General features: G+C 35.3%; 12 protein-coding genes, 5 long non-coding RNA genes and 3 pseudogenes across 21 annotated transcripts in view; 9 read left to right on the top strand and 11 right to left on the bottom strand.

Moving 5' to 3' along the window:
- LOC110225368 overlaps positions 1–168 on the bottom strand; it is a 1,174-nt gene extending 1,006 nt beyond the window's left edge. Inside the window, exons 1-2 of the long non-coding RNA XR_002329731.1 lie at positions 115–168; positions 1–38 (exon numbers count right to left, since the gene is read on the bottom strand). The exon at positions 1–38 is cut by the window's left edge and continues 14 nt beyond it. This is a non-coding gene — a long non-coding RNA (uncharacterized LOC110225368). The remainder of the gene's footprint in view (positions 39–114) is intronic.
- Positions 169–6,578: 6,410 nt separating this feature from the next.
- On the top strand, positions 6,579–9,090 carry LOC110224420 (annotated as a pseudogene).
- Positions 9,091–9,344: 254 nt separating this feature from the next.
- On the top strand, positions 9,345–10,557 carry LOC110224419 (annotated as a pseudogene).
- Positions 10,558–22,552: 11,995 nt separating this feature from the next.
- Positions 22,553–25,697, top strand: LOC9329946 (alkaline/neutral invertase CINV1). Its single transcript, XM_002893839.2, has 6 exons — positions 22,553–22,758; positions 23,132–23,515; positions 23,590–24,021; positions 24,113–24,303; positions 24,384–24,751; positions 25,220–25,697. Exons 2-6 carry the CDS (start codon positions 23,150–23,152, stop codon positions 25,516–25,518), a joined length of 1,656 nt encoding a protein of 551 aa, XP_002893885.1. The 5' UTR covers positions 22,553–22,758; positions 23,132–23,149; the 3' UTR covers positions 25,519–25,697.
- A 9,552-nt stretch (positions 25,698–35,249) lies between these two features.
- On the top strand, positions 35,250–36,682 carry LOC9329945 (transcription factor TCP23). Its single transcript, XM_021014855.1, has one exon. It carries the CDS (start codon positions 35,508–35,510, stop codon positions 36,543–36,545), a length of 1,038 nt encoding a protein of 345 aa, XP_020870514.1. The 5' UTR covers positions 35,250–35,507; the 3' UTR covers positions 36,546–36,682.
- A 17,867-nt stretch (positions 36,683–54,549) lies between these two features.
- On the top strand, positions 54,550–55,015 carry LOC9329944 (defensin-like protein 32). Its single transcript, XM_002893837.2, has 2 exons — positions 54,550–54,613; positions 54,755–55,015. The coding sequence occupies exons 1-2, from the start codon at positions 54,550–54,552 to the stop codon at positions 54,934–54,936; spliced, it is 246 nt and encodes an 81-aa protein (XP_002893883.1). The 3' UTR covers positions 54,937–55,015.
- Positions 55,016–59,743: 4,728 nt separating this feature from the next.
- LOC9327252 lies at positions 59,744–60,871 on the top strand. The gene is made up of 3 exons (XM_021013094.1): positions 59,744–59,836; positions 60,095–60,241; positions 60,439–60,871. Exons 1-3 carry the CDS (start codon positions 59,832–59,834, stop codon positions 60,680–60,682), a joined length of 396 nt encoding a protein of 131 aa, XP_020868753.1. The 5' UTR covers positions 59,744–59,831; the 3' UTR covers positions 60,683–60,871.
- A 6,453-nt stretch (positions 60,872–67,324) lies between these two features.
- LOC110224418 lies at positions 67,325–69,800 on the bottom strand. Its single transcript, XM_021010476.1, has 4 exons — positions 69,227–69,800; positions 68,404–69,135; positions 68,208–68,335; positions 67,325–68,131 (listed from the first exon to the last, which is right to left on the bottom strand). The coding sequence occupies exons 1-4, from the start codon at positions 69,798–69,800 to the stop codon at positions 67,325–67,327; spliced, it is 2,241 nt and encodes a 746-aa protein (XP_020866135.1).
- Positions 69,801–71,551: 1,751 nt separating this feature from the next.
- Positions 71,552–78,972, bottom strand: LOC9327251 (ATP-dependent DNA helicase fml1). 2 transcript variants are annotated; one of them, XM_021013092.1, is made up of 23 exons: positions 78,776–78,972; positions 78,378–78,690; positions 78,144–78,293; positions 77,975–78,057; positions 77,755–77,869; positions 77,559–77,650; positions 77,342–77,396; positions 77,137–77,258; positions 76,940–77,053; positions 76,657–76,850; positions 76,415–76,545; positions 76,257–76,317; positions 76,100–76,170; positions 75,961–76,010; positions 75,699–75,864; positions 75,436–75,563; positions 75,001–75,336; positions 74,846–74,912; positions 73,902–74,462; positions 73,116–73,544; positions 72,647–72,704; positions 72,360–72,506; positions 71,552–72,273 (listed from the first exon to the last, which is right to left on the bottom strand). In XM_021013092.1, exons 1-23 carry the CDS (start codon positions 78,815–78,817, stop codon positions 71,706–71,708), a joined length of 4,053 nt encoding a protein of 1,350 aa, XP_020868751.1. In that variant the 5' UTR covers positions 78,818–78,972; the 3' UTR covers positions 71,552–71,705. The 2 variants fall into 2 exon arrangements, with proteins under 2 accessions (XP_020868751.1, XP_020868752.1); XM_021013093.1 differs by lacking the exons at positions 71,552–72,273; positions 72,360–72,506; positions 72,647–72,704; ... (8 more) ...; positions 76,257–76,317; positions 76,415–76,545 and having other exon boundaries at positions 76,759–76,850; positions 76,940–77,058.
- A 5,000-nt stretch (positions 78,973–83,972) lies between these two features.
- LOC9327250 (transcription factor MYB8) lies at positions 83,973–86,136 on the bottom strand. The gene is made up of 3 exons (XM_002891142.2): positions 85,758–86,136; positions 85,138–85,267; positions 83,973–84,673 (listed from the first exon to the last, which is right to left on the bottom strand). Exons 1-3 carry the CDS (start codon positions 85,888–85,890, stop codon positions 84,328–84,330), a joined length of 609 nt encoding a protein of 202 aa, XP_002891188.1. The 5' UTR covers positions 85,891–86,136; the 3' UTR covers positions 83,973–84,327.
- A 630-nt stretch (positions 86,137–86,766) lies between these two features.
- LOC9327249 (uncharacterized protein At1g04910) lies at positions 86,767–90,632 on the bottom strand. Of its 2 annotated transcripts, none has more exons than XM_021012966.1 (9): positions 89,942–90,632; positions 89,728–89,865; positions 89,542–89,630; positions 89,186–89,383; positions 88,583–88,787; positions 88,323–88,490; positions 88,027–88,194; positions 87,277–87,467; positions 86,767–87,183 (listed from the first exon to the last, which is right to left on the bottom strand). In XM_021012966.1, exons 1-9 carry the CDS (start codon positions 90,335–90,337, stop codon positions 87,027–87,029), a joined length of 1,710 nt encoding a protein of 569 aa, XP_020868625.1. In that variant the 5' UTR covers positions 90,338–90,632; the 3' UTR covers positions 86,767–87,026. The 2 variants fall into 2 exon arrangements, with proteins under 2 accessions (XP_020868625.1, XP_020868626.1); XM_021012967.1 differs by having other exon boundaries at positions 89,945–90,568.
- Positions 90,633–91,882: 1,250 nt separating this feature from the next.
- LOC9329943 (uncharacterized protein At4g06598) lies at positions 91,883–94,637 on the bottom strand. The gene is made up of 5 exons (XM_021010807.1): positions 94,377–94,637; positions 92,908–93,480; positions 92,685–92,760; positions 92,439–92,565; positions 91,883–92,351 (listed from the first exon to the last, which is right to left on the bottom strand). Exons 2-5 carry the CDS (start codon positions 93,459–93,461, stop codon positions 92,176–92,178), a joined length of 933 nt encoding a protein of 310 aa, XP_020866466.1. The 5' UTR covers positions 93,462–93,480; positions 94,377–94,637; the 3' UTR covers positions 91,883–92,175.
- Positions 94,638–95,679: 1,042 nt separating this feature from the next.
- On the top strand, positions 95,680–99,152 carry LOC9329942 (ran-binding protein 10). Its single transcript, XM_021013736.1, has 10 exons — positions 95,680–96,243; positions 96,540–96,686; positions 96,769–96,855; positions 97,002–97,047; positions 97,421–97,497; positions 97,579–97,741; positions 97,907–97,975; positions 98,063–98,122; positions 98,435–98,521; positions 98,664–99,152. Exons 1-10 carry the CDS (start codon positions 95,852–95,854, stop codon positions 98,937–98,939), a joined length of 1,404 nt encoding a protein of 467 aa, XP_020869395.1. The 5' UTR covers positions 95,680–95,851; the 3' UTR covers positions 98,940–99,152.
- A 6,720-nt stretch (positions 99,153–105,872) lies between these two features.
- Positions 105,873–107,564, bottom strand: LOC110224577. Its single transcript, XR_002329078.1, has 4 exons — positions 107,486–107,564; positions 107,294–107,410; positions 106,583–106,863; positions 105,873–106,139 (listed from the first exon to the last, which is right to left on the bottom strand). It is a non-coding gene; the product is annotated as an uncharacterized LOC110224577 (long non-coding RNA).
- A 1,005-nt stretch (positions 107,565–108,569) lies between these two features.
- LOC9329941 lies at positions 108,570–110,219 on the top strand. 3 transcript variants are annotated; one of them, XM_021010957.1, is made up of 5 exons: positions 108,879–109,132; positions 109,329–109,434; positions 109,540–109,566; positions 109,727–109,893; positions 109,982–110,219. In XM_021010957.1, the coding sequence occupies exons 2-5, from the start codon at positions 109,332–109,334 to the stop codon at positions 110,024–110,026; spliced, it is 342 nt and encodes a 113-aa protein (XP_020866616.1). In that variant the 5' UTR covers positions 108,879–109,132; positions 109,329–109,331; the 3' UTR covers positions 110,027–110,219. The 3 variants fall into 3 exon arrangements, 2 of the variants coding, with proteins under 2 accessions (XP_020866616.1, XP_020866615.1); XM_021010956.1 differs by lacking the exon at positions 108,879–109,132 and having other exon boundaries at positions 109,236–109,434; XR_002329117.1 differs by lacking the exons at positions 109,727–109,893; positions 109,982–110,219 and adding an exon at positions 108,570–108,650 and having other exon boundaries at positions 109,068–109,132; positions 109,329–109,657.
- A 73-nt stretch (positions 110,220–110,292) lies between these two features.
- On the top strand, positions 110,293–110,941 carry LOC110224620. The gene is made up of 2 exons (XR_002329118.1): positions 110,293–110,670; positions 110,757–110,941. It is a non-coding gene; the product is annotated as an uncharacterized LOC110224620 (long non-coding RNA).
- A 13,045-nt stretch (positions 110,942–123,986) lies between these two features.
- Positions 123,987–126,210, bottom strand: LOC9329940 (transcription factor bHLH80). The gene is made up of 5 exons (XM_002891138.2): positions 125,604–126,210; positions 124,929–125,063; positions 124,762–124,827; positions 124,330–124,398; positions 123,987–124,235 (listed from the first exon to the last, which is right to left on the bottom strand). Exons 1-5 carry the CDS (start codon positions 126,048–126,050, stop codon positions 124,182–124,184), a joined length of 771 nt encoding a protein of 256 aa, XP_002891184.1. The 5' UTR covers positions 126,051–126,210; the 3' UTR covers positions 123,987–124,181.
- A 1,244-nt stretch (positions 126,211–127,454) lies between these two features.
- LOC110224834 lies at positions 127,455–127,580 on the bottom strand. The gene is made up of 2 exons (XR_002329322.1): positions 127,538–127,580; positions 127,455–127,505 (listed from the first exon to the last, which is right to left on the bottom strand). It is a non-coding gene; the product is annotated as an uncharacterized LOC110224834 (long non-coding RNA).
- Positions 127,581–135,940: 8,360 nt separating this feature from the next.
- On the bottom strand, positions 135,941–136,878 carry LOC110224417 (annotated as a pseudogene).
- A 3,308-nt stretch (positions 136,879–140,186) lies between these two features.
- LOC9329939 overlaps positions 140,187–141,847 on the bottom strand; it is a 3,330-nt gene continuing 1,669 nt past the window's right edge. The window contains exons 2-3 of the long non-coding RNA XR_002329739.1: positions 141,220–141,847; positions 140,187–141,127 (exon numbers count right to left, since the gene is read on the bottom strand). The exon at positions 141,220–141,847 is cut by the window's right edge and continues 351 nt beyond it. This is a non-coding gene — a long non-coding RNA (uncharacterized LOC9329939). The remainder of the gene's footprint in view (positions 141,128–141,219) is intronic.

Here is a 141,847-nt window from a genome sequence, read left to right as displayed (position 1 = left end):
GGACAGATCGAAATAAAACACAGACGGAGACGGAGACGCTGAGAAATCAAAATCGAACAAAAACGCCGATCGAAATCGAACAGATCAAATCGAAAACGAACAACGAGATTTTACCACCGATAGAAAGCGAAATCGAAAGGAGACGCCGATCTGATATCGGAATCGAGATATCGGAATCGAGATCAGAAAATCGTCGCCGATCGAAATGAGAGAAAGAGAGAGAATGGTTGAGAGAACCGTGCAGATCTTAGGTTATGAAAGCAAGGGTACTTTGGTCATATTTGAATTAATTAAGGGGTATTTTTAAAAATGGCAAGCAAAAAGGGGCAATGTTAAAAAAGGGTGTATGAAACAGGGTATTATTAACAATTTCTCATATTTTTATAGTTTTATTATTATTTTAACATCTCATTTATTTTACATAATTCTTTTTTTTAATTAATTATAAGTAACATAAATATGCACTAAATGAATGTTTAGAGTGTATTTTAATGTTAAATAAATAATATTGCTTAGGTGGATGTTTATGTAGATGCTTAGCTGGATAGGCTAGATGGAGAGAATACTCTTTCATTATATATATAAGATTTTTATAGTTTTATTATTATTTTAACATCTCATTTATTTTACATAATTCTTTTTTTTATTAATTATAAGTAACATAAATATGCATTAAATGAATGTTTAGAGTGTATTTTAATGTTAAATAAATAATATTGTTTAGGTGGATGTTTATGTAGATGCTTAGCTGGATAGGTTAGATGGAGAGAATACTCTTTCATTATATATATAGATTTGTTACGGCGAGATATAAGGAATTGATATACTGTACCTTCACACGAAAAGTCATTGTTATTTCGCGACAGATTCTTATCCATGCAAATGGGCCAGATTGTGTTTTAGTAGTTTTATCATTTACAGAATAATCCAAATCTTTTGCAAAATTAAAAACGAATTGTTTCGCGTATGCGTAATAAACAAAGACGCAAACACCAAAAAATTGGCATAATATATAATTGTTTTTTAGATATTGTCTTAAAAATTCAATGAAGATAAGTCGACACGCATTAGTTTACATTTCATATTATTTTTATTTTTTGTTAAAGTTTACATTTCATATTTGACAAAGAAAAAAATATTATAAACTCGTTTGGGGTCATTTTCGCATAAAATGGCTACTCAAGGAGACCAACTTAACTTATAGGAGGATTACATTATGTATAATATTTGATGGACCGGGTGGATTAGGTGCACGTGATTGTGATTATAAAATTAATTCGCACGATTCACGCCACTTTGAATATACTCTTTTTTTTGTCAACCCAATTTGATATATATACAATCATACATATTACATCAAAGATATATAAAATGTAACACGCCAATTACAAAATTCAGTGCCGGTGATGCGTGCCAATGGTGATAATGGTTGTCATGACTAATATTAATATTCCTTTGATCAAAAAAAAAAAAAAAAAAAAAAAAAAAAAAGACTAATATTAATATTCTTTTTCCATACTTAATAATACGATTATAAACATGTTTTATTTATGTGAAAATGCTCTTAAGTTTCCGGGATGGAAAAAATATCTATAATCATTTTATTTTTTCTAGATTCAGAACGAGAATTATCAAGTCTTATAATGGACAAAGTCGACCCTTAGATATAATGTTTGAATATTATAATAAACATATAGGAAATATAAAGTTTAAAATTATTCATATATCATCGAGTACGTAAGACCGATTAATAAATAAGCAAGCTGCGTGATACTTAGTTGGCTTGTCCGATAAAAAATCGAAACGGGATGATAAAATAGTAAGAGATAAGACCAATGGCAAACGTGATATGATAAATGCTTAGACCATGCGCAGTGGCAACACATTTGCCCGGATGTGAGTAATAAAAAAACCTAAAATATTAGAATTGAGTGTGTAGAAATGAGAAACGGGTGTTAAGTTGCAAGTTGTATGCATCGGATGTAAAGTCCACGTGGCAAGATTTGAGTGGATGGAAAAATTAGAAAAAGAAATCTCTCTCTATATCTCTCCTCTCTTTCTGTCCGCCTGTCAATTCTCCTCCTCTCTCTTCAATAAATTTTATAATAAATCTATTATTAACATCTATCCTCATGGTTTTGCCACTGCTGATGCTCTTAGATAGTGGGTACTGCAGCTTTATTCTAAGAAAATTTAGTAGTATTTTCATTGGATATATAATGTGTATATATTGATATAAGAAAATAATCTATAATGTGACAAGAAAAGAAGAAGAGGAAAGACAAAATAATATATCTACTTTTTTTATAGGAATAATATAGGGATTATTGTCTAAAATGCAACTTGTTTGGAAAAAATTTACGAAAATGCCATTTTTTGAATAGTTTATAGATTATGCCATTTTTAACACTTCAAAATGTACGTAGTTATGATTTTTTTTACAAAAATACGTACTTTATACAAAATACTAAACTCTAAGAACAAATGGAACCGACTAAACCCAAATATAACAAGTGAAACGCATGTTAAATCATATTTTTGGAGCCTGAAAAAGGGCAAAATCCATAAACTATTCAAAAAATAGCAAAATCCACAAATGCCACTATGAAAAAGGGCAAAATCCGTAATTAATTCAATAATATATCTACTTATTATGCGTAGGGCAACAACCCAACATACTTGTTCCTACCACAAGTACCACGTTTTGGCCAAGTTGTTATTGTAACATCCCAGTTTCAGAAATATAGTGGTGCATACGGAGAAATTTAAAAAAAAAAAAAAAAAAAATTAGGATTTAAAAAAATTGATTTGGCCACATATGTCACTAAAGTGCACTTATCTTTTCGGTCAAACGTCCAGAGAGAACTCCACAGTTAAACGTGCTTGAGCTGGAGCAATTTCAAGATGGGTGACCTTCCGGAAGTGATTGTCGGAACTGTGTGAGTGAGGACAAAACACAGGGAAAGATCATGTGGTGATTTGTAGGGTCGGTAAACAAGTCTTTAAAGCCTCCTGGACGTAGCGGACCGGCCATCGGACAGGGGTGGACTCATGGGTCCGAGAGAGGACGTGGGGCCCACTAGTAGGGACGGTCGGAGCGTTACAATTCACCCCCCACTAACATATAGCAACGTCCTCGTTGCGCACCAAGACCGTCACCCCCGACGGTGTGAGCCTTCTTGACTCCACACTCGTCTGGGTTCGGCTCTGATACCACTTGTAACGCCCCGACCATCCCTACCTGTGGGCACCACTTCCTCTCTCGGGCCCATGGGCCCATCCATGTCCAACGACCGATCCACTACGTCCGAGAGGCTTTAAAGACTTGTTTACCGACCATACAAATCACCACATGATCTATCCTTGTGTTTTGTCCTCACTCACACAGTTCCGGCAATCACTTCTCGGAAGGTCACCCATCCTGAAACTACTCCAGCCCAAACACGTTTAACTGTGGAGTTCTCTCATGACGGTTGACCGAAAAGATAAGTGCACTTTGGTGACATAGGTGGCCAAATCAATTCTTTTAAACCTCTCCGTATGTACCACTATATTTTTGAAACCGGGGTGTTACAGTTATTTTCACACCAGAAAGAGGTTGAATATTTGATGACAATAGATGAAGTAAAACGAAGTTTGACCCAAAAAAAAAGAAAGAGAGTAAAAAATAAAAAATAATAATAGTTCTAACTACAGTCTACAGTAGTTTGTAAAAACAAAAGACAAAATATATGATTTTTTTTACTATGGCTATATTAAGAAAACTATCTCTACTATATATGTTAAGATATAGATTTAATACTTGTACTTGCAAATTAATGTGTGACCATTTTGTCATGTGCATTTTGATTCAGATGATTTAAGTTACAAAGGAACCTGCTCAGTGTTCACCCACAAAATTACTAAGGGTCTGACTGGAGCGGTTTTACAGAAGAAAATTTTCTTCCCAATTCTTCTGGCCCCACATTTTTTCTTTTTTGTTATCAAAGTAAAATGAAAAAAGTAAGGTAAAAGTTTTCTTCTCATATTTAGCAGAAGAACGTTTTCTTCCCAAAATCTGCTTTTACTTTGATAACAAAAAAAAAATATGTGGGGCCAGATGAATTGGGAAGAAAACCTTTTCTTCGGTAAAACGCACCAGTCAGACCCTAAGACATATCAACAAACCTTGATACCCGGCCCAATGCTACATTTATAAGAGAATTTTGTTTTCTTATGGCCATTCACAGAAGAAAAAAACAATTTAGATGTCTTTTTTTTTTGCTTGTTTGCAATTTTTGTATTCATAAATATTGAGATTTTTATCTATTAAAAATAGATTATTTGTATAAAAATTGTTTGAGGGACAATTTTATTTTTCTTCTAAGATTGTAAATATTTCATTAGAAAAATGAAAACATTTAGGAGTTACACGAAGTAAATCCTACAGTTTGGTCCCATGACAAAAAAGAATAAAAACATGGAAGCAAAAACAATCAGTCCGTCGACATCAACAAAAACAGTGACGCTTTCAGAATCAATGAAGTGATAACTGATTCTGAAGTTTTCTTCTAGAAGACACCTAAAGGAAGAAGCAACAAGTTATCAAACGGAAGTGGTCGAAACATTAAAAACTCAATCGAAAGAAAGCTTTTCACCGGAAGCCCGTGAAAATTGAGCTATCAACGGGTTCGAGCAAAGAGCACTCGATCACCGACTCCACCCGCGCCACGTGAGAGCGGTTCTTTGAACTATCCATGAACTCTCTCAGAATAGAATCACACGAACCAAACGAAACAAAAACACTAGCTCACTCTACCAAATTCATTCTCCGAGGTCGGCTAGCACAGAGCAAATGCCAATAATACAAAACAGCGCTTTAATTCCGAGAGGTCTTACTAGCTCCTCCAATCACCAAGTAAGCTAATCCACAAACCAAAGCACAAGCCAACAAAACCTCTACTCCACTAGAGGCAGCAAACATTACAGCACAACAAAACCAAAGCTAAGTAACATCAAGGCGGTCTGAGCAGATAAACGGAAAAACAAGAGCTCGAAGAGTAAACCAATAACAGAATCAATTAAACTTCGAGATAGGAGATGCTCCTAAGCAGCTAAGCTGGCCGAGACCAAACGCTCGAAGTCCAACAACACACACCCACCACAATCACATCCATGACGAGATCCAAATGCAAACCGAGAAAGATCGAGCAGATCGCCGGATTGAGAGCAAAAGGAGTAACAAAACTCCGAGGAAACTCTCAGGCCTAACGCAAAGAGACAGTGGCAACCATCCACTAGATCCTCTGTCGTCCTTGAGCAGATCCGATCAAAGTGAGAAGGCAAACCACCATGAGTCTCCCTAGCCGTCACGCACCAAAGACAACCTCTCACACGCCTGAAGATTTTGGACCCCGAAGCCAAATCGGAAGAGGAGACGAAAGTAGCAACACCACCGAGTGAGACTAAGATCCTCTGTTGGCACAATCGAGGCAGATCACACGACCCACCAAAGCGCGAACGACGACTCATAGTAGAAAACTGCCTATAGCCCAGCCGGAGACTCTTACCGTCCCCTAGTAGAGGATAACCAGCCGAGGAATTACCACATCTACCACGCATAGCCACCACGCACCAAGATCTTCTGCCACATGCGATGAGAAGAAAAGCTTGATCAGCCGCCAAACCGCCGACGAGACAAAAACCTAGTACATAACAGCAACGATCCTTCTCATACGGGAGCCCTCTCGCAGCGCCGGATAAAGCCGGACACCGGAGAGGCAATGCAGATCTGCGGTGTGAAGAAACTTTCGCAAAAGGGAGAGAAAAAAAGTCGTCACGCGTGAATACTTGAAAGAGACAATAAAATATATTAAAAAGTTACCGATTCAACCATGACCAATTTTAATTCGGTTTAGGTTGGCATATAATTAAACTCTAATGCATTGTTAGGTTTTATGAATTTTTAACTCAAAATCGATTATTAACCAATGTCCTCTGTGTATTGCTATAGGTCGTTACTTTCAAACTCAAAAAAAGTCAATTGGTAAACTAGTGGATTAGCTTATGTTATTTATACTTTATTATCCATCACACTTTTTTTTTTTTTTGTGAAAACGTATCCATCACACTTTTTAAGTGAGATTTCTAACATGGTTTTCCGAGATAATAACTTTTACGTCGAACTTAATCAAACTCTAGAACTAGCAATAAACCAGACTTAAATCATTTTATTTGAATCAACAAACTAAACTATCATACCATATTAAATTTTATGAGTTTTGAGCTCACAATCGATTAATAATTAATAAATTGGGTACTATCATTTATATATTATTATAGATCTTCTTTCATGAATTCTTACAAAAAAAAAAGTATTTTTAAGGGAATTTTAAGTGGGTGGGTAGATTTTTAGTTTGCAACTAACAAAATAGGTGGTTTTAATTGTGGTTTAAGTTTTGGGTAGTTTTTACTGTTTATGAGACTTTGTTGTCCAGCATTTATCTCTTATTTACATCAATGCCATTAACACTAAACTACTAAAATAATAATTTCTCAAACCTCACCTCCATCTTCTTCGCTGAGGATCTGATTGGATGATGTTGGTAGAAGAAAAGAAATGAAAAAACAAAAAAAAATCTTCTCATATGTATTATCTTTTTACCAGTCAAGAAGAAAAACAAAACAGTAAAAAAAGAAATAATTCTTCCAGAAAGCAAAAACAAGTAGAAATCATTCGCCCACTAAAAAACAAGTTGAACTATATCCTCTAGATAAGTGGCACATTTTCTAAAATGATAAATCAATTCTAAAACTTTTTTATAAACAGGTGGAGGAAGCGAGAGAGAAATACTTTGCTTATAAATAGAAGTATTTGTTCTCATAGTTTATAAATAGGAATATTTGTTCTCATAGTTTACACATTCCATTGCAAACGTTTTCTCCATCCAAAAAACAATCTTGAGATTTTTTTTGTTAAATTATTTAAATTTAATATTTCATTCCAATTTTCATCTCAATATAGAAGGTATAATTTAATTTCTTATCCTTTACATGTTTTATGAATTTAAATTTATGTTATATTTAATTTCTATAATTTATTTGAAGTAATTACTTTTATAGCACTAATTAAAGAAAATTTTGTTTTTATTGTTAGTAATTATTTTAAATGAGTCAGATATATATATATAGATATATATATATATATATATATATATATATATCTTAAAATTTAATTTATTTTTATTTAATTAATAATTTTGTTGGTGTAATATATATATATATTAAGAATGTTTGATGCCAGAAAAAATGAAATGTAAAAATATTTTGATTAAAATATTTTTATATGCTTTATATCTTAAGTAGTATAATTTTTATAATATGGAAAGATTCAAATAATTTTTAAGTCTAAATTGTTTAACTAATGATTTTACATCTTACTAATTTTATTATATATTATGAAGATGACAAGCAGATCAGATAATACACGTAGTAGAGGTCATCGCGGAGCAGTCGGTAGAGGACGATCGTCGTGAAAATACTGGTGAAAGAACATCAAGTAGAGGTGCAAGTGGTCCAAGACGCAATGTATGTTTATTAATATATTTTTTATATCATTTTATTGTTTTATCTATTTTTATTTTTAAAATATAATTGTGATTGTTTAAATTTTAAATTGTGGTTAGCATAAATGGATGCCTAGAACAACTCGAATATTTCTAGAGCTTGTAATCGCTGAATTAGAGGCAGAAGACTATACGATTAGGGTACCATTAGCTGCTGGTAAACGGAGGATCGAAGAAAAATTTGTTGAAGTAACTGGTGATTCAGTTAAATGGGAACCCAAGATGAAAAGTAAATTCAATTATTTGAAAAAAATAGTGGTATTCAACAACATATTATCCAAGCGTACTGTTACGCATGTTGATTCATCAGGGCAGATCGAGATGGAACCGTCATGGTGGAAGGATCGATGCGCGGTTATATTTTTATTTTAATTATTCTTAACTTATAATTTCTTATAAACATGCTAATATCATACTCATAAATCATATTTATTTTATAAGAATTCGGTGAAACCAACAAAAAATATATAACGGTGTTACAAAATAAGCCTCTTCCGTTCCAAGATTTATTAGATGTTATACATAGCAAACACGATCTTGAGAAAGACTCTCGCTATTCACCCCACATTCTTGGAGTTCAACTTGATCTCGAAAAAGAACCATATAATGATGATGATGATGATGTGCCAGCGGATGACACAAAAGAAAATGGTCGAACCGCACTTCCTCCGGATAATTCTAATCTAAGAACATATGACGATAATTTGCCACAAATCTCTCGGTCACCTACAGAGATAACTCGACATGCTCGACACAAAACGCATGCGACGACTTCACGTGCTCGGAATACTTCAACACGACATACTCATATGAGAAGAGCAAATTTTGAGGCACGAATTGATGGAAGTTTTCAACGTATGGAAGAATCTCGTAGTGAGTTACTGAATGTGGTGCGCTCACGGCAAAGCTCAAAACCGACGTATGGTGATGCATTAGCTATACTTGAATCATTGCCAATTGAGCCAATAAACATATTTTGGTGGGAGGCAAACAAGTTGCTGATGAACGATGAAGATATTCATGACGGATTTATGAAGTTACGAAGTGAGGAGAATAAAATTCGACATTTGGAGCGATATCCGGTGCAGATGGATATGGGAATCCTTGTGATCTAACTAACTTACGAGTAACTAGCAGTAATAGTGGAAGTGATTACGTAAGATCTGATGCTTCTGGCTACGGTGGTAATGGGTCTTTCGGTGGAGCATATGTTGGTGGTGGGTCAACTGGTGGAGGGTCTATTGGTGGTGGATCGACTGGTGAAGGGTTTATCGGTGGTGGATCGACTGGTGGAGGGTCTGTTGGTGGGGGATCCATTGGTGGTGGGTCGGGTGGTGATCAAGGTTTTGACTTAGGCACATGGGATAACGGTAACTATGACCAGGATCGATTTCTCCAAGTTATTATCCTAACTCCGGGACTAGTTCAGGGTCACGATGGACAAATTTTTCTTCATTATTTGGGATTGACTCTCCTAGATCTGTAGGTTTTAGTTCTGCTAATGCTCCGGAAATGATAAATTTTTTTAATAGGCCAAATGAAAATGATGGGGAAAAGAAGTGATTATTTGTATTAGAAAATTTCAAATAAAAATTGTTTTATCTCATGTATATTTTATATGTTAATTAATCTGTTTTTCATCAATTTCTAACTCAAATTTACTTTAAATATCAGGAACGAATTATCGAGTTGCGTTCACTCGGAATCGAGAATCTTGACAATGAAGAGATTGCAGAGTTAATGTTACTAGAAGAAGAAGAGGATATGGAAGATTGCATATCTCCTATGCTGCAATATTATACGAGATATTTTTATAAACAATCTATGACATCAGATCGTGGAAGAGGATGGCTTATTATTCGAGATCAAATTTACGGTAATGAAGTTTCATGTCAGATATTTATCCGAATGAGTTCAGAGGCATTCACACAGTTATGTGAAATATTACATGGAAAGTATGGCTTACAAAGCTCGACAAACATAAGCCGCGACGAGAGTTATGCAATCTTTCTAATCATTTGTGCCCAAAATGATACACAACGTGATATTGCACTAAGGTTTGGGCATGCCCAGGAGATAATTTGGCGAAAATTTCATGATGTTCTTAAAGCAATGGAGCGGTTGGCTGTAGAGTATATACGTCCAAGAACAGTCGAAGAACTTGGAGCTATCTCCAACCGTTTGTAAAACGATACAAGATATTGGCCTTTTTTTATGGATTTGTTGGTGCACTTGATGGAACACATGTACCTGTTATGGTTACACCAGGTCGAGAAGGTCTCCGATTTATAAATAGAAAGGGAATTGCAAGCTTCAATGTTCTTGCCATATGTGATTTTGACATGCTTTTCACATATTGTTTTGTCGGGATGGCAGGATCTGCCCATGATGCACGTGTTTTGGCGGCTGAGATAAGTGATGATCCACTGTTTCCTGTACCTCCAGAAAGTAAGTATTATCTTGTAGATTCTGCTAATAGACGTGGATATTTAGCTCCATACCGAAAAGAACATAGAGACGGCACAAGATATCATCTTCAAGAGTTTATTAACGGTGAGCCTCCTCGAAACAGTAAGAAATGTATAATAGATGGCATGCGTTATTACGTTCTGTTATTGAACAAACATTCGGCTTATGGAAGAAAAAATGGAGGGTCCTAAATGAATTTCCGAGGTATGACATTACTACATGAAAAAGTGTTATATTCGCTACAATGGGTCTGCATAATTTTATTCGTCTACATAATATTAAAGACTATGACTTTGAAAATATTGATTCCGAGAATGATGTTGTACAAGCTCAACATCATGATATGACGGATGAGCAAGATAACAATGATAGTGTTAGAATCGAAGAATTATCAGAAGCAGAAATGTATATGCGGATAGTTCGTGATCAGATTGTTGAACACTTATGGTCAGTAAAAAGATATGGATCTCGGTGTCGCTGGTAGAATTTAAATTATGTTTTTAAAAATATATATTTTGTTTAATTGAATAATGTAATCTTTAGAAGTAGAGCATGATTCACAATAATTCTACAATTTTAGTTTAATTTTTATAGATTTAAAACAATAATATTTAAATTTTTATCAATTCTTCTCAATTACTCTCATTAACCACCAATCAATAGAAAAAATTCATCTTTCTTTTCTTCTCTATTCTTCTACTTATTACTTTTTTTTTCTTCTCAATTACTTTCTTCTCAATTCTTCTCAATTTTTTTATTACCCACCAATCACACCCTCAGTTCTCAATTTTTTCTTCTTCTCTTCAATGATTATGTATCTTCTTTTTCAAATTTCTTAAATCTTCTTTATTCTTTTATAATTTTCTCATTCCTTTCTTCTTCTCTTTAAAGAGAAGAACCTGTCAATGATTCTTATGTCAAGAAATGTGAATCAAATTGAAAAAAAAATTAATAATATGAGACCGTGAGAAATGTCGTTTGATTAAAAAAGATGGTGGGGATGAATTAGTGTTTAAGGCTTTGAATGGTTGTGGTTGTTAAACTAGTTTTTGGTTTTGGTTTTTCCTAAAGTCTATTTTGTAGCCATTTAAGATTTTGAAAAAATAAGTTTTCTTAAAAATATAGGGAATCTATTTTTTGAGTGTTTCAACAATTTTCAAAGAAAAGCCAAAATAAATGTTTTTAGAGTTTCTCCCTCAAAAACCATGGATCACATTTTTTATTTCTTTTTAAATTTTTGTTTGTAAAAAATAATATTATCCATTAACATAAAAACCCAAATCTAAACAAATTACGATTCAAGTTTGTAAGAAACTAAAATCTACATCAAAAACAAAAACTAAGAAAATCAAAAACTATAAAACAAAAACCAAAAACCAAAATCCAAAATCCTCCTGCCTGTATTCGTGTGATTCTGATCAGAAAATCAGAGTGAGAGACATCAGTTTTTAATGAAATAATGCAATTCTCATACAATCCGAAAATAAATATATTTGGAATTCTACTAATGTATCCTCTGTTTTCATTTAATTTCAGCTGAATTAAGGCCATACAATTCCGAATCAATTTTCTCAAATTACAATAGATTTCAATATAATTTGGATTTGTTATTCAATCCAGTCAAGCACAATTATGTTATTTTGTAGTTATGTGTTATTTAGACATTATTTGAAGATGGAAAACGTGGCAATTTTGAAGTTTTTAATTTGATTCTTTTTAAAATGGTTTGGTTTGGATATATGAAGTAAAAAAATATGATCCTTTCTGATTTAGGATTTTTTTTGCATAAATGTGAAATGATTAATGCTTCTACACCAAGAGGTCTAGGGTTCGAGTCCCAGATATTACGATTTATTAACAAATTTGCAGATTAATGGAGGCAAGTGTGCAAGAGATCTCCAGCGATGTACAATTATAGCCGTTCGCCAGGATTCTATGCAGAGAAGGAAGTGTCGCCAGGTCGTGGATCATTGAAGGTATTCATCAAGATCACGAAGAAGGAAGTGTAGTCTGTCGTGGATCTAGTAAGGGTCGGAAAGAATTGTCAGTTGTAGAATCGTCTATGTAACAGTTCTCATAATTTGCAATTAATAATAAATTTAGACGATAAAAAAAATTAAATTGAATTTCAAGATAATTCTTACACAAGTTAACAATTTCTTTTAGTTAACTTCCTAATGTAAAGTTGATTTTATTAATGAATGTATATGGAAAGTGTTACTCTCACGTAAGGTTATGAATGATATATTACATGAATGTGTCTAAGGTTACATAAATTAGCAATTAAAAATCCGGTTTTGTTTCTCGGTTTACAAAATTAATTTTTATTTAACTGTGAGAGCACTGCCGTGTACCCTATAGAAGAATACACAGTCATTTTCATTGTACCTTATCATATAATTTATGAAATCATTTTTATTGCGTGTATAAGATACATATTTACAACTGCGTGTATCACGCAAAGTATTCCGTTATATACCCATGGGAGTACACCGTCATGTACGTACCCAGGATAGTACACAATCATATATATCCATAGGATTACGAAGTCCTATACCCTGCGTAATATCTCAAAGTGTGTATTAGACTATTAGTTATCGAAACACTATAGAAAAAAAAAACATTTTTATTTTCTTTCTTTTTTGTCTGGCAAATGTCAAAATAACAAATGGTAGAGCTCCAGCAGGACTAGAGAATACTCGGCAATGATCATTGATCTAATATATCTTATACTACTATTTGGGAAGTACATCCTATAAGTTTGTAACGTTGATTTTGTAAGAAATTACAATATATGCCATTAGAGATCTCTAATCATAATCATTTTAATTTCATGCATGTCACTAATATATATTAGGGGGTCAACGGGTCAAACGGGTTTAAAGATATTAAAGAGATTTTGTTTAGATTTTATAATTGTTATAAATAAAATTTATAAAGAAAATATTGTTATTCATGTATGATAAAAATATTCACTAATCAAAAAATATAAATAGATCGTTTTTATTTATCTTAATCACGCATCAAATATTTTATGTTATTCAGTTTCCATAAAATACTTTGAAAATATTGTTGGTAGTTATAATTTGTTTAGATTTAGATATAAATTCGTGCTATTAAAATTTATTTAATAAAAATTTTACGAATTTTGTGGTGTACATCTAAAATTTAAAAACTAAATTGCTAACTAATCCGAGTTTGGTAACTATATTTTCGTTTGTTATTTTTAGTATTTATTAAAATTTTAAAAAATAAATGCTACATAATTTATTTTTCCATTTATTTTCTACAAATGTAAAAAAAATTATTCTAAGTCAAGATCATATTCAAATCTATTTACTTCTTTAAATAAGGCTTTTTTGTTAAAAAAAAATATATTCTATCTTTAGTTAATTATTTTAGTTGGAATATGTAAATATTAGAAGATTTAATCAAAGATTATCATTCAATTTATTGAGATTGCTCTGCAAGCTAATAGAATATTCCACTAGAAGATTTCAATTTCTTAACCCTAAATCGACATCTCCTCTTCATTATATAAGATCATCCATTTTTCTGAACAAAACATCTATTTTTTTCTTCCCAGTTTTATATGATTTTTTGCTCAATCAAATTTATTTGTTTCAGTTTAGCTTTCTTATTATCAGATTATATATAATTTCATATACATTGATGTTAATATCTTTTTCTAATATAATTTTTTTTCAATATTATGCAGGTGCATATTATATTTGATAATAGAAAAACAAAATTTATATTTGTTTGGAATGTGATTTTTAAAGTTCAAGGTACAATACTCTTTTAATTTTCCACTGCTGCTACTTTGATATATGCCTTAACTAGATTTCAAGATTGAAAACTCTAAAATTACAACGAAAAAATGATAAGATTTGGAAGCTTAGATTTTTACTTTCAAATATATTAAAACTTGCTAACAAAAATATATTTAAAAGAGTTGCTAACAAAATTCTTTTTAATTGATATTTGCATTTTATCTTGCGTCTTGACGTTGTTAATTCGTAGATTTATTCTGTAATCAAGGAAGAAGAGATAAAATTCTTATCAAATATTTTTTTTTCTTTTTTTTTTAAACAACATGATACTGGGCCAAACAAAACCCAATATAACCCATGTAAAAATTTAGACCAAATACAACTATTTTTTTTTTCTCTCAATGACACAATGCAATTATGAATACCTAATTGAACCAAATAAATTGTTAATTTCATATAAACAAAAATTCAAATCTAATGCAGCTAAATATATTTGATATACAATATAATATTTTCTCATTCTTTATTACCAAGTCATGTTTTTCAACCAAGTTAAGATTAAACAATATTTAATTCCTACAATAAAATAATCCAATATGATATAGAATATAGATTTAAAATTTATATATACCATTATTTAATTCTACAAATACAACCATCATCAAATGAAATATATATCATTATATCCAAATAGTAATAAAAATAAAATATTATGATATATTCCCTTTTATACTATATAATTTCTTATTTTTTTGAACAAAATATACAATTGAATTCAGAAAAATAATAAATCTCGTGCTATATAGCACGGGCCATAATCTAGTCTACTATACATTTTTGAAGTAAATTTTAAGGATTCAATCGGGTCGGGTTTTTTTCAATTTTTAACCCAAAAATCTTAATCGAATCTTTCTTTAAATTTTGTCAAAACTTAAAAACGAAATTAATTCATAAAATCTAAAAAATATATCTTTTCTCAACTAATTACTATACCTAAAACTCTTTCTTTATGGCATATTCTTTACGATTTTTATATATAAGGAAATCAAATATAATTTTTGATGCTAATATAACAAATTTGAGCTAATTTCCTAAAACTTCTCTAACTAATTTAAACATATATATATATATATATATATATATATATATGATTCTCATTTAACTTTAATTTGATCTTATATTTATATTATTTTGAATTATTATAAATTATATATAGTTAATAAAATTTTAGATTTTTTTCTGCATATGATATGATGTGATTCAAAATTTTGTAAACGGACATATATTACTCGTTAGATGAAGAAAAAATTATGTGTACAATCTAAATTATAATCAAACAATAAATCATTTAAAAAAAATTATCGATGAAGAAACATTTGTCATTTTTTACAGATCAGATTTTTTTATTATTATTTTGAGCTTACTTTGACCCGGATTTGAGTCATTTGGGTCTATTATTTGAATCTTTCCTAAAAAAAAATCCGTAATTGAGTCAATCAGATCTTTCTTTATTTGAAACTTTTAAAAAATTCAATCAAAACAAAATGAAAAGGTTGATTTTAGAAATATATCAATTGTCTCTACTTAACATTTTTGAAGTATATTTGAAGGAATCGAATCGAGTCGAGTTTTTTTTTAATTTTTGACCCAGAAATAATCTAATCAGATCTTTGTTAAGAAATACCAAAAACGATTAAAGCATTATTGAATGAAAAAATCTATAACAAATCATGAATTATAGTAACAAACTTAAAGCATATTTATTAAACCAAATATTGTGTTTTCAAATATTTGGAAAACTGTTTAATAATTACGAGTTTTAGATGGTTAATTTTTGTTACTAAATTACAACATATATTTTCTTGTATAATATAATACATGTTTGTTGTTTTTTGTTTTCTAATACGTTTTTTTGTGTATGTTTTAGTTTAATTTTTTTAATCCAAATTACTAAATTAATTTATTTTTTCTCATAACATTTTTGAAGTACATATTTGCTCATCTAATTGGGTCGGGACGGGTTATTGCGGAACTGGTTATATTGCAGGATGGGGTTATATGGCGAGATGATGTTATAATTTATCAAAATAACACAATCATAAAGTTGAAAAATTACGATTTCCTAAAAACAAATCGTCTCGCGGTGTACCGCGGGTCGATTCCTAAGTATATAAAGCAAATTTTTTAAAATGTTAAACTTTATAAAATATTTATACTATTTATAATATTTAAAATTTTATGAAGTTACAAATATTTTAACTTTATATGATGCTTAACCATCATAAATATCTAAATTTTATCAATCATCTAAAGTATTTATAATATATAAATTCTATAAAATGCTTATAATATTTAATAAAATTTGAACTCTATAAAAATTAAAAATATAAATTTTGTGAGAACCATTTAAAATCAAACATTTAAATTGACTCGAATTATATTTCTTTCAAACAAAGTATTATTAAAAAGTAAAATAACAAAATGATATTTAGTTACACGGAACGGGATTATGGTAAGACGAGTTTGGGTCGATATTAATAAGGGACGGTATACCACGGGTGAAATCCTATAACTAACAATCAAAATATAATTATACAATCTTTAACATACTAAACAAAATAAACAATATTAACAAAACAACTACAACTTAAAATTTAAAGTTTTTAGTGACAAAAATATCTACTTGCGATATACCGTGGTGTAAAATCTACCTTTATTACAAACCAAATACAATCAATCATAAGATTATAAACATAAAATTTTTTATCAAATAGATACAACATAAATAATCAAATTATAAAAGAACCAAATAAAAATATTATTTCTCCCGCGGTGTACCAAATATAACAATTATACTGTTACTATACAAGACGAGTAATTCTTATGTAAACCACATAGAAGACAAAAATATATTAGACTTATTAATATTGTAAACTTAAAACTCACTTCAAACGATACACAACCGATTTAAAGAATTATCTATCAACACAAACAACAACCAAAACTATACACAACCAATTCTTCATTTATTAAAAATCATAAATAATAAAAATATTTAACCCGCGGTGTACCGCATGTCATATCCTAATGAGATTACATATTTCTAGACTTATTTTTTTATTATTTTTAAAATTTTTTTGGTAAAATTTCTAGACTTAATCCTGTACTATTATTTGGGGAGTACAATTTACAATTACCCTTAATTAACCTTTCCCTTTGTATGAATTTACTTAAGAATGTCATTAGAAATAAAATTTTATAGAGTAAATTAATTCAACTCATTAAGGATAAACAAGTCAAATACTATTTTATGCAATTTAATTAATTTAATTTAATTATAAAAACGAAAATCTATTATTAATTTCTTTAAAAAGAATGACCAATCAAAATGAACATATAAGATTTGATATCTAACTTACCATATTAATCATTATACTTCACCTCTCATATTTATATGATTCTATTTCTATAAATAAATAAATCATTATATCATCTATATAATAATAAAAAAGTAAATTTTATTCCGCATATACCAAGATTTGAATTTTTTAAAACGAATATAAATTATTCAATGTATGAAAAAAACAAATATAACGGGTCAAAAATTCTTATTTGAGTAATATACAGTAAAACCTCTATAAACTAATAATGTTGGGACCATGATATTTTATTAATTTATAGTGATATTATTTATCTATAGAAAGTTTTGTTTCAATTGTAAAAACTTATTAATTTACATGATTTATTAATTTATGATATTATTGGGACTATAATTTTACATAGGGATTTCAAAAAACTTATTATCTTATTATCTTATCGAATTTAGTTAATTTTTACACTAGCCCGACTCGGGACCGGCCAAATTTATTAATTTATCGTGTTTATTAATTTATCGAGTATTAATTTATAGAGGTTCTACTGTATTCCTTTTGTTTTTTAATATCATCAATACTTAATAGATCAAAAATTTATGAAGTATAAATACTCTAATTTGATTTTTTGAAACAAATATTTATGATAGGCGGCGGGTTGAAGATAATATATTGTATGATGAAAAGAGTTATGATCCTTATAACTATTTGAATATTTATATTTAATTTCATATCATTTTCTAAAATTCATAATTTTACATACTACAATAAAAAAATTTAAAGATTTTAATTTGGAACATTTTAAAAAGTTTAATTTAATATATTAAAGAATATCATAAATATTTAATAGATTAAAAAGATAAAAAAAAATATAAATACATTAATTTGATTTTCTAAAAATATATGTTTAAAATATTTATATTAGGCGGCGGGTTAAATGTAATGTATTATATGGTAGAAAGTTATGATCCTTGTAACAGACGGCATTTTAAGATTTTATGATGAGATGAGTTAAATAAGGTTTGACACTTCTAAATATTTGAAAATTTGATTATGCAAGCAATTTTGAAAATAATAAATAGATTGTGCCGTAATATTTTTATAGGGATGTAAAATAAAAATATAGACTCCACACACGGATTGAATTTGGTATTATTATATACCAAATATATGTTCATAACATATTTGATTATGTAAATAATTGGTAAATTCCGTAATTAGCTCAAACAAATCTCTATTTCAACAACCAATGAATCAGAATTTGAAAAAATAATTTCCTAAATTAATTCAAAATAATAGCTAATTTTCTTAAGTAATTCAAAATAATCTACGTTTTAGATGCGATTCATTTATGATATTTTGATTTGTGATCAAACTAAATTATATGCACTCTGATTTTGTGGTTTTTAACATAAATTAACTCATTGTTCAAACAATATTAATTTTTTTTAACTAATCTTATTTTCTGTTTTCATATCTTAAAAAAAATATCCATGATTGAATATTATAGAAAAAGAAAAATATATTCATTCTAATATTATATATAGGGACTGACAAAAAAATATTATTTTTTCACTTATTATTATAATATATCACAACTTTATTCTAAAATATAAACTTTATAAATTTTGTAATAAATGAAATTCAAGCCGTACTGTAGTACGGATAATGATCTAGTTGTTAATATGTTTTCATAGCTATTGAACATAATTACATTTTAGGGGGTTTAGTTTGATCTTTATTTGTGACGAGTCATTGCCTTATTCAATGAATTGATATTTTGGTCAATCTGAAAAAGGGAACACGAGGAACATATGGTGAACAGCTTAAATAAACACTAATTGTTTATTCATCGACGTGTATTGCATTTTTTTGGTAGCTTTTCTTCTACGATATGTTATTCCTAAATCCTAACCACCTTATAATTTATATCATTTTCCTCAACAAGATAGCTAGCTATTTTAGCTAATCAAATCATCTATTCCACGATATGTCATTATGTTATCCCTAAATTCTAACCACCATGTAATTTACATCATTTCCCACTACAACATAGCTATTTAGCCAATAATATCATTTTCTTAAATGTTATTTTCAGTGATTTTTTTTTCTTTTCACAAAGAGTCCTGTTTTATATATTTTTACTTAATAGCATAATTATGAAATTGTGAAGTCCTAGTTGGATAACAGTAATAAAATTTTGGTGGGTGAATCTTCAATATGAATATTGAAAAACATTTTCCTAGTATGCCTCTATTCGGAACTAACTTTTGTATAAACAGGTTTAAATGTGAAATTTGTTTGAATGTTTATATAGTTATAATTGATGGTATAGAAAATGAATTCAATTCTTTAAACTATAAAAATAGTGCAAGTTTTTTTTTCCAGTCCACATAGAGTTGTTTTTTATTTTTAATACCAAGAAAGATGAGATTTAAAGCCCTTCAGATTTACTAGCTAGTTTAGGTAAAGTGACTTAATAATGTGACTTGTCAAAGCCACTCACTAGAAGTCATTAACAAGAGCGCATCACAGTTTGATTGTTTTAAACATTCAAAATGTGCTTGGGGTTGTTGCAATTTGCGAAAACAAACATTTGCGTTTATAAATGTTATTAGACAACTTATGAGACTAATGTAACGAGTGGAAATAGATAAGTTTACGAATTTTTTTTGAATAGTTGATAACAGGTGCAATAATATTTATTACATATGTAATTGTCGTGATTTTAGTATCCTGGAAACGAGAACCGAATTTAAAAAATCCAAAAATAAACAAAAAAAAATTGAACGAAATTAGAAAAAAAATCAAGAAAAGATAACAATATGCAAATTTGGTCTTTACTGACGTTGTTGTGTTAATTGAATTACAAAAAAGCAATGTTCAAGAAAGGGTTAAACGGGCGGTGATCCAACGCCTGACGTTTAGAACATCTAATCGGAGTCTAAGCGATTTTAGGCGATTTATGTCTTTACAACATAAAACATTATAAATACGATCTTATAAAAAATATATATAAAAATATATATTAGAAAAATAAATAAATTAAATCGGAAACAAAATTAGGCAAATATATTTATTTCATTCATATCAAACAACATATGAATGGTTATAACTATTTATATGGAGGTAAAACTTATAAATTTAGGTATATATAGTTGGAAATTACAAAAATACACGATAACAAAATTTGTGCTATTTTAGATGGTCAAAGTAGGCATCTTATAAAATTAAGTATACATAGTTGTGACCGCCTAAACCGCTTTTTAAAACACTGCAAAATAAAAAAAAAGAAAGTAAAAGATCGTAGCTAGAATTTATGGGAATTGGAAAGACAAGTGTTTCCAATTTTGGTTGTACCTCTGTCCTTTCCTCTTTTTTATGCATAACATTACCTAATTATAAAAATAAAACTTTTGAATGAAAATATGTCAATTAACATATTCACCTTTTTAACTAGAGTAGGTGGATAGTTAATTATTTTGTGTGAGAAGTTTTGAAATTGCATTTTACATTTATGCTACTATAAAAATTATTGTTTTAAGATGTTCCAAAATTCTTGTCATAAATATTTCCTACTGCCTTTAGCAATACGTTACAATGTTGACAAATAGTAAAATTATCATATTTCCTTAAGAAAAATATAATACCAAATGATGATGATTCCACGTATAGATGTCTATCTCATTGCGATACTATATTAATATAAATCCATTTCTTCCAATTTCTAACGATCATATTCGTATTATATTGACTTTTATATTTGGTATGCATTAACTATATGTTCCCCATAAATAGTTAGCAAATCCGGCTCGGATATGTAGGTCCAATGCCTTCAGTATTTTTTTATCCCCCCAAATTTTCTTCAACCGTAAATAAATTGAATTCCACGTTTCCTTATAAAACCAAATCAAATTATCACTTTTACAACCACCCCATTTACATATCGATTTGAAAAAATTACGTACCGTAAATAACTTACGAATTTTCATGTTCTTGATTCTTGGTTCTTTTTAGCCTTAAAAGAATAAATAACTCTATGTGTTAATTGAATAAAAAGAAATAGAGAAAACTGTTGAAGCTTGTGTTAGCTAGTACTCCCTCTGTATTTGAATAGTTGTCGTTTTAACTATAATTACGCTTATTAAGAAAAAGTTAAAAATAATTATTTTAACCTCATCCTAACAAACAATTCACAATTTAGACTGAGTAATTATGATCATTTAATTGATGTTAATTTAGGAAATCTTATGCAAAAATTGTATTGGAATGTCAAAACGACAACTAATTAACAAAAAAAAAAAAAGTGTAGAACGACAAGTATTCGAATACGGAAGGAGTAGTCAATTTCAGTTTTTTTTTTTTTTTTTTTTTTTTGTAAAATGAAGTTGAATTTAAACATCTAGTTCGATTCTTCATTTAGGAAGACTCTTTATCCATTTTAATTTTAGATTCGCGAAAAAATATTGGTTTGGAATATGTGGATTACCAAAAATATAGAGAAAAAAGTGATTGATGACACAAACGTACTTTATATGTTTCACAAAGAGTGTCATTCAAATATTTTCACACAAATTAAGGAAAAAATTAAAATAGTTTCTCTCTATAATTAATGATTTGAAAAAACAAAGATAACACCGAGATTTGTTTTAAAAATCTATATTGAAAACACAAAACAACACTCTTTATAAAACAAAATTAAAACCTTAAAACGACACTTTTTTCTAAAACGGAGGGAGTATAAGTTTTTCAGCGATTAAAAATAAAATAAAGGATACTATATTAGTTATAAAAAAAATATATATAAAACTCAAAAATGATACAAAATAAAGGTAAAATTGAAACAAAACTGAAATGAACGTTTTTGGTATATTTATGAGATAAAAACTAATTGTTCAAGCCGTAATACCAATCAAAACCTATATTAAACCTATATTCGGATTCAATATTGTACTTAAGACATCGGAACTTGGGACGACCTCGAATAAACCCTAACAACTTGGAGAGATAAATATATTTAGAGGCTGTCAATTTTCTAAACTTTAATACCAAAATCGTAAGTAAATATATTATTATTATTATTAATACCTAGTAAATGTACTGTCCACCTAACACTAAAAAGTTTGGTGTATCGGTCACAATTATATTCCAAAAAAACCCAACCAAAAAAAAAAAACGGGAAACCGATAAATCAAGTTTTCAAAGAGAAAAATCCAAACGCCAAATCAGCAAAAATCACAAAAACGTCGTCGTTTAGTCCACGTAGACTTCACAAAGTCTACCTTTTTGACCGGTTATAACAGGTAAACTAGTCCCGTTGAAACTCCGTTAAAGTTCTCCGTTTCTCCGTCATTATAAATATTAGCTTCTTCACTCAATCTTCTTTTTTTCCTTTTTTTCCTTCTTCTTCCCTCTCTCTTAGTCTCCTATAAATCTCTCCGTCATTCTCTCTTCTCTCATTTCACGTCGGAGATCATTTTCTCCTCCTCCACCGCCACCACCACCGCCGCCGAAGATTTTTTCAGTTACTCAACGCCGGAGGTTTTGATTCCTCTCTCTCTCACAAAGAAACTCACTTCTGTTTCTTGTTTTTTAATTTCGATTTCGTTTGGTAGATTATAGATCTAGTTTTTTCTCCTTCGTGAATGAGTTTTTTCTGGTCTTTGTAGCTTATTATAAAGTTGACTCTGTTTCTGTTATAGATCTTGATCTGTTTCAGCTTCAAGCACAATTTTTATTCGAATAAAATTATATACAATGTGTTTATTTTCTTGAAAATGAATTTACTATGTATTATGCAGATTTAATATAAGTTAATTTCGCGTGTTCCAACAACACACGAGTTTTATTTTTGTTTTTTTTTTTTTTAAATTTTGGATTAGCATTTATAATTAATCTTTTTTGTTTTGATTAGATCTTGGTTTAGTGTGTAATGGAAGGATGTGGACTAAGAGCTGTGGGATCACACTGTTCTTTATCTGAGATGGATGATCTTGATTTGACTCGAGCTTTGGATAAACCAAGATTGAAGATTGAAAGGAAGAGATCGTTTGATGAGAGGTCGATGAGTGAATTATCTACTGGTTATAGTAGACATGACGGTATTCACGACTCGCCAAGAGGTAGATCGGTGCTTGATACGCCTCTTTCTTCTGCTAGAAACTCCTTTGAGCCTCATCCTATGATGGCTGAGGCTTGGGAGGCTTTAAGAAGGTCAATGGTTTTCTTTCGTGGTCAACCCGTTGGTACTCTTGCCGCGGTTGATAATACTACTGATGAGGTCTTGAACTATGATCAGGTAACTATCAAAACGTTTTTAACTTGGAATTTGGTTGGTGATTAGTTTAATAATGTTTTTTGTGGTTGGTGTAGGTGTTTGTGAGGGACTTTGTACCGAGTGCGCTGGCGTTTCTGATGAATGGAGAACCGGATATTGTGAAACATTTCTTGCTTAAGACACTTCAGCTTCAAGGTTGGGAGAAACGTGTTGACCGGTTCAAGTTAGGAGAAGGTGTGATGCCTGCAAGTTTCAAGGTGCTTCATGATCCTATTCGTGAAACGGATAATATTGTTGCGGATTTCGGTGAAAGCGCCATTGGACGTGTGGCTCCTGTAGATTCAGGGTTCTGGTGGATTATTCTTCTTCGTGCTTATACTAAATCTACTGGAGATTTGACTCTCTCTGAGACACCAGAGTGTCAAAAGGGAATGAAACTGATCCTTTCTTTGTGCTTAGCTGAAGGGTTTGACACGTTTCCTACGCTGCTTTGTGCTGATGGATGTTCCATGATTGATCGAAGAATGGTAATTGAAGCGGTCTTTGATCGAAACTGATTGATGTTTTTTGTTTTGTTTGGCTATCAATATTGATTTCTTTTTTTTCCTGAATTTGAAGGGTGTTTATGGGTATCCAATTGAGATCCAAGCGTTGTTCTTTATGGCTCTGAGATCTGCCTTGTCGATGTTAAAGCCCGATGGAGATGGCAGAGAGTGCATTGAGAGGATCGTTAAGCGACTTCACGCCTTGAGCTTCCATATGCGCAATTACTTCTGGCTCGATCACCAGAACCTCAATGACATTTATAGGTATACTTATTTTCATTTGTTTTAGATGATATGTTAACCCCCAAAAGATTACTATAACTCATACTACATTTTTTTAAAAGGTTCAAGACCGAGGAATATTCGCACACGGCTGTGAACAAGTTCAATGTGATGCCTGATTCTATACCGGAGTGGGTTTTCGACTTCATGCCTCTCCGTGGAGGCTACTTTGTGGGAAACGTAGGACCTGCCCATATGGATTTCCGGTGGTTTGCACTTGGCAATTGTGTCTCCATACTATCTTCTTTGGCTACTCCAGATCAATCCATGGCCATTATGGACCTCCTTGAGCACCGGTGGGAGGAGCTTGTAGGTGAGATGCCCCTCAAGATTTGTTATCCATGCCTCGAGGGCCATGAGTGGCGCATAGTCACTGGCTGTGACCCCAAGAACACACGGTGGAGCTACCACAATGGTGGATCTTGGCCAGGTCTAATTTCTTTCCCTGGAGACTGATTGCATAATACATTTCTTATCTCGCTTAACTGAGATTTTCGCTAGGCCTAGGCATTCGGTGTTTTGGGTTTGATATGGGTTTTGATTTTTGTTGTAGACTGGCATAGGAACAGAAATATACATATAAAATAATTTTTGATAGATTTTAGTAACTTCAGTAAATTTTTGTTTATTAGATTTGTTTGGTAGCCACTGGTATTTTAGCTATACTTTCGTTTTGGTTTGGATTATTTACATTTGTTCGGTTTTTATTTCAGTTTTGTTTCGAGGAATTTTAGATTGGTTCAACTTTTAAATCTTATGACCGCATTTCTTTCTTATGTATACATTTGTGTCAACCTTTGATATATTTTGTTTTGAAATGTTGGATAGATTGATAAATTTGTCAATACAATCGAATAAAGGTTCTGACCGCCTTTTTGTTTCTCTGCTCAATGTACAGTTTTGCTATGGCAGCTAACAGCAGCGTGCATTAAGACAGGGAGACCGCAGATCGCAAGACGCGCGGTTGACCTCATAGAATCGCGTCTGCACAGGGACTGTTGGCCAGAGTATTACGACGGTAAGCTAGGAAGGTACGTTGGAAAACAGGCAAGGAAATACCAGACTTGGTCAATCGCAGGTTACCTAGTGGCCAAAATGTTGCTTGAAGATCCTTCACACATTGGTATGATCTCTCTCGAAGAAGACAAACTCATGAAACCAGTCATCAAGCGATCTGCATCTTGGCCACAACTCTGAAAACCGCTTTCGGGTTTTGTTCCGGTTCTATATTTGCCACGATATGATTTTTTGTTGTTGTTGTTTGTATGATAATGATATTGCAAACTTGTGCGGGCACATAGACTTTTATTGATTGCTTTCTTTCTTGCTTTGCAAGTAAGGAAAATGAAATGGGAAAAGCTCGTTTGCCGTTTTTATCGACAATTTACTTTTTTTTTTTATTTGCATTTGGCGCTATTGCAATTGACAAGTGTGGCTTTTTTTTATGTTGTGACAAGCGGAATATCTTTCAATTCGTTGAATGACCGATTCTTATTAGCCTTATTGGTGTAATAGTCGATAGTTTTCCAACTAGTCATGCTGATGTTGGTTTACATTCCTAATTAAACCCTAAACCTGTATTATAATTTTAAAAAGAGTTGAATTAAAATAATTCTCATTATGAAAATATATTGTTAAAAATTTTAAATATCTTTAAAAGCACTTCAGAAAATTGTAATTTTTTTAAAATACCTTTAAAACCCTTTTATAGATTGTGGAAATTTTATTAAATAGTCTTCAAAGTTTTATGGTTTGTCTACTCACTCGGATTTCTTAGGTGACCGATTTACCACGTTCATGCTTCTATCCTCATATACTTTTTTTTTGTAGAAAAGTTCTTTTTCTATAATTAATCATTCCACCTTGTTGAGAGTTCCTAATTTACTTGAAAGGAAAGACTTAACAACTTATTTGTAATTTTATCATATCTAATTCTACTAAATCAACAGTCACTTTTTCAATAACTGATGCATTCTCTGATTGACACATCTTACACCAATTTTTTTACTCTTTCTTTCTAATGGAAAGACTTTGTTTAAAATTATAAAAATAAAAAATAAAAAAGCCCTTGTCGTTCACGATCTCCACATTTTTTTTTCCAATTTTTTTTTTTTATTAGAGATTCTCTTTTTCAACTGTTCCCTCTTTTTACTCCCACACATTCCACGATCTCTATTTCTTCTCTTCTTTGACTAGAAACTAATTATTTTCCAAATCTTTACCGGAAATTTTCTTTCTTTATTCTTCATCTACCTATGTGATTGTTTCAAAAAGTATTTTTGACGCATCCAAGTTTTGCTTTGATTACAATCTCTCCCTTGTAGTATCGTTCTTCTCTCTGACTATTTTTTTAGGAATCAGATAAAAGGTTATTTGCTTTTTTACTCTCTATCATTTTTCTCTTGCTTGATTTTCTCGGTAATTTAAACTTATTTTTCTATTTTTGCCAACAATCTTATTTTCAGTTTCTTATTCCAAAAACTTTGGATTATACATGTGGAGGAAGATTAGTGTCGTATGCTTATATCTCACACATAGATAAAGTATTATTTCCCGTGCATAGCACGGGCTCCATACTAGTTTACATCATATATCAATAGAAAACTTTGATAAGTTTTTTTTTTTCATTTGTTTGAATGACTTCGGGGTTTTAAAAGTAAATAAGACACATACAATCTACTATTATTGGGGATGATTTTGCATCCGCCAATGAAATAATGTCATGTGAACAAACAACATAGCAAGCTGGAACATACGGTGAAGGGGGGTTACCTTATCTTTCGTTACGACGTCCTTCTTGACGTTACTTGTGCATCCGCTGAGAGTCATCCGACACACTGTTCCTACCAACTATGAACTATGCATGATAGCAGATCCTATACCACTCAAGTGATTTATATACAGTAAAACCTCTATAAATTAATACTCAATAAATTAATAACCTCTCTAAATTAATAAATTCTTCCGGTCCCGAGTTGGGACCAGTGTAAAATATGACATAAATCGATAAATTAATAAGATAATAATTTTTTTGAAAATCTCATATAAACATATGGTCTCATCGATATCATAAATTAATAATTGTATAAACTTATCAATATATATATAATATAAATTTATATATGTCATATTTGAATTACTATGGTATATATTTAAAATATTCTATGTAAAAAATTTAATAAAACATGACTATTATTCGAAAAAATTTTGTGTTATTTTTTAAAATTTAATAATTGCTTCTCTACTTGTAATTAGTTTTTAAGAGATATTACTTATAAAGAAAAAATTTATTTTTAGATAGAAATGTTTTTAAGAAATTACAAAATTAAAAAAATCTCTCTATAAATTAATACCTCTCTAAATTAATAAAATTTGCTAGTCCCAACATTATTAATTTATAGAGGTTTTACTGTATACCCAATTTTTAGAAAATGTACATTATAGTATACGACATCATCCAAACAGAATCAGAAAAATGGTTTGATTTATAGTGATACACAATCAGGCCCGGCCTGCCACAGATTTCTAAGAAACAAATGTATTGGGCCTCCAGAATTTTTAAAATTTTTAGTATCAAACTTAGGCCTCATTTTTTCTGAAATTTTCAGATTTAGTTTCAACTTTTAAATTTTATCTATTTGTTATTGCAAAACGAGGCCCCATTTTCCTAAAATTTTACGATTTGGTCTCAAGTTTTAGTTTTTTCTATAAAACCCATCTAAAAAAAATTTGTTTTGTATGGGGCCTCATATTTCACAGGACCGGCAATGTACACAATGTCAATGATGAATTGAGACTTAAGACATGGTCTTCTCAATAAATGGACCCAGCCCAAAACCCATTTTAGACACTAAATCTACTTAACCCCCATGCTCAACGCAAAAATCTTATTTTAAAATAAAGAGGAAAAAAAACCACTTCAATCCTCCGTGGAGGACGACCATCCCTTAGATCTTGTCGACCTGATAAGAAAGGTATTTCCATTCACCTGGCCTCTTGGCTATAAAGCCAAACCTGACTGGTGATGATTACTTTCTCGAGAGAATCAAATACTCTCTTGACTTAATTTAGACTCCTAATTATTTGCTCAATTTGATATAGAGCTCTAAACCCTTTGCATCAAAAGGATTTATCTCTTTTTTTTCTTTTTTTTATATGTATAATGCATTGATCTTGCAAATATGTACAAAGTTTTTTTTTAAAAAGGAGAAACAATAAAACTGCCTACAAATCAAATACAAAGTAAACACTTGATATAAAAAAGATCTTCCTCACGTTGGAGCTGCAGCAAACCATCTCTGGAGCAGGAGTCGAAGATGAGGACGAGATGTGTAATTCAATGATGCAATCCTATTGCGTATGATCTTGTCAATAAGATTGACCATCTGTGGGGCCGAAGAATACACACCGCTATGCATGCGAGCGTTCCGCTCTCTCCATATATAATAGACTGTGATTTGAAAACAGAGAAGAAGAAGAATGTCTTCTGAAATATTTGGCAAAAGGTGTCGTATTCATTCTCATAATGTTGGTATTTATACACAAAGTCTAAGGGCTTTCCATTGTACATAAGATAAACCCAAATCTATAGTAGATATACATATCGAGATCCATTAAGGCCCATTATCTTCTTCACTGTGTCCATCCCGTGCAACCAGACTATATAAGGTGATATCCCAATCCGGGTCTAGCTGTTGTCGAAGTAGTTTTCCAGCTATCTCTGACCAGACTATAAAGGAGCAAGGACATGCAAAATAGAGGTGATCGCGAGTCTCATCGCGTTCGCCGCACAAAACACATGGTTGATTCAATCCCCAATTACGCATTCGCACACCCGTAGATAACCTATCTCTCACCGCCAACCATGTAATAAAACCACAATGGGGGATACCTTGTTTGAACCAAATCTATTTTCCCCAGACCATTGTAGGAGAGATAGATAGTCCTGACTTGTTCCCATGTGTGATATGTGGAGAAAGAGTCTCTGTAATCCTCGTCCTCATGACGCCACAAAAACTTATCTGGTCCATTAGATGATGTAGGGGCTGGTAAGGTACATAGATGAGCTATAATCGGGACGAGATGAGGCAGTCTCATTCGCCTTAGCCTCCAACCCGTTGGCCCCAATGCTTCCTGAACCGTAGATCCAATTGGTGTTTCTATAATCAATTCGATCCCCCGATTGGATCGGGGGCAAACGCCTACGAAAAGATCGAAATCTTGACCAATATACCTTGCAGCTCGTATGGTCATTCCTAGGATTCTCGGACCAGTCTCCCCTGTTAAATCCAATAAACGACCCATAGGAAGCCAATGATCTTGCCAAAACGATATTGATTCCCCGTTTCTTACCTCAGCCCGAATAACGGTCTTATATCCTCGCAGAGCAGCTTCCTCCATACCCAAGAACCTAAAGTCGTGTTAGGAGCTGTCCAAAAACTACCATTCCTCATCAGATTGTGCTTTGTCCAGGCAACCCAAAGAGAACCCGATAGAGAGAACAGTCTCCAAATAAGCCGACCCACATAGGATAAGTTCTTACTTGTCCAAGATAGGAGACAATTACGAATCTTATCAATGAGGGGACTATAGTCATGGGCTGTCATTGACTTTGTCGTAAGTGGAATACCGTGGGCTGTGGCTGCAAGATGAAGAGATTGTTGATTACGCCCCCCGGTAAACAACGCAGACTTACTTGTATTTATTCGCAGGCCCGAGATGGTGGAGAATTCGGCTAACACCAACATAGTTTCTTGGATAGAAGTTGGAGAGCCATCCGTAACACTAATATGTCTTCCGCAATGCTTAGATGAGTGACACATACTTGATCGCAACGTGGATGTCGACCAACACGCCCACTCAATACTGCCTTGTTCAAAAGCCTTGACAAAACGTTTTGCACCATGACAAAGATGTTAGGAGATAATGAACAGCCTTGGCGAATGCCTCTTTTGCTCCTGAAAAATCTCTCAAGCTCACCATTAATAACCACTAAAAAATATGCTGTAGATATGCAAGTAAATATCCAGCGTGCAAATATGTCTGGGAATCCAAGTGCTTGAAAAATCTTCATTATAAAAGACCATTGGACTGTATCAAAAGCCTTTGATATATCAAACTTTATAGCGCAACGTGGGGAGATGGACTCTTTGTGATAGTCTTTTACTAATTCTATTGCAAGAAGAACATTTTCTAAGAGCAAACGACCCGCCACAAATGCACTCTGATTTGGCTCGATAAATTCCGGTAAAATGATCTTCAAACGATTGGCGAGTATCTTCGAAATTACCTTATAGATCATGTTGCAGCATGCCACAGGCCGGTAATCTTTGATTGTTGGTGAAGTAGAGTCTGAATTTTTCGGGATAAGTGCCAGGAGAGTTGCATTTACGGACTTAGGCATGAAACCGAATAAAATGAAAGACTGCACCGCCACAATAAAATCTGAACCAATTATATTGCAACATAGAACTCTTTCGTAAAACCATCTGGCCCTGAAGCCTTGCCCGATGGTAATGAGTAGAGTGCTTTCCGAATCTCTTCCCCTAATATCGGAGCCGCAAGTCCGGCACAGTGCTCTTGGGAGCACCGAAAAGGCAGCAGCTCACTAAGATACTCAACAAGAGGATATTGATTTCAATGATTTTTCTCTTCAAATTGGGCTTTAGACAATTTCTGACTAATAAGATCCAGAAATATACCATCGCAATCTCCAAAAATCAATTTTCTGTCCAATAATGTTGACCTTTATGACTTCATATTTATCTTACAAAATCTAAGAGAAATATTTTTTTATATATTTTTCTATGTTTTCATCATTTTAAATAAAAATTATTCAATAATCAATTAATTTATATAGAATATTCTAACATTTTTGTTTTTGAAGATATGTGGCATGTTGTCATAGAATTTAATTTCATTTTCAATTATTGAATTCATTGTTAGGATTAAAAATACCTTATTCAAAATAATTCCTTAACTTGTATACGCAAATTTCTTGGTAAGTGATCTTTATCAATTATCATATTTTTTTTTTTTATTAATCTCATTAATTAATCAAAACATAAAGTTTTTAAATTATGCATACAGTCTTTTAATCTATTGAAACTTTTACTAGTTATACACATGCTATAATGAATATATAAAATTTCGATTTTGAAATCTAATAGTCAAATAAATGTTGAATTAAATAAAATATAAGGTTTATATTGTATCTCAATATCGTTAGTAAGATGATCTATATATATGAAAGAGTAATTTGGATTAAAGGGTTACAATTTGTTTCTTTTTAATAAATTTTAAATACAAATATTATTTTATTTTACATAATAATTTAGAAGACCTGATAGATTATTAGTTTACAATAAATATATTTAGTCAAAATATTTATATTAATTCTTATTGATTATATATTTTATAAGTAACTAAATATATTTACATAGTTTATTTACTAATTTCACCCACGCATCACATGGGACTTTTCCTAGTATGTACAGTATATATTTAATATATTATTTATTTTTAGGGTGAACAATTTTTTAAAAAAATTTGGAATTGTAAGTAATTTGTAAAATTCTTTCTAATATGTTCATTGCATAGGTGGGCAATATAAGATGTTATTCAAATAGAAATTTGATAACAAGATGATATAGTTATAAAAAAAAAAAAAATCCAAAATGTGCAAGATAAGAAATTTAAAAGGGAAGGTTAATCCGGAAGTAAGAGAATAAGAAAAAGGCAACAATACCATATACAAGTGTTCGAAAACGTGACCAAAACGTCGCCTAACAAAATCTTGAACAAGGCCATATACTATATAGACTATATAATATAGTCTTGTAAATTAACGTTTTCGCTTTTTGGAGAGAACAGAGAGACAAGACAATGGACCGTGGGAGGATCCAGAGTTTCAGACCAAACATCACGTTTTTTCTCACTCCTTTGTTGTACTCTTCAACTATCTCTGACTGTTTTACTGTTTTCTTTCACTGCTAAAGCTTACACGTGCACTTGTCTCAACATTTATTTTCTTAGTAAAATGAAAAATAAGATAGATGATATATATTTTGATTTTTTTTAAAAAAGAGAGATGATATACAGTTCAAAATATAATTGAATATTTTTATCAAATATAAAATATACTGTTCAAATATCCAGCAGTTTATATAGTTGTTTGGCACTTTCATTGTTATCTATGATTTACCCTCACGGATTCGCGTGCATGCAATTCACATTAAGAAATAAGAACAGCTAAAACTCAAGCTCCTGCTATTTTTTTTTAATGTGTTTTTTTTTTTATAAAAGGCTTGGAATCTAATGTGTTCAATCGATTGATCTTAAAATAAAACAATATTTCAAGCGAACTCTAAAGATCGTTGATTCGAATGATATTTGAGAAGAAATCAAATTAAAAACGATGGTGCCGATTAGAAAAAATGTTATGGTCTAGGTCCAAACCTCTTAGTTTTTTCAAAAATCGCAATAAATCAGTTAAATTCAATTAATTTTGCTAACATTGTTGTTTTATTTAATAGTCATCTCTATACTATTAAAAGAGAAGTACAAATGAAAATGGGTCGGGTCAAAATCAGTAAATTGACCCGAAATTCTGAAATCGGATCTTTGAAATTTTTTGGAATATAAATTCGAATTAATAATGAAAAATCAAACTAAAATCAAATGTTTATGGAAATAAAATAAAATATTATTGAACTTATGGTAACTAATTATAAAAGCATATTCCGAACAATACTATACATTAATTACATATAATATATTTGTTCATATATATTAGGAACAAATTCTATAAGAATCCACATTTTTGTCATTAATTTTGCTTATTTTAGCCAATTATCATTAATTGAAAGATATCTTATTTGCTTCTAAAGATTTCTATAAATTTAAATAGATATTTTTATTTTGGCCATGTAAATTAAATAGATATGAAATCCATGTAACTAATTTTAATTTAATTAGATTAAATCGAAATTATGGTATTTTCATACTCATAGCTTACCAGAGAAGTTTAAATTTCAAATTATAAAGATTTCTTGAATATGATTTTTAGATTTTATTCAACAAGATGATAAATATTTATTAAATTTTGTGAATCATGAAAATATTAATTAATTTTTAATCATTATATTTCACCTTTCAATCTCTTATCTAACTAATAAGATGCACATTATATTATTTCTATGTCCAAACTTCATTTTGTTGTATGACTAAATAATATTCCCAATAGAGCTGGCAAAGCGAGTTGATTTGTCCCGTTAAGCCCGTTTTGCGATAGGCAAAATATATTTTGACATGTAGTTAGTCGGTCCGCACGACCCGCGGGTAGCATATATGAAACACAAACCCGTCCCTCGAATGTATGCTGATTTGCGGGGTTGTCCGTAGATTTTGTTTAAATAATTTTAAATTAACCAAAATTTAAAATACTACTAAAATAAATAAATAAAAATTAGAGAAAATAATTTTATATATCATTATATTTATAAATACTATAATTTCATTTACTAAAAGTTTTTTTAAATTACCACATGTGGAATAAATTATATTTTTATCAATAAATACTAACATGCGGGCTGATCCGCCAACCTGCGGACAAAAACCGATTAAAACCTATGATCCACTGCGAATCAATCTATGTGGCCCGCTTATTTGCGGGTTTAATAAAATTTCCCAAATCTTTCATATAGTGAGATGATTTGGGCTCGATCCGTAGTTTTTGACCTATTTTGACTGCTCTAATTCTCATGAATCGTCTAATTTTAAAATTCTAAAACACAAAATTCCATTTTGTAAATCATAATTAATATGATGGGTTTAATTATAAACAATTTAACATATTCTCTACAATTTGTTATTATGAATATTTATAAGTACATTACACGATTGGACTAAAAATACGCACAATATTAAAATCAACGTATGTAAACCAATATTCTCCCGCGGTGGACCGCGGATCCGATCCTAGTTACTACTTAATAGGATTATAAATGCATGTATGATTACTAAGAGCAACGTGAATAAACTAATTGATCTACTATGCTGGCAAAACTATTTTCTTTATTTTTTCATTTCTATGTAACTTTTTTGATTTTGAATACTTTTGTTAACACCCTCATACATTTACATGTAACGTAGACTGAAATTTGACAATTCTTAGACAAGGTTTCTATTTAGATTGAGATGTATAGGTTTCGTCAAGAAAAATTGTAGTTGAGATGATGTAATTATATATAACCAATGTATATGGGTGCTAATTGGCAGATGGGAAAAGAATTGAGGCTTTGATTATTAGTCTCATCATTAATAAAAATAGTGGTCCTTATCTCTCAGTGTCTTTCATAATTCCGATAACAAAGACAAAATAGAGAATCGAAGAAAGAGACATTTGTGTTATTATCAGTAAATTATAAATTCATAATATTAAAACACTACTATTATATTCGGAGTAAATTGGCTCCATTATTAGTGATTAATTTTTTTTTTCTTTTCCCCCATAGAACATTCAACGTTTCCCACCCATGCAAAATCCAACCTAAAAGCCAAACTTTATAAAGAAAACCAACAAAGAGATCCCTATAATCTAAGATTGCAACAAAAATGACCCAAAATTAATATCTTAGACAACCACATCCTTTTCAATCATGTAAACACTTGCAAACTTTCCGTACGTAGCCCATTAAAAGGTACTAAAAATAGTTTTAGTCGCACAAAGTTAGACCAAATTCAATACAAGAGTTTGTTCAAGGCGCAAAATCATTATTATAATATTACAATATAGTAATGTGATAATAACCAAACAAGAAAGTTAAGTGATGATTTGGTGTGGAAACAGCAAATATTGGTCTCTACTAGAAAAAAACCTAGTGGGACTACAAATTAAAATAAAACACAAAAGAAAGAAAAAAAAGTTAAAGTCTCTCTCTCTTTCTACTAAGCTGCTTCATCTTCTTCCTCACACACTCTCTCTCTCTCATTCTCTCAAAACCAGTAAACAACAGTCTACACAAATTCATAGCCCCACCAAAAAAAAAGACTCCCAGGATTTATAATCACAGATGAATTGGGGTTTATTGGTTGGTTATACGTAAAAAATCAGTCCCAAGTTTGTTTGTTAGTTTATTCCATTTTTTTGTGTTTTTTTTTCCCATAATTTATAAATTTTATAAGCAATGGAGTCCCACAACAACACCACTGGTTCGGCCCATCTGGTCCCATTCATGGGACCAATCTCCGGTTCAGTAACCACCACTGCTCAAAATTCCACTACCACCACCGTCTCGGCCGCTAAAACACCGGCCAAACGACCCTCCAAGGACCGCCACATTAAAGTAGACGGCCGCGGCCGGAGGATACGTATGCCGGCTATCTGCGCGGCACGTGTCTTCCAACTAACACGTGAGTTACAACACAAATCAGACGGCGAGACTATCGAGTGGCTGCTCCAACAAGCGGAGCCTGCTATCATCGCCGCCACCGGAACTGGAACCATACCGGCGAATATCTCTACTTTGAACGTCTCTCTCCGAAGCAGTGGCTCTAGTCTCTCAGCTCCACTGTCTAAATCTTTCAACATCGGAAGAGCTGCTCAAAACGCTGCCGTTTTCGGGTTCCAGCAACAGCTTTATCCTCCTCATCATATCATGACAGATTCTTCTTCCTCTTCTCTTCCCAAAACATTCCGTGAAGGAGATCTCTTTAAAGATCCTAATTCTCTCGATCAAGAACCCGGTTCAAGATCGCCTAAACCGGGATCAGAAGCTCCTGATCAAGATCCGGGTCTGACCCGGTCAAGAACACAAAACATGATACCGCCGATGTGGGCAGTGGCGGCGCCAACGCCAGCCTCCACAAACGGAGGTAGTGCTTTTTGGATGTTACCAGTCGGAGGAGGAGGTCCGGCCAACGTTCAGGATCCATCACAGCACATGTGGGCGTTTAATCCGGGTCATTACCCGGGTCGAATCGGGTCGGTTCAGTTAGGGTCTATGTTAGTGGGAGGTCAACAATTAGGGTTAGGTGTTGCTGAAAATAACAATTTGGGGCTATTTTCCGGCGGAGGAGGAGGAGAAGGAGACGGCGGTTACGGAGGCGGTGGTCGGGTTGGTCTCGGAATGAGTCTAGAGCAAAAACCTCAACGGCATCAGCAACATCAAGTGAGTGATCATGCTACTGGAGACCAAAATCCTACTATAGATGGTTCTCCTTGAAGAGACGTCATAATTTGTCTACTTCTTTTTTAGTAATTTTTTTTTTGGTTTTTAAAAAGTGTGAATGTGTGATTTATTGCAACTTTTGTTGAGGACTCCGATGTTAATATGGGTTTTAGGGTTTGCTTTTCGGGATTGCCAAATTGTTATTTTAAAAAATGGAAATTTTTTTCGTTGCATAAGCATAACTACCCTTGAATAAACCAAAGATAAAATGAGTTTTGCAACTCTTTTTATTTGATAAAAAAGCATGTCACTGAAGAGTGAAGATTTACTCTGATAAGAATGTTAAATATAGTTGAATCTATGGGTAACATAATGAACAAAAAAATAGTATAATTATCAAAAATAGTAAGAATATATTAAATATTTATCAAAAATGCCTTCTATCTTTTGTTGATGGGTAAAATTAAAGAATAAACCTTCTTTGACCGCTAATATATTTCAAATATTTCGAATTGATTGCGGTTCGTAAAAAGCTAGGAATATGAATAAAATATATGGTGTAGAGATAAACTTTATTGGGTGCATGAGCACCACATGTTTGGACACAAATGGGTTTTTAAATTCCTGTATATATTAATTCTCTTTTACAATTTCGTATTTTGTCTATCATACTTTTCTAGTATCTACAGAAAAATTTTGTCCACTTGTGGAGCAACATGGACACGTCAGAGAGAACTGTCGGATAAATCTTTCCAATGTGTTTGAAATATACGCTCGGACTGGTAATTTGGTGGAATGCTTTTTTGTTAATGTGATTATGCAAAATATTAGCAATTGAAAAGGTAAAAGAAAATAATTGTTTACAATAAAATTTGTACAGTTTTCCAATTGATATTTAAAAGTTTCAAAACATCTTAACAATTTTCAATATTTATATATTTGTTTTATGAAATATTACTTTAAAATTATTAAAAACATTATTTTGTTTATGAAATATAAGTATATATACTGGTGATATAATATTATATTTCGCGATTATGCAAAATGCATCGAATAAATATTATACTTTTTAAGTAATTAATTGACAGCACCACAATTATCGGACGTGAATTGTTTCCGTCCATATGCCGAATGTTGATTCGATCTTTCGAGCTAGTAAAAACTAAAAAAGTAAGTTTCCTAATTTTTCTATGCTATGGTTAATTTCTTAATTTATTTCTCTCAACAATTTGGTCATTTAGTAAATTATCCAAAAATACATATGAATTGTTTTGAAAGCTCTTTTCAATTTTAATTTTACTCTTATCAAAAAATTTCCAAAAATTAAACCCTTTAACAATTAGAACATCAGACTGGATTCTAGATCATCATACCGACCTTGTATATACTAGAACCCGCCATGAAAGAATGTATGGACTCTCGTCAAAAATCTTTTAGTCAGTGAAAATTTTATTCTTTTAATAAAATCTACATCTATACCTTCACGTTTGAACGAAATAAATTTTATGAAATTACAAATTTTTAAAGTTTTAAATTGAAGAATAGTAAAAAATTATATGAAATATGAATATATTATAGTTTTGATTGATGTAATAATGCGCTATTTCATGTGTTTTATTAATAGACTAGATATGGACCCGTGCGTTGCACGAGTTTGCGGTCGAAATTGTTATTTTTAATTTTTATTTTTGTAAGCTTAACTAAAATTATAAAAAAAAAATTTTAATTTTAGAAAATGTAGTATTTTAATCATTTTTTAAATATAGATTAATTATGCATAATGTGCAATATAAAATACTACTATAGTTTTGTTTATTATATGTTACAGTATGATATTTAATAAATGTTCATATGTGTATTATTGAATCTTAATAAATTATCTACATCCATCGAAAGAGTGTATAACACTTTCTAATTTCAATGTGGGCAAGATTAAAATAAATTGTGACAATATGAGACAGTCTATATCCACATCATGTTACTTTACTTGATAATATGAGAAATCCTCAAAACAAAAAGACAAATTCATAAAGAATTAGAGAATATGCACTAAATAACGTAAGACTAAAAAACAATTAAGAAAATAATATTAACTAAATAATGTCTATTTGCTATATGGTTTTTGTCAACTTTTGGCCCATATTACTCATGAGTTCTTCGTTGTCTCTTTTTTATTTTCTCTCGCCGGCAAGAAGTCTCAAATCTCTCATTTTCTTTCATTAGATTTCTCTTATTTTTGGTCGATCTCCACTTTCTTTTTCTTTCTCTTCCTCTCGGTTGTTTCTTCACAACCATATTTTTTTTCTTTTTCTATATCACTATTTCTCTCCTTCGTCGGACATCACCACCGAGTCTCACTACTCCGACCCACCAGACTACCACCACAACTGAATCTCACAACTATCATAATCATCATCACCATCAATACTAAATCTCGCTAATTCAGACCTACTACCTTCATCAATTTTTACCGCCTCCACCACCAAGCTTGAACCACCGTCATCAACACCAACACCAACACCACTATTACCGCATCTTTCTTTCTTTCCGCAACTGCTCTTATTTCTCCACTTTCTTTTTCTCCTCCGACATCGGGTCGAGCTTCTTCGACAACAACTCTATTTAATGTCAATCGCCGTTCATAATTCTTAATTTGCCTCAATCGTCATATATTCTTAGTTTGTCTATCTATCTATTTATTTATCAATATAGGTGAGTATTTAGAATCTTTTTTCTTCTATGATTAATAATTGATTAGAAAATTTCTTTAATTATCATAAATCTTTTATAATTTTAAGAAAAAGTAATCCTTTTCTTTTAGAATTAGTAAATAATTTTTTAATTTCTATTTTTATTTAATAAGTTACATATAGATTCCTTATAATTATCTTCTTACTTTTTAAACATTGTTTATTATAAGATATATATGTATAGTTGCCTTATAATTTTTTTTCTTAAATTTCTATTTTTATTTCATAAGATACATTTAGTTTCCTTATATTTATCTTCTTTAGATTTTTAGAATTGTTATATATAAGATTTATACGTATAATTTCCTTACAAAATTTTTTCTAAACAAATATTTTTTTTTGGTTTTACAGGTTGATAAATTTGACATGTGCGTGTAGTTTCCTTATATATATATTTTTAAAGAAATAAAAGGAAATTTTTATTTAACACGTGTCAAAATCTGAGATCGATAAATTTGACACGTGGCACGAACTTATGAGTTACTAACTTTGAAAACTGTGGATGTCGGATTCACACACTCAAGTATTTTATTAAGTGGGAAGATTATTCTTGAGGGACAAAAATGAATGTGTAAAGGCTTGTGAATTGTTACAAAAATTGCTATAATGTTTCTTTCTTTAGAGGAAGATCTTTTTACATGGCCATTGGCCTTTATATTTATACATAGAGTATTGACATTAAAATGAGTAATTAAGTACAATTATTCCTTCTTAAATGTGTCCGTTTTGATTCCTTGACTTTAATGCTCAACGTTTGAATTTGAGTTGACTCTGATCTTCATGGGCCTCGCCTTTTCGGCCCAAGCGTCCTTGAACCGTCTTACCCGTGTCTTCCACATCGAACTCATGTCACAATGCAGTCACTTCGGACTCTCGAAGTGGTGACAACCACTTCGACCGTTCCTCCAGCTCATGGGTCCGATGGGCTTCGCCCTTTATGGGCCCTTATCTTGACTACGTGGCAATCTTTGGTTGGTCTCGTACTTCTGGTGCGGGATCCGACACCAACAATTAGCCCCCCAAGTTCTTCGAAGTGCTATTCCAATTCGGAGGACTTTAAATGCTCAAGTGGCCAAAGATTGCGCTCGAGAATCTTTCTGATTTTCCCGCCGAAAATCTCATCACTCCTTTAATTTCGGCACTAGCCATTTTTAACCGAGTGACATCTGTCATCATTATGACCGTATATTGATTAATTACTATTAAAACGGGAAAAACCTTCCCACTTCCCACACAACTTCCGAGGCGGTTTCATCATTAGCTTGAGGTAACTTCTTTTTACCATTACTCTCTTCTTTTACTTTTGTGCTTTAATCAAAACCTTTCTCTTTTCTTCACAAAACCCTTCTTCGACGGATCTTGAATTTTTCATTTTTCTCCGATGAATCCTGATTCTGAGAGACCTGAATCTCCTTCTTACGATGAGAGGCGCTCTAGTAATGATGAGTGCACTCGTCCTAACGATATTGCTGGTCCTCATTACAAATCGACCTGCACTCTTCAGTCCCTTGAGCGATTAAAGGGGCTCTGTCAAATTCCCCCTGGAATCATAGCGGAGGCGCAAATAGCCGACCCTACGGAATCCCCGGAGAACCACCGTGTCGGCTACTTTTGTGTTTACGAAATTTACTTCAAGGGCTGCGGATTGACCTTCCCCCTTCCCGAAGCCCTAGTTCGATTCTTGGCGGCTCTCGAGATCGCTTTACCTCAATTAACCCCCAATCTCCTCCGAACCATCCTTGGGATTATAACCGTTGCGGCGGAGGTTGGCTACGTTATTGGTGTCCCCGAGCTGAATGAACTCCTAAGCGTAAGGAGTTCGTCAAAGAAAACTGGGTACTTCTCGGCGTATCCAAATGCCAATAGAAACGTCATCTCGCACCTCCCGAACAAGGATGAGAACTGGCACCATCCTTGGTTTCTGATTAAGAAAACTCCTGCTTCGATTGGGAATCTTTCCGATGTACTTCCATCGAAGTGGTCTGCGAAACCTGGTAGAGACTAGGTCGTATATTCCTTTATTGTTCATTATTATTTTTACTGACCAAATTCGTTGCTTCATTTCGCAGCTCTCATCGCTTCAACTCTCCCGACTGAAGAATTTGTCAAGTTCTTCAAAACAATCCTTGAAGGGGAAACCCTCTGGAATTCTTTCACCCTCGAGCGATTTGTCGAGGCCAACCGAAAACTCAGGATGAGTCCTCCCAATCTACTTCATCGTCTTCCGCCTCCTCCCTCAACTCAGGGAATGTCAGCTCGGGCCCTCGCTGCCCAGCGTAAGAAGCTCTCCAAGCCGATAGCAGAGGCTTGTGATGAAAACAAGGCGTTCCTTGCGGCCGCCATCGACAAAAAAGATTACAGCAGGACCCTGCTGGTTGATGACAACAGCTCCGAGGGAGCCAGGTCCGTTGCTGCTTATAGGTTGACACCTCGCCGCGAGCGCCGCGATGAACGTTCTCCTCGGAGAGAGCGGTCTCCTCGTCGCGACTCTCCTCGCCCTTCCCGAGACGACCTCAGCAACGAACCACTTAAGAATCTGGTTCGTAAGAAGAGGGACAAATCGTCCCGTGATGACTCGTCTCCGCGAAGGGAGAAATCAAGGGCCCGGACTGACCGTTCACCTCGATCATCCCCTCCTACTGAACCAATGGGTCCTCCACGACCTGTTGACATGTCTTCTTCTTCCCAGCCCGTCAGCGAAAAGACTGCTCGGAGTGCATCCCCTAAAAGGGGAGATTCTGAATCTCGAGATGCTTCCTCGAGGTTGAAGCCTGCTCTTGTCCCTCAAGTCAAATCGCTTTCAGGTTTGGTGACTTACACATACTCAAACTTTTCGTCTCTATTAAGATTCCAATTTTTTTTTACAACTCTTCCTTCTTCGCAGCTATGGAAAAAGAAGGCAATGTCTTCCGATGCTTCAAGACCCGATCGGGTTCGATCTTGCCAGATTTCGTCAAGTGGCGCCCTGCGATTCGTGAACGCTATCTGCTTCACGCGCATCACTCATCTCGGGTTAGCTCCGTTTTTTTTTTTTTTTTTTTTTTTTTTTTTTGCATGGCCATTCAGCGAACTGACTTGCCATCCCAGGTTTATGTGCAATACCAGGCTCACTGCGAACTTAACGACATGATCGAACACTACGAAGGGTTGGTCCTTGGTCGGGAAAAAGAGATTGACATGTGGAAGAAGAAATTCTCAGCCCTTGAGGCTGAACTCAATTCTTCTGCTGGCTCCAAGCACGATCTGGAGGACAAGGTTGACAGTTTAACATCCGAGCTGGCGCAGGTAAAGGGGGAGCTGCAAGACCAGTATGACCGGAATTACAAACTCCAGGATGAACTTTCTGGTGTTCAGGGTAGACTTCATGAATCCGAATCAACCGCCGATACCCTGAACAACCAATTTATCGAGCTTGACGCGAAGTACAAGGCGTTGGCCAAGTTGCGTGATTCCGAGTTAGCAAGGTCGGCATCGAAGGCCAGGAAGGAGGTTAAGGGACGCGGGATGGAATTGATCCAAGGGGCCATTCGCTTCATGCAAACCGAGAAGGCTAGGTCGGACTTGGAGTCAGACATTAAGGAGCATGAAAGCAACCTGATTCTGCTGGATCAAATCCATGAAGCAGATTTCTCCGAGGAGCAAGAAAGGACAGAGTTGTCGACTAATCTTTCTGAAAAACGGAGTCGCTTGGCAGCTCTTTCCACTTCGACCTTCAACCCGCTTGACTTCGAGGAATTCTTTACTGAATCACCTCCCATAAGTGAATCTGGTTTAGACTGGGCAGGTAACACTTTGGCTCCTGACGCTTACTTTTTCTTACCTTGTACCTTTGATTGACTGGAAATATTATTTCTAGGCTCAAGTGAGACAGAAGACGTTGTCCCACACGTAGCCCCTATGGTACCAGAGGTCACTCCGGAGGATGGTTGCACCGCGGAGGGTGGTCAGGGGGCTTCATCTGGTCAAGCACCAATTAAGGAAGCGAGTGAAACTTTGGCAGCCGAGCCGGAGTCCGAGATGGAGGTCGATCCGTAGTGGCTGTGTTCACTTTAAACTGGGAACTGTCCCATTTAGTTTGAACTCATTTTCGAACTTGTTTTTGGCCTAAGGAGGCTTTATAATTTCTTTTGAACAAGATATTTGCCTGAGGAGGCTTTTAAACCTTTCTAGGTTGTGACCCAAGGGGGTTTGGTTAAATTTATACGCGGGTTTGCAAAGTCCGCTTTTAACCTTTTGTGGCCTTGTGGTTATGCTTTTGAGATTTTTAGGTTGATCAGACCTTTCTCTTTAGGATGCGAGAACTGAGCTCGGCTTAAAGCGAGTTCCCCACTTCGGGTTTAGTCAACTCGATAAACTTACTGGGCTTGGGCCTTAGAAACTTTTGTAATTAATGCGACGGTTGCGCTTTCCCTTCTTATAAGTAAGGAAAACGGCTCGTCTTTTAATGCAATAACTGCCTTTTCTCGATTTTCCAAAAATGGTTTAATCCATTCGGACACGCTACCATTAATGGCTCTATGGTTCCAAGACAAACCCTAAATCATTATAAATAAAGGCTTACCTACCTCCAAGCTTTATTTAAACATGATTTTAGAATCTTACTTGAGAAATATTTCGAGAATGGAAAACGAAACAGTAGCCCCCATCGATCCCGGCAGCCCACTCTTCTTGTCCGGCGACGGCTTTGAACCGGCCGGCGTTCTCTTCCCTCACGCCGTATTTCACTTTCCTTCAAAGGAGAAGAAAGAGGCTTGCGACTTTGTCGACAAGGTAAATATTTAAAGTTTTTGACTTAAAAACTTTTTGTTTTATCTTATTCATTCATCTTTACGCTAGGTTGTCGACAAGCACCGTTGCTTGTGTGAAGAGAGGCAACGGCTGGGCCTTAAAAGGCAAACACTCGAGACTCGTATTGCTCGGGTGGAGAGGAAGATACGGGCCTTGGAGAGTGATCCCTTTCAATGGGAGTGGCGGAATTTTGACTCCGTCGCTAAGATCCCGAAGATGCTTCGGATGTATCTCCGCGCTAAAGGAGTCCCGGGTCCCGTGAACACCCCTGTCTGCGCCGTTCCATCTGACAGTGAAGAGGAAGACGATTTGGAGGAGGAGGCCAGCAACTGTCGAAAACGCGTTCGGGATCGTTCCGAAGTGGATGCCAAGAACAAGGCGTCCACTTCGAAGATTAAACTGGCGATGAAGGAGCCTGTTCCTGAGCCTCTCCCATAAATGTTTTTTAACTTCTTCACTCTTTTTTTTTTTAAACTCATAATGGGCTTTGGCCCCTTTTTATTTATGGAAATATTCGCAACTTTCCTTTCTTTTCGAATATCTCGGAGATGCGTCTTTTAATGCAGGATCTGCTCGAGGGCATAAATCTCTCCGCGAATCACTCCATTCTTTGGATAAAATCCGCAGCTTGCTAAGGATATGGGGTTCCTATAAATTATAGTTTCAATTTCCCTTTACTCCTCACCACTCTTTTCATTTTAGCAGGTATGGAGTTCAATCTTCGCTGTTCAGAATCTATGCCCGACTTCTCCAGAATCGGAATGATAAACGAAGATGTTCCAAATGAGCCAAGCAGGCAGCCTCCTCCACTTCGCGGCTTCTTGAGATCTCAGATCCGAGCCCCATGTGCTTTGATCAGGGATCTCCCAATCAGAGACCAAGGAATAGCGACGGCGTTCATAGAGGCACTCGAGCTTCAACACCGGAAGCTTATGTCGGAAAAGAGGAGACTTCGGAAGAGGATTAACCGGATGCAACGCAGGCTTACTACAGTGTCAAGAGATCTTCACATCCTTGAGTCTCACCCCGGAGAGTGGATTGAGCTTGGAATTTCAGATTTTGCTCGAATTCCGGACTGCGTGATGCCAATCCTCGATCTTGCTGGTCAAGGAGTTGAAGTGTTCTGCTCGTCAACAAGATTTTCATAGTCCGAAGTGTACGATGAGGGACATTCCGTCTTTTGAATAAACGCTCTATTTCCAATTTCTTGTATGTTCGCTTAGCCGAACCTTCTATTTGCTTCACTTGTTCGCATAGTCGAAACTTTTTCCTTTAATAAAGAAATAAAACAAATTTTTATTAATAGCTGAACTCGTTTTCGAGCTGCCTACGTACCCATCTCGGGATCAAGCCACACCGTAGTTCATGTACATAAACAATGCATGTAGCTTTAAACATAAAATTTCTTTAGGTTGATCACATTCCAAGGTCGCTTGACTGGATTGTCTTCTAAATCTTTCAACCTGTAAACACCGTTTCGAACCACCTCGGTAATAATGTAAGGTCCTTCCCAATTAATACCGAGTTTTCCGGCACCTTCTTCTTTTTTGTTGTCAAATACGCGCCTTAATACGTAATCTCCCACGAAGAACGGCCTACTTTTAACCTTTGAATTGTAATACCGGGCTGCTGCCTGTTGGTAATTCTGGATCCGAATTAGAGCTTGATCACGCCTTTCATTTATGGTATCTAGTGAATCGTTAAGCATTGCTGAATTTTCTTCCTCATTTAACGGTGCTTCTGTTCGACGAAGTCCGGGCACATTGAGTTCAGCTGGTACTACCGCCTCCATGCCATAAACCAAAGAGAATGGAGTTTCTCCTGTAGGTCGCCTAGGGTTTGTACGATAGGCCCACAGGACGGGTTGGAGTTCTTCATACCATCCTCCCTTTAGATGACTTAAGCGTTTCTTGAGATTGCTTAATATTGTCTTGTTCGCGGCTTCAGCTTGTCCGTTTCCTTGCGGATATCGTGGAGTAGAATAACTAACTTTGATTCCCCAGTCCGCACAAAAGGCATCAAACTCGTGTGAAATGAATTGTGGTCCATTATCAGTGACTATTTCGTACGGAACTCCATGTCGACATATAATGTTTTTCCAAATAAAGGTCTTCACCGCCGAATCCTTGATACCAACATACGCCTCAGCTTCAATCCATTTCGAAAAGTAGTCCGTAAGGACTAAAAGGTACTGTACACCTCGAGTTGATTTGTGCAATGGTCCAATGATGTCCATTGACCACCTCATAAACGGGTATGGGGCGGAAATGGAGGAGAATAATTCCGACGGTTGATGGATCAATGGTGCATGGAGCTGGCAGCGCTTGCATCTTTGGGCGAACTTAACACAATCTGTGATCATGGTGGGCCAAAAATACCCCATTCTTTTAACTTTAAAAGCCATAGCTCTTCCTGATGAATGACTCCCACATAATCCTTCGTGCACCTCGCTCATGACGATTTCGACTTCGGGCCCAAAAATGCATAATAGGTAAGGGTCACTGACACCTCGTCTATACAACGCATCCTTTGACAGACAAAATTTCGCGCTAACGACTTTCATTTTCCTGGCCTGTCATTTATTCTTTGGGAGCTCACCTGTCATGATGTAGTGCTTTATTGGCTCCCTCCAGTCAGCCCCCCAGTCTTTAGCCGGAATTTGGTCAACTTTGTGAAATATCCGTGGCTCTGGTTCGGGATGTTCGTTTGGTTCAAGAATATTCTCCTCGATTAATGGCTCGGTTTCTAACATCGTTTCTGGAATCACTTCTTCAGCTAAGACAACGGGTTCCTTGTTAGATGTATTTGATCCCTTTGACTTCCTTCGTTTGTTTGAAGGCGGTTCGATATCTGGTTCGCCGCGGTCGCGTGCCGCTGCTCGAGATCTTGTAATGACGAGGGTCTTTTTGCTGTCTTGAATGCTTCGCTCCGAAATGCATTCCACTGGAATAACTCTCTTTAACTCGGGATCTGATGTTGACGCCAATGCGGCAAGTGCATCCGCAGTTGTATTCTCTCCCCGAGGTATGCGGATTAATTCGAATTTCGAAAAATTTTTAGATAAATCCTTCACCACTTCGAGGTACGCTTCCAGTCCGAGTTTTCTTCTTTTTTGTTTCACCGGTTTGAAGCTTGGATCTACGTTTAGTTCATGACAAATTACACTCGGATTTATGCCAGGCATGTCCGCTGCTGACCATGCAAATGATGCTTTGTTTTTCCTTAAGAGTTCGATCAAAGCTTCTTTTATTTGACCAGTCAAAGTTGCTCCAATTCGAACTTTCCGATCTGGTTTGTCTTCTTCCAATACCACTTCGACTACCACATCCTCTTTTTTCTGCCCACTAGGAAATTTTTGCCTTAGTCCTTCTTTTGCGGGCTTTGTTAATTGCTATTGGATCTTCAAACGGTGGCTAGCTAAGTAACACGTCCGTGAAGCTTCTTGATCTCCCCGAATTGTTTCCACCCCATTTGATGTTGGAAATTTGATACATTGATGATATGTAGAGGGGACTGCTTTCATTCGGTAAATCCAGGGAGTCCCGAGGATAATGTTGTAAGCTGCGGGCTTATCGAAGACAACGAAGTCCACGATCTTCGATACCTTCTTGGCGAGGACCGGTAGCTTGATTGTTCCGAGAGACATGGCTGACTCGCTTGTGAACGCAACTAACGGAGATGGGGGTCCTACTATGTCTCCTCGGCTGATTCCCATTTTTTCTAGAGTACTTAAAAAGATCAAGTCGACCGAACTGCCTGTATCTATAAGGATCCTTGACACTTCGAAGTTAGCGACATCAAGAGTAATGACTAGAGCATCATCATGCGGTCTTTCGAGATGCCGCGTTTCTTCTTCGTTAAATGATATTGAGGCACCTTGAAAATCAATTTCTTCGCTTAAGCTTGCTTTGAGTAAGACATTTCGTCTATGCTTTTTGATGGAACTTATTGAATCTCCGCAAAATCTGGAACCTCCTAGAATCACATTGATCTTACCCTTCGATCTTCTTTGTTCTTCCTCGTTGGATAACCTTGGTCTTTTGGAATCTTGATCTTTGGAGTTTTCCTTTGCTTCGTGGTATTCCTTCACAAAATCTTTTATATCGAATTTAGAAAGATCACCGCTAGCCCAAAGCTCTGCGAGGTGCTTTTTAAGAACGCTGCAATCCTTGGTTAAATGTCCGGTTACTTTATGAATGTCGCAATATAGACTTTCATCACGGACCCAAGTGTTTGATCTTCCTTTCCCTTGGAATTGCTTCCCGACGGAATTGTTGAAGGGTTGCGACCCAAACTTCTTTGGTCCCTTGCTCTCCCTAGGCTCGAACTTCCTGGTAGGGACGGTGATTGCGGACTTTTCTTGTTTATTCCTTTTGGCAAAACTTTCTTTTTCGTCCTCTACCTCCATCCAGTTGTTCGCGCGGAAGAGTGCGTCCTGAATTGTGTCTGGTTTATGAAGTATTAAGTCTTCTTTAAACCTTGAATCATGTTGCAATCCTTTTCGTAAGGCAGATAAAGCTGATTGCTGTGAGATTCTTGGGAGTTTTGACAGCACTCCTTTGAATTTGGTGATGAAAACTCGAAGTGACTCATTAGATCCTTGCGTTAAGTTCCAAAGATCGGCATCCGAAACGCTTTTATCCATAAGGATGGAGTATTGCTTTAAGAATACGACTGATAATTCGTCGAAATTGCTGATCGAACCCGGCTCTAATTGGGTGAACCACATTAGAGCTTGGCCACATAGATTCTCCGAAAACAGCTTGCAATAGCCTGCTTCTTCATCAGCTTCATCCAATTCGACTCTTCCTGCAGCGATCAGAAAAGCTGCGAGATAGCTTTTTGGATCCTCCAATCCGCTGTAAGGATCCAATTTGAGTTTCCGGGAATCTTTGATCCTCAAACTCGCAATTCGCGAGATGAAAGGTGTTCGCCTAGCTTCTTCAATGACTCGATTGATGTCTGGCTCTGAACTTGTAGCTTGATGAAATTTTGATTTCATTTCTTTTAATTCCTGGCTAACCTTCCTCATGGTCTCGAACTGGTCGAGGTTCTCCTGCTCATACTGAGCTGCAAGTTGTTCTTCATCCCCGAGCTGCGTCTCTTCCTCCAACGTCTGAGCTACATTATTAGTAGCACCGGGGGTTGTTTGTCCGCTGGTTTCATTTCGTGCAGCGGAACTTGGCGAGTTGAATATCCCTCTTCGGATTCCCACCGGGTTTCCTGCACTTAAAGAGCGAACACGAGTTTGTATAGTATTGACGTTTTGACTAAGAGATACCTGGGATGTTTGTAACGTATCGACGGCCTTTTCCACATCCGAGAACTTTTGTGATATGTCCGACATGGTTTGCTGCATAGCTTTGAGGGTTTCAGCCAATGATGTCTCAACGGCGTCTCCTCCGGACATTGTTGCTTATCTTGGAAATGTGATAAAGGAAAAATCTGACCACTCAAGAATCCTAATCAATCCCCACAGACGGCGCCAAAATGTGGATGTCGGATTCACACACTCAAGTATTTTATTAAGTGGGAAGATTATTCTTGAGGGACAAAAATGAATGTGTAAAGGCTTGTGAATTGTTACAAAAATTGCTATAATGTTTCTTTCTTTAGAGGAAGATCCCTTTACATGGCCATTGGCCTTTATATTTATACATAGAGTATTGACATTAAAATGAGTAATTAAGTACAATTATTCCTTCTTAAATGTGTCCGTTTTGATTCCTTGACTTTAATGCTCAACGTTTGAATTTGAGTTGACTCTGATCTTCATGGGCCTCGCCTTTTCGGCCCAAGCGTCCTTGAACCGTCTTACCCGTGTCTTCCACATCGAACTCATGTCACAATGCAGTCACTTCGGACTCTCGAAGTGGTGACAACCACTTCGACCGTTCCTCCAGCTCATGGGTCCGATGGGCTTCGCCCTTTATGGGCCCTTATCTTGACTACGTGGCAATCTTTGGTTGGTCTCGTACTTCTGGTGCGGGATCCGACACCAACAAAAACCATACTTTATATAATAAGATAGTCATTACAACAATTTCATTTTATGAGTTTAATAGTTTGGTTTAAATGGGTAAAATTATGGTTAGTGAAGGATTGTTTGTAAAGAATTGTGTGTTAACCATGGTGAAACATAGGGGTGTCAAAATTCAACCCATGAACCCTAATGAGTTGAAAATTTTGACTCAAATGAGTTGATGGATCAAATGAGTTATTGAGTCAAATGGGTTGATAAGTGAAATGGGTTGGGTTGTAATGGGTCAATGGTTTACCCATTTAACCCATCAATTTTTGTTAAATTGAATTAAACCAATCCAAATCTCTAAACCGATTCCAATTTGAATCTAACCAAAACTTCTAAACCGATTGAATAGTTCCTTAATTTTCCCGCCAAAAATGTGAATACACCATTTTCATGCCAAAAATATAAATTCGTGATTTTCCCGCCAAAAACGTAAATTCGTGATTTTCCCGCCAAAAACGTAAATCCGTGTTTTTCCCGCCAAAAACGTAAATCCGTGATTTTCCCGCCAAAAACGTAAATCCGTGATTTTCCCGCCAAAAACGTAAATTCATGATTTTCCCGCCAAAAACGTAAATCCGTGATTTTCCCGCCAAAAACCTAAATCCGTGATTTTCCCGCCAAAAACGTAAATCCATGATTTTCCCGCCAAAAACGTAAATCCGTGATTTTCCCGCCAAAAACATATATCCGTGATTTTCCCGCCAAAAGCGTAAATCCGTGATTTTCCCGCCAAAAACGTAAATTAGTGATTTTCCCGCCAAAAACGTAAATCTGTGATTTTCCCGCCAAAAACGTATATTCGTGATTTTCCCGCCAAAAATTATTAATTTATTTTAATTATTAATTTATTTATTACATTAATAGGTCAACCCATTTAACCATCTAACCTATCAAATTAACTTCAAACTCATTGGGTAATGAGTTGAGTTGGGTTGGGTTAACCATTTTGACACCCCTAGTGAAACACATGGTAATTTTTTAATTGTTGTTATGATTAATTGTTTTTAATAAACACATGATTATTTATTACCAATCAAGATATAAGGGTTTAAGGTGAATTTTAAGCTTACTGACTCATCAACAAAAATTATTTGGAAGGTCTCTCCATGTACTGCGTCGACAAGTGCACAATTTTCACTTGAATTCTCCATTTTCTTTTGAGGGAAACGATTGGTGATGACTAATAAGTGCTCATGCTTTGATTGGTGGCTAACCTGCAAAAAAATGCCAAAGTTTTTATGTTTTCAGGGAGCTTCTCAATGGCATCATTAAGCTGCTGAATTTAAGACTTCAACACACAAATGACAAATCCAACAAGATGTTGACAAAGAACAAAAAACAAATCTTCACATCCAGAAGAAACAAAGATGAAAATTAAAGTATAGATCTTTACTAATCGGAAGTAATCAATAATCAATATCTTTCAAGTTTTCAATCTATACAATAATATATTTCTTCCCTAATCAACCCAACAATATCTTTCTTTCAATTACATTAAATTGGATTGTCTTTTCCAGAAATATCTAACATGATTATCTTGCCAAATTAAATAATTTTACATAACATATATACAACTAGGTGAATGCCCGCGCAAATGCGCGGGAATAATTCTGTGGCAGAGGTAAAATCATGAGAGATTAGGGAATTTTTAGAGTTTAGGGTAAGAAAATACGGTAAATGATGACAAAAAAAAACTGTGATATTATAAATGCTAAGAAAATAAGACACTAATCATTTAAAAAAAAAAAATTGTAAGACAATAAGAAATCAACGAACGTCATCACTCCATGGTATTCTCTTTGCGTGTGACGATATGTACTTGGTCGTTTTCAGGATTCATGACATCCGATTTAGAACACCAGAAACAGTTAACGTTCAGTCGCCAACTTTAGAGTTTTGATTGTGAACGGAAAAAAACCAAAAAATAATTACCAACAAAGCATCTCGTCGGTAATACTGACTATTTATTGTCAAACTCATCAATCTGCAAATGATTTCTACGTTTATCAAGTTCTCTTTCATCGGATTGCAGAAAACCGTCAATTTTGTATCTCTTGTTTTGTTATCATGGTTATAGCCACACTCATCAATGAGAAAATAATTTTTACGTTTATCAAGGGCTCTTTTATTACGTTGCAGAAACACATCAATTTTTTTTTTTTAATCATGGTTATAGCCAAACTCATCAATCAGCAAATGATATTTACGGTTTTTAAGGGCATTTTTATAACGATGCAGAAAACCGTCAATTTTACCCATTTTCCGTTGTAATGGTTATAGCAAAACTCTTCAATTAGAAAATAATTTATACATTTATCAAGAGCTCTTTCATCAGACAGGAGAAAACCGTCAATTTTGATCTCTTTTCTTTTTGTTATCCTGGTTATGGCCAAACTCATCATCAACAAATGATTTCTACGTTTATCAAGAGCTTTTTCATGAGGCTGCATAAAACCATCATTTTTGCTCTTCTTGTTTTTTTCACATGGTTATAAACTCATAAATCAGAAAATAATTTCTACGTTTATCAACAAGTGTTTCATTAGGCTGTAAAAAAATTATTAGTTTCGCTCGTTTTTTTGTTATCATGGTTATAGCCTATCTCATCAAGCAGCAAATGATTTCTACGTTTATCAAGAGCTCTTTCATCATGCTGTAGAAACTTACCAATTTTGCTCATTTTTTTGTTATAATGGTTATAGCAAAACTTTTCAATCAGCAAACGATTTCTACGTTTATCAAGAGCTCTTTCATGAAACTACAGAAAACTGTCAAATCATCTCCTCTTTTTCTGTTATCATGGTTATAGCAAACTCATAATCAGCAAATGATTTCTACGTTTGTCAATAGTTTTTTTCGTGAGCTTGTAGAAAACCGTCAATTTTGCTCCTTTTTCGTTATCATTGTTATAGCCAAGCTCATCAATCATCAAACGATTTCTAGGTTTATAAAGATCTCTTTCATTAGACTGTAGAAAGCCGTCAATTTTGGTTCTCTTGTTTTGTTTTCATGATTATAGCCAAACACATCAATGAGCAAATAATTTCTACGTTTATCAAGTTCTTTTTCATGAGCTTGCAGAAAACCGTCAATTTTGTTCATTATTTTTCGTTATTATAGTTATAGTCAAACTCATCAATCTGCAAATGATTTCTATGTTTATCAAGTTCTCTTTCATCGGATTACAGAAAGCCGTCAATTTTGTATCTCTTGTTTTGTTATCATGGTTATAGCCACCCTCATCAATGAGCAAATAATTTTTACGTTTATCAAGGGCTCTTTCATTACGTTGCAGAAACCCATCAACTTTTTATTTTTTAATCATGGTTATAGCCAAACTCATCAATCAGCAAATGATATTTATGGTTATCAAGGGCATTTTTATAAAGTTGCAGAAAACTGTCAATTTTACCTATTTTCCGTTATAATGGTTATAGCAAAACTTTTCAATTAGCAAATAATTTATACATTTATCAAGAGCTCTTTCATCAAATAGGAAAAAACCCTCAATTTTGCTCTCTTGTTTTTTTGTTATCCAGGTTATAGCCAAACTCACCATCAACAAATGATTTCTACGTTTATCAAGAGCTTTTTCATGAGGCTTCTTAAAACCTTCATTTTTGCTCCTTGTTTTTTTTTTATCATGGTTATAAACTCATAAATCAGAAAATAATTTCTACGTTTATCAAAAGGTGCTTCATTAGGCTGTAAAAAAACCGTTAGTTTCACTCATTTTTTTGTTATCATGGTGATAGCCTATCTCATCAAGCAGCAAATGATTTCTACGTTTATCAAGAGCTCTTTCATCATTCTGTAAAAACTTATCAATTTTGCTCATTTTCCGTTATAATGGTTATAACAAAACTTTTCAATCAGCAAATAATTTCTACGTTTATCAAGAGCTCTTTCATGAGACTACATAAAACCGTCAAATCTTTTCCTCTCTTTTTGTTATCATGGTTATAGCCAAACTCATCATCAGTAAATGATTTCTACGTTTGTCAATAGTTTTTTCCTGAGCCTGCAGAAAACCGTCAATTTTGCTCCTTTTTCTTTATCATTGTTATAGCCAAACTCATCAATCAGCAAACGATTTATAGGTTTATCAAGTAAATATGACATCCAATAAATCATATATACTTTCATGTTTCTGCTCCTTACGAAAAAAGAAAGATACCTTTTACATAACATATATACAATCAGAATTTATTAGTATAGTTTCTTAAGGAAATAGATAAAAATAAAAAATATTTGATTTTAAACTTTCTTTTTTCGTTTCCGGAATTAAATATCTCAAAATCTATCATCAAATTAAATAATTTTACATATACCTATTAACTAATTCAAAGCTCATAGTCAAAGTCAAAAACATATCTTACCATATATCCGAATATTCTATATTTGTGAAAGATTTTGAACTATATATTTAATTTCATAAGCTAAAACGGAAAAGAAAAAAAAAAAACAGCAAAATACATAAAGGATTAAAATGGTTTCATCAAGAAAATGTGTTTTCCTTGTGTTCTTATGTCTGGTTGTTCTCTTGATTCCAAGTATGCAAGTATTATATCTCTATTAATACTTACAGATGAATATACTATATACGTTTTTACTGCTACAATACATTTGTCTAAGGATTAATCTTTATGTTTTTCAATAATAAGCTAACATTTTTACACCGATATAAATTTCAGAATCTACAAAAGCGAAAGATATTGATGGAAGGAAGCCTCTTCTGATAGGTACTTGCGTAGAGTTTCCAGCAGAAAGATGCAATAAGACATGCATTGATTCAAATTTTGCTAGTGGAAAATGCGTTCATGTTGGTCAAAGCCTTGACTTTGTATGTGTTTGTTATCCAAAATATAAAATATAATATATGTTTAAGATATTTTCTTATCTACTAGATGATATATGTTTGCTTCGTAATTCTTAACATGTTTAGTAAAATAGGTTGCAAATTTATATTCTGAATAAAATTATTATTTTCAGATAAATTATCAATGCAAAACTTACATGAACATTTTTTTAATTAAATAAATTGAATTGAATCTATATATACATTTTTGAAGTACAAATATGAAATAAATCATGGAGTTCCACCTTATTTACGAGTCTATGCCATTGCCATTTATTATTTAGTTTTACAAAATTTAAATAACAGATATTAACCAAACGATATCTTGCCTAATTTGTTTCTAAAAATCTCTACACAATCTTTCCACCTTATTTACGAGTCTATGCCATTGCCATTTATTATTTAGTTTTACAAAATTTAAATAACAAATATTAACCAAACGATATCTTGCCTAATTTGTTTCTAAAAATCTCTACACAATCTTTCCATATATCTTCAAAAACACAATTCCATGAATTTTACTCCACAAAATATGCATAAAACCGATTTATAGCAAATATTTATATTAAAATTTTGCATAACAATAAAACTACTAATTTATAATAATCAAAATATTCACATAGAAAAATCATATAATTTATATGATAAATTTAAAATATATATTAGCAGTATAAATTTAAAATCAGTCAAGGAACGGTATACCACGGGTGAGATCTTAAAATTATTGGATTTTATAACAATAATAATTTATTTTATTGGATTTTATAACACTAATAGTTTAGCTAACGGGATAATATAGACGGGTTTATATGGGATGACGGGTTTGGGTCGATATTAATAAAGAACGGTATATCAGGGATGAAATCCTAAAATTAACAATCAAAATACAATTATACAACCTTAAACACAAACCAAAACATACAATATTAACAAAACAAATACAACTTAAAATTTAAAAAGTTTAGTTATAAAAAATCAACCCACGGTATACCACTGAGTAAAATATTCAAAATTTTAAAATTGACCATACATCGTTACTTAAAAAAATGTATGTTTTCGTATCTATACTTCAAAAATTGAAACCTAAACAATAGTAATCATACACTAAATAATACATAGATACATATCTACATTTAAAAATATAAACTAATATAATATATCTTCAGTTAATATTTAAAAAAAATAATATTACATATTTTTTTAAAATATAGCCCCGCGGTGTACCGCGGGTTAAATTCTAGTTGTGTTCATAATTGCTATCGTGATCGTAAGAACACTTTGAATCAAATCTAAACCAATTTAAAATAAATAAAATATAAACCAATTAAAAATAAATAAATAAATATAAACCGTTGAATGTGAAATATCGATTATTTTGTTCCTATAATCAACTTGAATCACATACTTTATGGATGGAGCAAGAAAATTTACAATAAGTTTTGCATATTATTGTTAAGAATATTTTTTCCGTTTAATTTATAATATCTAGAAAACATGCATTTGGATTATGTTGATCATTTAAAAAGTTTTTGAGTGGCCTGAAAAGTGAAGATAATGATATAATTTGAACTTGTCTAAGGAATGGATAATTTCCACGATTATATTCTCATTTTGAACCATTTACGTAACCTCTTCATGCATTTATGAAGTTCAAGGTCTTTGAGTGATAACAAAGTGAAGTCTTTTTTTTTTTTTGAATCAAAAATCTTATCTTTCTTTAACTACATTCGATTAATTGTTAATTTTCTAAAACCTCTCTACCTAATTTAAATATAATTATATGATTCTTCTTTCACCTTTATTTGATCTTATATTTAATTTATTTTGAATTTATATATAATATATATAGTTAAAAAAAAAATTCTGCATATGATGTCATTCAAAATTTTTAAAAGCGGACATATATTACTCAATCGATGAAGAAAAATATGTGTGTACAATGTCCCAATTCCTTAAAAAAATGGGAAATGGTTTAATGTCATACTATAAAAAGGACGAAAATGATTATGAATACTAATGAGCAGGAAGCTTGATTTATCAGGCGTCCAAAATTAAAAGTATTATCCGGTTTACTCTGGTTCTTTATTTTAAGGAATTGAAATTTTTAAAAAGTTAAACTTTATAAAATGTTTTAAATATTTATAATTTTAAAACTTTTATGAGGTATATAATATTTTAAATATTTAAACTTTATAAGAATTTATAAAAAGTTTAAACATTATAAATATTTAAACTTTATAAAACGTTTAAAATATTTATAATATTTAAATTCTATTAAAAGTTTACAATATTTGAACTCTATATAATATATATATAATGAGAACCATTTAAAGAAAACTTTTAAATTGACTCGAATTATATGTTTTTTAAATAAAAAAATATTATTGAAAAGAAAAATAACAAAATGATGTTTAATTTCACGGGACGGCTTATGTGGTGGAACGTATTTGGGTCGATATTAATACGAGACGGTATTCTACGAATGAAATCTTAGAATTAATAATCAAAATACAATTATCTATACTAGTATTTTTGAAGTACATTTTTAGCGGGTGAGTTAAATTGTTTTCGGTTACAAATGGTATCCGACCCGATAAGAAATTTCCTTCATAAACCTTACACCGGATATTTCAGGTTTTCTTTTAGATCGGGTCAAAATATATCCGAAATTATGAACCGGATATTCCATATTTATAATTATAGATATATAAAAGATTTGGTTAATATTTAAAAATATAATTCTCCTATCATCTTTGTTTGAACCTTTCTAAATTGTTTTGAATAATCATATAATACATAAAGTTAAAAACAAATCTCAATTTTTTTTCTGCATATATTGGGATTCCAAATTTTTAAAGCGGATATATACTACCCAATTGATGAAAAAGGTGTGTGTTCAACGTCACATATCGGCTAAAATGTTTAAATATTGATTCAGAATCATATTATAAATAAGATCAAAATGAAACCAAATCCGAATGAACAAGAAGCTCAACTTAACAAGCATCCGAATTCAAAATTATAGACCGTTTCATTCGATTTTTTAGTTTCACTACTTAATTTTACCGAAAATATTTGATTTTAAACTTTTAAATTTTTTTAAAGAATATAATTCATATATTTAAAATCAATAAAAAGTTTATAATATTATGAACATTTGAACATATACAAAGAGTTACAATAACACGAGACATGTTATTTGCTAGACGGGGTTATATAACGGGACAAATTTTTAAGAAGTTTTAAATATCATAATTCTTATATTTAAAATTAATAAAAAAATTGATAATATTAAGAACATTTGAACATATATAAAGAGTTAAAATAACATGGGATGGTTATATTGCAAGACGGAGTTATATGACAGGACGAGTTTGAATAAAAAAAAATTAATACATCATTAACCCGCTGCTTCAATACGGGTTAAATCTTCATTTTATTATTTTTAACACCAATATTAAACATATCGAATGATTCTAATTAAAGTAAAATTGTATAAAACAAAAATTGTATTGTGGTATACTGTTACTTAATAACAATTGTAAATTATAAAATATAAATGTCTTATAAAATGATACAGTTTGCAAATTTTTATATATAATATATTACTCTTAGATTTCAAATATTACTAATTTTAAAAACAAATCGTGTTAAAATCTAGTACTATCTTAAACACTAAACAAAATAAATACAACTTAAAATTTCAATGTTTTAGTTATATTAAAAATTTTAGTTATAAAATAATGGATCCGTGGTGTACCGTGGAGTAGAATATAGTGAGGTTGGAGCAAGGAGAAGAGTCGAAGAAATTTGCGTTTGGAGTCGAGGAGGATTCTAATATATCATTTGACTAATCATGGACACTGATCAACAAGTGCAATAGTGACGCGGTTCCAGCTGTCTCAATAGGGCCGATCAAGCAAAACATCTTGATCCACAAAAAAAGACTACTTTTGGTGCTTTTGTGATCGGTGTGTGGCCAATCAGGACGACCGATCAAGAAAACATTTATTTTGTAATTTTTGGATGTGACCCGGTTTGTCCCAGGTCAATTCGGTTGGTTCCTGGTCAAATTTGTTAGTTTCTCAACTATTTAATTTTTCTAGACATGTTTTCACTCTTTCTTTATTTCTCATTTCTAACATGATTAATTTATAAAAGGGTTCATACTTGCTATTTGTTTTCTAATGGCGATTAGTGAGTAGTCTTCTTTTCGATCATGGACTTACTATATTAGGATGATTAGTGATTGGTTCATGATGTTAGTAAATCGATCTCCATCTGCAAAGAAATAAAACTGAGGATCACAACATAAGGATTCACAGCCAGCCAATATGCAAACGTGCAGCCTTTCACTTCATGGGTTTATTTGATTTCTATACCGTTTGGTCCCTGCATTTGTCAGTGCAAACCAAATACCGGTCTATGGCAACCGACCACGCGTAAAATTAAATGTTGTAAGGCCCTATATTGTGTCTCGTCTACAACGATCCCATGCATATGTTTTGAGATAGTTAATCAACTCTCCACATTGCTGTTAATCCCGTATTTCGTAAACGTACAAAACTTATCAAAGTTGATTGTCATTTGGTTGTGATGCAGTTTAAGACAAACTCATCGCACCAACTCCAAGATCTTAACTAAAGAAATACCCGCATTTGACTCTTTTTTTTTTTTTTTTTTGCATTTTAGATATGTGAAAACTGAAAAGTTGATTTTTATTATATAGAACAGAAATTTTTAAAAACAATACGATTTTCGTACTCTAAGTTACATTGAAGGCTGATTCGTGGTGATTTGATTTGTTTTTTTTTTTTTTTTTTTTCTGAAATAAAAATGTCATGTGCTCTTCTCCTTCGTTGAAGTGGTTTAGGTTAATCTTGGGACGTTTTTAAGTCTAATACACTACAACTATGAGGTGAGTGCTTCGTTCCTTCTTTTCCTATAAATTAATTTTCTAGGAATTTGGATTAATCAAGGGATTAAAAATAAAAGCCATAAGTTACGATCTAGGGTTCCAAATTCAAAGAACCAGATGAGTTGGGAAAAATATAGATGATTTGCATCTGATATATTTTAAATCGTATCTTTATATGTTAATTCATGGATTGGAAAATCACAATAACATGCATTTTGTTGACTCTCTGAATTGTTTCTATCTATTTAAATTGTAAAGCCAACAAAGGTTACATCAGAAGCCTCCCTCCTCGATGAGTTCATCAGACATCTCGAAACAAATGGAATCAACAATGTCGATGACTGACCGTGTTCATGTTGTCCGTCACAACAATAGATTACCACAGTCTAGATATTCTCCTTACGGGTTAGTGATCTTTCATTATTCTATTTGGGAGTTTGTTTATTTTTGATAAATTGATGAGAGTATAGACACAAAAGTGTAAATATTCTTAAACTAAGATATGATGACCTTATGGATATTCATGATTTCCGTATTCTTGGACAATCATCTCGACCGTCGATCTTGGTAGATCTCTGATTCTTCTATATTATTTTTCTTAGCAAGACTGATCTCAACAACGAGAAGGAGAAGCAGAAAGAAGAGGCTATACGACTCGGAGTTGAGCTCTCGCTCTTTGTGGCAGAAGCAATGTTCCTATTATCTGATGACCTACGTTCTATGTTACTCTTCTGTTTTTGCCTATTGACGTTTGCAGGGAAAAAAGACTATGACGGCCCCGTGGTAGGAAGACTGGTTCGTGTTATTCAATATGTGTTCGTTGTTGGTGTCGGATCCCGCAATTAGGATCCGGCCCGGAAAGGTAGTGGATCAATAAGACGAAGTGGGCCGTCGGCCCAGGTCCAGGGGACGAAAAGAGTGACCCAATAAGTTCTAGCCCAGTTCGAGTAAAACGTCGGGATCTCACGAATTAAATGAAAGGCGGGTTGCACGGGATCTGGTAGATCGGGAAGATTCGAAATGGAGGCAATAATGAAGGCGAGATCTGCGGCTTGATGAGCGACTTCGGTTTCGAATCATGTAATTATAAATAGAAAACGAAAACCATTGTATGAGGGGGACCGAAATCTAGAGCAATAAACAGATACATATACTTCACTCTTTTGTTTTCTTTTTCTCGATTGTTATTCGAATTAGCAAGGCTAGGCGACCCGATACACATCTTAAAATTTGTATTGCGGATTCCGACATCCACAATTTGGCGCTAGAAGGAGGGGATTTCTAGTCTTTTACTCTAGAATATCAATCGAAAAGATGTCAGACGCGGCGGATCCGGCTTCAGTCCTCGACGAGATCAAGAAGTTGCTGAAAGATCTGTCCGAGAAGACCGACCAGCAGCAGCTCGCCACCACTGCGTTGTCTGAGAAGCTTTCAGCGTTTGAAGAGCAAAGCGGCAGCCAAATCGCAGTCCTCACATCAAGTTGTTCTGAAATCAGGTCAGCCCATAATGCTTATGCGGATCGGGTTGATACAATTCTTGCAGGAACTTTGCGGACCAGCGGACCTCGCGGCCATTTGGATTTTCATGGTCCAAACGTTTCGGAGGTTCAGGATCCTAGGCTCGTTTCCCCGAGCAACGTGCTCCCATCTTCTTTGCCTCTTGGCTCTCAGAGTGAGCCTGGAGATGGGTCCCGTCATACTCAAGCACCTCAAAACTCAGCCAGCGGTCCCTTTGTTCCAGCCAGAACACCTCTCCCCATCCATCTTGGTAGCACCCCGCATCATCCTCAAACCGAGTCCCATCCACCTCGCATTCCAGTCAACCCGGAAATCCAGAACTTGCAAAATCAGATTCGGGAAATGAGTTCGAAGGTTCATCATGCCACCAGTTCGGCTCCCGAAGGCGATAGAGTGATCGAGGAGACGAGAAGGACTCCTTTTACTCCACGAATTGTAGCCCTGCGAATTCAAGACCAAAGGAAGGTCAAACTTCCGGGGTACGATGGTAAGGGAGATCCCAAAGAATTTTTAGCGTCTTTTCAGGTCACCGTAGGTCGGGTACATTTGGAGCCAAACGAAGTAGACGCGGGCTTATGCAAGCTCTTCGCCGAGAACCTATCCGGGCCGGCTCTGACCTGGTTTACTCAACTAGAAGAAGGATCGATCAATAGCTTCAAGCAACTTTCCATTGCTTTCATCATGTAGTACGGATACTTCATCAAGAGCGATGTAACTGATGTCCAGCTATGGAACCTCTCACAAGGAGCCGGAGAGCCGCTCCGGACTTACATTACTTCCTTTAAAGAGATTATGGTCCAGATACCAAATCTGTCTGATTCCGCAGCTATTGTTGCACTCAAGAATGGTCTTTGGCACGAATCCCGCTTCCGAGAAGAGTTGGTTGTTAACCGACCATCCACTATTCAGGACGCCCTCCATCAGGCAACGAACTGGATAAACGCGGAGGAAGAGCGGGCTGCTCTAGCAAAAAAGTTCAAAGCAGCTCCGAAACCTGCTCAGCTTCCTCCGCAGAAGAAACCTGTTCAAACCGAAACTCGAACACCCGGAGCTGGGACATTTTCAGTGGATCGGGAGGAGCCAAAAGGTTCTCCGAAGAATTTACCAGCGAAGCAATCCTTCTCGCCAAAGAACAAAAACGGCGCTTTCCCGAGTAACAAGTGGATTCGTGATCCAAACGCCTACTGCGAGATCCACAAAGTTAATGGGCATGCTACGAAAGATTGCAAGGCTCTAGGAAGGTTACTGGCTGCCAAGTTCGCATCCGGCGAAATAACCGAAATCGACGTTTCAGAGCTCGAGCCAACTCATCCGTCGGAGCAAACAGTAGAACCAGAGGAACCGTCTCCTCCTAGCAAAAAAACCAAAAGGATCCAGTCCCCTGATGTTCCTAAAGGACCGAAGAAACGAATCCAGGTGATTATGGGGGGATCCAAGCTCTTTCGGGACTCCATTAGTGCAATCAAGCAACATGAACGGAGGGCGACCCCCCCGATAATCAAGAAGGCCAGACTTACTGAGGAACAATTACCCGAAGTAACATTCTCCGAAAGCGAAACAAGTCAACTTGACAAACCACACGATGATGCTCTGGTCATAACACTCGATATTGCGCATTGCGAAGTATCTCGGGTTCTCATTGATACTGGGAGTTCGGTGGATTTAATCTTCCTCGATACTCTGACAAGAATGGGGATATCGAAGCAAGATATAAAGGGGCCACCATCTCCTTTGGTTTCCATTACTAGCGAAACTTCAATGTCACTAGGAACGATTGTGCTCCCGGTATCCGCAGAAGGCATAGTCAAAATGGTCGAGTTTACTGTGTTCGACCGTCCGGCTGCTTATAATGTTATCTTTGGAACACCCTGGATTTATGAAATGAAAGCAGTACCTTCAATGTATCATCAATGCTTGAAATTCCCTACGAAATCCGGAGTAAAGCAAATCCTGGGAAGTCAGCGAGCTACGAGGATGTGTTACATGTCCAGTCATAAGCTTAAAATTCAATAGCAACCACAGCTCAAGGTGCCTGCAAATCCCGTCAAAAAGATAAGCAGTGACCTCGTGGAGGCAGTGGTAGTTAATGAGGAGTATCCGGATCAAACTGTGAACATAGGATCGGGATTAAGCAAAACATTCCGAGTCGAACTGATAACTTTCCTAAAAAGGAATCAAAAAACTTTTGCCTGGAAAATCGAGGAGATGACTGGGATCGATACAAAAGTGATTTCACACGAGCTCAACATTGACCCGACTTTCAAACCAGTAAAACAAAAGCACAGGAAACTTGGTCCAGACCGAGCCGAGGCTGTAAATACCGAAGTTCAGCGTCTGCTCGATGCGGGTTTAATTCGTGAGGTCAAATATCCGGACTGGTTGGCAAACCCTGTCGTAGTCAAGAAGAAAAATGGGAAATGGCGGGTTTGCGTAGATTTCACCGATCTTAATAAAGCCTGTCCCAAAGATAGTTTCCCACTTCCGCACATCGATCGACTTGTGGAGTCAACTACGGGCCACGAAATGATGTCCTTTATGGATGCTTTTTCTGGGTATAATCAGATTTTGATGAATCCAGAAGATCAAGAAAAAACAGCTTTTATTACGGACCGTGGAACTTACTGTTATATAGTCATGCCTTTCGGATTGAAAAATGCCGGAGCAACTTATCAACGGTTGGTAAATATGATGTTCAAAGATCTTCTTGGTAAAACGATGGAAGTTTACATTGACGATATATTAGTAAAATCAACGATAAGCACGTTGCATATCGAGCATTTGGAGCAGTGTTTCGCAATTTTGAACCAGTTCGGAATGAAGCTAAACCCATCGAAGTGTACTTTTGCGGTTCCGTCTGGAGAATTTTTGGGTTATATTGTTACGGAGCGAGGAATTGAAGCTAATCCACGACAGTTGAACGCATTTCTGACGATGTCTTTGCCTCGTAACATCCGAAAAGTCCAGCGACTTACGGGGCGGGTTGCAGCTTTAAACAGATTCATCTCGAAGTCGACGGATAGATGTCTTCCATTCTATAATCTACTCCGGAAGGCGAACAAAAATTTTACTTGGGATGAGAACTGTGAAAAGGCGTTCAGCGAACTAAAAGATTATTTGTCAAAGCCCCCTGTTTTAGCGAAACCTGAATTCGGAGAAGAACTTTTCTTGTACGTGTCAGTATCTGATAGCGCAGTAAGCGGAGTATTGGTACGAATGGATCGGAGCGATGATACAGTCCTGTTCTCTAAATTGGCTTTGGCAGTCATCACTTCAGCTCGGAAACTAAGGCCATATTTTCAGTCTCATACGATTATCATTCTAACTACGCAACCTTTGCGAACGATTTTGCATAGTCCGAGCCAGTCGGGGAGATTGGCTAAGTGGGCAATTGAGCTAAGTGAATACGATATTCAGTTCCGAGCTAGAACAAGCTTGAAATCCCAGGTTCTTGCTGATTTTCTGATCGAGTTACCTTTGGTCTCTACGGAAGTCAAGGAAAATGAGGGACCTTGGATACTTCATGTGGACGGAGCTTCCTCAAAACAGGGTTCGGGAATTGGCGTCCGGCTACAATCCCCATATGGAGAGCTCATCGAACAGTCGTTTTGTCTCGCTTTCAATGCTCGAATAACGAAGCGGAGTACGAATCGCTCCTTGCAGGGCTTCGTCTCGCGGCGGGGATAGGCATCGCAAAATTACAAGCATTCTGCGACTCGCAACTCGTTGCCAATCAATTTTCTGGCGATTATGAAGCAAAAGATGGCATAATGGAAGCTTACCTCGCTCAGGTTCAGGAATTGAGTAAAAAGTTTCTTAGTTTCGAACTCACTAGAATTCCGCGAAGTGAAAACTCAGCGGCGGATGCTTTAGCGGCATTAGTGTCGAGTTCCGAAGTAACAGTGAGCCGAATGATCCCTGTCGAAGTAATTGAACATCCGAGCATATCAACCGGAGAGCTGAATTTTGTGACCACACAGTCTATGCATCGTAGGATGAGTGTGGAGCAAGAACCACAAAGGGTCGAGGAAGCTGAGCAGAACTCCGAAGTAGGTTCACCTCTCGGAACACCGCCAAATCCGGAACCACTGCAACCAATGCTACCGATTCCGGATTGGGGGGCAGACTGGCGGATACCCATCAGAGATTACATCCTTAATGGTATTCTTCCTGAGGATAAATGGGAAGCGCAAAGACTAAAGGCTAAAAGCGCTCGATTTAGCATTTCGAATGATATCCTCTACAGAAGAAGCATCTCGGGTCCCGACATGATCTGTATTTTTGGCCAACAAGTTCATACTGTAATAAAAGAAATTCATGAAGGGGTTTGCGGCAATCACTCCGGAGGTCGCTCTTTGGCCTTTAAGGTAAAAAGATATGGATATTTCTGGCCCACTTTAATTGCGGATTACGAGGAATACGCTCGAAAGTGCGAACAATGCCAGAAGCATGCACCTTCGATTCACCAGCCTACGGAGCTCTTGTCATCAGTCTCTTCGCCTTATCCGTTTATGAAATGGTCTATGGACATTATTGGGCCTCTCCACGCCTCGACACGCGGAGTTAAATTTGTTCTGGTCCTAACCGATTATTTCTCAAAGTGGGTAGAGGCAGCAGCTTATGTAAACATAACTCAGGTGCAAGTTCACAAGTTCATTTGGCAGGATATCATTTGTAGGCATGGGTTGCCGTTTGAAATCGTTACTGATAATGGACCTCAGTTCATTTCGGGGCAGTTCGAATCTTTCTGCGAAGAATGGCAAATCAGGCTTAGTCGATCCACGCCTCGTTATCCGCAGGGTAACGGGCAAGCAGAAGCAATGAATAAAACTGTTTTGTCTACCTTGAAGAAAAAATTGAAAGCACACAAGGGAGCTTGGTTTAACGAGTTACAAAGCGTTCTCTGGGCAATACGCACTACCCCCAGACGAGCAACCGGGGAAACGCCTTTTTCACTAGTGTATGGAATGGAAGCCGTAATCCCCGCTGAAATATTTGTGCCGAGTCCGAGAAGGATGTACAATTCACAGAACGAGGCTGCAAATAATGAGCAGATGGTTGACGTGATTGATACAATCGAAGAGCGACATGATCGTTCGTTAATTCGAATGCAAAACTACCAAAATGCCGCGGTGCGATACTACAATTCGAACGTTCGAAATCGGCACTTCGACGTTGGGACATTAGTATTACGCAAAGTTCAGCAAAATACAGCCGAAGATGGAGCAGGAAAGTTAGGCGTCAACTGGGAAGGTCCTTATCGAATTACTCAGGTAGTTCGCAATGGAGTTTATCGCCTTGAAAACATGGAAGGAAAAGCAGTCCGAAGAGCTTGGAATTCCATTCATCTGAAGAGATACTTTGTTTAAGTATTTTATTATTTTCATTATTGTAAATCGAACTACGATAGACTTGATCCCCACCTTTGGGTACGTAGGCAGCTCGAACTTCGAGTGCAGTCTCTAAATCAAATAAAATGTTTACACTCTTCTAAACATCTTTTAAAGAAGCCGAGAATTATCTCGCAATCCGTGAAACCGAGAAGACCCTCGTAACTACTTTTCTCGAAACCGAGCTCAGACCTCTGGTAATTCTTGAAAGATAAGCCTAAGTTTTACTTAGCAAAAAAGGGTCTGGTTCAACACAGACTAGGGATTTCTGCGGACTCCGAGTCCCGATCCTCATCTTTTCTATTGAGGACACCCACATAACTCTCGTTCTTAATATTTCCCTTATCCATTGCGTAATGAATTCTGAGTTCGTGTAAACTGCGTATCTCGTTGAAATCTTAAGTATTTCTTAATTTTTCGTACGTGGTATTCAAATTTCTCGAATACTCCGGATTTATAATTCAAAAGGACTTATAAAAAAAAAAGAAATATTCAAGTCTTCAAAGGGGAAAAAGCGATAAATAGGTTCGAGTTGAAAAAACAATAAGGGGGGCACACTAGCCATCACAACCCCGGAACCAGATCACTGATCCTTGACGTCGGGATCCTGCTGCATCTCCTCGGGCAGAACGGCAGCTTCGAAGTCCTGGCCAGTCATGAGATCCCTGTTAGTTCCGAACTCATCAATCGCGACATCATCTTTGGGAAGAGATGTCTCTTGCACGGGCTCTGGGGGAGTCGCTACAAAGAGATGAGTAAACTCATTTGGTTGTGGTCTGAGAGCGCTTACCTCGTGAGCCTTCTTCTCAGCCTCTTCCTCATCTTTCTTTACCGACTCTAGTTCGGCTTTGATGTCCGGAATCTCTCCCTTCAGAATCTCCTCAAGAAGTTCTCGGTTCGCCCGAGTCTCGGCAAGACGCATCCTAATCATCTCGTTATCGCTTATGGCCTTGTAGTAGGTCTCATGCTTCGAGGCGAGTCCGCTATAGAGTTCACGGAGCCTCATCCTTTCATCTTTATTCGCTGCTGCGAGCTCCTCGTCCCGTTTCTCAGCAGCGATATCGCACCATTCCTCGCTTTGCTTAACTTCAGCTTCCAGCGAGGTAATCTTGCCACATGCCTCGATATATAAGTTCTTCCCGATCTTCAGCTTCTCGGAAAGATCAGTCTTGGCAATCTCAAGAAGGTTGCAGCGACCCTCGGCCTCCAGCATTCGCTCCCGGATCTCGTTCGCCTTTGCCACCGCCCTGGCATTTTCCTCCTCCATCTCCTTGAGTTGACGGATCTCATCTTCGAGTTCGGCAACCCGAGCCCTGAGGCCGTCCAGCTCGTTAACAGGAAAGAGGTGGGACTCGTGGCAGGAGAAGGTGGTGTTGTACTCGAGCATTAACTGTCAAAACAAAGATTCATGAGGACACAAAGAAAAGTTCTTATTTTTATATAAGGAGAAAAGTTCAAAGTATTACCTCTCCGAGTTTATCAGCGGAGCGAAAGTAGTTCGCTCTGTTGACCTCCTTTAAGTCACTAAAGGGAGGAATCCTCATCCCAACAGGAGTAAAGTTCCTCATAAAATCAGCTGGTGACTTCGGAGGAGCTGTTAAAATAAAAAAAAAACGTCAAAATGAAGTCAAAGTGAGAGAAATACGAAGTGACTCTACTTACCAGTAGGGATCGGAATCTCCTGATGGACGGATCCCCGGTTCTCAGAATCCCGCGAAGGCAGGACAAGAAGCTGAGTTGGCAGATCGGACTCTGGGGCCCGTTGTGAATCTCCTCTTTCTTCTGGTTTTGACCCCAGCCTAGTTCCAGCGTCCTCGGAAGGGTTTTTCTCGTCGTTCAGACGAGAACGACTCTTGCGTTGAAGGGAAGGAACTTTAGATTCCTCGTTCCTGCGTTTCCTTGAGGAGGTTGCACTGTGGCCTCCTTCAGAAATTTCTTTTTCCCGAGAAGATCGGGTGGAGCGAGAATCCGAGATCCGGATTATGTCTTTTCCTGAAGACACCTTCCTTTGATCGCGATGATCAGAGGTCTTCGACTCGGAAACCGGATCTACGGTACCCGAACTCTTTCCTTTACCAGATGAAGATCTGGCTTTCCCGTCATCCAAGGCCTTCACCATCCTGGCCTTATCTTCTTTCTCTCTCGCTTCTCTCGCCTTTTCCCTTTCCTTCTGGAGCTTCTTCTCTTCGCGATAGGAAAGTGGAGACATGTTAGTGGCAACAGCAGGGGAGGAGGGAGGGGTGGAAGAAATGAGGTCGGACCGCGAGTAAATTCGGGCACACGAACTCCGGATGCGTTCACAGGTGAACAATTCCCACGAGAGGTCGCTGCGATTGCAAATCTTTACGAATTGCTCCGCAAAGGTATGAGAAAGTGGCTTCTTCGGGAACTTGACTGCAAAAGACAAAAGAAAAGGTTTAGTTCGTTGAAAAGCAAAGTTAGGAGGAAAAAAAAATGCAATACAATCCCTAAAAAGCCATCTAACCCGGACGATGTGTCCATTCTCGGACAAAAAACTCTGTGTTCGGACCATAGGAGAATTCGTCAACAGGGAAAAAGAAATATGATTTCCTCCATTTCTCGTCTTTCTCAGGGAAGCCCGCGAAGACTCTGAATTTACTTCGCGGACTGAGAAAGAAGGTCCCCGAAGTTCTCCCTTTCTTCTTTGTGTACAACTGAAAGATGTCGGAGAGCGTGATCCGGTATCCATTCTCTTCAGCAAGAGTCTGAAGACAGAGTACTACCCGAACTAAATTTGGGCAGAGTTGAGGTAGGGCAATCCCTAGTTCGTGCATAAGCTCTACCAGAATCCCCGGAAGAGGAAAAGACAGACCGCACTCCGAGAAGAATATTTCGAAGGCGCAGCTGTGATTGATCGGAGGAAACTCGGGAGATTCCTTTGATTCTGGAGCTATCAGCTTAACTTGACGTGGGATCTCGCAGGCGCCTTTCATCAAGGCTAGCCTTTTATCGTCGAGGTCCGAGGAGAAGTATTTCCCGAACTCACCTTCCATGATGAAGCATTCACTTCGAATTTTCTTGCTTTTCCTCGGAGCCATAACACAATCAAGGAAAATCTGGAAGCGTGAGAAGATCTGGAACTGAAATAACTTCAAAAAAGACGCTTCAAGAACAACTTCGAAGATCTTCGTGGAAACCCAGAAACCGGGAAGATTAAGCGGTCGATGTTCTTCGGAAGACGGTTGCGATTCACCGGAATATCAAGAACACGGCGGAGGAGATGAAGAACAGCGAACGATTTCGGAGTAGAGGGCTGAAAATCTAAGAAATCTTTTAGATTTCTGGCCTAAATCTAGCACGGAACTAATCTAGGGCGGTGAACTAACACGAATCCGAAACTAAATAGCAAGAACTAAGCGTAATCAGAAGAGTGTTAAGAGAGAAAAGAGGAGAGGGTTCGGTACCTTAAATAAGCAGACGACGAACTATGAATGAACTTGAAGCGGTTGTACAGAACCCGAAGAGTCCAAACGAATATTTATAGGAGTCTCTAGCGGGAATATGGAAACCCTAGGAACTCGAAACGCCGCCCTCATCCCGAGAAGAATCCCTCGATCCGCGGGAAAATTTATACCCTAAGATCTCGAAACGTCACTTCGGTCGAGGAACAAAATCCCGGGGAAAGCGGAATTAATGACGAAATCTCCGAGCCCGAGAAGAGTTTGTTATTTAAAGTATCCCGAAGTGAATACTTCGGAACACTTGGGGGGCAAACTGTTGTTGTCGGATCCCGCAATTCGGATCCGGCCCGGAAAGGTAGTGGATCAATAAGACGAAGTGGGCCGTCGGCCCAGGTCCAAGGGACGAAAAGAGTGGCCCAATAAGTTCTAGCCCAGTTCGAGTAAAACGTCGGGATCTCACGAATTAAATGAAAGGCGGGTTGCACGGGATCTGGTAGATCGGGAAGATTCGAAACGGAGGCAATAATGAAGGCGAGATCTGCGGCTTGATGAGCGACTTCGGTTTCGAATCATGTAATTATAAATAGAAAACGAAAACCATTGTATGAGGGGGACCGAATTCTAGAGCAATAAACAGATACATATACTTCACTCTTTTGTTTTCTTTTTCTCGATTGTTATTCGAATTAGCAAGGCTAGGCGACCCGATACACATCTTAAAATTTGTATTGCGGATTCCGACATCCACATTCGTAACATATATCAAACCCAAGAATGGAGTTTATCATGATGATGGATTGTCAATCCACGTTGAGCTGATGAAAACTTGTCCACAGCATTTTAATTCTGGAGTAGGAGGATTGAATAGCCTTGTTTCGATTCTCAAAAATGGCGGCGTAGTGAAATCGTATGGTTTTGAATACTACAACCAAGAGATGAAGAAGCTAGAAGAGAAGTTGAGGTCTGCCAAGGAATTTTCAGAGGCAAATGGGTTTGTGAGGGATGAGATCAAGTCTAACATTTTTCACTTGTGGAAGTCTCTCTTTGAAACAACACCGGAAGTGATAAACCCTAATAAGCCTATACTATTTGAGCTGTTTAGGCCTGTCCGGGACGAAGATCTCCGTCGTCGTCTTGCTTCTTTACTCATATGAATTAGAGTTTCTTAGATTGGATGATCTTATTTTATCGCAGATTGTTATTCCGCTTATAATTATTAAAAAATATCGATCCAATAATGGGTTATCTAAATAAATTTAAGACAAAAGTTATGAGTAGAGAATTAAGAAGATGGTAAAATCATGTTACATTAAACTTTCTATTTTTATATTGTTTGACCAGTAGAGAATTAGAGTCATGTTGGTGTCATGATTACTTCAAACACTAAGTATTCAACGATTTGAGACTTTGATTTTAACCATGTGCACTGGTTTAAGGACTTTACTTCATTAATACACCAAACATACATCCAAATATCTATGCTCTACTGTCTCCTTTGTCAATCTATACACATAACTTAGTATCTTCGTATTAGAAGAAGAATCACCACAGACCAAGATCAAAAGATGGCGCATCTTTCTCCACACCATCACTCCTCTGCATGCCTGGATTTGGTATAACCGTTGCTGCATCTTCCTTCTCTTTTGCTTCTGACCTCTGTTTAGACAATAACAATGTGGCTTGTGCTTCCATGGCATCAAAGTCTAGTGTTGCGAAGAATGCATCATCATCATCGTGGACACCATCATTGTACTCTAATGCACCTGCATTGCTTCTCACGCCTTCATGGCTTTCTTTCTCTGTGGTTTGTGCTGCAAACTTGCTCTCTAAGTTAATCACGGGGACATTCCCTGAGTTGCATAAGCTGAATTTCCTTTTCCGGCTCTCTGATGAGATTTGTACTACCGAAAAGTCTCCTATGACCATTGCATCTTGGTTTGACTCAGAGTTTGTTGTTTGTGGGGTTCGAAGAGACGAGGACAATGATTTATCTGAGTCGCTTCTGCTCTCATTTATTCTCTTCAAGGGTCCAGCAGAATAGGGACTCGGACTTGATGCGGCTAAATCACGAAACCTCGCCGGTAATGGTGACTGGCTGAGAAGAGAACGTCTGTGGAAGGATACCTTGTGATTTTTAGTAAGCTCATTGACCATTTTACTCACAAACAGAAGAAATATATTTTCGATCCTATATACCTGTAAACAGCCATCATGTCAACTTTACCAGACTCGGCTTGAGTATTTGCTGTAGGCATTGTCCCGTCATCTATGAAACTATCTTCAAATGAATCGCCAGTCACATCTTCGTTCTCATCAGCCGACATTTCTGCTCCCGAAGAGACCCTGATCAAAATAGAGAGGTTTTTAAACAACTAACATCAACTCTGTATTCAGAAAACTACAATTGTTATGTTGTCTCTCGCTGTTTTGTGGAAGTAAGAAAGACCATCAGATGTTGATTTTTAGATTAGATAAGAACTTACTCAGCTTCTTCGTCAATGAAGACTTGGACATCATCATCTATGATCATCTTCTTCTTACCTTAAGACACAGAGCAACCAAGCAGCAATCATTCAAACAGATCAACATGACAAATGTTTCAATTCTCTCAGCACATCGAGACTTTTATCTAAAGCAAATGTTTACGGAAAACTATTATTTTAACTGAAAATGGACTCTTCTCTTTTTTTGTCACCAATGCAAAAGAAACAGAAGAAAGTGTAAACCAACTCTCAGCACTTTTCCACTTCACTTTGACACCGGCAACATTCTAGTCTAATTATGCCTGGTATATCGTTAGATGGTTATAATAAGATCTTATGGATTCCTAATCAACCAAACCAAGTGGCGAGATTCTGGTGATGTTAAGCAACATCAGAATCCATAAATTTCGGTCATTGTCAACTCTCAAGTTATTTCAATGTAGTAAAAAGAAAACACAGAACCAGTTACCTCTAATGAGCTTTTTACGTCGAGAACGAGATCTGATATGGTCTGCCTCTTTAATACCAGGATTATTCTCCTTTACAGCACTCGAGCAATCGCCAAGTCTACGTAGTCTCTTCAACTTTCGAGGCTGTCGAATAGTTTCTGACTTTTCTCCAGAACTCACCCGCCAATCTTTACTAGCACTGCTGTTTGTGTTGGTGAGATTAGCCAAGGGAGTTCTCCACTCGTCAGGAATGGGAGAAACAGCCAAGCATTCTGTTCCGTTGGCCGTACCTACCTCCTTCTGAGGAGTTCTCAATTCATTGGTTGTAGACGCATGCTGAATCTTTGTCTCAGGGGAAGAAGGCTCTCCTGCCAATTCGTTACTTAACCTCATGGGTGAAGAAACCTGAGGAAAATCAAGGTCTTCTCTGTTTGCTTCATTTGCAACTCCTGCAGCATTAAAGATCTTATTAGAACATAATAACTTCTTATGGTTAGGCAGTTCCATTGGTAGTTGCTAAAGGTAAGTTTTTCTTTCCGCTAATAAAATAGGATTAGAAAACTTTATAGATATGTCGAAGTAAATGTGTTGTCTGAATTTTTTAAATACAGTCCTGTTCTCTAAAATACTTATCAATAGAATTATGTATATATTGTAGAACTTTACGTATATATAAAACTTCTCTACTACCAGAGTTCTGTGGTTGAAGCCTATTGCAACAGCAACCCAAACACCATATGATTGATCCTTTCCATATGTTGGGGCTCAAAAGAAGTTATACTAAATATTCAAGAAATAACACTAACCTTGGTCATAGACAGGTGACTCTGGAACAACACCACTCTTGATGAAATTAGTGAGTCTTGGACTAAGCTCCAAGCCCTCCCAGTCGTCTTCATCCGATGATAACACAATTTCTCCAACAGAATTCCCAACATCTTCTTGACCTACACTGGTGGAGTGCCTTTTCACATGGCTATGATTCTCTAGTGTCTTGTCGGCACCGTCTGGCGAGAATCTTTCTTTTAACTTCTCTGAAATATTATCTTGCCGATGTTTTGCCGGAGTATCTATCGGAACTGAATCAATGTGGGAAATATTCTGGCAAGAATGTTGTTTTTCTGTTTTAGGCAGAGGCATATTTTCTGACTCCAGAACATTAGAAAAGAATGAAAGAGGAACTGGCATTACGAAGACCTTCCCCAGAGTATCAACGGCTGCACATTCTGAACTGAAAAGATAACAGTGTGTGGGTGAAGATTCTTCGTAATCTTTCTCTGTAGTCTCTAAGGTGCTTGTGGGAGATTCAACTTGTTTTGCCTTTCTCTGTGATGTGTTGACTTCCAACTCACGGAAACAGTGTAAATCTGCACATTAATAAAATAGAAGGGTGTGTTTCAACATTACAACGAAAGGCCTGATTTTCATAGATTTGCAAAGCAAAGATACATTATTGACCAGACAATAAGCTATTGATCGAAGTGACATGATGCTATATAAAATACGTTCATACTATATCCAACACCATTCAGAAAGATATTACCTAAAGAGAGCAGAGAGTACATCCTAAAATACACTTTTTGGTCATTGTCGTTGTATATAATGATTGATAGCTTATAGACTATAGACCTCCTACTGGCTGATAGCTTATAAGCCTATAGCCTCCTACTAGCTGGTTTTAAGAATAAATTCTATATCCATGCAACTGTTAGAATTGATACTTCAGCAAGATCAATGAGACTATATTTACCTTTTGGATCATTAGTAACCCTCAGACCTGTATCAAGCTCTTCTCTTTCACCCAAAGGAGCTCCAAACTATTACAGTAAGTGATTCCACGTAAGTGAAAAGAGAATTCACAGAAAGCAAGGAAAGATCAAATTTTACCAGGATTATGAACCACACCTCAGTGAAGAAACTTTTACTCTGCTCTGAAAAAGTTGGCTCTTGCAAATGCTGCATAGCGTCAATTAACATGCCTGTTTGACGTGAATGCATTACTTTGTGCACTTTGGATGGCAATGTCTGGAAGTGAGGGAACGCAATTAAGGACACTCTCAACTTTTCCTCATCGGGGTTGTTGTAATACTTAGCGAGCATATCCATTTCTGCAGATGTAAGCTTTTTCTTGAAAGCTGGAGTCTCAGTGGCATACTCATCTTGTAGTTTCGTTCCACGTGGAATGAATTGCTTGATTGAAAACTCAACATGCTGAACTTCTGGCTTATAAACATGGGGAATCTATAATAACACATGACAGGGATATATGAAGTTAAGAGATGTAGAAAACTGAAGCAACAAGGTAAGGAAAACAAATTATCAAAAAAGAAAAGCTCTTACCATCCTTGGACTAGGATGAAAATTAAAACTATTTGTTCCTCCATTACGCATGTGTTTTTTAATGGCCCGTCCACTTGCTTGCTTTCGCATATAGCTGTTCTTTTCTGATCCTTCACAAGCAAGAACTAGTAAAGGCTAGTCAAGGAATGGAAAGTGTAACTTCAAAAACTTCGCATATAGAGTTCCAATGAAAAGTGTAACTTCAAAGATTTGTAATGGAAAGATCAATGAGAAGTGCATAAATCAAGCAAGCTAAAGGATATCAACTCGACCATTATTTTTCCTTCCGGTTCTTCCCATGCGTTGAATCATCCTCAGAGGGGATACATTAGCATCAAAACATATAACTAGGTCAACTTCCATGATATCCAAGCCTTCTTCACCAATAGATGTTGCGACAATAACATTGAACCCCCCAGCTCTAAATTTCTGTTGGAAAAATGAGTTTATCATACAAGAGATGGTAAAAGAAAACAAATCAAAGTTCAAATATTTATAAAATCAGATACGGGGAAACAGACATACCTCCAAAACAGCCTGCTGAACTTTTTGTGACTGCCCTTTCAGTGTCTTACCTGCACGAAACATATATTTCAATTAGAATTGATACTTCTGTCATTCTGTGTAACTGGAATTTCTAGATGTAAAAATCAGAGTAACAAACCTGAACTTTGACCAATAAACTCGGTTGCTTTGACCACATCTCCAATATTACTTAATGCGTTCATTATGTCTCTGAAGATTAACGTAATCAGATGAATGCAAACGAAGAAATATGATGAGCAAGTAAACAACGGAACACAAACAACAATTATACAGACCTTACGCTTCCTCTGAAATTTGAGAAAATAATGACCCGTGATGTCCTTGGATCTTTCACTTCTGCAGCCATAGAATAAGATCATATCAATGTTCAGTTGTAAAAAAACAGCTGAGAAGTAACATCAACTCCAGATCATAATTTCAAAAGAAAACATACTGAAATGATCAACTAGTATTTCTAACATCTTCGACAATTTTGGGCTTGGTGCTCCATGTGACAACCTTTGCTGCATCAAAAGCTTTGTCTTCCTAATATCTTCATTCTTACTCATCAACCTAGCAAATGGCCTGCAAAGGGTGATAGTTTTAGACGATGCTCTTGATATCAAAAGCTGTAATACCTAAAACCACTGAAGGCATCCCAAAAAATCAGTTCAACAGAAGAAAGTAAGAGCATACCCTTCTTTCAATTTCTCTTCTAGCATCTCATATGCTGGTCTTATTCCATGACTAGAAAGGAGCTTACGAATATGATAAAGAGTGATAAGAGCTGAAAAGCAAGATTCTACATCTCCGTGATTTACATGGGGAAGGCCTGGTAGAGGTGCTTGACGAAACTTATCCCTTGCCATAAGTACTTCGTGTGGACTTAACTGTCAAACATGAGTTGATGTTTGCGTGGATAAGAAAATGTGGGCATTGACGCTATTGGTGAAACAGATATAAGGATTGAGGCACATACAGTCTGTAAATCTCTATTTAGATTAACCCCAAAGTTTTTAAGCCTGACTGCATACGGACGTATAACATCAAAGAGGCGTTTCGATACATCATCTGCATCTTGACCCAAGGGAACCTGCTCTGCCAGAAAGATGCTAAAATTATTAGACATGAATTTGGAAAGCAACACAATTGGAAAATGCAGAAACCAGCTTGAACCTCGATTAGTTCTAATTTTCTGTCGTGGACATAAGGGCAAACATCATGGTCACTCTCATTTCGATATTCAAGTGTGGATATCTGCAAATTATCAATGATACCCTGGATGGCCAGTGTCTTTGCTGAAAATAACATCTACGGTTAGCGGATGCAGAAATATAATAACCCCCAGCACCACAAAAAAAAACGAAAGTCAATCACTTACATCCAGGAGTTGCAGTAAGAGCCAGTATTCTCAATTGTACTGGTACCGCCATCAACTAAAAGTTAAAGGGCATTAGTTGGTACCTTCACCTTGATCATTTTTACATGAATAAAGAGAAAGAAAAGAAACACATAGAGATGCTCCAAGATATGAAAAAGAACATGTTCAGGGCAAAGGCAAGTTACTTAAAAGTCCAAACACTAAAAGAAAAACCAACCTCACGAACTACAACACAATAAGAATAATTTCCTAACGCTCGATGTGCCTCGTCGATCACCAAACAAACCAAGTAGTTAGTAAGACATGTTCCTGAAAGGGACGGCTTTTGTGATCAAATGGTAATTTGAGACCAAATTAAATAAGCATTAAGAGGTTTCAGCTCAGAATTTTGATAGAATAAACCCGAGCATCACCTGACTGTATATCCTTCTCTAACACTTGAGGAGTGACAAAGAAAACCCGTTTGCTTTTCCACAAGAAGGCTCTTTTTGAAGGGCATGTCTGTCCCGTCAAGTCAATTGTCCATTCCTGCAGTCAATTTAACCCAAATTTCTCAAAAATATATCTAAAAGTTCTCAATATCTGGAGAGTCAACACAACAAATGGAGAATCTGTTTAAAGAGAGTTACATACTTGTGGTATTCCCACAATATTATGACATGCCTCAATCTGCTGCATCACAAGAGGCCTAGAAGGCGCCGCAAATACAATTTTACCTATGAACAACAACAATTACAGCTTTCAGTTACATTCCTAAATCACTAATCAAGAGATTTTCATAGCTACTTCATGAAACTTCTACCTTCTGGAAACCATCTGAAGTAATTATACATAACAACTGCAGCTATAAGCGTTTTACCAAGTCCGGTCGGCAAAGCCACCAATGTATTCGAAAACAAAGCGGTCTTCGTTATAGCAAACTGATAATCTCTAAGAGGAACACTCCCATTCACTGAAACACCAAAACACACAAACACATTATTCATCCCCACACCACAACTTACAAAGATTTATCAAAAGTTACAATCTCCCAAACCTGGATAAATCCAAGTTTTAGCTGCCTCAGGATCAATCCCAACTAAAGGACTTTTATCGTCATCGTTACCACCACATTCAAATTCATCAAAATTCGACTGGGAAACAACTTGATTCTCCGGTCTATGCTCGGTTCTTCCGATGAATTTATCGAGAGTAGATTGTCTTTTCGCAGGAGGCTTAGTGCTATTTCCTGTAATTGGAGGATGAGCCAAAGGAGTGAAATGGGAAGAAGAAGAAGAAGAAGAAGAAGCATTGGAGGTTTTTAGACAAGCCAAGTCGATTTCTTTGACTGCTGCTTCCCAATCGAACTCCTGTAGGAGAAAACCCAGAAGTTGAAAAATTGAAAAATTGATTCAAACAACGATTTCAAAAACCCAGAAAGAGATTTTAACTCACTTCGTCTTCTTCGATGGTTTCTATTGGAACCCTAGATCCCATTTCTGGGGAATTACTTGATTCTCTGTAAGAATTTAGGTTTATGAAATTTCTACTCTTTTACGATTTCGCATGAATCTTTAGATTTCAGATTTTAGGTTCAGTGGTTTTGTCGTCGTTCTTTGGAAGAAACCCTCGACGAAGAGACAAAGAGATTGGCGGGCAAATTTTGGAAAAAAAAAAAAATATAGAGAAAATTCTCGGGAAACAACCCGAAAAAACCGCCATCTAATTTTTTTTGGCCGTTTAATACCTATAGTATTAAATTTGGAATAAAAATACCTCATTTAGTTTCGGTTGCCTTTTAAAACCTTAGTTTTTAAAAAAATGGTAAAATCGAACTTCCGAGTTAACGGTCGTTAAGTTTGCTAACGGAAACACTAACTGTGGTTAAAACTTAACCCATGGTATTTAAACTATATATATACTATCTCTTTTCAAGCCTTAAGTATATACTGTCTTCGTCAAATGGTAAAACGTGTGTTACCTATTCGAAATAACGTGGGTTCGAATCCCCGATCGTCCTTTTTAGACGTTTTTTAATTTTTTTCTTAATTTTTTTTCCTCCTTCTTCTCTTTTGTCTTCCTCTTCTTCTTACTGAACAATGCCTTCAAGACCAAATCCTAAACCCAGAAACTCAGAGCAAATCCATCATAAACTTCTCTTTTGTTTTATTCTCCTACTATTCAACAAAATCTGGAAATGAAACAAAAGCAATTCTCGATCTCTCCGGAAACTAGATCTACCCAGAAGTGTCTACAACATCTCAGATCCGCATTTGAAGCTCACAAATTAATCTTAGTGTAACACATGTGAATCAGATCTCGACTAATCTATGTAATTTGAGATCGACAAATATTGTCATCTAGAAACAAAATAGAAAAATGGGGCTAAGAGAAAGCGGGCACTAAAATGAAACTTCGATCAGATGCGGGTATAAAATCGAGAGCCGGCAAACCGTTTCTGGTTCTAGAAGCCATCGAAAAACTAACTTCACTCCATCTTCCCACCCATTCTGTCGATCAAATGGATCAGAAGAAACTGAAGACATATGTTTTTCGATGACGAAGAAGATGAAGTAAAAAAAAAAAAAAATTAAAACGTCTTTAGGATTCGAACTCAAGTTCAATAGGATAGGCAACCCAAGTTAAACCACCTGACTAAGACGATATATACATAAATCTGCAAAAAGAGGTTATATATATACTTAAACATCGTGGGTTAAGTTTTAACCGCGGTTAGTGTTGCCATTAACAAAGTTAACGGTCGTTAACTCGGAAGTTCGATTTTACCATTTTTTAAAAAACGAAGGTTTTAAAAGGCAACCAAAACTATATGAGGTATTTTTATTCCAAATTTAATACTACATGTATTAAACGGCCAAAAAAAAATTACATGGCGGTTTTTTCGGGTTTTTTCCCGAAAATTCTCCAAATTTAAAATCTCCAAATGCAACTATATTTTTTTTTGGTGTGAAAGAGATAGACAATGCCTCCTTTAATTTATTAAAAAGTGAATAATAAAGTTACAAACGAACACTTCGGGGCTACGAAAACCCACGAGCATCCTGTAACAATAACGGATAAATATTTTTCGGGCATGAATCCAAGAGGTACAAACCCAAAAGTCGAGAAAATGCATAGTTCGCTAATCCATCGGCAAGATGATTAGTTTTCCTATGCACATGTGATATTCAGACTGTTTGAAAGAAAGCCATAGAACAATCGTATTAGGCAAGACAAGGGATGAGTATCACTTATCCCCGTCTTGAGAAACCCCACCACCATCTCCGAATCCACATCTAACTCCAACTTCGCAATCCGTTTGTCCCAAGCTAGATAGAGCCCATAGTAAACCCCCCCCCCATAACTCTGCCAACGGTGCCGAACAGACTCCAATATTCAAGGTAAATCCCTGAATCCATTGTCCCTCTCCATCCCTCAGAACTCCACCTCCCGTTGCTAAACCTGGATTTCCGTGTAATGCACCATCCATGTTTAACTTTACCCAACCTACCGAAGGAGGAGTCCAAGCAATCATTCTATTGACTCTTGTAACCTGCCCTGATCCTGCCCAAATACCACGCCTCATAGACCTCCTTTGCTTGATTCTTCACAAAGCAGACTCTATCACGATACTTCCCATTTACACCAAATATGTTGCCACACCTCCACTTCCACCCCCACCATGCTGCCATACCAAAGAGTGTAGTCCAAGATGTATCTTATCTCATGGTAACATCACCAAGATTCCCAGAATCCATTCAAGTAACAACTGATCAAAAAACATTCGCCTCTTACTTGGTGGAACAATTCGGTCCCAAATACCTGACATTGCTAGGCAATCTCTTAGAACATGTAATATTGTTTCTTCGCCGCTCTTGCAAACCTGACAGATACCCGAGTCACACAAGCGCCTTCTTTGCCTTTCTTCATTTTGTCATGACTATATGGTTCACTGCTAACCAAAAAAAAAAAAATCTAAATGCAACTATATTTATTTATTGGACATATTAAATCAATGATTTTAATTTTCTTTCAAAGTTTTTCTTACTAAATTGGCGTGATTTTCTAAAAAGTTTTGGTAATTTATCTTGTTGGATTTTGTATTTCGTAAAATTGTTCAAAATCCAAAGTTATTAGATTAGTTATTCATAAAATGTTTTTATTAACTCCCTAATGATTGGAATAAATGAATTTCGTGATAATATATAAAAATTAATATAAAATATGAAATTTTGTATTTTAACACACTTTTACAAACATTTTTTAGTTGCCACTTTTTGAAACACTTTTTACATTGTTATTTGTGTCCCTTGTTATTTTTAATACTATCAATTTTCTCCCAACCAAACTGGTTTGTTACTAATATTCTAGTCTAATCTTTTGAAACTCTAATCAGATTTGCTTGTGTTTTAGTTTCAAGAAAAAAAATTCATGTGCTCTCTTTTTCATCTTCTTCCTCTCTCTCTTTCCTCCACCATTTTCTCGTTGAATAAATCACTAGTGTTAGATTGAGATTTTAACTAAAGAAAAGGGTAAAAATAAAACTAAGTGTTGGTCTATGGTCGGTTTGCATCCATGATTATGTAGCATATCGAACCGATTTAGTTAACCGATTATTTGGGAAGTTAATTATCAAAGAATACGAAAGTCATTTGTGTTTCTTCATGAAGTCACTTATCTTTATCTATAAAATGAAGATTGCATAAAGACACGATAAATAACTCTGTGATCATTGACACAAAGTGAGAATTCTAGAGAAAGAGATAAACATTTTTGATATAAAAAGCTTCGAGAGATCAAAAGAAGGGCACTTGAAGGGTGGCATGTGATTGATTTCCGTATGTGTCTCAACCCTGATCTCCACGTAGATTCCCAATCAATTTTGTACCATAGTTAGGCCTGGGCATAATACCCGAACCCGAAGAACCGAACCGAACCCGACCCGAAATACCCGAACCCATTTTACTTCGGTTCCGGCTAATTATCCGATCGGGTTCTGTTTTCAAATAACTGTGGGTATCGGGTATTACCCGAACCGAACCCGATACCCATGAGTACTTTTTATTACCCGAACATATATACACATATGAGGACATATATGCACTAATAACTTGAATTTGTGACTTGTTTAATGATTTAAGTTATGAAAAAAACTCAAAACAAGGTTTACTTCTTGTTTTATATTATTGTCTTAAGGAACAACTTGTTATAATTTCAGATTTTTCGGGTTTTATGGATACTTTTATGTATGTTTGGGTATATTTGGACAAAGTTTGGGTAAGTAGTACTCAAACCCGAAATAGTTTTGGTTATTTATGGGTTCTTTAACCAATACCCGAATTACTCGGACCCGAAGTGAACTCGAACCGAACCCGACCCGAAATTGTACATATAACCCAACGGGTCCAAAATTTCTAACCCGAATCCGAAAGACCCGACCCGAACCCGACCCGAATACCCACATGCCCAGGCCTAACCATAGTGATTACTAAACTGATCAAAGCATATATTCCGGTTTAATGCTTCCGCATAAAAGAATAACACCACTATCACCGATGTCTTTTTTCTATTTTTTTCATAAGCCACGTCCCTGTACATATCTAGTACTAGTAGTTTTATACCTTACAATAATCAGCATAAGACATCTGGAGTAATTTTCACCTAAAGTTTTTATAAACTGAATTTGTTTTTTGAAAACAATACAAATTACCTACTTTAAAACTCAATGAAAATACATGGATACAATAGATAAGTAGGACTCTAATTAAAACGCTAAAGAATCCATTGTCATCATATATATATCCGGCATGCTATTTTTTAAGATCGCCACTTAGTGTGTAAACCGTTTCTATGACAACAATTATATGATTATTGGTATTTTTAAAATAACAAAAACTTTAAAAATTAGGCCACATTCCTAATAAGAAACATGTGGATTTGGTGAAGAACGGCAGGTGGGAGATAGAGAACTTGATCTTTAATTTCAAGAAGGATATTACAAAGGCTGAGAAGAAGCTTGAGCAAGGCGAGCAAGGCAAGAAGAAGAAGAAATGATTTTAAGAGTTCAAGTTTTCAATTTTTTTTGGTTTTGTCTCACAAGTCATGTCTGACTTCATTATTCTTGGATTTTGGTTGATTGTCTGATCGTGTTTTTTGTTTTTTTGGATGATGCCATATTGACTCTTGCTTCTTGATTTTTGGAGTTGGTTTTGGTTTCGGTTTATGGATTTTCAATGTCAAAATCAATTGGTTGGTAAACAAATTCTGATTAGGTTTCTATTTGTTTTGTTTAAGCTTTTTTTGCTCTCTATTTAACCTTAGGTTTGAGGGTAGCTCCCGACCTGGAAAAACTTTATTTTAACATTTCTAGACTAGTTACCAAACTTTCAAGATTGTTAGTTTTTGTTATTTTAAAAATACCAATAATCATATAATTGTTGTCAAGTCCATTACAAAAGATAAACTTTAAAAATGAGACCAAATCTTAAATTTTCATAAAAATGAGGTCTATTTTTGCAATAACAAATAGATAAAATTCAAAATTTGAGATTAAATCTTAAAAGTTTGGAAAAATGAAGCCTACTTTTGTAATAAAAATTATTTTTAGTGCCTAATTTTAGTACTAAAAATCTTTAAAAATTTGGAGGCCAAATACATTTGTATATTGGGTATGTGTGGCGGACCGGGCCTAGATACAATAGATAAGTAGGACTCTAAAAACGCTAAAGACTCCATTGTCATCATATATCTCCGGCATGCTATTTTTTAAGATCGCCACTTAGTGTGTAAACCGTTTCTATCACTTGGACAAGGAGCTAAACTAGTGTGTTTGGTGCACACAACTTCAAAAAAAGAAACACCTTGTTTTGAAGTTAATAATCATTAAATAACCCGTTTAGCCGTTTGGCAATTCACACAAGGTTAATGTGATCCCAATTTACAAACACAGACGTCATGCACAACCCACGAGCTAGTTACAAGATCCGATCCAACAACGCGAGGCGGCCCTACCCGAGAGTTAGGTCCAAGTTTAGCTCCTTGTCCACGTGATCATAACTGTAATCACACTCAACATTTAACCGTAGATCCTCGTCTATAGTTGTACCGCTCGTAGAAGCACCGTTTTCACATGAAGTCTCCGTTTTTAATTTAATGACACCGTTATGATCAGGAAACGTGGACTTCACATCTTCGTTTCGAGTATGAAACGGTGTCGTTTTGGATACGTTGATCGAACGGTGAGTTTTTGGGTCAATCCCATGGCTAAGAAGCTTTCTCTTTACATGAGTGTTCCAATAGTTTTTAATCTCATTATCTGTTCTTCCCGGTAATTTCCCAGCTATCAAAGACCATCTGAAAAAAAGAAGACAAATTCCAAAAGTGAGCAACACTGGTTTTTAAACCTGGTCATCCGGTTATGTTAAACCGGTTATTTATGTGGTTTTGTCAAATCGGATCTGCTTGCATATAAACCAAATTGAAGAGAAAACCATTTATTTACTTTTCTCCAGTGTTTTCAAAACCGGACCAGACCGGCCACTTGAACCTGTTCGACCGTGACTTGAATAACTATCCGATGTTGGTTATCACCAAAAACCGGTATTGGAAAGACTCGCAAAAACCGCTAAAAAGTCGGATAAAACCGGTGAACGGTTCGGACCAATGACCCACTAAAACCCGGTTCTTCATTTTTTCAGTCTTTCACCATTGTTTTTACCTTTTATTGTTCATAATTTAAAAAAAAAAAAAAGAAAAAAAAAAGACTTAATTTTCTCTTAAATAAAAAACTCAATCCCGGCAAAGAGAAAGGAAATTACTTGTTGCCGAATATACTATGAAGTTTAACAATGATTTGATCTTCACCATCAGTGAAATTTCCACGTTTAAGATCAGGGCGAAGATAATTAATCCACCTTAATCTACAACTTTTTCCACACCGCAACAACCCTACAAAAAGTAAAAGAAAAATACATTTTTAAAAATCATTAGACCAAGAAACCTTTTTTTTTTTTGCTAAGTGGGTAAATATCATATAAAATGAAAAGGTTTGGAATTACATGTGCAATACCTAAAGTTTAGTTTCTTGGCAAAAATTAGGATAAAAAACAAGGAAGTAAACAAAGAAGAAACAGATCTTCAAAGTAGGAGCATTATATGAGCCATAGGCTCATAAGATTACGGAACTTTCATCGGTGCCTCCGAGCATTTATAGAGTTGATGACTTCCCTATCGATGATCATGAAGGCCGCAGCAGGTGCAATGTGATTCGAATTGTGCAACATGTTATTCCTCTGCTTCCAGGTTGCGTAAACAACGGCTTGAGTAATCAGCTTCCTCAATGTAGAAGGAGCAGTAGGACTTGTCCTTCTGATCCAAGATAACAGCTCAAGAAATCTTTTTTGGAAACATAAAGAAATCTTTTTTGGAAAAGAATTACCGGCGGATTTAGGAAGAGAACGCCAAGAGCCTTCACCATTAGTACGTATGTAATCAATCAGAAGTTGATCTTCTTCTTTAGTCCATGCTCCTTTGTTTGTGTGAGCTTTTTCACAACATGGTGATCTTCCCATGATGATGATGATGATGGTTACATGTGGGTGATGAGACAGAGTGAGAGTAGGATCTAAAGAGAGGTGTTATAAAAAGGAAGTGACTTTGACCAAGTTGGTGTAATGTAATTATGTATCTTTGTGTTTTGTGGGTGAAAGAGATTTGGTAGGTTACCTTCTTTTTCTTTCTTGCCTTAGATTTTTTTTGTCTTTTTATTTTGTACTAAGAGAGGGGTTTGGTGGGGATATTATTTAGATGGATTTTGTTTTTGTTACTTGTGATATGGATGAATTATTTTTGGTTTTATGAATGTTTTATGTATATCTTGATTCTTTTGTGTTTTTAACCTTCTAGAAGGGAAATGAGTGGTAGATAAACACTGAAACAACTCAACAAGATCCAAATTGCATCTTACCTGCCTTTTTGGCACTATCTTCCTTTCCTTTTCTAGAAGATTTATTTTCTTTTGACAAGAAAAAAAAATGATTTTTCTTATGTTCTTTCTTTGTTTAATTTAATTACACTCTCCTAAACCTTGGCATACTTTTACTTTATTACTAACACAGCTACTAGAAAACAAAGTTAAGGGTTAAAAAATTGTAAGAAGCAAAACAAAAACAAAGAGACAAAAATTTGCTAAATAGAATTACTCAGAACAAATTCTTGCTAAAGCAAATTTGGGGTATGTATCACAACTCTACAGATTATAATTATCTTATTGCATTTTATATTGTTCTGGTCATTTTACCTTACACCAAAATAAGACTAAATCCTAAAGTTTCTTCTCATACCCTATGATAATTTCTTTCATAATTCTGACTAGAATTTTCCAATAACAATATGTAAAACATAAATTATTTGCATCTTATACGCAGTGTTAGATTAGAATGAAACAATTCCAGAAGCCATTAGTTTGATTATCAATAGAGATCAAAATGTGCATACAATAGAACAGAAGGGAGAATGGTCACTAGTGTTGAAAGAATGTTATGTACACAAAAATTCATATCAAGAAACAACATACTAATCTTAGATTCCCCAAACTTTTGAGGGGCAAAAAATGCTTATACATGGATCATGATACAACATATATAGATAAGTTACATGTATGGTTGGAGTCATAAACAATTATAACACTGAACAGCAGGAATCCGGTTTAAGCTGGATCAGTTTGAGGTTCAGGATCAGGTTCTTTACACATGCAATCGGGCATGGGGAACGTATAGAGTGATGCAGCGGGTTTCCTTAATTCGACTCCCTTTGCATCATTGTGTCTAAGCATATCTTGCATTTGTTTCTTGAAGTAGTCCCATCTACAAAAAAGAAACCACCCAAACCGAAGAAAATACTTTAAAGGCAGATGAATCTATGTGTTTGAGGTCAAGAGTTATTAATGAATCAAGTACCTAATGCTTGGTTTATCTAAGAGCTGGACTAGTTTCCGCTTATCGGGTTTGATTGTCTCCGCGTGGCCTTTGTAAAGGTAACGACGATGACCTATCAAGAAATGAGGGAAGTTTCCACCTTGAGTGGATACAAACACTTCACTGTGGAGGCATACTGTGTAATCCAGTGCAGCCAATCTTGATGAGTGTCCCTAAAGTTTCACAAATACAGCAATTTGTTTATATCATAAAGTTACCTTTTTTTTTGAACTAGAATATTAGATAATGGTCAAAATCTTTCTATTCCAAGGGCATGTTATGGAAGAGCCCACAGGTTTTATGAGCAATTGCTTTAAGAACCTAACGCTCCTAACCTAATAATAGAATCATTCTGATTCCTACCAACCAGTGGACAAAAATTTCTCTTTCCTATAAACACGGCTTCTAAAAAGACAGCACTCTATAAGCTAACATAAAACCATTTAACATTCTCACCAAACTCTGGACATCAATGTTTCCCCATCATTATTTGTCTAAATTCCCTCGTTTGAAATGTGAGATAATTCCTATCAATTAAAATGAACCAACCAAAATCTATCCCATTTCTCACAAAACAGTTGATAGAGCGAGGAGAATGAAACAATTCATGAAACTACCATACTCTAGCCTATCAATCAAAATGAAACAGCCAAACTCCATTCTATTTCTCACAAAAACAATTTAAGCATCTTAAGTCACAATGAGTATAGACATTGGAGTTTGGTTACCTACCTTGAACGGAGCAAGCTCCTCTGGAGTAGCTAGAGTGTCCTTGGTTTGGAGAAGAGGAAACATCTGCCTAAGAGGAGCCATATATTTGTCAGCTTTGTAAATGTTTCCCGCAGCAACGTAAACCAAGGTGCTATTGTTAAAACCCATGCCCCTAAGCATCATTCCAACCTACAGAGTTACCAAAAACGTATCAGTTCCAATAAACTCTTTTATCCCTAGAGTTAGTTGTGATGTAAAGTCACTAGATGAACTGGATTTAAGATTTCAAAGGAGGCGGGGCAGTTTTTCAGTGATACCTCTAGTGGGGTTAAAGGGCATTTTCCATCTATGCGGTTTGCACCAGGCCTAATTACTCTGCCTCTCCTCCTGAACTTTCCTTTCCACCCTCTTTCCCGGGCCATGTCCATTTCTAGCTTCTCCGCCTTCCCAAAGTCATATTCGCAACACGAGAAGGCAACCATGTCCTATGGAAGAGAAGAAAATTGAGATTATGAAAAGAGGGAAGTAGGACATAGGAAGTAGGAATTGAAGAAATGGGTTGGCAGGAATTCTATACCATTTCAAAGCGGAGATGAACAGACACATATTTTCCTCCGCTCTGAACACTCTTCGTAACCATCCTATTGACCATTTTCTCTGCAAGTAGCCGTATGGGATCTGCAAATCTCAATGCTTCAAAGTTTGCTAAGCATCTGAGTCCTTGAATGTGTGCGGGAACTGCATGAGCTAACCTGTTGGAGAATGGTGCAACACGGACAGCCCTAATGAAAGAAGCAAAGATAAAGTAAGAAATCAAGGGATAGAGCTCTCAGTTACCAAAAACATCACATTATGGAGATTGATAAGTACAGCCTCTAGTATATTTCTACAAACCCTCACACACACATTCAGCCTTTACGTAGTAGTCATATACTTACCCTTAGAAACAAGCTTATCAAAAGCGAATGCTAGTACTCTATGTACTACCTTACGCTATCAATCATTTCCTTTTTGCATGTAAGCTTATCGTGTATTCAATTCAGTAAGACCTTATTAAGTATTCACAAATTCTAAGAAGAAATGCAGGGACAACAGAAAAGAACAAACACACTGAGAACCAACCATTTCTTTTAAGACTGAGACATCTAGATAAAAGAAAAATGTCAGTGAATTTGCATACCCCAAACGCAAAAGTTGTGGGAGCACCTTCTGGAGATAGTATGCTGGGCTCGACCAAGCTTTTAATCTCAAATTAACAATACTGCTTATATTGTAGTTGTACCGCTCAAGTATATCTTTTGGGAGCTCTTTCACTACATTCACATTCTTACTAAGAGCATATATGAAGAAGTCTTCATCAAATATATCGCCAAATTTGCTGTAAGACAAAAAACAGAAGAAAAAAGCAAAAGGAAATATGTAAGTAAATCATGCAACTTGATCTGAAGATTGCGGATATTTCTGTTATTAAACTAATTCCATGAGAATGAGTGATGAAAGTTTCAAAGGCAGTATAATTAGAAACCAAATAGTAACCTGGAATCACGCCATACACTGTTCAAGTGAAAAATCGGAATGACAAGAGTAGCATTCAGCAGTCCAGCCACAGCCACTGCATCACATATCTACATCAAGACGCGAGACATACCTCTCCAATCAACAAAACAACACAACTTCACTAAAAACAAAAGCCAATCTAAAGCCACAGAGAGTAAAACATACTGACAAGCGTTGTTGATTCAATCCGCCATTCGCTTCAATAATAAAATAACCATTCGAATTCGATCCCGCAGCAGAAACATTAGTACTAATACACGGTTTCCATATACTTTTAACTCTTGGCTTCCATACTTCCATCAACTACATAATCAACAACAACCCATTAATCCCTCAAATCATCACAAAACAATCCATCAATTCACACATTAACAATTACCACATTATGACTAGTTCCATTAACATCAGCCTCCATCAAAGGCCAAAGCCGTTTAAAAACCTTAGGACTCCGATACACCGAACCAGGAGGACCACGACTATACACAATCTCAACACCATGACCTAGATCCAACACAGTGAATCCAAAAGATCCCATAAACAGTAACATTCCAGCGATATAGAGAAGCGGCGCTAACAACAAGACACCTTTCCTCCTAAACACTATCGAAAAGAGTAAAAACACAAGTCTCTCTCCTAATCCCTGCTTATAAACACCTCCTCCGGCGAGTGATTTTCCTCTACTGTGACGAATCCGAGGCGAAGAAGGCGGTGATGGTGATGAAAGATTGATTCGACCGTTGCTATTGCCGTTACCTAGACGGCTAAGGCCGTGCATGATCTGAAATCGATTGAGGTAAACCCTAGAAAAACACGGAGATTGATTTGGAAAGAGAAGGTAGTAGTAGTAGCATCGTGTGGTAAGCTTTGTTGTAGAGTATGAACGAATTTTTTTTTTTTTTTGTCACAAAATTTAATTTAGAGAAGAAGGAAAAAAAATGGTGGAGAATTTTCCCGGAAAATGAGAGAAAGAGAGAAAGTTTTTTGAGCTTTTCGAGTAAAATTAACGTAATCACGTGAAGAAAGCAGTAATGCCGAGAGAGAGTGGCGCGTGAGATTTGGACTTTTTTGAGTGGTCGTTTTTATTTATTGACAAATTAATTTTGCTAGTGAAGCTGGGCCACTAACCACACTAATCCTCGCGCCAAAATCATTAAAAACAGTGACGGTTTTATTGTAGTTGTTGTGGATTATTTTACTGTGGTAATTTAATGGGGTAAAAGTGTTTGGGTATTTCATGCTAGATAATGTAAATGGTCAGCTTGATTTAAGAGAGTAAAAACAAAGAAAACCGATGTAAAAATTACAAAAGAAAGCTAATTGCTTGAGTCTCAAAACAGTTTTTTTGAAGAATTACAAGCTATGAGCTTGCGGTCTTTTTTTTTTTTTTTTTGAGATATCTTTGAATCGACAAGGTCCGAACAATAGTCAAATGAACTTAACCACTTTACTAAAGGCACATCCCCAGCTCTCAGTCTATTTAGTTCTCGAAATTAAAAGAAATTTTGTTGATAATTTCACTCATCTATTCACTGATTTTTGAAGCATTATTCTACATTTCTTGAAAACGAAGAATTATATTGTTATTTTGGATCTTTTTCTCATGAATCTATTCAAACTTTAAGAGTATTCATGAAACAGTTCATGAATTATTGACAAACTAAAGGGAACGGTTCATGAATTATTGACAAATTAAAGGGCATGTATTGAATTAAAAAATTTATATGATTTGGTTTTTCTTTACAATCTTCTATTCAAAAAAAGATTATCTTTCCAAATCCTATGTTATTGAAAATAGAATTTATGTAAAATCATTAAAAATTATGTACAATCTTTTGTTATTCAGTCAACTAATTATAAATGTTAGATTTCCAAAATGTTTATTATCAAATAATATATAAAATATTCAATATAACCCTTCTTAATCGTTGTCAAATTTGTAAAGTTTATGTATATAATATATCAATTGAAGTTCTCGCGACGATGGTCGAAGACCATTTTATTTTATTTTGAAAATATAATGTATATGACCATAAAATCTTTTAAAATCTGTATGAGAGTTATATTTCATATTATTTTTTTACTTTGTAGGATTAATATGCACTTTTTAGATGAAGGGTACAATTGAAATAAAATGGCGGCTTGAAATATTTTTTTTTGTTACAAAACCTAATAAATTACTATATTTTTTAATTCTGTTTTTTAACATTACTCTTTTTTTTTTATTGACTGGATTATAAAATAGTAAGTGTAACTATATTTCTTTTTTTTTTTCTTTTAATCTACTAGAATAGGTCAGAACTTATATATAGATAAAAAAAAATTGTCAAAAAATTATTTATTCATATATATAATAGATGAAATAAGAAGAATTACAAATTATGACATAACATGAAAGAAGTTGTTTCTTGACAATAGATTCTCTACCATCCCATAAATAGAGAAATGCAATAGAGGGGGATATGGGCAACCACATTGTGATGTACATAATGGTGTTTCTTTAGGTATTCATTCAAGAATACAAACATCAATAGTTCACCTATGTTGTATGGACATTAAGATAGAGCAAGAAGAGCTCAGCATAATCTGAATTGTAATGGATCCATATTTCCTAAATCATATTGCCAAGGCTGCAAATTGGGAGTCTGGTTCTTGTGTAACAGGTGGTTGATATTTGTTGTATCGATTTTGTTGTATTGCTTGCACTTGTTTTTGGTTCTGTTGTGGTTGTTGTTGGTGGTGTCTTCGAAACTGTAGATTTCCTATCTCTCTCTCAAGCAATTGCTGCTCCACTGTATTAAGCACCCAAAATCAAAATTTCACAAGAGGAAAAATAAATGCATTTTGATCCATTTTACTAGTGATTAAAGGTTAAATACCATGTTTAAGCTTTTGGATTTCTGCTAAACTATCCATACGTTGTTTTAAAGCTCTATTTTCCATGCTAAGCATGAGTAACTGCTGATCCAAGTAGTGAATGGCAGATGACATTTCACATCCTTCAACCTGTTGAAGAAAAATCCAACATATATAACATAACTAATGTTTAATATATATTAGTGATCTCTTGATACTATTAATGGAATTAAAGAACTTCAAGAAATACATGAGTCTTGAAATATTACTTGTAGCACTTGGATGGTCCTTTCAAGGTCTGATATGTACTCAAGCCTTCTTAGACGTGCCCGATGAGCATTTTGACTGCATTTTGATGATTTTCAAGTTAAATAAAATTGTAGATTACTAAACCGCATTAGAAATATGTTTAGCAAATAAATTTTTGGTTACGCTATAGTACTCAAGATAACAAATAATTAACTAGTAGATGATAAAGATAAGACCACTTACTGTTTGATACGTTTCGAGTCAGTCTTTGATCCAGGACCATCTGGTTTTGTGGAAGTTCCTTCTTTCATTTTGCTTACATGTTTCTCAATGGATTTCGATGTTGAGGTACCTAATCTATTTACAGCTCCACATGACATATTTCTTTGGAGATTAGTTCCATTTGCGGTAGACAAATCCCATCCTAATTTATTGTGTTGTTCATAAGAGTTGGACTGCCACAAATCATAGTTCTGGAATTGCCAAAAAGAACCAGAAACATGATTTTTCATAAGCTGATCTTCCATTGAAGGCATTAAAGCTGAGTTCAAGTAAGCAGCTGTGTCACTAGCTGAACGTCTATGACCTTTGTTAATCTTAGGTGAAGCTGGCTCACTTAGGAGCTCATCTAGCCAAGCTGGTTGGTCTTCTGTGAGAAGATCATCTAAAGAAGCACTATGGTGGTGCATATTATTAGGAGGAGAAATATTATTTTCCATGTTTTTTTGGGGAATTCGTGATTGTCTTCCAATGAATCCGAAATTTCCCGGGTTTGACAACCTGTTTAAATCTTCCATTCTTCAAAACCTAGAAGGTCTGAGCAAAACATGTTTAAGAAAACCAATCAAAGAGTGCTTTAATAAACATTCATCAATTAAAAAAAGGACAAAACCAATGTTGTTGATCTTGCTCCAAAAATTCAAACATATTTCTTTTACTAATGATTTTCAAATATTAGGTGATTTTGAAAATTTAAAAGTAGGATTTTGTTACTTATAAGTTATAACTATGATAAAATGTAGAAATTACAGTAATTTGTAGATATTGTAGTAATGATTACAAACAATAATGAACAAATTTTAGCAAAAATAAAATAAAATAAAAAATGAACAATAGATCAAACACTACAAGAAAACATTTGATCTCAAAAATTTGTAGTGGATGCTCAAATAGGATGGAAATATGACGTTTGTTTTAAGTTCTTTTCGATTTTTCAAAAACCAAACAAGAACTCAAAAACTGAGTTCGAGAAAAATCCAAAGTCCCATTATCATAAAATTGTAGTTTTTAAAATGGTTTTTGGATTTTGGATTTTTGTTTTTGGTTTTTAGTTTTTGATTTTCTTGGTTTTTGTTTTTGGTGTAGATTTTAGTTTTTTCAAAACTTGAATAGTTTAGTTTAAATTGTTTAGATTTTGGTTTTTATGTTAGAGGATAATTTGTTTTTTACAAAAAAAATTAAAAAACGAAATGAAAAATGTGATCGATGGTTTTTGAGGAAGAAACTCCAAAAACATGGATTTTGGTTTTCTTTGAAAAATTGTTAAAACACTCAAAAGCTAGATTCCCTATTTTTTTTGGAAAAACTTGTTTTTTTCAAAATCTTAAATTGCTACAAAATATATTTTGGGAAAAAACTAAAACCAAAAACTAGTTTAAAAACCACAACCATTCAAGGTCATAGTTTCTTTAACATAGAATTCTCCAACTTACTTGAAAAGACGAGATTTAGGAGACGTGTGATTATTAGACCTTCCACGAGGAGGAAAATGGCATCTCTCGCGATGGAATCTCCTCCCGTGTGGTTGGTTTCAATCACCCTGATCCTTCTTAGAATGCAAAAACAAAAAAAAAAAAGCAATAAACAATCTCTCGATCACTAAATAGAGGAAGATACCATATTGAAACAACCCATGTTGATGATTTCCACTGCGTGTTTTTCGTGAAAACTACAATTCTTGTCCTTTGCTTTATTTGGTTTATTCTTTTCTCCGTTATTTCTGCACTTTCACTTTCCCATAATAGCTCCACCATTGGTTTAGTGGTACACAATAGTCAATACTACAATGATTCTTCCATTTTACATTCATCGAATTTGAATAGTAACCTCTATAATGTTTTAGCACTAAAAATACAATTTTGAGTAATCCTAACAATTTACCAAAAAAACGAAAGATAATTCTAACAAAGACACGTGATTTATCTACCTGCTTCTAACAGATGAAAAATCAAAATATTACTCTCACTATCATATATGAGATTGACAACGTAATGATGTGGGACAATTTTTTTTAATTAATAATCTTTCTATTTTAGTAATTATATAATTCAAATATTATTATGTATAAACTAGTAGATATACAAAAAAAAAGAGAACTATGAAAATCTAAAGAGAAACTTTGTTAAATATTAAGAAAAATGATAAGTTTAAATGTTTCATAATTTGCACTTTCAACTCTAAAGCTGATAATTTAGTACCAAATGTTAAACCACATCCGTATAACATTGTCTTTGTAGATTCTGTACCATTTGGATTTTCAAAACTTTTAAAATTGAAATAATGTTTGATAATTTTCGATAATGCGAATTCTGAAAGAATAAAGAAGTGGGGAAGTGTTTCTATTTTTTCCACCGGAGTTCGACTCCGCTAAATCGCGTTATCTCGCATAATAAAAATTGACTATGGAGCGAATGTTGTCGATCCAAAAACAGTAAAAAAAATAAAAATTTGATCAACACAAAAGACAAAAAATCACATACAAACTTCATTGTTCTCCTTCTTTGATTTAGCGACTTGGGGACAAATAGTTCGAGTGCAAAAATAAAATTTGTAATTATCCAATGAATAATTAAGGTATACCAACTTTTTTTTTAATCGTTTGAATGCAAATATTCCGTTCGTAAAAATGATCATACAAAAAAAAAAAAGTGTTGTCTTATGAGTTATGAAAATAGCTTTATGAAATTTATTTAGAAAAATATGAAAAAGAAAAAAATAAGTCTAACAAATACCGAAACTAGCGGGTCACTAAAATAAACAACGGATCAAAAAAAATAATCAAGAGAAGAAGAAATCTCAACAAATTCTCTAATTCAGTGTTCTTCTTATATACTCCAAAACCTCTGAGCCCCAAATCATCTTCAAAAATCTAGGGTTTTCTCTCTGATCCTAATCGGAACCGAAACTAATGAACTCTTCACCGCCGCCGGCGAATTCCGCCAACGGCGATACAACCAACAACGTCGTGAACGGTCAAGATCTGAACTTAAACTTCTTGGACAAGATTCGTCTCTCCGCGACACGAGATGCGAAGGAAGACGAAGGAGAAGATTTACCGACGGAGCTCAACACGATCAATAGCGCCGGCGGGTTTCTTGTGGTTTCTCCGGATAAGCTTTCCGTGAAGTACACTAATACGAATCTACATGGTCACGATGTTGGTGTTGTTCAAGCTAATAAACCTGCTCCGATCAAGTGTCTTACTTACTACTTTGAGATATTTGTTAAAGATTCTGGGATTAAAGGTCAAATTGCTATTGGTTTTACTAAGGAAAGCTTCAAAATGCGGAGACAACCTGGGTATAGTTTGTTCTTCCATTGTTTTTGGATCCAAATTGTGTTTCCTTTACTGATGTACTGTGTATTGGTTAGTTGTTATAGAGATTTAGCTTCTTGGATTAGGTTGTGTTCTTTCTGGTGAGTTTCGTTGTGGAGGAGTGGTTTAGGGAAGAATCTGAATTCGAAGAACATTGCTTCTTGATTCTTGATTTTACGAATATGGATGATAGTGCCTTTGAAAGAAGCTTTATCTGTGCCTAATAGTTGGATTTGAGGTTATGTGGTTGTCTGATTTATTGATTCTTTTGTAATGATAGATGGGAAGTGAACAGCTGTGGCTATCATGGGGATGATGGATTCCTATATCGTGGACAGGGGAAAGGTGAACCTTTTGGTCCAAAGTATACAAAAGATGATACAGTTGGCGGTGGTATAAACTACGTTTCGCAAGAGTTCTTTTTCACGTAAGAAATAAACTGTTTCGTGTGTTTGCATCCACTTTGTCTGTAAACCTGATGACATTTTTGATTATTTTGTTGATGCCAGTAAAAACGGAGCTATTGTTGGGAAAATCCCTAAGGACATAAGAGGTCATCTATTCCCTACTGTAGCTGTACATAGCCAAAATGAGGAGTATGTTCTCACTCTCTCTTTGATGATCAATACCAATGCCATCATGTATCTCCTCTGTTGGCTGCTTTCATTTTGAGTTCCAAAGCTTCACATTAAAGTTGTATAAACAGGTTTACACAATGCATTTTTGCCTGAATTTTTGGCAGGGTATCAGTCAATTTTGGGAAGAAGAGATTTGCTTTCGATATTAAGGTAAGAGAAAAAATCCTTTCAAACATGGTTAATTAGGTCTTATGGCTTTATACTAAAGTAAGGATGCTGTAACCATGAGTCTATAGCTATTGAAATATTATAATAGGTATGCCTCATGTCCGTTCTTGGTACCGGGGTTACGGAATCTATGGCAATGGTTATCTTTGTACACTCACATGCTATTTTACGTGTATCCTCTACTATTCCTGTGTAATTAAACCTCAAACACTTGGGTCCTCAAGTTATAATCTTTAAAAACTGAAGTTTTAAATACTCGAGTTTTAATTTTATAATCTTTAAATTTTATCTCCATTACATATTTGTTTGAAATTAGGTTTTGACGAGAGATGTTACCCTCTTTCTGTATTATTAGGGATATGAAGCAACAGAGAGGAATAAGCAACAAATGGCTATCGAAAAAATATCCACACCTCCAAACATTGGTTATGGGTAAGTACACTCCTTCCCAGCAGTAACAGATGACAATGGATTGATGACGCTTTATCTAAAGTTTTGTTTCTTTATCATTAGGCTTGTAAAGACCTACCTTCTACACTATGGGTATGAGGAGACACTCAATGCTTTCAACCTTGCTACTCAAACTACAGTTCCTCCAATTCATATAGATCAAGAAAATGCTATTGATGAGGATGATTCCTCATATGCTTTGAAACAGAGAAAGAATTTTAGACAGGTATTGAACTTGTATCTATCTGGCTACAGTTTAACATATAAGACATGTTATCCTCTAACTTTATTACGCTTGTATCTGGCTTTTTTTGGTTCATATTCAAAACCATACCAAATACTGCTTTGTTTAGTTACTTTTCACTGATCCATTCTTTATTGGTGGGTGTAGCTTGTTAGGAATGGTGAGATTGATACTGCTCTGGCGGAACTCCGAAATTTGTATCCCCAAATTGTACAGGTGAACTGAGATTTCTTATCGTATTGTTAAGATGATCCACTTCACAGGATTGTGATATGAAGTCTTACCCAGCTGTACCTACTGCAGGACGATAAATCTGTAGTTTGCTTCCTCCTTCACTGTCAAAAGTTTATTGAATTAGTACGGGTATGCTCTTCATTCCTTATCCCCTAAATTTCATGTTTTTAACACTTATTAGAATGAATTTTTTGTAATTAAGGAAGCTTGATGGATTTGGTCTTCCCATACAAATTAGTTGCTTGAACTGTGTGATGGACTTTGGTGCTAAACCATAACTAATGAAAAAAAATGCGCAGAACCTATAACGCACTGGAAACCATGTATAAATATTACCTTAAGTTGGTTCTCTAGATTATTCGTTCTTTTTTCACTTTCACATCTATGCAGATGGGGCTAATTCTCTAACTATATGGTTCTGGAAAAACATGGCATAAGCAGGTTGGAAAACTTGAAGAAGGTGTGAAGTATGGCAGACTCGAGTTAGCTAAATTTGTTGGGTTGACTGGATTTCAAGATATAGTCGAGGTACCGATGTCTCCTTCAACATTACTCCTTTCTCTTTCAAGCAAGATCTGGTTTCTGAGAATTTGTATGTATTACGTTCAGATACAGAGACTATCTATGTAGCTGATCGCTTATGAACTGTATATTCTTGTTGATTATTCAGGACTGCTTTGCTTTACTCGCGTATGAAAAGCCTGAGGAATCATCGGTCAGGTATTTCCTAGAAGACTCGCAGAGGGAACTAGTGGCTGATGCGGTGAATGCAGCAATACTATCAACAAATCCAAATAAGAAAGATGTGCAGAGAAGCTGTCACTTGCAATCCCATCTAGAGAAACTGCTAAGACAGTTAACCGTGTGCTGTTTGGAAAGGCGGTCACTGAGTGGAGACCAAGGTGAAACATTCCGGCTTCACCATTTTCTTAACAACAACAGATAAAGAAGATGAATTTGGCTTAGGCGCGCATATATTTTGAAAACTCTGTTTTTCTATGGTTGTTATCATCATAAGTGGCTTTTGTTCATACCTGTGTGATATTATGTTGAACTTTCCATTCTGTAAAGAAGAAAGTTTTTAAAAAAAAAACGTTCGACGTTAAAACAATGGGACTTGCATTTTTGTGTTTCTTTAAAGTTTAGATGATTCTCAACATTCATGATTGTGTGTAGATATCGAAAGGCTAAGTTGGCGTTCAGTTTCAGATTTTTCGGGTTTACGGATACAAAACCCGTTGGGATATTTTAAGTCTTCGGGTCAGGTTTGGTTCGTTATCTTTCGGGTTTGGTTCGGTTTGGTTTATATATGTTACAATTTTCACGTTTCTTCAAAATAATATGGGTTGACTGATTTTTCAGCCCTATACTAATTGCAATCTCAACTTTTCAACCCAAACTTTTTGTCTCTGAAAAAACCACCATAAAAAACTTTAATCTCAATAAAACTACACGTACTTTCGGATTTGTTCTTAAAACTACGCCTCCAATTGAACCGATCAGTTAACCGGTAATATCTAATCCGGTTTGATATACCCAGAATTTTGACCAAAGTTAATCTGACTCTATTTTAACCCAATTTTGACCCAAAAACAAATATAAAAGAAAACAAATGTACCACAAAATAATAAACAATTAAAAATAATAAATTAATTTTACCAAAAAAAATAATATACCACAAAGTAATATGAAAGTATACCACAAAATAATATGAAAGTATACCACAAAAAAATATATATAACAAATTTTTGGTCTATACTTTTGTTTATATAACAAAATATACAACAACAAAAAATATACCAAAATAGACCACAAATTATTTTTTGTGCTATATTTTGTTATAAAATTTTGGTAATATAACAAAATATACATTTTCTTTTTGGCAATCATTTTTCGTATAAATTCATTTTTCTTTTTAAAAATTAAAAGGTTGGTTATATATATATATATATATATATATATATATATATATATTATTGTGTTTTTAGAAAGAAAAATGACTTTTGAATTTATAAAAGAAAAATGATTGCCAAAAATAAAATGTATATTTTGAATATCACCACAAATCAAAGTACATAATATCACCACAAATCAAATTCATTTAATCATTTATATATATATATATATAATGAATTTGGTATAATATATATAATTCAAACACATTTTTCTTTTTAAAACCACCATATATATATATATTATATAAATATATATATAACCGACCTTTGAATTTATAAAAAAAAAAACTGAATCTATAAAGAAATATGAATTTATAAATATCATAATATATACTTTGATTTGTGGTGTTTAAGGATATATATATGTGAGTTTTGCATATACTTTGAATTTCATAATATACAAAATTCAAAGGTCATATATTATGATTGCCAAAAAAAATTATTATTTTAGTTTTTTGTAATATTACCAAAAGTATATGCCAAAATTTTATTATATAATTCTTTTGTGGTTTATTTTTTTTAATCTTTTTTTTGATAAAATTAAGTTATAATTTATTATTTTAATTGTTTATAAAAATAAATAAATAAATAAATTTATTTATAGATAAAACATTTTTTTCTTTTATATTTGTTTTTGGGTCAAAATTGGGTTAAAATAGAGTCAAAATCGATTAATTTTGGTCAAAATTCTGGGTAAGTCAAACCGGATTAAATATTATCGGTTAATTGATCGGTTCAATTGGAGGCGTAGTTTTACGAACAAATCCGAAAGTACGTGTAGTTTTATTGAAATTAAAGTTTTTTTTGGTGGTTTTTTCAGAGGTAAAAAGTTTGGGGTGGAAAGCTGAGATTGCAACTAGTATAGGGCTGAAAAATCAGCCAACCCAAATAATATATATGGAATTTGACCATATCCAATAAAAGCCCAATAATTAATAAAAGGAAACCATACATATATATTGATCATAATTAGCATTATCCCACATCGGTTGTAAAAGCAAAAAGGAGTTGAAAATTTTCTTATAAATAGTTAGACATGTAGAGTATTAAACATATATATTTTGCCCATCCTTAGGTTAAAGGCATCAACATCCTCGAACGAACGAGGGAGTGTAGATGCTTAACGGGTGAAGGAGGCAATATCTTTGAACAAACAGTTGATTTTAGAATTCCAACAACTAAAGGTGTGGAGAACATACAGTACCTTTAGTCGATGTACTTCTGCAATCAATTGTTCATTCAAGGATATTGTATCCTTCAACTTTTGAGCGTCAAAACCCTCTCATTCAGTTCGAGAATTATTGTCGCATTCGGTCTTTTGATTTATGCACGCAATTGTTTGCAAGAAATGTTTCTTGTGAATTTTAGAGTTTTTTTTGTCTCTCAATTTTCCTAAAGATTTTAAACCATCGGCGACTTGAGTCTTGCAGATGGAAAAGTTGATACGACGTTAATCTTGTTGTTTGGGCATTGAGAAGTCATAAGTGTGAAACTTTATTGAACACTATAAAATTTTATTGTTGCTGATGTGCGATAAATTTTGCCTCAAAGTTTTACCTTAGAGACCACACGTTAACTACAAGTGCACAGTAAATCTTATGTAGTATTTAAGGATTGAATCCCATAGAGAGAAGATATTTAAACGAATCCATTAGAAAAGAGTATGGCTAGGACAAATCAATATAACGGGGGTTGGTTTTGGTGTAACGACTAAACTAATAAGTTAATAAGAAAGCAAGTAAATCATAAGATTTATTAATAAGAGACAAACGTTGGACATTCAACGGATCACAGGGGGTTCAATGATCTTTCTAACTATGTAATACTAAGATTAAGTTTGTTTACTTCCAAGTCTCGGACATACGAAACACTAATGATCGGCTAACCCTAGGTTTTAGAATTAGTCAGCTAAAATCCTTATACTCTGTTACTCAACTCACGCAGGCAATGATCCATATATCAAAGCAATAAGATCAAGTTCGATTCTAGTCCATAAAGCCCTATAACTAAGTAGTGTGTGCTTGTTATAACAAGGTACACATTCGTAAGCTAAGTTCGAGTGTAAACACTTGTGATCAGAGTTAGTTCATGAGGCTACCTACATGCATTAAGAGAAAGCTTAACTAGAAAGATGCAGTGTAAACGATCAAACAAAACCCTAGATATCACCACCTAAACGATCGATCATGTCCCCCCTATGACTAGCCCTTTAAACCCAACTAGAAAACTACTCTAGCATGGTTAAGTGATAGAGAGCGGAAGCTAAATAATGGACGAGAACACAAGATCTCTAAGAGAAGTCGGATTCACGAACGGATCTTGCTTAGAAAGTCAAAACTTGACGAAGAAGCAATAGAGATAGGGTCGAGATCGGTTCCAGGGAACGATATCGACGGGATTTTGCAAGTCCTCCTTGCAGGGCTTGAATACAAGCTCTTAGGGTTGAGAGTTCTCCTCTCTAGGCTTTACACAAAGCTCTCTTAAAACTAGTTTATTCAATAATCAAAAGCTGCCTACAATCCAGTCTAGAGGCTTACTTAAATAGAAGACATAAAACAAAAACCCTAACATAGTTAAGAAGCTAATAAATAAAGGCTCATATGTAAATAAAGCCCATAAGAATGAAATACTAAACGAGAAACAATAAAGAGGCCCGATCACAACGTAGACCATCGACGGTGTGATCGTCGCAAAGATGCGCTGCATCATTAAGGAACTCATCAAAGTAAGGTTTGATAAAATAATAAGAATAAGATGAATAATAACTGAATAGGGTTTAGAGATTACTTCTTTTATCGTCGAATACAAGAGGTAAGACTTCACCTTATAGATCTTTAAGAACAAAGATTAAAAAGTAGGGATTTGGTGTCCTTAAAGCCTTGGATCTAAGAGAGAGATGGTTGTTGCGCTTTTAGGCTTCTTGGTAAAGGCACAAGGAAGACGCATGAAGAGTACACCCTCTTTTAGGGTTTAGAACAAGTATTTATAGGTCTCAAGAAGTCGGTAGTCGGTTTAGGATATTTTGGGTAAAACTACGTAGTTTCATTTAATTGCTGGGATAAGGCTTCAGAACGGGTACATGCTCCATGACCGGGCTCTAGATTAGACTTCACACCGGTCCCGTGGGCTGTGACCGGTCCCAACTAGCAGCTCTCCACCGGTCACACTCCGATCCTTGTGACCTATTTCGGACAAAGCTTCACTCCAATGGGCACTAAAAATGACTGTTGATCGTATGAGTCTAATTACAGTTTTCCATGGTCACTGACTTTTCTAGCTTTCCATAGAGTCTAAGAACTCTCAGTTTGGTGCACGGGAAGGTCTCCAATGGAAGAAAAACCTTTAGAGCTTTGAATCTGTCCGAAAACACATTTTGCTTGCCTTTTGGTCTTTTTGGCCTTAGAACTTGTAAAACCTTCTTGACTTCATAAATACTTGAATATCGTCTCTTTGACCTTGAACTCATACCAAATGCTTCCTAAAACATAAGAAAACAATAGCTAATATAGATAAAAATAAGATGTTATCATTTGCGCTCCTTAATTTCTGTCCAGTTATTTTTTGTATTACATTTTAAACCATCCATATTTTCCTAAATCAATTTTCAGAATGAAAAATAATCAATATGCTTAATGTAAATGTGAGTATCTATGGTTTAGTAAGTAAAAATTCATCAAAAAAACAATAAATATTTTTAGAAATAGTAATAAAATTAAAATGGAAAAGTAAATGATGAATCCACATGATATGTTGATTATAGTCATGACATATATATATCCTAGTGGTTTGTACTAATGTTGTGATTTTGCTACCACCTCTGTTTAAGTTCTGTATATTGTGTGTCAGTGTGTGTGAGTTGTTGACAAAATGAAAGATCCTTTTATATTTAAACTGGAATTTTTTTTGGAAATCTAACATTTACTTTGTTAATAATCATGAACCGTTTCATGAAAGCTCTTAACGTATAGATAGATTCCTCAGAAAAAATCCCAAAATCTCAATATGATATTTTGTTTTCCATGGTAGAGTAATGCTTCATAAATTTAATGAATAGATGAGTGAATGGAATTTCTTCCTTTTTCGAGAACCAATGGAACGAGAGCTCATAGCTTGGAATTCATCGTAGGCTCCGTCAAAGAACGTTGTGAGAGTCAAGTAGTTCTTCATCATAGCATTTTTGTAGTTTCCACCTCTTTCTTTGTTTTAGCCAGAAGTATACTGTAACCTAGGAAAAGCATCTTAAAAACTTTTTTTTTTTTGAATACTAGAAAGTTCTGGACCAAAACCCGTAATCCCTCCAGACCCGAAACCATAGCATATAATATTAGTTTCGTCCCAAACGTCACTTAAACCGGCGATCTCATTCGCATCTGAAATACTGCAACTTTGATTTTTCACAGAAATCAAGTGACCGGTGATCTCTTTCTTAATCAAGTTGACCACTCGCACTATCTAGCATGAGATACTCAAACTACTTATTTTTATCAGCCTAATACTAGATTTGGAGAGAGGCTTAAGTCGTGGTTGGTATGGTTTTAATTCCAACATCTATAGTATCCTTTATTCATCGTTAATTTCCTATTACACTATTATTTATATTGTAACGCTCCGACCGTCCCTACCAGTGGGCCCCACATCCTCTCTCGGGCCCATGGGCCTACCCCTGTCCGACAGCCGGTCCGCTACGTCCGGGAGGCTTTAAAGACTTGTTTACCGACCTTACAAATCACCACATGATCTTTCTCTGTGTTTTGTCCTCACTCATACAATTCCGACAATCACTTCTCGGAAGGTCACCCATCCTTAAACTACTACAGCCCAAACACGCTTAGCTGTGGAGTTTTCTCCGGACGTTTGACCGAAAACATAATAAGGGTTTATTACCAAACTACCCACTAACTAATACACTATCTCAAAGTCTCGTCTAATAAAAAATGGCAGTTGTTAGGTTTTAATTTATAAAGGAGGAAGCCACGTTTTGCGTTTAGTCGAAAAAAAACCTCAAGTCTTCTTCTTCCTCAATCTCTCCACCACTTTTCAAACCTTCTTCACAGTCTCTCTAAATCAATCCTCTTTATTCTCAAATCTTTCAAGTTTGATCTCTAAATTTCCAGAAAATGAGCAACGATAATGTCAAACCCTCATTAGTTTCAGATCAAAGAAGATCTAAAATGGAGAAGGGGAACTGAACATATAGAAGAAGCTTGGTGAGCAAAGAAGATTGGGAATTCTGGAAGATAAGATGATAAAGTATGCCAAAGTGATATTATCTCAACTTATAAAGAAGTAGGGAAGTATAAATCCTAAAAACGAGAGGGTATCAGATCTACATCAAATATTTAGATACCATTCGTTTTCTAATGTTGCGCTAGATTATCTACATAGACTAATAATAAAAATTCCAATGCAGTAGACGTTGTACTTTGTCATATGTTAGCACGAGGTATATATTTATGAATATATAGTTTTGATATAAAAAAACTATGCAAAAATTTGAAACCTTTGCGAAGGTATATTTATAAAATTGGCTTTTGATTTTATTTATCAAAACTAGTTGATAAATATATATTGTTCTTCGTGAAGGTATGATATCATTATCTATTTTTGATAAAAATACATTCCCATGAAGTATAGCTTTATCAACGACACATATATATATATATATATATTTACTAACCTGGCGACATGAGAAAAGTGGTTGATACCTTCCCAAGAACAATATATTGGCTGCAATTGAGTTTAGAACATTTTGTATTTTCAGCTTTTAGAGCATTTTTGCGATAGTGTATATGCATTTATGGAATATATATCATATTAGTCTTAAACCCCGTACTACGTACGGGTCCAAAATGTATTATATGTATTTGTGTAATATAGGTTTACTGTATTTTAAGATCAAGATTATGCTTATACGATTTAACAAAGATAAAAATGTTTAGATGTTTAAACATTTAATAATACGATTTAATCGCGAAAGTGGAAACTGTTTTGAACGGTGATGGAAAAAAATGAAGAGTAAGTTAGATCAAATGATTTGGAGAAATCTCAGCCGAATCTTTTGTTTATTTAGCTTCTATTATACAAAGTCTGAATAATTGGTGTGATGCTGGCGATTAGAGGCTTGACGGGAACCCACTTGCTGCGAGTAGAGGCTCGAGAATATATGATCGTTTGAAAAACAGCAAGAGATCCTGCCAAATCAGACAAACTTTGGTAAAAATAATAGAGTTGAAGTAACCAAAGAGTTTGGGAAATAAGCTTAATGCATAAATGTTAAATAAAATTGTGATAACATTATTGTAAAAAGGAGATATACTCTTCACAGTGATGATTGAAATATGTATTTAGCATTCCAAAAACCATAAGAAATAAAGATTTGGAAGTTTGAAACGATAAAGCAATATTATGGCTACTTGATAGAAAAAACAAAAATATAATACGAAACATACTTAAATGGAGATGCAACAAACCTGCAAAATTGATAGTATAAAATATTGTTAAGTAATTGTAAGAGTAGTTAATACTCTAAAGAGCATCGAGTTTCATACTTTGGTTTTGATTGACAATACAATTTTAGTATACATGGTTCCATTGAATCTTTATCAACAGAGAAAGAAAAAAGTGACAAATTTACCTTAATCTTTGCTCTTATTCAAAAATGTTTTGTGCTCCAACGATGCAACAAATGATATGCATATACTATTGCCATTGTGTTGAGGTGAAGGGTCTTTAAGAAGAGTCATCTCCATGGTAATGTCATAGTTAGTGAAAGCGTAAATTAATAAAATGCAAATATAATAAGAGACCCACTCACTTCGTTTGACATGTTTATTTGCTATCTCTGTAAACGATTACTTTTGATTTGAAAAAACATTCGTACCTATTGAGCTGGAGAATGGAATTTAGAATATGAACCTACAAATCCAAATAAATTCATAGTTATGACGACTAAGAAAAAAGTGTGAAATAGAGAATTTGATGAACATTAGAAACGACAGTAAACAAACTAAACCACAATTGAGAAATTCGAAAACAGAAATTGTAAATTTAAAGATTTTGAAAATAGATGATTTGATGAGACTTGTGATTGATGAAACGATGATGGACAAAGTAAACCACAATTGAAAATTCTGAATACATGATTTGTAAATTGAAAGATTTTGAAATGGAGAATTTGATGAGACATGCCATTGATTGAACGATGATGAATAAACTAAACAATAATTGAGAAAATCCAAAAAAAAAACAGAATTGTAAATTGCAAAAAGAAGATAAGACATGCGATTGATGAAACTCTAAACTATCTAGATTATAATTTTGGTTCCTCCATAGTGAAGAATCATACCTTTTTGCCATACGTTAATAGAGAATCTCATGTCTAGATATTAGAGCTTTGATCTTCCATTCCTTTTTTGAAGAATTTAGATGTGAAACATGAGTATAATCCAGAGGCATCTTCCAACTGAATTGATAAAATCAGAATTAGTATGAGTTAAAGAGAAAAAGAAATGGATATGAATAAAGTTTAAGCATTTACCTGGAGAGAATTTGAATTGTAGGTTTCTATGGCCACCACAAGAAAATAAGAAGGAGAGGAATATAGAGAAATCTATAATAACAATATTTGAGAAGTGTTTTTGCTGACGTGTCGGACTCTCGGCTCTTGTTGAGCCCTTGATTTTGCGTAATTACTTAAATACCTTCTATTAAATTAATTCGAATATTAATTAAAATTAAAAAATTAACTGACCCTAAAATATAAAAATTCGATATATTTTACATTTAAAAAAATAGTAATATTCTTAAACACGAAAAAATGAAAAAATAAATAAATTTGGATCAAATGTAGTTTACATACCTTTTTTATGACGGTTTATCGTTCGACCAAGAACATCCAATGATTAATCTCCACCAATCTAATCATGGTCGTGAGTCACATACAATTACGTCGGAGAAAGGATTGGTCGTGTCTTCTTATTTTCTCTTCCTTTTCCGTGTTTTTTTTTCCTTTTTGGTTCTTTTTTTTTTCAACAAAGGATGTGTCTCATAATTAATCGTTTAATTATATTTTTGATATATTAATGGTAAATTTATGTTGTGATAATTACAAGCCAATTGTTTTTAAAAGTAAAATTTACTTTTCTAAAATATATAGATATTGCCGATAATATCAAAACAACTATCATATATTCTTTAAATTCACAAATCTGATAAAATAAAAGAAACTTTCTTTTATATTTTATACCGATAATGATGGTGTATCTAAATAAATGTCAAATATAATTGTAAATCTAAAAAAAATTATGTTATTGTTCCATTTTTTAACAAATAAAATAAGGAATATTTTTTTATAATTAATATCCATAGTAGTTATTAATTGTTTTTAGGAATATTAATTGTTTTGATAAAGATTTGATCTAACACAATATATAAATCTTCATTTCTTGTTGTTGTAATTATCTTCAAAAATTAAAAAAATTAGATCGTACACCGCCTTTCAGTTTAATATAAATACCTTCTGTAGGTTTCACTTTCAAATCATAACTAACCCCATTTTTTTTGCTTTTTTTTTTTTTTTGCGTTTTATTTTATTTGGCTTTACACATATGAATTCATGGTGTTTATGTATTGTTATAGGTTACGGATGCAACGTCGTTAAACAATTCCAGGACAATTAAATTGTTGATTCAATCGAACATATGGTGAGTTTTTCACTTTAGTACTTTCATGTTTAATATTTAAATTATGTTTGGTGTATTGAGAATTCTATAAGCTTTCCCATAATATTTTGCGAGCAGCTTAGATTTCATATTCTTCACTAAAAAAAAAAGAAACTTTGATTTTATATTTACCATATTCTTCACTAAAAAAAAAAGAAGCTTTGATTTTGTATTTACATAATTTGATATCAGTTTGATTACTGGTTCCATCATGATGCAAATTACGGCCTCTCAACAACCCCAATAGACTATAATCGTTGGGAACTCTTCTTTTTCTCTTGCTTCTCTCTGATTATCTTTCACCAGGAGTCTCAATTATTATTATTTCTTTGTATTGATGCGATCAGAAGTTTTATCTCTTTTTTTAAATAATGATCTCTTTATGGATTTTTCATTTAGGTATGAACATGGTTTGTTTCACGGGGTGTTTCGGTGTCTTGCCTTGAATCAAGGCGTGTAAAAACGTAAAGCTTGCTTTTATCTATCTTTTTTTTTTGTCACGTCTTTATCCATCTATGTAACGCTTAATCATCAATTATTATATTAAACTTCAATAAAGGCTGGTGTACCAAATTCATGGTTTGTTTTATCTGATTAGTGTACCAAATTCAATTGGAACTATATCAGATCCATGAAATTATTGATTATTGATACATGCAGGTTATGTGTGATCCTTATACACCAGCTGGTGTTCCAATTCCAACCAACAAGAGGCACAACGCTGCTAAAATTTTCAGACACCAATCGTTGCCTCCGAGGAGCCTTGGTATGCTCATCTTCTTGTTTTTTGGCTATACATATTATTTTCGTTACTATAAATTCTAATAGTGTTTGTTTTTTTAAACGATTGTATGTTTTGGATGAATGAAAGCAACCACGATGCATGAAGAAGATTCAGGTGATGTTTCAATTGATCTTTTATCTTTAATTTATCGATTTTCTAATTTTACAAAAATGTTCTCACCGAGTAGAATATACTTTTGAGTTTTGAGTTAAATCTTTCACAGTGTTGTGGATTAGCAACGTTTCAAGCCATATTAACTATTGTGTTGTGGCAGTTCGAAAGATTCATATAAATTGGACTATTGCTACAAAAAAAAACAGAATCACAGGTTTAATTCTATCAAAGGAGATAAAGCCTCTTATCTCTACTGTCTTTGAGGGTAAAGATGCTAATGTCATCGCCCACGGAGCAAGAAATTGCGGAAAAACATATCTCCTACATGTATTGAAAGCAATCCCATTAAGGTATTGATTATCAGACATGATACTATAGATGAAAAATGCTAATTATTGTATCGCATGGTTTGTAGGGAAATGATTATGCTCTGACGCTCAAAGGAAGCAGACACCTTTGACTGTGTCTGCTACTTCTAGAAAACAGACAGTGCTAAGGGGAAATGTGACAGAGAGAAAAGACTAAAATCAAAGCAAGGTAAATCTTTCAGAAACAACTTTGTATCAACTCTAAGCCTCAATATCCATGATATACCTGCATCTGCTCTGTTGTTCAGTTTTAGAACATCAAATAATGATGATTTTTTTTCTCAATGTTTGAAAGAAACTGTTCCGCGAAGCAAACGATTCAGTGAAATGTAAAAATAGTATGTTGGAAAATTTAATTAATACGTCATGAAGTGGAATAATCTAGATTCTTCTTTTACAAAGAGGTAAAACAGAGGGTATAGAAACAGAGACTAAGAGACCAAGAGTCTTAATTAAGGAGGTTTGGTATACCACTTAACCCTAATCAATCCACTACTTACTTGATAAAGACATATTCTCATCATGTATATTTGATTAGATTAGCTAGGCTCGTAATATGGGACAAAACCCCGAAGATGAGCAAGAAATGCTTTGAAAGATTTTATCGTAGCATGAGTGTCATATCTGCACCCTTCAGTGCTCCCTTGTAAAATCAAAGTATCTGAGTATAGATACTTAATAGGTTTAAGTGTTCTTCGATCTTGGACGATATGTTCCAACTTATACTGATACAGAGGTTATACAGATTTTTGGTTTTTCTAATAAAATAAATTGTTTGCTGAAAGATTGCTATACCTTTAACAATTTTATTTTGTTTGTTAGGGTCACGACATACATACTATAATTGATAGAGAGTATTATCGTCATCGTGGATTCAGGTTTTTCCAAGGACGATAGATACATGGCCGGCCCTATAGACATCAACAAGAAACTTTTGATGTAACCCAAATTTTGTTTCTGAAATTCTTCAACAAAAATTATTTATGAAACAGACCTAATTTTATTTATTTTACTATAATTGGCCCTAAATTTTAAAACCTTTCAAAATAACCAAAAACTTTTTTTTGAGTATTTGGCCCTTCAAATCTCAGGGCAGGCCCTGGATGGATAACACTTAGAGATTTTGATTCATGTTATCGGTTTGCTTAGTCATACTTTTTATGATTTTAAAATTCATTGGAATTTATCAATCTTTGTTTCACATATACCTTCCTTGGGTGCGATTGATTACTGCGCATTCGCATCTTTTAGGAAAATTGATACTTAATTTTGAGTATGTTTATTTCCCTGGTCCCATAATATCTTTTGTTTGGATATTTTATTCTTTGCATTGTTATGGTTTGATCTATTAATTTAAATAATTATATTTAATTGGTTGGGTCGTGAGTGTTAGCAATATTGAAGACGGAAAACCAATAATAAAGTGTGGGATCAAGTTTATGTGGAATTAGAAGATGAATTGTAAGTTATTAATTTAATCAAAATTAGATTTGTTATAGTTTAATTTGGGTAGTATGCTAAAAACTTAATTTTATAATAAATTTACGTCTATAATGTCGACTACATGGTGGATACTGTTGTAAATTTTTGAGAGAACGAAGTAAACAATGTGATAATATCACCATATTTATCATGACATTCACTAGAATAGAAGTCACTCGAGGTATTCGAATATTGTTGTTTTTCATGTATATATAATTTCTGAATATTTATTAGTCGATCACGTTTTTATGATATTGTTTCTTATGGTTTTGGCTACTATTGTTTGCAATGGCACCCGAATGATGCTAAAAATATGTGTGCTGAAAGTTGCAGGAATGCAGAGTTGTTTTGTGCTAAGGATCACAGAAATTTTTATTAGTTACTAAGCTTATCTATTTTTTTTGTTTCCATTTTTCCGAATTATTTTTTTCCTAAACATGTAAATATGATCTAAAATGAAGTTTGAGGCTTTACAAAAGATAAATAATTACACAAAAGCAACCTTGGCAAAAAAAGAGATAAAAACAAGACTACAGTAGAGTAAAGAAAGATTTGGAAATAGATAACGAATCCAAATAAGCATAAGCTTTGTTCATCTCGAAGTGATGATGTTTCATAGCTCCACTCCACCATCTTGAAAATGAGTTGAGCAGCAAGCCGCAAGGAGTTATGGAGAATGTTATTACGCTGTCGCCAGAACTTATAAACCACCACTTGAGATGCTACTTTTCTAAGCAAAGAAGGCACATGACTGGAAGAGCGTCAGGTCCAAGAAAATAGCTCAATCCAAAAGCAAAACAACCTTTGTTTTGGAAAAATCCTAGAGAAAACTAAATTCCACACCTGGAAAGAGCTCACAAAGGAGCAGAAGGTGATCATGAGACTTCGTTACAAAAATGCAAAGACGACACTCATCAGATTGAATTTGTCCTCAAGAAGCCAGTCTTTGACGAGTGGGCAATTATTTAAGTGACTCTGGAGAGGAAGAGCGTTAGGACAAAGAAAGTAACTCAGCCTAAGAGCAAAACAACTTTTGTCGAGAACAAAGCCTAGAGAAAACTAAATTCCACACCTGGGAAGAGCTCATAGAGGAGCATGAGGTGATACCGAGACTCTGTTGCAAAAGTGTAAAGACAACACTCATCAGATTGAATTTGTTCCCAAGAAGTCAGTCTTTGATGAGTGGGCAATTCTTTAAAAGTGTAAGGAGAGGAAGAGCGTTGGGTCCAATAAAGTAGCTCAGCCCAAGAGTATAACAACCTTTGTTGAGGATAAGGCCTAGAGAAAATCAAATTTCCCACCTCAGAAAAGCTCATAGAGGAGCAGGATGTGATCCTGAGACTCCGTAGCAAAAGTGCATAGACAACACTCATCGGATTGAATTTTTCCTTAGGAAACCAGTCTTTAACGACTGGAGAGGATGATTGGAGATTTATTTAAGTGTCTCAATAGAAGAAGAGCGTCAAGTGCCAGAAAGTAGCTCAACCCAAGAGCAAAACAACCTTTGTGGAGGATAAATCCTAGAGAAAACCAAATTCCACACCTTGAAAAAGCTCACAGAGGAACACGAGGTGATCCCGAGACTCCGTTGCAAAAGTGCAAATACAACACTTGCCCCCAAGAAGCCAGTCTTTGATGAGTGGACAATTATTTAAGTGACTCTCGACGGTTCAAGAAAGTAGCTCAAGCCAAGAGCAAAACAACCTTTCTCGAGGACAAAGCCTAGAGAAAACTAAATTACACACCTGGGAAGAGCTCACAGAGGAGCAAGAGGTGATCTCGAGACTCTGTTGCAAAAGTACAAAGACAACACTCATCGGATTGAATTTATCTCCTAGAAGCCAGTCTTTTACGAGTCGGCAATTATTTAAAAGTGTAAGGAGAGGAAGAGCGTTGGGTCCAATAAAGTAGCTCATCCTAAGATTAAAACAACCTTTGTTAAGGATAAGGCCTAGAGAAAATCAAATTTCCCACCTCGAAAGAGCTCACAGAGGAGCATGAGGTGATCCTGAGACTCCGTTGCAAAAGTGCGTAGACAACACTCCTCGAATTGAATTTGTCCCCAGGAAACCAGTCTTTAACGACTGAAGAGGACGATTGGAGCGAGATTTATTTAAGTGTCTCAACAGAAAAAGAGCGTCAGGTGCCAAAAAGTAGCTCAACCCAAGAGCAAAACAACCTTTGTGGAGGATAAATCCTAGAGAAAACCAAATTCCACACCTTGAAAAATCTCACAGAAGAACACGAGGTGATCCCGAGACTCTGTTGCAAAAGTGAAAATACAGCACTTGGCCCCAAGAAGCCAGTCTTTGATGAGTGGGCAATTATTTAAGTGACTCTCGACGGTCCATGAAAGTAGCTCAGGCCAAGAGCAAAACAACCTTTGTCGAGGAAAAAACCTATAGAAAACTAAATTTCACACCTGGGAAGAGCTCACAGAGGAGCAAGAGGTGATCTCGGGACTCCGTTACAAAAGTACAAAGACAACACTCATCGGATTAAATTTGTCCCCAAGAAGCCAGTCTTTTACGAGTCGGCAATTATTTAAGTGACTCTAGAGAGAAAGAGTGCCGGATCCAAGAAAGTAGCTTAGTCCAGGAGCAAAACAACCTTTGTCGAGGATAAAGCCTAGCGAAAACTAAATTCCACACCTAGGAAGAGCTCACAGAGGAGCATGAGGTGATCCCGAGACTCCGCTGAAAAAGTGCATAGACAACACTCATTTAATTGAATTTGCTCCCAAGAACCCAATCTTTGACGAGTTGACAATTATTTAAGTATCTCATGGGTAGAAGAGTGTCGGTCCAAGAAGTATCTCAGTCCAAAATCAAAACAATCTTTGTCGAGGATAAATCCTAGAGAAAACCAAATTCCATACCTCGAAAGATCTCACAGAGGAGCAGGAGGTGATCCCATACTCTGTTACAAAAGTACAAAAACAACACTCATCAGATTGAATTTGCTCCCAAGAAGCCAGTCATTGACGAGTGGGCAATTATTTAAAATAGTCTGGAGAGGAAGAGCATGATATCAAAATTAACGTAAGAGTTTTGACATCAATATCTTTAGGATAATGGAAGGAGTTTCCAAATGAACATAATCTTTAAACTTCAATGTCTTGTAAAAATTGAAGGATTTTGTAAGTTAACATAATATTGTCGATGTCACATTATTTTCATTGTCACATTATTAAATTCGAAGTCAAGAACTATTGGTACCTTCGAAATTTCTGTTGTTTGTAGTTGTGAGCGTCTCCGGTGTCGACTACCGTGGTTTTATGTCAATAAATTTTTCGCTGAGTGGAGGCAATGTATTGATGACATTACCATATGTATATTCAGATTTGCAAGAACTGAAATGAGTGAAAGTATTTTGTTTTGGTTTTGTTATTTAACATGTATTTTTGGGGTTTGAGACATTGAAACTATATTCCTTTGATAATTAAGGTACACGAAGAGGTACTGCTTCATACAAGTGTTCGCAGATTCTATTCAATCATTCTTGTCATGATGTAACGAGGATGCGAGATATCTTTTCCAACAAGAAGAAAGGACAAATGTCACACATCCAATTTTGATCTTTTGATTATCTTTGGTTGTTGATGAGCAAACCAAGACTACTAAATTTATACTTTCTGGTTCTAATGATTTTAGTTTTCTGTTTTGCATTTTACTATATTCAGAGGATAATAATCACTATTTTCTCGCAATAATATATCAAACGTTATGGCGTTTTACCATAATTCTATATTAATGTCGTTATAAAAACTATACTCTTGACAAAATTAAATCAATAATTGTCTAAAACTTATAACCCTAAATGACTAAATCTGGTTTTAATCAACATATAACCCCGCGCCGGGCGCGGGGACCTCCCCTAGTATGAAATAGAGAAGAAACTGAATTTATTGGAGTTAAATAGAATATCAATCAGTTATAAATCAGCTTGGACGTGGAGGTGTTAGTGGGAGCAAAATTAGGGATATAGCTTTTTTTTTTTACAGTTTTCTCAGAATTCTCTAGAACAATACAGTATATGATAAAAAAAAAAAAAAAAAATTGTAAACGTTATGGGGTTTTGTCGATGTTTTTGTTGTCTTCCTTAAAAAAGGGAAATCAGTTTTGTTTTAGTTTTTTATTTTTTTTTCTTTTTCTTTTCCACACGTTCGTTTTTTGGTTTATAATTGATTTAAAAAAAATAATTTATGAAATAGAAATCTATGTGGCAAAATTCTATTGGCCATGTGACTTGTGCTTTATAAGATAAAGGATATGCGAGTTACCAAGGTTAGTATTCTGATAAATGCATATATACTAACGTTGAATATTGACTAGCGATTAAACCATGCGGAGAATAACGACTAGAAGATATTTCTTAAATATAAATAATCTAGAAAAATTGTTAAAAATACCCCTTTTTAAATACCCCTTTTCAAAAATGCCCCCTTTGAGAGTCCATTTTTAAGTTTGCCCTCTTTTAATTTTTAATGACCATTTTACCTTTATTTGAAACAAAATTAGGTCCACAAAATACAAAATATTTTTTGGCGGGAAAAGTGATCCCGCAATTTTCCCGCCAAAACACTTGTAAAAACCTTTAAAATACCTTGTAAAAGTTCCCCATAAAAATTTTTCCCGCCAAAAAATTTTCCCGCCAAAAATTTTTTTTTGCGGGAAAAGTGATTCCGCAATTTTTTTGGCGAAATTGTTTTGGCGGGAAAAATTTACAAGATATTTTAAAGGTTTTACGGAGTATTTACAAGTGTTTTGTAAGGTTTTACAAGGTACTTATAAGGTTTTATAAGATATTTATAACTTGTGAAACCTTATAAAAAACTTGTAAAATCTTATAACTTGTAAAACGTTATAAAATAGCTTGTAAAATCTTATAATATCTTATAAATACCTTATAAATACGTTGTAAAACCTTTTAAAATACATTGTAAAACCTTATAAATACCTTGTAAAAAACCTTTAAAATACCTTGTAAATTTTTCCCGCCAAAAATTTAACGCCAAAAAAATTGCGGAATCACTTTTCCCGCAAAAAAAATTTTTTGGCGGGAAAAAATTTTACGGAAAAATTTTACAAGGTATTTTAAAGGTTTTTACAAGTTTTTACAAGTGTTTTGGCGGGAAAAATTACGGGATCACTTTTCCCGCCAAAAAATATTTTGTATTTTGTGGACCTAATTTTGTTATATTTCCTTATATATTTGTGATATATTTTATTAAAAGAAGGGTAATTTAGTCATTTTGTACATAAAAGGGGTATTTTTAAAAATAGACAGCAAAATGGAGCATTTTTGAAAAGGGGTATTGAAAAATGGGCATTTTTGTGAGTCTCCCTTATTATATTATTAATTGGGAATCACTAGATATTAAACAACCTTACGAAGGGTAAAATATTACAAAAGATGCCATTGGTTTTTAGTGTTTTTAAATAACTTCATTAAGGGTACAATAGTAATCACAAAACTAATATATTTAAATAAAAAATAGTTAAATTCTTTTGAATAATTATTAATTTCCAAAAAAATTAAACTAACTTTCCCTCTCTTATTAATCATGGACGAAAATTTGAATTTAATTTCTAAAAAATTGTTAACCAATGAGAATTGAAAAACTAGATTTGATATACAACTAAGATTTTATTTAAACCAATCCTAATAGACTATTCTATATCAAAAATATAAAAGAAAAATAATATCATTTTAATTCAAAATTAAAAACACTATCGTTTAAAAGATTTCTCAATGAAGGATTTTAAGATTGAATTTGAAATTTCGTATGATAATTAAATACAAATATTTTAAGATTCAGTTTTGTTATAATATTTTTACAAATTTTGATATATAAAACGAAATATTATTTCACAATTTCTAAAAAACGATATTAGATATTAACAAATATTTATATTTACTATGAAATAAACTCAAATAATAATAAGTTTAAAGTTAGGGAGACTCACAAAAATGCCCCTTTTTCAATACCCCTTTTCAAAAATGCCCCCTTTGGATGTCCATTTTTAAAAATACCCCTTTTATGTAAAAAATGACTAAATTACCCTTCTTTTAATAAAAGATATCATAAATATATAAGGAAATATAACAAAATTAGGTCCACAAAATACAAAAGATTTTTTGGCGGGAAAAGTGATCCCCCAATTTTTCCCGCCAAAACACTTGTAAAAATTTGTAAAACCTTTAAAATACCTTGTAAAATTTTCCCTTAAAATTTTTTCCCGCCAAAAAATTTTTTTTGCGGGAAAAGTGATTCCGCAAATTTTTTGGCGTTAAATTTTTGGCGGGAAAATTTTTGGCGGGAAAAATTTATAAGGTATTTTAAAGGGTTTTTACAGGGTATTTATAAGGTTTTTCAATGTATTTTAAAAGGTTTTACAACGTATTTATAAAGTATTTATAAGATATTATAAGATTTTACAAGCTATTTTATAAGGTTTTACAAGTTATAAGGTTTTACAAGTTTTTTATAAGGTTTTACAAGTTATAAATACCTTATAAAACATTATAAGTACCTTGTAAAACCTTTTAAAATACATTGTAAAACCTTACAAAACACTTGTAAATACTCCGTAAAACCTTTAAAATACCTTGTAAAATTTTCCCGTAAAAATTTTTCCCGCCAAAAAATTTTCCCGCCAAAAATTTTTTTTTGCGAGAAAAGTGATTCCGCAATTTTTTTGCCGAAATTTTTTTGGCTTTTGTGGACCTAATTTTGTATTTTTCCCGCCAAAAAATATTTTGTATTTTGTGGACCTAATTTTGTTTCAAATAAGGGTAAAATGGTCATTAAAAATTAAAAGAGGGCAAACTTAAAAATGGACTCTCAAAAAGGGCATTTTTGAAAAGGGATATTGAAAAAGGGGCATTTTTAACAATTTCTCTTAAAGTAATTATCATCATGGCCTTCGTTTATAGCAAGTTTCGGAAATATCTAAACAATAGATTGTACATATTAATTTCCAAATTATTTTGCGTTTTAATTTTTCTTTTTCAATCGGATCTTCCTTAAATAAATCCCTAATATATTGCACACAGTTTTCGAAATAATTATATATTTTGCATTCAAAACAAATTATGCTGCAATAGCATATCCCTTTTAGAGATGTATCTCAAATTTTTATGTTTAGTCCAAAATCAAATTAATTATGATTAAACATTGAAAAGAAGAATATGCAAAATTTAGCTAAAAAAATAAACATTAATAAATTTGTTAAAATATATTTGTAACTTTAACAGTATATATATTAATCCTTAAAATTCACAGTATGTATTGTATGGTTAGGCCTGGGCGTTCGGATTTTCGGATCGGGTTCGGGTCGGGTTTTTCGGGTTCGGGTTTTTCGGATTTAGAAAACTAAGATCCCTTCGGGTATTTTAAAACTTCGGGTTCGGATCGGATTCGGGTTTACCCGAAGTATCCAAATATTAAAAAATTTGTATCTAACTCTATGCAAAGTATTAACAATTGGTTCGAAAGATGAAGAAATGGTTGGGAACCCAGGCTTCTATCAATATTGCTAAAGTCTTGTCTATCCAGGAGTTAATGAATTCTACGCCGAGACATTATTACGATGAACACGGTGTAGTTGGTCCTTTTATAGATAATGAAGTTGGAATTTTAAATGTTTCTGCTCTTGCCCATCATTTTAGAGAGAGTGGAACAATATACGAAGAAGATTGTCCTATCACTGAGGAGCAGATTTTCCTGGATGAGAGTACAACGACTTAGGTAAAATGTTCTCTCTCCTTCATTCTCTTCTCTCTTTGTTAAATTAACCTTTAATTAATGTTGTTTTCCCTTGATACAGGGATGTGAGAGAATTATCTCAAGCATTTGTGACGTTCATTCTATCTATGATTACATAGCGGACTATGGTGGTGAGGATGGTGTATCAATGTTTCATCAAGAGTTGGAGTATCAGCTCAGGGAGGGAGGACCACTCAGTATTCAATTCGAAGTGTATCCTTCTTATTACACCACTCAGGTCAGGAATTGTATTTTAATTCTGCTTCTTAGTTTACTTTCATATATTTTCTAAAGCATTTGATCTCCCATCTTTGTTTTTGTGGATTAATACTTGATCTCAGAATCCCACTAATTTTTAACTTTTTGTTTTTTTATAGGGAAACCTCTATAATCCTTCTAATTCTGAACTTGAGTTCATTCCTCTTGGTGGACACTATGTCATCACCACTGCATTAGGCACACTTGATGGATTCCTCGCCTTGGAGTGTCAAGATACACTACTAGAAAACAAATATTTTGTTAGAATTTTCCAACAACTTAAAAGTTATTGCTTCTATCCAACAATATATAATATTTGTTGGAAAATTCCAATAATATTCATACAAATTATACAACGTAATTACCACAACTAAAATTTGTAATGAATTTCCAACGATATAATATTTCTTGGAGATTTTCAACGACTTTCCTACAAAGTATGCAATGTAATTGTCACAATTATAATTTGTTGCAAATTTGCACTGAATTTCCAACAATATAGTATTTGTTGGAAAATTTCCACAATTTTTCTATAAATTATGTGATGTACTTGCCACAACTTAAATTTGTTAGAAATTTACAATAGATTTCTAACAAATATAATACTAAACGTAATTTTATGGGATATTCATTGGAAATTTCCAACAAAATTCGATTGTTATAAACATTTGTTGGAATATGCCATGTTTTCTAGTAGTGTAAGAAGTACTCCAAAAATCTATAAAATCCAAGTATTTTATACCCGAATCTAGCCAAAAGTAGCTAAAACACCCAAAAATAACTTAACATCCGAATAATTTAGGCACTTAGGTTATTACAAGTATAAATATTACTAACATATTATAACTATGTACTTATATTTTGGGTATGTTCGGGTACGTATTCGGATTCGGATTCGAATCGGGTTCGGGTTCGGGTTTTCGAGTTGTGAAGTTTAGAACCCGTTCGGGTATTTTAAAACTTTGGGTTTGGGTTCGGATCGGATTTTCGGCTCGGTTCTTCGGGTTCGGGTATTATGCCCAGGCCTATGTATAGTATTTAAAGGTAAGAAAACATGAATTTGGAATATGCTTTTAATGGAATGAAATGAGAACAAGAATTACGAGACGAGATAGGATGGGAATATAAATTAAAAATCAAACTAAATACCCAACTGGTATGAGTTCGAGTTATGAGCACTATATAAAATAAATTTGTTTACACACATAACCATGTACGTACGTTTTCAGTTACACATATTCTATTAATGCCGGATACGGGACCGTCATATTTTTATTTCACGTATATGAGACGGATTATTGGACGAAAAATTTATGACAGATATAGGACGGGATAGGTTTCTCATTCCAAAATAGTTACGCCTAGCTAATATACATGAAATAACCAAACTAAAACCGAATCTTTATCCTATTTAACACATGTAATCAAACTGTTAGAAATGTTTTGATTAGTTTGAGTGACAATTGTGGGAATGGTGGCCAATGGTCACAAGTTTAGCTAAGCCTCTCCGAATATTCTTTCAGAAATTTGCTTTCAATGGACCTTTTTTATCACTTTTAACAAAAACTAAATGGGAAAATTGGAAATAAAGGATATCTACTTAAAAATTTGTCCATATACACTTTTTTGTGAGATTATCAGTTTGGGCGATTTTACCCCTACACCCTAATTTAAATGTTTTTTTAAAAAATAATCATAAAAACATGTAGATATACAAGAGTAGAAGTGATTTGAAGTGGAATTTTTTTGATTTGGTTTAAAAAAGTTGATTTTTTGATAGATAAAGTTTCATCTAATTTTGGTAGGACACGTTTTCTAGAGTTCTGCGAAACTCAGAATGTGTATTCTGCATTTTTGTACATGTTCTACGTATTTCAGATAAGATTTCTGTTCTGAGAATTTTAGAAATCCTAAAATCATAAATCTAAAATATTTAGAACATGCATTCTACGTTTTTCTCTATGTTCTAAATATTTTAGAATAGACGTTCTAATAATTTCTACATCTTCTGCCATCGTTAGAAATTGTAATCTGAGTTTAGAATGTATATTCTACGGTATTGCAGATTTCGATTTCTGTAATTTTTAGAATGCTCTAAATATAGACAGTAAATCTTTAGAAAAGGAAACAAAATATTTTTTTTAGATTACGATTTAAATGAATATTTATTGTTTAGATTACGATCTAAAAGATGTAGAAGTTGTTGTCTACGGTTTTTAGACTAAGATTAAAACCTAAAACGTTTTCTAAACCCTAAAAAGCTACACGGCTTAATCCTACACGTCTTAGTCCACCACTTTTGATTTTATTCTAATAATTTTCGTTTTGCTGTTTTGAGTATAACATTCACTTAAACTTATATTTTTGTTTTTTGTGTTTTGATTTATAGATTTAGTATTAGTTAAGTCCGTGGTTTAGTTTTGAACTATGGATTCAATTCTACTTATGATCATTTTTTGTTATTGAGTTCGTCTCTAATGTTTGTGTTCATAATCAAGTTTGTAATGGATCAAATTATACATGAGTAGAACACGTATAAAACAGATAAGCACAAGAGTGGAGAACAAAAAATCATCTTGCTCGAGCTAAAAGGAGATATTAGAGACGAACTCAAGAAACTTACTTTCATAAAATGCCTAAATAATTAGGAAAAAAAAACAAAGGTCATACAAACTACATGTCGCAAGACTAGTACATAATCTGTTTGCACGATAAAAAAAAACCATAATGCTAATTAATCTCAATCAATTTCAAGGATATCCGACAATTGATGTGGAGGTTTATAGTTCTCCATTCGCTCAATTAAGATAGGATCATGAGCAGCCTCCCAAAGGTCTACATCAATCTTCATGCGCGCCTCTTTGATGTTCCTATCGTTTATCAAATCCATGCTTAGATTAAGCATATGACACTCAATGTGGCAAAGCATCTTTGATTTTCCTAAGTATCGATAATCTGCAGCTGTTGTTAATTTTCTCAAGTTCAGGCTCTTTACCATGTCCGAAAAGGCGCTTGGGAAACTCCTTAGTAGTGGCTGCACATAAAAAACAAACATATGTAAATAAAACCATTCACAGTGATGACTAATTATAGTGCATAGTTGCAGTTAGCAAACAAAAATTAGTATGTTAAAGAACCTGATGTCTTACTCATGCTTCCTAGATTGTTTTCCATTGATAACCTTTGATGTAATGTAGATCCAAAACCTGAAAATAGAGAACAAACTAGCTTTATCAAATATTGAAAGTTATTAAGAGACAAAACACTTGATATTAAAATAAACCTAAGAGCTTCACAATGTCAAAATTTAAGAGCTGAGAGTTTAAAATCAAATATCTAAACAGCTCAAGAAGGATCACAAAAGAATTCTAATTTCATAAACTTAAGAGCTGAGAGTTTAAAATCAAATATCTAAACAGCTCAAGAAGGATCAATGAATTCCAACACAAACACATATACATTAACATGAATCAAAGAGATAGAAGACTTAATCAATCTACATGCAATTGAAATATTTCCAATGACGATATGTGGATGGCTTTAGCTAAAAAGATTTACAATTGACTTAGATGTAGAAGATTTACAAGAGACAAAACCTATAACTAATAAAAAAAACAAGACACGTACTTGAGCTACTCACGACACACACACACACAAATAGTGGACTAAACAGATCAAAAAGAGAACAAAAAGATCACTTCGATTGTAATTTGGAATCAAAGAGCGAAAGACTTATTCAATCTACATTCAATTTAAATTTGGAATTTTAAAACTCACCAAATTGAAACCTTTAATCGAGTTTCACGAATTCAAAGATATTAACAACTCTACATGCAAATTGAAATTGTGACTTGCAACTAAATCGAGAGAACAAAAAGATTCACATCGATCTACAAGTCTCAAATCTAATTTTTGTTTATATGAACGCAAATTTCTAAACGAGTAACAAAAATTGTGACTTGAGATGAGAAAAAGACATAATTTCAATCACAAAAAAGAGTACAGCAACGTACCTATTGATTCAGTCTTCAATCGTCGCCCAGATGAACACCGGAGGACCAACAATGCCGGAAAACACGCAGTCGGTGGAGATACGGCGGTGGGCTCGTTTGAGAGAGACTAGGGTCCTTTTTGTTTTACCTCGACATGTTCATCTACGACAGGGAAAAAAAAAACAGTTAATTAGGTCTAGGTGATTGAGAGACTCTTTCTCAAGTGGAAGGTTTAGATTTCTATTTAATTTTAGTAAATACATTACATAGTTTTATTTTTAAAATCAATTTTTATTAATTTTGAGAGAAAATGAGGGTAAAATTGGGTTTTTTTTTATTTTCAAAAAACCTATTTGACCAATCTACAAAAAGAAAGGATATATGGACAAATTTTTAAGTAGATATCCTTTATTTCCAATTTTCTCAAACTAAATATGCTCTACTTTCTTATTTTTTCCTATTATGTTTCAATAGTTAGTAATGTTATAAAGCTGAAACCTTGAGCATAAATTGATAAAGAACACTAACAAAATATATATTCCCAACATGTATAAAGAACATACATTTTTTTATTGACTCTTCTAAAACTTTTCTCCTTATTGTACAAAAATTTTACAGCTAAAATTCATATATCTATTTTTTTCTAGTTCAATATATAGGATCATGTTTCGAATTTTCGAACAGATCATCACCATTTTTAGATATTAAAAAAAAATTACAGATATATCAATCCTAAAGGAAACATTATTGTTCTTCTTTAGGTTTGCATTTGCATCTCTTCTGCTGCTCTGTCAATTCCTGAATCCATCAAAACCAAATCAAATGATCAAAAAAATGCTTTTTTTTTAATATAAATTTGTGTTTCTAATCAATTAGTAATATGCAGATAAACCTGAATCTGGCCTTGAAGAGCCTTCACGTACTCCACAGCTTCTTCCAACATGTCTGCAGTGTTGGTTTGCTGCAACAGAGAAAATACAAAAACCCGAATCTTCGCGTTATAACTCTCCCGGACTTTTATCGTTCCCACAGAGTTTCAGAAACCTCAAACGTTTGTTGTCATAATATAATACAGCAACTAATGACATATCATACACAGAATCTTCGAATCAAAGACTGCAGAACCATAGTTTATGGACTAAGGAGTACCATTAATGCCTTGACAATAATCAACAGTTAGCATCCAAATTCCTTTACTTTACGGCTAAGCACTAACTCTTACCTTAAGCTTTAAGCATATACAATCTTGGACCCATTTCGTAATTCTTTATTAAAAACTTCCAAGAAAACTTAAAATCAATCTGCCCTGTAAAAGAAAATTTACCTTATCCATGTTAGGAACAAGTTCTTGCAGCCTCCTGATCCGATCACTTATTCGCGTTCTTCTCACCTAACATAATGAATGAAGAAAAGCTTAATGACAAAACCAAGAATGAGACAGAAACAGAACTGGTACTGCAAAATATCTAGCACAAACTTTTAAGTAAATACCCGCTCAGCAATGCTACGAGGATGAGTTGCACAACCACGTTTAGCACGAACCCTACAAGGAACTGAACCTTCAATAAGCTTGTCCATGTTCATATCCATCATTCCTGACACCCCACCACTCATTTGCTCTTCTTTCTACTCAACAAACCAGAAGGGAAGAGTTATTAGTTAAGTATCCATATACACACAGAGACTTAACCATGAACATCAAAACATGTTTTATCTCACAAAAGCCATGATAACTACTAACGTTACACGATCGATACATAGTTAACACAAGTAAGTGATACTCATCAAAGATGGACTATGTGCAGTGACTAATTTAGTTTGCCCAACTACTAATAGAAGCTTTATGCAACATTCACTTTCACAGCCACAGGAAAACAAAGAAAAAAAAAAAAACTGCAACTTGCTGGGAATTTGTTACAAACAAATGCAAGTTGTCAAATTAGACAAGACTACTCTTTTACATCTTTATTGTCTCCACAACTGAAGAATTCAAACACCCAATTAAACAATAACCGTATCAATCCCTATAACAGAACTCAAGTCAGAACCTAAACACTCAGCATTTTGACCATAAATTCACACAACTTGACAATAAAGTAAGCAAAAGAAGTTATCTTTCAATTAAAGTTTCCATTTTTATCTGAATTCAATGAAACAGATTCTTACCAGCTGAGAAGAAAACTGTGTTTCCATATCTCTAGACCGTTTAGTCGGAGAAATGTCAACGTTAGTCGACAAATAGTCATAATTCGCCGGAATACCAAAACTTGAGAAATACCCATCAGTCCCAACACCAGACCCACTAAGAAAATCCGCCGGAGAACTATTCTGGCGGTGAAAGCCACCACCTTGGTGATTATAATTATACAATCCCTGCTCAACAGAACTCGGGAACTCGTGACTCGTTATCACTCCTCCAGAGTTATTACCAGTAAGAAGCTCTGTTAAACAGAGGTTAGGTTTTAAGCCTTCTTCTTCATCTTCTTCGAGTAGGGTTTCAATCCAAGTAGCTGGAGCTGAACGGATCCGAGATAAACCACTTCGACTCACCTCTCCTCCGCCACCACCACCACCACCGCCGCTACTTCCGCCGCTGATATGAGTGGATTGCATCGAGTTGTTCACCGGAGAATGTCTTTAGTCGGTGAATTGAATTCGCGCTTTTTTATTTTCAGTGGAGACAATTAGACAAAGCCACAAAGGTCTTCTCTTTTTCGCAATTTCTTTTTTTTTTTTATCTCTCTGTTTTTTATTTTTTATTTTTTATATTAAATTTAGCAGCAGACCAGATTGTTCTCCGATTGTTGTCTTTCACTTAAATTTTTTGTTTTTATCGAAATTTTTTTAGAAAGAAAAATAAAAAAACTACCGTGTGTTGTTGATTTTACACGGATACATAAACCGAATCGTTGGATTTAGATAGTTTGTTGACTTTTGACAAAGATCTAACGGTGAATAAGTGAGAGTTTACGTGTGGTGCATCACATTGAATTCTAACTTTTACGTCACTGTTTCACCTTTATTTTCTACTTATTTATATTTTCAGTTGATATGGTTTCCATTAATTATTCGTCTACGCGCAATTGCAGCGCGTGTGATACACGTTCGGAGAGAGACCTCCAAAAATGGAAAAATGTGACCTTTTCTGTTTTTTTTTTTTCTTTTTTAATTATTGGGAAAAATATAGAAAAATTCACGAACTTTCAAATTTGGAACGAAAAAAACATGAACTATCGAAATGTCATTTAAATCATAAAGTTTAGGTTGACTTTTTGACAAAATAGTGAAGTTTAGTTTGACTTGGCTATTTCGGGCATCCCGTTAAATTTTCGTTAACCAGACGTTAACGGTGTTAAATTTCCATTAACCAGACGTTAACCAGACGTTAACATGTGTTTAATTAAATTTCCGTTAACCAAACGTTAACGGTGTTAAATTTCCGTTAGATTTCCGTTAACGGTGTTTAATTATTCATGTTGGAAGATTCAAATGCAGCTGCAAAACTGCAATGTCTTTTTTGATTTGTGGTAAAAAACCAATAATCTTATTTTTAATCCCCTTTTTCAGTATTTTTAGTTTCCAATTAAAATACTAAGACTTTAAATATTATTATTTTTACAGTAAAAAAATTAGCAAATTAGAAGTGATCATGGCCTAGTAGCATTCATAAATCCACCAAAAACTAGATCAACTTTATACGAGATAGAAAATATGGTTGAAATGCATTTTAACTTTTAAGGCAAAAATAATAGGAAAATTCCCTAAAAAAACCCCACTTATTTAATATTTGTCAGAAAATTACCTAAACTTTTTTTTTTGCCAAAAAAATACATAAACTAATTTGAGTTAGAAATAAAAAACACGATCTAATTTTTTTTTCCGATTACCTCCCTTTGCCGTAACGGCCGTCAACGACGTTAACGAAATCATCAAACGTTTTTAGTTTTATTTACGAAAAATTCTAGAAAAAACCCAACTTATTTAATATTTGCCAAAATAATACCTGAACTTTTTTTCTTTGCCAGAAAAATATACAGATCAATTTAAAGTTGAAATAAAAAGCACGACCTATGCTCACCAAAAAAAAAAAAAAGCACGACCTATTTTTTGTTCCAATTTTACCCACTTTATTGTAACAGTTATTGTTGGTGTCGGATCCCGCACCAGAAGTCCGAGACCAACCAAAGATTGCCACGTAGTCAAGATAATGACCCATAAAGGATGAAGCCCATTGGACCCATGAGCCGAAGGAACGGTCGAAGTGGTTGTCACCACTTCGAGAATCCGAAATGACTGCACTGTGACATGAGTTCGGTGTAGAAGACACGGGTAAGTCGGTTCAAGGAAACTTGGGCCGAAAAGGCGAGGCCCACAAAGATCAGAGTCAACTCAAATTCAAACGTTGAGCATTAAAGTCAAGGAATCAAAACGTGACACATTTAAGAAGGAATAATTGTACTTAATTACTCATTTTAATGCCGTTTCTCTATGTATAAATATAAAGGCCAATGGCCATGTAAAGGGATCTCTCTCTGGAGCAAGAAATACGATAGCAATTTTGGTAGCAATTCATAAGCCTTTTACGTTCTTATTTTTTGTCCCTCAAGAATAATCTTTCCTACTAATAAAAATACTTGAGTGTGTGAATCCGACATCCACATTTTGGCGCCGTCTGTGGTGAAGAAGGTTCTTGAGTGGTCAGATTTTTTCTTTATTACACTTTCGAGATAAGCAACAATGTCCGGAGGAGACGCCGTTGAGACATCATTGGCCGAAACCCTCAAAGCTATGCAGCAAACCATGTCGGACATATCACAAAAGTTCTCGGATGTAGAAAAGGCCGTCGATACGTTGCAAACATCCCAGGTATCTCTTAGTCAAAACGTCAATACTATACAAACTCGTGTTTGCTCTTTAAGTGCAGGAAACCTTGTGGGAATCCAAAGAGGGATATTCAACTCGCCAAGTTCCGCTGCGCGAAATGAAACCAGCGGACAAACAACTCCCGGTGCTACTAATAATGTAGCTCAGATGTTGGAAGAAGAGACACAGCTCGGAGATGAAGAACAACTTGCAGCTCAATACGAGCAGGAGAACCTCGACCAGTTCGAGACCATGAGGAAGGTTAGCCAGGAATTAAAAGAAATGAAATCAAAATTTCATCAAGCTACAAGTTCGGAGCCAGACATCAATCGAGTCATTGAAGAAGCTAGGCGAACACCTTTCATCTCGCGAATTGCAAGTTTGAGGATCAAAGATTCCCAGAAACTCAAGTTGGACCCTTACAGCGGATTGGAGGATCCAAAAAGCTACCTCGCAGCTTTTCTGATCGCTGCTGGAAGAGTCGAATTGGATGAAGCTGATGAGGACGCAGGCTACTGCAAGCTTTTTTCGGAGAATCTATGTGGTCAAGCTCTAATGTGGTTCACCCAATTAGAGCCGGGTTCGATCAGCAATTTCGACGAACTATCAGCCGTATTCTTAAAGCAATACTCCATCCTTATGGATAAAAGCGTTTCGGATGCCGATCTTTGGAACTTATCGCAAGGATCTAATGAGTCACTTCGAGTTTTCATCACCAAATTCAAAGGAGTGCTGTCAAAGCTCCCAAGAATCTCGCAGCAATCAGCTTTATCTGCCCTACAAAAAGGATTGCGACATGATTCAAGGTTTAAAGAAGACTTAATACTTCATAAACCAGACACAATTCAGGATGCACTCTTCCGCGCGAACAACTGGATGGAGGTAGAGGACGAAAAAGAAAGTTTTGCCAAAAGAAATAAGCAAGAAAAGCCAGCAATCACCGTCCCTACCAAGAAGTTCGAGCCTAGGGAGAGCAAAGGACCAAGGAAATTTGGGTCGCAACCCTTCAACAGTACCGTCGGAAAGCAATTCCAAGGGAAAGGAAGATCAAACACTTGGGTCCGTGATAAAAGTCTATACTGCGACATTCATAAAGTAACCGGACATTTAACCAAGGATTGCAGCGTTCTTAAAAGGCACCTCGCAGAGCTTTGGGCTAGTGGAGATCTTTCCAAATTCGATATAAAAGATTTTGTGAAAGAATACTACAAAGCAAAGGAAAGTTCCAAAGACCAAAATTCCAAAAGACCAAGGTTAACCAACAAGGAAGAACCAAGGAGTTCGAAGGGTAAGATCAATGTGATTCTAGGAGGCTCCAAATTTTGCGGAGATTCGATAAGTTCCATCAAGAAACATAGACGAAATATCCTACTCAAAGCAAGCTTAAGCGAAGAAGTTGATTTTCAAGGTGCATCAATATCATTTAATGAAGAAGAAACGCGGTACCTCGAAAGACCTCATGATGATGCTCTAGTCATTACCCTTGACGTTGCTAACTTCGAAGTATCAAGGATCCTTATAGATACAGGCAGTTCGGTCGATTTGATCTTTTTAAGTACTTTAGAAAGAATGGGAATTAGTCGGGCGGACATAGTGGGGCCTCCGTCTCCATTAGTTGCATTCACAAGTGAGTCAGCCATGTCTCTCAGGACAATCAAACTACCGGTCCTCGCCAAAAAGGTATCAAAGATCGTGGACTTCGTCGTCTTCGATAAGCCCGCAGCTTACAACATCATCCTTGGTACTCCCTGGATTTATCAAATGAAAGCAGTCCCCTCTACATATCATCAATGTATCAAATTTCTAACATCAAGAGGAGTGGAAACAATTCGGGGAGATCAAGAAGCTTCACGGACGTGTTATCTAGCTAGCCACCGTATGAAGATTCAATAGCAATTAACGAAGCCCGCAAAAGAGGGACTAAGAACAAAATTTCCTAGCGGGCAGAAGAAAGATGATGTAGTAATCGAAGTGGTGTTGGAAGAAGACAAGCCGGACCAGAAAATTCGAATTGGGGCAACTTTGACTGGCTAAATAAAAGAAGCTTTGATCGAACTCTTAAGGAAAAACAAAACATCGTTTGCATGGTCAGCAGCGGACATACCTGGCATAAATCCAAGTATAATTTGTCATGAACTAAACGTGGATCCAAGCTTCAAACCGGTGAAACAAAAAAGAAGAAAGCTTGGAGTGGAGCGAGCAAAAATAGTAAATGACGAAGTGGATAAACTTTTGAAGATAGGGTCCATAAGAGAAGTACAATATCCAGAATGGGTAGCAAACACTGTCGTTGTCAAAAAGAAGAATGGGAAAGATATGGTTTGCATCGACTTCACAGACCTCAATAAAGCATGTCCCAAGGATAGTTTCCCGCTCCCACATATAGATCGACTTGTAGAGTCCACCGCTGGGAACGAGCTGTTAACATTCATGGATGCCTTCTAGGGTTATAATCAAATAATGATGAACCCCAAAGACCAAGAAAAAACGTCGTTTATCACTGATAGAGGTATCTATTGTTACAAGGTAATGCCTTTTGGTTTGAAAAATGCAGGAGCAACTTATCAACGGTTGGTTAACAAAATGTTCCATAATCATCTCGGAAAGACAATGGAAGTCTACATAGATGATATGTTGGTTAAGTCATTAAAAAAAGAGGATCACATTAGGCATTTAGAGGAATGTTTTGATATTCTCAATAAGTATCAAATGAAGCTGAACCCGGCGAAATGCACATTTGGAGTCCCATCCGGAGAATTTCTTGGTTATATCGTGACAGAAAGAGGAATTGAAGCCAATCCAAATCAAGTTAACGCCTTTCTAAACATGCCCTCTCCAAGAAACTTCAAAGAAGTACAACGGTTGACTGGACGGATTGCGGCTCTAAATCGTTTTATCTCAAGATCAACAGATAAGTCGTTGCCTTTCTACCAAATTCTAAAAGGGAACAAAGGATTCCTTTGGGATGAGAAGTGTGAAGAAGCTTTTGGGCAGCTTAAGGCATACTTAACCACTCCACCTATATTGTCCAAACCGGAAGTGGATGAAGAACTTTATTTGTACGTGTCGGTTTCAAATCACGCGGTTAGTGGAGTCTTGGTTCGGGAAGACCGTGGGGAGCAGAAACCAATTTACTACGTGAGCAAGTCAATGACGGATCCGGAAACAAGATACACAATGATGGAAAAACTTGCACTCGCGGTGGTAACTTCGGCTCGGAAGCTGCACCCATATTTTCAATCCCATCCGGTTGAAGTATTAACTAACCAACCACTCCGAACAATACTTCATAGTCCAAGTCAGTCCGGACGTTTGGCGAAATGGGCGGTGGAGTTAAGCGAGTACGATATAGAATTCAAAAGCCGGATCAGTATGAAAGCTCAGGTTCTAGCAGATTTCTTAACCGAGCTACCAATACCTAGAACGATAGAACATTCGGAGAACCAAACTTGGAAATTACACGTAGACGGGTCTTCAACAAAGCAAGGATCCGGAGTGGGAATCAAGTTGGAATCTCCAACATTAGAAATTCTAGAACAATCATTCCGGTTGTTATTCAATGCCTCCAACAACGAGGCAGAATACGAAGCCCTGATTGCCGGACTTCGATTAGCACAAGGAGTTGGAGCTAAGGAAATATTGGCTTATTGCGATTCGCAATTAGTAGTTAACCAATTTAATGGAGACTATGAAGCCAAAGATTCAAGAATGGAAGCGTACCTCGAAGTGGTGAAGGATCTATCTAAAAATTTCTCGAAATTTGAATTAATCCGTATACCTCGGGGAGAGAATACAACTACGGATGCACTTGCCGCATTGGCGTCAACATCAGATCCTGAGTTAAAGAGAGTTATTCCAGCGGAATGCATTCCGGAGCGAAGCATTCAAGACAGCAAAAAAACCCTCGTCGTTACAAGGTCTCGAGCAGCGGCACGCGACCGTGGCGAACCAGATATCGAACCGCCACCCAACAAACGAAGGAAGTCAAAGGGATCGAATACATCTAACAAGAAACCCGTTGTCTTAGCTGAAGAGGTGATTCCAGAAACAATATTAGAAACTGAGCCGTTAATCGAGGAGGATGTTCTTGAACCAAACGAGCATCCCGAGCCAGAGCCACGACTATTTCACAAAGTTGACCAAATTCCGGCTAAAGACTGGGGGGCTGACTGGAGGGAGCCAATAAAACACTACATCATGACAGGTGAGCTCCCAAAGAATAAATGGCAGGCCAGGAAAATGAAAATCGTTAGCGCGAAATTTTGTCTGTCAAAGGATGCGTTATATAGACGAGGTGTCAATGACCCTTACCTATTATGCATTTTTGGGCCCGAAGTCGAAATCGTCATGAGCGAAGTGCATGAAGGATTATGTGGGAGTCATTCATCAGGAAGAGCTATGGCTTTTAAAGTTAAAAGAATGGGGTATTATTGGCCCACTATGATCACAGATTGTGTTAAGTTCGCCCAAAGATGCAAGCGCTGCCAACTCCATGCACCATTGATCCATCAACCGTCGGAATTATTCTCCTCCATTTCCGCCCCATACCCGTTTATGAGGTGGTCAATGGACATCATTGGACCATTGCACAAATCAACTCGAGGTGTACAGTACCTTTTAGTCCTTACGGACTACTTTTCAAAATGGATTGAAGCTGAGGCGTATGTTGGTATCAAGGATTCGGCGGTGAAGACCTTTATTTGGAAAAACATTATATGTCGACATGGAGTTCCATACGAAATAGTCACTGATAATGGACCACAATTCATTTCACACGAGTTTGATGCCTTTTGTGCGGACTGGGGAATCAAAGTTAGTTATTCTACTCCATGATATCCGGAAGGAAACGGTCAAGCTGAAGCCGCGAACAAGACAATATTAAGCAATCTCAAGAAACGCTTAAGTCATCTAAAGGGAGGATGGTATGAAGAACTCCAACCCGTCCTGTGGGCCTATCGTACAACCCCTAGGCGACCTATAGGAGAAACTCCATTCTCTTTGGTTTATGGCATGGAGGCGGTAGTACCAGCTGAACTCAATGTGCCCGGACTTCGCCGAACAGAAGCACCGTTAAATGAGGAAGAAAATTCAGTAATGCTTAATGATTCACTAGATACCATAAATGAAAGGCGTGATCAAGCTCTAATTCGGATCCAGAATTACCAGCAGGCAGCAGCCCGGTATTACAATTCTAAGGTTAAAAGTAGGCCTTTCTTCGTGGGAGATTATATATTAAGGCGCGTCTTTGACAACAAAAAAGAAGAAGGTGCCAGTAAACTCGGTATTAATTGGGAAGGACCTTACATTATTACCGAAGTGGTTCGGAACGGTGTTTATAGGTTGAAAGACTTAGAAGAGAATCCAGTCAAGCGACCTTGGAATGTGATCAACCTAAAGAAGTTTTATGTTTAAAGCTACATGCATTGTTTATGTACATGAACTACGGTGTGGCTTGATCCCGAGATGGGTACGTAGGCAGCTCGGAAACGAGTTCAGCTATTAATAAAAATTTGTTTTATTTCTTTATTAAAGGAAAAAGGTTCGACTGTGCGAATAAGTGAAGCAAATAAAGGTTCGGCTATACGAACATACAAGAGGTTGGAAATAGAGCATTTATTCAAAAGACGGGATGTCGCTCATCGTACACTTCGGACTATGAAAATCTTGTCGATGAGCAGAACACTTCAACTCCTTGACCAGCAAGATCGAGGATTGGCATCATGCAGTCCGGAATTCGAGCAAAGTCAGATATTCCAAGCTCAATCCACTCTCCGGGGTGAGATTCAAGGATGTGAAGATCTCTTGACACCGTAGTAAGCCTGCGTTGCATCCGGTTAATCCTCTTCCGGAGTCTCCTCTTTTCCAACATAAACTTCCGGTGTTGAAGCGCGAGTGCCTCTATGAACGCCGTCGCTGTCCCTTGGTCTCTGATTGGGAGATCCCTGATCAAAGCACATGGGGCTCGAATCTGAGATCTTAAGAAGCCGCGAAGTGGAGGAGGCTGCCTGCTTGGCTCATTCGGAACATCTTCGTTTATCATTCCGATTCTGGAGAAGTCGGGCATAGATTCTGAACAGCGAAGATTGAACTCCATACCTACTAAAATGAAAAGAATGGTGAGGAGTAAAGGGAAATTGAGACTATAATTTATAGGAACGTCATATCCCTAGCAAGCTGCGGGTTCTATCCTAGGAATGGAGTGATTCGCGGAGAGATTATTGCCCTCGAACAGATCCTGCATTAAAAGGCGTATCTCCGAGAATATTTGAAAAGTAAGGAAAATTGCAAATGTTTCCATAAATAAAAAGGGGCCGAAGCCCATTACGAGTTCAAAATAAAAGAAGAAGTTAGAGAACATTTATGGAAGAGGCTCAGGAACAGGCTCCTTCATCGCCGGTTTAGTCTTCGAAGTGGACGCCTTGTTCTTGGCATCCACTTCGGGATGATCCCGAACGCGTTTCCGACAGGTGCTGGCCTCCTCCTCGTCTTCTTCCTCGCTGTCAGATGGAACGGTATGGACCGGAGCATTCACAGGACCCGGAACTCCTCTAGCACGGAGATACATCTGAAGCATCTTCGGGATCTCAGCAACAGAATCGAAGTTCCGTCATTCCCATTGAAAGGGATCACTTTCCAAAGCCCGTATCTTCCTCTCCACCCGAGCGATGCGAGCCTCGAGCGTTTGCCTTTTGAGGCCTAGCCGTTGCCTCTCTTCACACAAGCGACGGTGCTTGTCGGCAACCTAGCATAAAGATGAATGAATAAGATGAAACAAAAAGTTTTTAAATCAAAAACTTTAAATAGTTACCTTGTCAATAAAATCGCAAGCCTCTTTCTTCTCCTTTGAAGGAAAGTGAAAGACGGCGTGGGGGAAAAGAACGCCGGCCGGTTCAAAGCCATCGCCGGACAAAAAAAGTGGGCTGCCGGGATCAACGGAGGCTACTTTTTCGTTTTCCATTCTTGAAATATTTCTCAAGTAAGATTCTAAAATCGTGTTTAAATAAAGCTTAGAAGTAGGTAAGCCTTTATTTATAATGATTTAGGGTTTGTCTTGGAACCATAAATCCAATAATGGTAGTGTGTCCGAGTGGTTTAAACCATTTTTGGAAAATCGAGAAAAGACAGTTATTGCATTAAAGATGAGCCGTTTTCCTTACTTATAAGAAGGGAAAGAGCAACCGTCGCATTAACTACAAAAGTTTCTAAGGCCCAAGCCCAATAAATTTATCGAGTTGACTAAACCCGAAGTGGGGAACTCGCTTTAAGCCGAGCTCAGTTCTCGCATTCTTAAGAGAAAGGTCTGATCAGCCTAAAAATCTCAAAAGCATAACCACAAGGCCACAAAAGGTTAAAAGCGGACTTTGCAAACCCGCATATAATTTTAACCAAACCCCCTTGGGTCATAACCTAGAAAGGTTTAAAAGCCTCCTCAGGCAAGTATCTTGTTCAAAAGAAATAATAAAGCCTCCTTAGGCCAAAAATAAGTTCGAAATTAAGTTTAAACTAAATGGGACAATCCCCAATTTAAAGTGGACGCAGCCACTACGGAATGATATCCACCTCGGACTCCGGCTCAGCAACCGAAGTTTCATTCACCTCCTTGACTGGTGCTTGGTCGGATGGAGCTCTTGGTCCGCCCTCTACATTACAACCATCCTCCGGAGTGACCGCCGGTGCCGCAGGTACCTCGGGTGGGACGACATCCTCTGCCTCACTTGAACCTGGGAAGGACCGTTCCAGTCAACTTTTTTAAAAAAAAAAAACATAAGGTGAGGAAAAGGTAGTAAGTGTCAAGAGCCAAGCATTACCTGCCCAGTCTAGACCCGAATCACTTATAGGAGGCGATTCAGTGAAGAATTCCTCGAAATTCTGCGGGTTGAAGGTCGAAGTGGGAAGAGCTGCCAAGCGACTCCGCTTTTCAGAAAGATTGGCCGACAGTTCGGTCCTTTCTTGCTCCTCGGAGAAATCCGTATCATGGATTTGATCCAACAGAATCAGGTTGCTCTCGTGCTCCTTGATGTCTGATTCCAAATCTGACCTAGCCTTCTCGGTCTGCATGAAGCGGATGGCCCCTTGGATCAACTCCATCCCGCATCCCTTAACTTCCTTTCTGGCTTTCGATGCCTACCTTGCCAACTCGGAATCACGCAATTTGGCAATCGCCTTGTACTTCGCGTTAAGCTCAATGAGTTGGTTATTCAGGATATCGGCGGTTGATTCGGATTCGTGAAGCCTACCCTGAACACCAGAAAGCTCATCCTGGAGTTTGAAATTTTGGTCGTACTGATCCTGCAGCTCCCCCTTAATCTTCGCCAGCTCGGATGTTAGACTGTCGACTTTGTCCTCCAGGTCGTGCTTGGAGCTGGTAGAAGAGCTTAGTTCAGCCTCAAGAGCAGAAAGTTTTTTCTTCCACGCGTCAATCTCCTTTTCCTGACCAAGGACCAGCCCCTCATAATGTTCAACCATGTCGTTAAGCTCACCGTTAGCCTGCCATTATGCATAAAATTGAGATGATGAGGCATTTCGATGAACGGCAGCACAATCGGAAAATTAAAGCGAAACTAACCCGAGATGAGTGATGCGCGTGAAGCAAATAGCGTTCACGAATCGCAGGGCGCCACTTGTCGAAGTCTGGCAAGATCGAACCCGATCGGGTCTTGAAGCATCGGAAGACGCTGCCTTCTTTCTCCATAGCTGAGAAGAAGGAAGAATTGTAAAAATTGGAATCTTAATAGAAACTAAAACGTTAGAGTATGTGTAAATCACCAAACCTGAAAGCGATTTGACTTGAGGGACAAGAACGGGCTTTAACCTCGAGGAAGCATCTCGAGATTCAGAATCTCCCTTTTTAGGAGATGCACTCCGAGCAGTCTTTTTGCTGTCGGGCTGAGAAGAAGAAGACATGTCAACAGGTCGGGGAGGACCCATTGGTTCAGTGGGAGGGGATGATCGAGGTGAACGATCAGTCCGGGCCCTTGATTTCTCCCTTCGCGGAGACGAGTCACCACGGGACGACTTGTCCCTCTTCCTACGAACCAAATTCTTAAGTGGTTTGTTGCTGAAATCGTCTCGGGGAGGACAAGGAGAATCACGACGAGGAGACCGCTCTCTCCGAGGAGAACGTTTGTCATGACGTTCGCGACGAGGTGTTAGCCTATAAGCAGCAACGGATCTGGCTCCCTCGGAGCTGTTATCATCAACCAGCAGGGTCCCGCTGTAATCTTTTTTATCAATGGCGGCCGCGAGGAACGCCTTGTTTTCATCACAAGCCTCTGCTATCGGCTTGGAAAGTTTCTTACGCAGGGCAGTAAGGGCCCGAGCTGACATGCCCTGAGTTGAGGGAGGAGGCGGAAGACGATGAAGTAGATTGGGAGGACTCATCCTGAGTTTTCGGTTGGCCTCGATAAACCGATCGAGGGTGAAAGAATTCCAAAGGGTTTCCCCTTCGAGGATTGTTCTGAAGAACTTGACAAATTCTTTAGTCGGGAGAGTTGAAGCGATAAGAGCTGCGAAGTGAAACAACTAATTTGGTCAGTAAAAAATAATAAAATAAACAGGAAAGGAATATACGACCTAGTCTCTACCAGGCTTCGTAGACCACTTCGATGGGAGTACATCAGAAAGATTCCCAATCGAAGCAGGAGTTTTCTTAATCAGGAACCAAGGATGGTGCCAGTTTTCATCCTTGTTCGGGAGGTGCAAAATGACGTTCCTGTTGGCATTTGGATACGCCGAGAAGTACCCAGTTTTCTTGATGAACTCCTTACGCTTAGGAGTTCATTCAGCTCGGGGACTCCAATGACGTAGCCAGCCTCCGCCGCAACGCTTATAATCCCGAGGATGGTTCGGAGGAGATTGGGGGTTAATTGAGGTAAAGCAATCTCGAGAGCCGCCAAGAATCGAACTAGGGCTTCGGGAAGGGGGAAGGTCAATCCGCAGCCCTTGAAGTAAATTTCGTAAACATAAAAGTAGCCGTCACGGTGGTTCTCCGGGGATTCCGTAGGATCGGCTATTTGCGCCTCCGCTATAATTCCAGGAGGAATTTGACAAAGCCCCTTTAATCGCTCAAGGGATTGAAGAGTACAGGTGGATTTGTAATGAGGACCGGCGATATCGTTAGGACGAGTGCATTCGTCATTACTAGAACGCCTCTCATCATAAGACGGAGATTCAGGTCTTTCAGAATCGGAAGTCATCGGAGAAAAATGAAAAATTCAAGATCCGGCGAAGAGAGGTTCAGTGAAGAAAAGTAGAGAGAAGTTTTGATTAAAGCACAAAAGTAAAAGAAGAAAGTAATGGTGAAAAGAAGTTACCTCACACAGGCTAATCATGAAACCGCCTCGGAAGTTGTGTGGGAAGTGGGAAGGTTTTTTCCCGTTTTAATAGTAAATAATCGATATACGGTCATAATGGCGACAGATGTCACGCGACTAAATATGGGTAGCGCCGAAATTAAAGGTCTGATGGGATCTTGGCGGGAAAAATCAGAAGATTCCTCGGAACGCAATCTTTGGTCATTAAAGCATTTAAAAGTCCTCCGAATTGGAATAGTACTTCGAAGAACTTGGGGGGCTAACTGTTGGTGTCGGATCCCGCACCAGAAGTCCAAGACCAACCAAAGATTGCCACGTAGTCAAGATAATGGCCCATAAAGGATGAAGCCCATTGGACCCATGAGCCGAAGGAACGGTCGAAGTGGTTGTCACCACTTCGAGAATCCGAAGTGACTGCACTATGACATGAGTTCGGTGTAGAAGACACGGGTAAGTCGGTTCAAGGAAACTTGGGCCGAAAAGGCGAGGCCCACGAAGATCAGAGTCAACTCAAATTCAAACGTTGAGCATTAAAGTCAAGGAATCAAAACGGACACATTTAAGAAGGAATAATTGTACTTAATTACTCATTTTAATGTCGTTTCTCTATGTATAAATATAATGGCCAATGGCCATGTAAAGGGATCTCTCTCTGGAGCAAGAAATACGATAGCAATTTTGGTAGCAATTCATAAGCCTTTTACGTTCTTATTTTTTGTCCCTCAAGAATAATCTTTCCTACTAATAAAAATACTTGAGTGTGTGAATCTGACATCCACAGTTATCAACATGTTAACCAAATAGTAAATACCGTTATTTTTCTCATTTTCTTTGCACATGATAAATAAAAATGGCTAAAAAACCGATGTTATCCCCTTATAATATCAAAATCGATATAATACTATATTAAATCCTAGTTTTAACATACAACATCTATCTATATCTGATGCGAACAACAATAAATTGAAGAAATTAAGAAGAATCTTCGGCTAACAAAGTGGATAAAATTTCTTTAATTTACTGTTGTTCACATATGATAGATTGTTGAAAAAAGCATTAGCAATTTAGAAAAAGTTACACATTAATAACATGATTTTAGTTGATATTACTGAAGAACTGAAGGTCTTAGAGGATTTCTATAATAAGTCAAGTTTTTTTAGGAATTTTCCTTAAACAAAACTAAAAGCATTTGACGATTTGGTTGGAGAAATCCTTAAAAAAAAAAACAGATCGTGTTTTTTATTTCCAAGTTAAATTAGTCTGTGTATTTTTATGACAACAACAAAGTTCATGTATTTTTTGGCAAATATTAAATAAGTCGGATAGTTTTTTAGGAATTTTTCGGTAAATAAAATTAACAACGTTTGACGATTTGGATAACGCTGTTAACGGCCGTTACGGCGAAGGAAGGAAATCGGAAAAAAAAAATTAGTTAGTGTTTTTTATTTCCAACCCAAATTAGTTTGTGTATTGTTCTAGCAACGAAAAAAGTTTAGGTAGTTTTCTAGCAAATATTAAATAAGTGGGGCTTTTGTAGGGAATTTTCCCATTATTTTTCCCATTATTTTTCCCATTGATAAGATACTTGGAGTTAATACATAGCGGCAAGGAAAGAAATCCTTCCGAAAACAAAGCCGGCGGGTACATAGAAACCCCCAGAGACAAAGGCCAAAAAAGGCAGACATAAAAGAAGGAAAATCTTAAAGTACAGGGAATGGCTAATATCTAAGACTCAAGTAAACAACTGCAAACTCTTCACTAAAAGCATCCGACGAACATTTCCATAGAATAATTTGGGCGCTGGAAAGTGGTTACAAACAGGAGCAACAAGAGGACCCATCATTAGATTACCTTTAAATGAAAGGCCCGAGAAGGATACTAAACCAAGCTCACACAACCACAACCCCAGCAGGAACGAGCACAGACAAATATAAGAGGATCAGAGCACAGATCCTAACCATCACTACCACATCAGAAACCAGAGAAGACAAGCAGATGAAGGGACAAGGAGAAGCCTTGAGATCCGAAGGGGAAAACGCCAAAGAGGACCAACAAACCTTACACGCGGATATTCGTAGACCCAGCCAAAACCATCTACAGCCTAAGAACTGGTTATGCCACTCAAGAGAAGGAATGGAGACCGAGCCTACCACATCGTCTTGAACTCAAATCTTAAATCCAAACAAGGATAAGGAAGAGAGCTTGTAGATGCCTTTGCAGGAGACTACCATCCGAAAGAAGAACCCACAAAACGAAACCATCACAAACTCATAACACCAATAACCGGGCAGAAAGTAACAGGAGGCAGAATTAGGAGTCAATATTCCCAGCCCTAAACTTGAAATTAAGGCTTCTACCCTCAACCAAACGCACCCAAACACACTCCAACAACCAAAGCAATTAACCGAAGGTAAATTAAGGGACGACCTGTGAGGATAAATGAAGACGAAGGCCGTTGCCGCAGATCCAATGGACGCAGCCGGAAAACTCGACAAACCAAAATCGAATCCCAATCTGACAAGAACAGAGACGAAAATCACAGATCGGAGAACCGCAAAAACCAGTCGGAGAACATTCAACTCCACAACAGGGTCGGAGAGACTCACCTACTCCGAAATAAGTTGAAGAGAAAGGCCTGATCGAAGCAGGAGATGTTGCCGCGAAGAAATAAAAAACTAGATGGGAGGAGATACCATTTCACCTAGCGAGCCTGAATAGATCCGGGGAGGAAGAAGAAAGTCGAAGGAGAAGATGATTTCAGGAAGCCAACTTCGTCCTCCAACTCCGGCCAAAGACAAGCCATAACCGCCACCCAGATCCAGACGAAGCAAGGCAAGATCTTCACCACATCGCAGAAAACAGTAGAAACAAAAAAAGAAAAGCAACTACTACATGGGGAGACCAGCACCAGTGCTGTGGAAGCCACCAGCAACCGGTCTCAGGCGGAGAGCACGTACAGCGGCGGCTAGGTTAGGGCGAAATGAGAGAGAGAGAGAGAGTCTTTTTGATGACCTTTTTTACAACGTTGAACCCTCCATGGGCTCTCTCCCATTGTTTAGTATAAATTATGGAAATTTGTAAGATGTGAGTTTGTGTAAAAAATTTAAAATTTTTGATAGTCCAATGGTAGTCTCTCAAGTGAAGTTCTCATAAAATTTTATGTGTTTTGGATATGATTTTGGTTTTGTGGAGAAAACAAAAATATGATTTTGGTTTATGTGTTTTGATACGTTT

The sequence above is a fragment of the Arabidopsis lyrata genome, assembly GCF_000004255.2.
Source record: "Arabidopsis lyrata subsp. lyrata unplaced genomic scaffold ARALYscaffold_1, whole genome shotgun sequence".
NCBI classification, from domain to species: Eukaryota; Viridiplantae; Streptophyta; class Magnoliopsida; order Brassicales; family Brassicaceae; genus Arabidopsis; species Arabidopsis lyrata.
Note: the sequence above shows the minus strand (reverse complement) of the source record. Positions and strands in the feature narration are given on the sequence as shown.

What these genes read in the sequence shown, in the direction of transcription:
- LOC9329946 (XM_002893839.2), top strand. Translation starts at nt 23,150, where the DNA reads ATGGAAGGATGTGGACTAAGAGCTGTGGGATCACACTGTTCTTTATCT. An exon ending in AGGTCTTGAACTATGATCAG is followed by an intron (nt 23,516 to 23,589) that starts GTAACTATCAAA and finishes TGGTTGGTGTAG; the next exon opens with GTGTTTGTGAGGGACTTTGT. An exon ending in CAATGGTGGATCTTGGCCAG is followed by an intron (nt 24,752 to 25,219) that starts GTCTAATTTCTT and finishes CTCAATGTACAG; the next exon opens with TTTTGCTATGGCAGCTAACA.
- LOC9329945 (XM_021014855.1), top strand. Translation starts at nt 35,508, where the DNA reads ATGGAGTCCCACAACAACACCACTGGTTCGGCCCATCTGGTCCCATTC.
- LOC9329944 (XM_002893837.2), top strand. Translation starts at nt 54,550, where the DNA reads ATGGTTTCATCAAGAAAATGTGTTTTCCTTGTGTTCTTATGTCTGGTT. An exon ending in GGTTGTTCTCTTGATTCCAA is followed by an intron (nt 54,614 to 54,754) that starts GTATGCAAGTAT and finishes TATAAATTTCAG; the next exon opens with AATCTACAAAAGCGAAAGAT.
- LOC9327252 (XM_021013094.1), top strand. An exon ending in TCTAGATATTCTCCTTACGG is followed by an intron (nt 60,242 to 60,438) that starts GTTAGTGATCTT and finishes TATTTTTCTTAG; the next exon opens with CAAGACTGATCTCAACAACG.
- LOC110224418 (XM_021010476.1), bottom strand. Translation starts at nt 69,800, where the DNA reads ATGGCTCCGAGGAAAAGCAAGAAAATTCGAAGTGAATGCTTCATCATG. An exon ending in GGAGATTCCGATCCCTACTG is followed by an intron (nt 68,336 to 68,403) that starts GTAAGTAGAGTC and finishes TTATTTTAACAG; the next exon opens with CTCCTCCGAAGTCACCAGCT. An exon ending in CCGCTGATAAACTCGGAGAG is followed by an intron (nt 68,132 to 68,207) that starts GTAATACTTTGA and finishes TTGTTTTGACAG; the next exon opens with TTAATGCTCGAGTACAACAC.
- LOC9327251 (XM_021013092.1), bottom strand. Translation starts at nt 78,817, where the DNA reads ATGGGATCTAGGGTTCCAATAGAAACCATCGAAGAAGACGAA. An exon ending in ATATTGTGGGAATACCACAA is followed by an intron (nt 77,870 to 77,974) that starts GTATGTAACTCT and finishes AATTGACTGCAG; the next exon opens with GAATGGACAATTGACTTGAC. An exon ending in GTAAAAGTTTCTTCACTGAG is followed by an intron (nt 74,913 to 75,000) that starts GTGTGGTTCATA and finishes TTACTGTAATAG; the next exon opens with TTTGGAGCTCCTTTGGGTGA.
- LOC9327250 (XM_002891142.2), bottom strand. Translation starts at nt 85,890, where the DNA reads ATGGGAAGATCACCATGTTGTGAAAAAGCTCACACAAACAAAGGAGCA. An exon ending in TTCTCTTCCTAAATCCGCCG is followed by an intron (nt 85,268 to 85,757) that starts GTAATTCTTTTC and finishes TACTTTTTGTAG; the next exon opens with GGTTGTTGCGGTGTGGAAAA. An exon ending in CATAGTATATTCGGCAACAA is followed by an intron (nt 84,674 to 85,137) that starts GTAATTTCCTTT and finishes TCTTTTTTTCAG; the next exon opens with ATGGTCTTTGATAGCTGGGA.
- LOC9327249 (XM_021012966.1), bottom strand. Translation starts at nt 90,337, where the DNA reads ATGCACGGCCTTAGCCGTCTAGGTAACGGCAATAGCAACGGTCGAATC. An exon ending in TTCATCTCCGCTTTGAAATG is followed by an intron (nt 88,491 to 88,582) that starts GTATAGAATTCC and finishes TCTCTTCCATAG; the next exon opens with GACATGGTTGCCTTCTCGTG. An exon ending in TTAGATAAACCAAGCATTAG is followed by an intron (nt 87,184 to 87,276) that starts GTACTTGATTCA and finishes TCTTTTTTGTAG; the next exon opens with ATGGGACTACTTCAAGAAAC.
- LOC9329943 (XM_021010807.1), bottom strand. Translation starts at nt 93,461, where the DNA reads ATGGAAGATTTAAACAGGTTGTCAAACCCGGGAAATTTCGGATTCATT. An exon ending in GACTCGAAACGTATCAAACA is followed by an intron (nt 92,761 to 92,907) that starts GTAAGTGGTCTT and finishes ATCAAAATGCAG; the next exon opens with TCAAAATGCTCATCGGGCAC. An exon ending in GGACCATCCAAGTGCTACAA is followed by an intron (nt 92,566 to 92,684) that starts GTAATATTTCAA and finishes TTTCTTCAACAG; the next exon opens with GTTGAAGGATGTGAAATGTC.
- LOC9329942 (XM_021013736.1), top strand. Translation starts at nt 95,852, where the DNA reads ATGAACTCTTCACCGCCGCCGGCGAATTCCGCCAACGGCGATACAACC. An exon ending in GATTTGCTTTCGATATTAAG is followed by an intron (nt 97,048 to 97,420) that starts GTAAGAGAAAAA and finishes CTGTATTATTAG; the next exon opens with GGATATGAAGCAACAGAGAG. An exon ending in TGTATCCCCAAATTGTACAG is followed by an intron (nt 97,976 to 98,062) that starts GTGAACTGAGAT and finishes TACCTACTGCAG; the next exon opens with GACGATAAATCTGTAGTTTG.
- LOC9329941 (XM_021010956.1), top strand. Translation starts at nt 109,323, where the DNA reads ATGCAGGTTATGTGTGATCCTTATACACCAGCTGGTGTTCCAATTCCA. An exon ending in GTTGCCTCCGAGGAGCCTTG is followed by an intron (nt 109,435 to 109,539) that starts GTATGCTCATCT and finishes GATGAATGAAAG; the next exon opens with CAACCACGATGCATGAAGAA. An exon ending in GATGCATGAAGAAGATTCAG is followed by an intron (nt 109,567 to 109,726) that starts GTGATGTTTCAA and finishes GTGTTGTGGCAG; the next exon opens with TTCGAAAGATTCATATAAAT.
- LOC9329940 (XM_002891138.2), bottom strand. Translation starts at nt 126,050, where the DNA reads ATGCAATCCACTCATATCAGCGGCGGAAGTAGCGGCGGTGGTGGTGGT. An exon ending in CACAGTTTTCTTCTCAGCTG is followed by an intron (nt 125,064 to 125,603) that starts GTAAGAATCTGT and finishes TTTGTTGAGTAG; the next exon opens with AAAGAAGAGCAAATGAGTGG. An exon ending in CTCGTAGCATTGCTGAGCGG is followed by an intron (nt 124,828 to 124,928) that starts GTATTTACTTAA and finishes TCATTATGTTAG; the next exon opens with GTGAGAAGAACGCGAATAAG.